The 144179-nt window shown below is 44.2% G+C and overlaps 1 long non-coding RNA gene across 1 annotated transcript; it reads left to right on the plus strand.

The window, feature by feature from the left end:
* Positions 1-61582: 61582 nt before the first annotated feature.
* On the plus strand, positions 61583-65145 carry LOC116984128. Its single transcript, XR_004414891.1, has 3 exons — positions 61583-61623; positions 62838-62840; positions 65135-65145. It is a non-coding gene; the product is annotated as an uncharacterized LOC116984128 (long non-coding RNA).
* The last annotated feature ends 79034 nt before the right edge of the window (positions 65146-144179 follow it).

Consider the following 144179-nt stretch of genomic DNA (forward strand, 5'->3'; position numbering starts at 1 on the left):
TGCTGAAATGAGGCAAACTCAGATTCTCAATGACTAAGACAAACCAATCCCACCCCATCCCCAGATAACATTCCCAAGTATTTTGGCCTGCTGGCCCTTTGGGAAATGGCTGGATCGGCCTGTGGAGAAATTGAATTAGCAGTGGTCTTGACAACCTGTTCTCAGGTTTTGTACAACAATGACAGAATAATACATGGCCTTTCTAGCCTCTCTTAAAGCAGTTCTATTAATCCCACTCCCCTGACTCCTCCCCAATAACTCTTCAACTACTATGGCACGATTGAAACTCACATTTCTATATCATGAATCTAAGCCTCTGTATTACTAGTGCTGTAACAATCTCTGCATCCTAGCTCCTCAATAGTTCCCATAAACCATGTTAAACCAACACACTGTCGATCTAGACACTTTGTGCAGAGTGAAAGATATGGATAGTCCTAAAGGTGAATGCAGAGAATTGCAGACAATCCCCCCACATTGCAGACACATATCATCTCCCCTTGGCCCCCTACATCAAGGCACAACAGGTCACATGCTGCCTTGGTGCATCAGGGATCAGAGTCAGATGAAAGAATGTTACATTAATGTTAAATTATACATCCAATATAAATACAGTTTTAGTAATAAAACTATTTTTTCAGTTCTCTTAATCTGACCGTATCAAGTTATCATTATTAAAAATCAATAATTTAAAAGATCGCATTTTAAAATGCTACAGAATTACATTGGCTCAACACACATGCTGGGTCATCAATATTCAGATGAATTTGAACAGAAGCTCAGGGTGGGAGGGGAATGTAAACACTGGAGCTGTCCTTTGTACAGAAACAAGACGCTAGCTATTCTTTGTTCAGGTATATGACCAGGATCTGCTGTTGGTATGGGTACATTATTGTCACATTAACCGGACACAGTGAGCAAGCTTTGTTTGGATGCTGTCCAGTCAAATCATACTATACACAAGTACAAACAAGCCACACACAATACCAGAGTGTTACAGCAATACCTGTACAATGTTACAGCTACCGAGAAAGTACAAATTAAAAAAAGTGCAAGGGCCATAATGAGGTAGGTTGGGAGATGACACAATTTGGCACAATTTAAAATAATTCCAGCAGCATTTTGATGAGGAAAAAGTTGAGAAGACCAGGAAATGTAATCAAATATCAGAATCAAATGATGTTCAGACTGATTCCCAAGTGTGGATGTGTGAGTGATATATTCCACGTGTAGTGCTGACACAGTACTGAGAGGAAGTTAAACAAAAATGCCTGAGGCTTGTTGAGGAGAGATACATCTGATTTAAGTTAAAATGATTTTGTCATCTCAAGCAAGACTGAATCCAAGCAGTGGGTTTGTACAAGTGTTTGATTTTCAATAGGGAGCAGATTACATAGCACGTGGGGATTCAGAAGGGGCAGATATCTGAAGCTGATTGTGCATATAGTGAGGTATCATAGAAACTTCTCCTGGTCTGTGTAATTGTGGCCTACACGGATCCAATTTTTATATGTCATCTTTAGATAGCACAAAAATCGTGACATGGTACCAAGGGCTGTATATTATTTGTTTTGGTGAGGGTGGAGGAGGGGTGGGGGGAGCTGGGAGAAGAAGGATTTAAATGTTCTAGAGTCAGATTTGTCCATCTGCTTCCCTGTGGCATTAGCGTAAAGCAACAACTTGAACCTGGATTTAAGCAAAAGCATTTAAATATAAATTGGTGAAATTGTGCATTATTTATATCTGATTAAGATCTGGGATATTCTGTGTGGGAAGGTGGTTGAAATAAATACAGTCTGAACTTTCAAAGAGGAATTTTATTTAGGCCAGAGAAAGAGAAATGTGAAAGACCACGGGAACTGAACTGTGTTTTTACGGATCCTCCACAAACACAATGAACTAAATGACCACCTTCTGTGCAGATTAGTTCAATGTCTCTGATACTTTTCTAATAGAGTTGGGACGTACAGTCAAGAGGAAGTGTTGAATGGTGATTAAGTTTGAAGAGGAGAGTTCCCTCTGGCCTTTCTTAATGGTTTCATTAGATTTCCAAAATAAACTCCACAATTCCTAATATGTCATGGATTATCTGCTAAGCTCAATTCCTTGTTTCAGTCTCACAATACAAGTGATTATTACATTATTGAGTGAGAGCATACACAAAGAAATTCATTACGGCTGGTCAATAGATTGTTGTTTGAACTGATGATGATTTATCGTACAATAACAGAAAAGTACAATGGTTGGTTTTCTTTTACCAGCTAAAACGTCGCTTTCAAAGTTAAATATTAGAGAAGATTGTACTGCATCCATGCTTCAAGATACGAGGGCCAGGGGTTCAAAGTAAAGAGCATGTGCCAATCTCACATGATGAACCATTCAGTTAGTGACTGACTAAGCTATGAATCTTGACATCTAGCAAACAGAGAAATTAAAATACCTCCACAAACATTTAATGATGAACGCACCTCACCGTGGTATGATTGAGATCTCCTCCGAGAAGCAATTCTCTGTAGCGAAATGCTCGGTGGAAAGTCTACATTATCGTTCAGGTCTACATGAATTAATTTGTGTTCTATAGTAACATTGCAAAGCAAAATTCAGTGGATTAATACTAAATAATAGTAAGATTAAACGAGAACTTACCAGTTCGAAGTTTGATCTGTATTTTATGAGGAGTTACGATGAGGGATTACGTGAAGAACCCGTCCAGCACGCATGCGCGACATACTTCAAAGCAGCGGTGTGGAATCACAGAAAGACACAATAATTGAAATAAACACAGTAAAGAAAAGGAGAACTTAAATACCAGTTTATCTCTATAATTGAGGGTGGGAGCGGAGGGCACGTAATCCCTCATCGTAACTCCTCATAAAATACAGATCAAACTTCGAACTGGTAAGTTCTCGTTTAATCTTACTATTTTACTTCGGAGTCACGTGAGTGACTACGTGAAGATTTTAAAGCACTGTGATTTCAAACCATGTAACAGTTCATACTTCACTCACTGCCGAAGTCATTCGAGGGAGGAAGTATGTTACCGTAATCAACCATGAATCTGTTTGTAAAGACAATAATGGTGTTCATTAAACAATAACAAAAAACAAATTGCTCCCCCGGGCTTAAATTATATATTTGCAGATTCTAATATTTTTGCTGCAAATGATGCAGGTTCTGCCAACGGCTTATTATAAAAAGTTTGAAACGTTTTTTCCCCCAGACCACCCCGCTGTAGCCAGGATGTGGTCCATAGGTACGTCCATCCTCTTAGCCGCCGACGTGGATGCTGCCCTGGTGGAGTGAGATTTATACACGTTAGTATTTACACCAGCGGCTTCAGCACCTGCTTGAGCCATCTTGAAATAGTTTGGCTCGTCACCCGACCATGAGGTTTCTTGTGGCTGACCCATAAGGCTTTTTCTCTTCCTCGGGGAATTCTTGTTGTGTCAATATAGTTCAATAAGTGGGTCATGATCGTGGTTCAGGTGGGTAAGCCCGGAATTCCATGACTGGGCTTGATGTTCCTGGCCTGCTCTGTTTGCCCAGCCCCTGGATGGTAAATGAGACACGGTCTGGTGTTACAACCATGTTATCCAATCGTAATAGATGAAGTGACTCGACTCTTTGTGCTGAGACAAGTGCCATCAGCATGACCGTCTTCAGAGTTAATTGTTCTGGGGTGAGGGACCTGGCTGGTGACCATCCCCAAAGGTATGTCAGGACCACACTGACATCCCAGATTTGGGTGTACCTAGGTCTGGGGGGGATTAGAGTTAAATATGCCTCACATGAGCTTGATCACCAGCGGGTGGGATCCCATGGCCTGTTGTCCTGGTGTCTGAATTAAATAGGCTGACAGAGCACTTCTGGCTATATTAATGGCGCTGTAGCTGAGTCCTTCATTGTGGTGAAGGTCTGCCAGGAACTCCAGTACATTGGTTACAGTTGTAGTTGAGTATGTGGTTCCTGTGTCCGAACAGTATCTTTCCCACTTCTTGATGTTTGACAAGTATTGTTTCCTTGTGGATACACGGTGGGATGCTGTCATTGTGTTGATGGTGTTTTCTGACAATCCCAGGCCCAGCAGAGGCCTTTTCAAAATCTGCAACCCAGGAGTTTAATTTTATTGTGGCATGGGTGGCTTATGCCTGATACTGGGTGAGTTAACAAGTCTGGGCTACTGGGAAAAGTCATTGGGGTCTCGACGACCATGTCGAGGACCACTGGGAACCATGTCGGGTACTATCAAAATAGTCGGGTACAATCAAAATACCTGAAGCAGAGTCCATCTGTATTTTGCGTAGTACCCGGCTGATGAGGCAGAAGGGAGGAAAAGCATAAAAGAAGAATTTTCCCCAGTCCAGCGCAAACGCATCTATCGCTGCTGCCTCAGGGTCTGGTTCCCAAGCGACATACATTGGAACCTGGTGATTTAGTCTGGATGTAAATAGATCGATATCTGGAGTGCCATATTGCTTTGGAATTTTAGCAAATTCTTTGGGATTTAACATCCATTTGGTGTTATCATTGAATTTGCGTGACCTGGTGTCTGCCACTGTATTTAGCTTACCTGCTAGGTAAGTTGCTGATAGCCAAATATGTCTGTCGACACACCATTGCCAGATTGTGTTGACCAATTTGTCACATGATATCGATTTTATACAGCCCATATGGTTAATATAGGCCACCACCGTGGTATTATCTATTTGTAAACGAACATGCAAGCGATGCATATTTGTTGAATATGCTTTTAAGCCATAAAATGCACCCAACATTTCCAGATAATTTATGCCCAGTGTTTGTAGTAAAGATGACTCTAGATTAGTCCATCTACCACCTGTGCTGGATATAGTATTAGTTGCTCCCCAGCCTTGAGCACTGGCATCTGTTTGAATAATTAACGTACGGTTAATGATGATGATAGGGTTGGAACTATGCCAAATGTTCCCTATCCACCACTGTAACTCTGATATTGCTTCAGTGGGTAATTTCATGACTCGGTCAAAGTGACCTGCATGTCGTTTTAACGCCTGCACTTTTGCTCTTTGTAAGTTTTGATAGTGCAGAGGTCCAAATTGTGTAGCTGGAAATGCTGTTACCATTTTCCCAATTACTTTTGCCACTTGTCAAATGGTTGGTCGATCGTTGACCATTAAGTTGTTACATGTTTGTGCCAATTCTGCTGCTTTGTCTTTTGGCAAGGTTACAGACATGTGGACTGAGTTAATTGTGAATCCCAGATAGTCCATGGTTGTGGATGGCGTCAACTTAGATTTATCTGGATGTAAGACAAATCCCAAGGTTTCAAACAATTGTTTGGTAGCTGACACAGCTGATATAGCCAATTCCATGGTTTTGCCTACTATTAAGATATCATCAAGATATGCTATGACAATATGTTTCTGTTTTCTTAATATTGCCAAGGCTGGTCTTAATATCTTGGTGAACAATCTTGGGGCTGATGTTAACTCATTAGGCAACGCTTTAAACTGCCATTGTTGCCCCATCCAGGTACATTTCAGGTATCTGCGATGATCCTTTTGAATGGGTACTGAACAGTAAGCATCTTTAAGGTCGATGCTTGCCATGAAGTATCCTTTGGAAATCAGTTGTTTGGCAGTTACAAACGTTTCCATTTTTAACAAACGTATTTAGTGAAGTTAAGTCAATGATGATGCGACATCCACCATCTTTTTTAGTTTTGGTGAATATATTTGAAACAAATTCCAAGGGTTCATGTTTGGTTTTTTCAATGATACCCTTTGTGAGTAGTCTCACCAGTTCTGCTTGGCCCTCTAGTTTTTCTTTAACTGAGAGGGAAAAGACCCTTTGGGGTGTATGCTGAACTGGTGGCATGTTTTCTTGAACAAATTCTATTTTGTATCCACGAATGCTATTGAGTATATATTTATCATTCGTGATAGATCTCCATGCTTCCACAAACAGGTGTAATCTCCCCCGTGTTAGTATAGACCCCCAACTTTTTATATGCTGGTAGGAACCAGACCCACCTACCTCCATGGTTACGGGTGTTTCTTCTGCTTCTTCGTCGGACGATGTGTTGTCTGATGTGCTGCAGGTTGGGGGTGGCACATTTTCCGTGGGGTCCGCTCTGGGTCCTGGCCTAAAAAAGGCTTTCGGGAGTAATGTGCGGACCCCGAGCTTTCACCAGACCCATGAGGTTGACGTCGACTGGTGGACGCGGTGGGGTACTGCCACTTGGGTTTTGTGGCTTTGCTCGTCCCGGGGCCTGCCCTCATGAGGCCAAATGTTGTGGAATCCTCTTCCAGGTCCTTCACTTTTTTGGAGAGGTCCTTGCTGAAGAGCAGGATTTGTGGCTCTGAGGCCGGTGTTTTGCACAACCCAGCGAATGTCAGGTTGAGGGCAGGTCTTATTATCTCCTTACGGAGGTTGTTGATCTCGAATTGGGTGTTGCACAGCAGTGCCAGTGTATCCTGCTGATTCGTGGTCATTTCCACCCCATCCACGGAACGAGCGTAGGAAGTGATGGCTGACGTCAGGAGCCTGAGAATCCGCTGTAATTTGAGTTCTTGGTTGCGGATGTTCTGCCCAACGTGCCCCCAGATTTGGCTGTTGACGGCCGGCACGTTGAGCGAGGCGCAATTCTCTGGGGCCGAATACAGCTCTAGTGCCTCATTAACTACCTGCTCTTGTAGGGGCTTGAAGGACAGGTAATCAATGCTGGCCGCCAGTTTTGGCTCCAATGGCCGTCCTGCTCGTGGAGCTGCCACGTAGCGGTCTACCACACCCAGCAGCTCTTCCTGGTCCTGTACCCCAAGCGTACTCCTGACATCTTCGGCCAGTGACCCCTCTTCTTGACCAGCCCAGCTCTGGTCGCCAAAACTGCCCTTGGCTGAGGGTGAAGCGATGGCCAGTGCCTTGTGAGGCACTGTGGCGGGAGTGCCTGAACTCCCTTGGCGAGACTGCTCCAGCTCCCGAAGCAAGTCTCGCTGGAGCATTTGCTCCATGAGCCGCTCCTTGCGGCTCAGGCGGCTGTCTCTGCCGCGTTCGGGCGGTGAGACGTCCCCGTCCGAAGAGTCGGATACCACCGGCCGGTTTGTCTTCCGCATTGATTTACATCCAGCCCGCTGCTCAGGCTGCGCTAGCGGGACTGGGCTCAGCTCGGTGTCGGGGATGGCGGACCGTAGGGTGGGCGGTCCTACCGCCTCTTGCCCCCCACTGATGGGACGCTCCTCCGTTGGAGTCGAACGGGGGGCGGACTTCTTGGCTTGCCTTGTTTTGCTCATGTTCCAGTTGTCTCGACCTGGTGAGACAAAACAAAGCAACTCTTTTCGAAAAAACGACCTCAGAATAAACTTACCTGACGGTCCGTCTTTTTTAAGCTGTAGCGGGAGCGCCTGTACTCCCGTTCATCGCTGTTGCACTGCGTGAACGCTCATGTCGCGCATGCGTGCTGGATGGGTTCTTCACGTAGTCACTTACGTGACTCCGAAGTAAAATCAGGCATTACTGGACTACATCTTGCACTAAACTTCATTCCGTTTATCCTGTATCTGTACACTGTGGACGGCGTGATTTTAATCATGTATTGTCTTTCCACTGACTGGTTAGCACTCACCAAAAAAGCTTTTCACTGTATCTCAATGCACAGGTCAATAAATAAAACTAAACTAAACTAGATGGTTGAGTTGCAGAAGGTGAGCGTTCCTGCAGGCATGACTCCCCACCCCCCTCATAATCATTCATGAAGCAGGGTCCTCTTACAATGCATAATACACGTGTACTCCAAAACTAATCAAAGATAAATTCAACATTCAACAACAAAAGCTTTTGACTGTACCTCAGTACACATAACAATAAACTAAAGTAAATTAAAAACTAAAAATTAAACTAAACAAACCCTTGGATGAGAATGTAGAACAGGGAACTGCAGATGCCAGTTCACTATAAGGGCGGCACGGTGGTGTAGTGGTAGAGCTACTGCCTTAAGGGCCTGTCCCACTTTCACAACTTAATTCACGATCTCTGCTGAGTTTGTCCTTCAAGAGAGTTTATTGTCATGTGTCCCAGACAGGACAATTAAATTCTTGCTTTGCACCAGCACAACAGAATTATAGAAGGCATGAATAAGGAACAGATCAGTGTGTCCATATACCATTGTATAAATGTATACACACATGAATAAATAAAACAGATAAAGTGCAAATAAACAGATAATGGGCTATTTTATATCAAAGTCACGTGAGTGACTACGTGAAGAGCCCACCAGCCCGCATGCGCATCAATACGTCGACGCATGGCGCGAGGATCGGAGCAGTTTGAAACTGCTCCGGCAGGTAAGGGGATTTTTGTAGCAAGAAAGGGCAGCTGCTCCGAAAATGGGGGCAGTGAGCCCGGAGAAGATGGCACAGCTTGTGCAGCTGCCGTGGAGGCTCCGTAAGGAGCTGGCGGTTTAATTTTTTCGGCTGACGGTTTGGCCTGGACAGCGACCGCCGTGGAGGAATGGGGCTCCACAGGAGTAGGCGGCTGTTCGGAGCATCTGATGGGCAAGGTCTGTTCAGACACCTCCTTTGGAGCTCCGAAAGGGAGCCAGCCGGTGGCCTGAGGAAGCAACACCTGGTTCAGGGTTGCATTATATTCCTTCCCTCTAAACTCCGTTGATGCTCCAGAAGGGAGCAAAGGGAGCCGGACGCCTAGCAGGCGCAACCTGTCTAGTGAGAAAAAACAAATAGATAAATTAAAAATAAATGGATGATTAAATAAATATAATGAAAAAAGGATATGTGCTCCTGGCTCAGGAAACACTTACAGGCTGTGTCACTCAGATGCCTGTGGAAGCAACACCTGGTTTAGGGTTGCGTTATAATATCTCCCGCTCAGAAGAGGGGAGTGTTGGAGATTATTACATAGGTGACTCCAAATATGTGGATATCGATAACGAATTTGAATCCCATGAACTAATGGGGGATATGCTTCATTTTAATCATATGGAGGAGCTACCGGCTCTTGTCACATATTTGTCGACCCTGTGGGCAGAGGAGATTCACTGGACGAAGATCTGGCTAAGAGCATCAGGGATTTAACCTCTCATTAGCTAAGAAGGGAAATATGCTGGATATGGCTGGGAAACATGCCAGTCCAGATAACTGCCAGACTTTTGGATGTTCCATAGGTCAATTTCATCAGTTGGGATATCTCAGTGATGATATGTAGGCAAATAATTATTTCAGCAAGTCCAGAAACTGCTCACTGGAGTCATTACGACCTTTTGCAAAGTCAGTAGATGGGTCTCAACTCTCGGAAGTGCAGAAAACTGCATTAACACGTCTCTGTAATACACAGTTGGAGCTATTGCCTTCGCAAAAATGCTATAAGGCATGAGATAATTCCCAAAATGGCTCATTTTTACAGGACCAGTAACGTGTAGCTTGCATAGTATCTCTTCAGAGAGGACTTATGAAGCAAGTTGAAGACTTGCAGGGGGAATTTAAGGCAGCTGTGGGGGTGGAGTACCATCCTATGTGGGTAAAGCTCCAGTATTCCGACCGGTTTTCACCCCTATATTCAAGGGGCAGGCAGCACCGTTGAAGCTCCGGAAAGGAGCTGGCCCCGCAAGAACAGCCTGTTGAACCAAGATTGTAGTAATGGCAGGCATGACTTGTCCAGTGCGCCCCGCTGAGGCTCCGAAGGAGCAGCTATCCAAAGGAGCAGCCTGTTGATCCAGGCTGGGAGAAACTGGCAGCGCGATCTGCACAGTCAGCTCCAGCAAAGGCTCCAAAAAAGGCAGAAGGCCCGCAGAAGCAGCCTGTCGAGGCAGGCTCGGGGTAATGGCAGGTGCGGCCTGTTCAGTGAGCTCCGTTAAGGCTCCAAAGGAGCAGAAGGGGCCGAGGGAGCAGCCTGTCAAACCAAGCTGGGAGTAACTGGTAGCCTGACCTGCACAGTAAAGCTCCAGCAAAGACTCCAAAGAGGCTGTAGGCCGAAGAAGCAGTCTGTCCCATTGGGCTCAGAAATGCTGGCAGGCGTTCCTTGCACAGCAATGTCTCTTTGAACTCCGGAAAAGAGCTGCTTGGCAAGCGTGGGACGGAAGATGTGGTCTGCAATGGAACATCGCTGAAGCTCCAACAAGCAGGTCGACCTGGGCTCAGAGACACTGGCAGGTAAGGTTTCTTTACTACCTGCTGTAAAACTCCGAAATGGAGCAGTCTGTCACCCCGGGTTTGGATTTACTGGCAGCATGATCTGTCTAGTACCTTTCACTGTCTCTGGAGACATTGGCAGGAGCAGAGACATTGGCAGGGTGCCTTGCAGAGCAACCTCTGTAAGTTCCAAGTAGGAACAGTTTGGCTACCCTGGTTCAGGGTAGACCAACTTGGAACTGGCTGGCGATATGGAACATATTGACCAGGGAAGCTCTGCCTCAGCATCTGTGATTGAGATTATCAGACTGCTTAGTAGAGTGAGGTAGTTTGAGGTTTCCCTCAACACATGCTTAATTCTTTCAGTTCAGCTAGTAGAGTTGCCAGTTTGTTGGAAACATCATTGCCATCCTCTCTGGGATAGATAGCTACCAGCAGACAGCTGGTCTGGCATGTAGCATTTGTTATCTGACCTGCAGGTTCATGTTGTGAATAGAAAATATATATATATATAATAATCTGTAGGCTCTCAATACCAAAATTCCTGATTGCGTGGCTGGTCGAAGAGAGTGTGTTGCGCACACTGGCGACTGAGACAGGTGGTTTCAGTCAGAGGACTGCAGAGCAATTCCTGGTTCAAGGTTGCATTATGCTATTTTCCACTCTGAGGAAGGAGGCTGAGGATTCGTGGTGACTCTGACGGTGAAGAGTTGACAGGGAACTCGTATTTCCACATCAAGTGGATGTTGCGTTTCAGCTCGAGTCATAAGGATTTGATTATATGTTATGAGCGAACAAATAAATAAATAAATCCATCCTCTGCGGCAGGCGAAGCCAAAATTTCCGTCCGTATGGTCAATAGAGGAAACAATGGTTATCCAAGTGGAAACAGAGACATCTCACAAAGGATGAGTAATCTGCCCAAGAACAAGAGAGGTATATTTCTAATATTTTCTCAAGGTTGAAGATAAGTGGAGCATGCCAAATCAGGTTAGGATTTGGCTAGTCTGATTATGTGTTTGGTTAACCAGTTTAAGATAGATTATTGTCTTTCAGCAATTTAGCTGATTCAGAGGATTTATGGCCTCAATCGATCTTGAAGATGCATACTTTTCCATATCTATACACGAGAGGCACAGACATATCTGGTGTTTTTGATGACAAAGCCAGTGGTGGAATGTTTAGGCTCTACCTAGGGGTTGTCTTCAGGCCTAGGCTATTTATAAAGATTCTAAAGCTAATGCTGCCCTACTCAGATCAAAAGGGCATTGTGTCATGGAGTTTATAGACGACATGTTTTTGTAGCTGATAAGACTCAGGGGTTTTATCAGTAGATGCCTCTTACGATATTAAAGATGAGGCGACATGAATTTTAATAATGCCAATTTAGCCTGCTCATTCAGGGTGTCCATTGGAAAAGGCGGCTGAAAGAAGCTCCTATTTACTCGAAGTCACGAGTGATGGCTAGTACAGCCTGTTTCTCGCGCAGCTAGCTCTGCACAGTTGTATGGGAAGTTTGTGAAGAAGACAGGTGAGCTACTTTTAAATAGAAGTAGCAGAGGTTTGTGTTTCTTTCAGTTTGGGCTTAGAGAAGCGATTATGTTATAGCACAATTGACACTGCTTGTGCTGCTTTGTCATTCTCTCTAGTACCATAAGTGGGACAATAAATGATTGGTTATTCACCCACTGTTGACTAACGTAATGCAAGGTGTCTTTTATATAAACGCTCTAAAGCCTAGACTCATAGTAGTGTGAAATGTGTATCAGTAAATTATTATGCAGATATTCATCTACTGTATTCCTAATGGGAGCAGTATCTTTTAAGTTGATTACTGATTTCAGCACAAAGAACACAGTCTTTACTCCATCTCCGGCTCGATCTCTGGGTCATAACTGACACGAGGGTAGCTTGTTATGGGAATGATCTCATAAAGAAAAACGGGCACGGTTGGGTACATTTTGGAGTTGACAGCATACCCACCAGATCGAAGATTTGGGGTGTTATTATATATACAGGTACGCTGAGCTTGCTAGTACCTATTAGATGAAGGATAGTTTCTTCATTGTTATTTAATAGTTTTTGCAAGAGATTCCTGGTGCAGACCATCTCAACATGAATAGAGTGTAAGCAGCTAAAAGCGGGTGTGAATTCAAATAATTTCAAGTCTCACTGTTCCAAGGGGGCTGGCTCATTAGCAGCCAATAGAATGGATATTCCCATTTGATCACCTTCTTGCTACAGCAGGAGGCTTACATAGTGCACTTTCAGAAGTTATAAAATTTGGTTGAATATGTCTGGATGATTGCAGATAGAATCCTGAACAGTGTTGCATGAGTTATTGTCTAACTCAAAGCCAATTGGTAGTGGTCCGATTAAGGGCAATGGACATGTATGCAAGTTAGCATCATGTTGTTAATAACTCATGTCTTTTCTACCATTTATGGTTTATCTGTTTAAGTGTTTCACACACAGATTGGTTTACTGCATGAAACCACAGAGCTTCAAAGGCTTCACGTAGTGACTCACGTGACTTCGATATAAAATAGAAAGATTAAATGAGAACTTTCCGTTTGAAATTTGATCTTTATTTTCATGAGAAATTGAAGTAAGGAACTACGTGCCCTCCACTCCCAACCCTGAAACGCATAAAGATCATTCGGTAAGTCAACGGTTATTAATCTTTCTATAGTTTAAGTTCGTGCAAGTGGTCTGTGGTTTCATACAGTTGCTCTGAAGATTGACGCGCATGTGGGCTGACGGGCTCTTCACGTAGTCCCTCACTTCAACTTCTCATAAAATAAAGATCAAACTTCAAACGGTAAGTTCTCGTTTAATCTTTCTATTAATGTTCAGAGTTTTGTTTGAGTTGAGTTCAATAGCCTGATGGCTGTGGGGAAGAAGCTGTTTCTGAACCTGGACGTTGCAGTCTTCAGGCTCCTGTACATTCTACCTGAAGGTAGTGGGTAGATGAGTGTGTGGCCAGGATGGTGTGGGTCCTTGATGATGCTGCCAGCCTTTTTGAGGCAGCGACGGCGATAGATCCCCTCGATGGTAGGGACGTCAGAGCCGATGATGGAATGGGCAGTGTTTACTACTTTTTGTAGTCTTTTCCACTCCAGGGAGCTCAGGTTGCTGAACCAAGCCATGATGCAACCGGTCAGCATGCTCTCTACTGTGCACCTATAGAAGTTAGAGAGAGTCCTCCTTGACATACTGACTCACCGTAATCATCTCAGGAAGTAGATGCGCTGATGTGCTCTCTTTATGATTGCATCAGTGTTCTCAGACCATGAGAGATCTTCAGAGATGTGCATGCCCAGGAATTTGAAGCTCTTGACCCTTTCCACCATCGACCCATTGATATAAACGGGGCTGTGGGCCCCCCTCCTACTCCTTCCAAAGTCCACAATCAGTTCCTTGGTTTTGCTGGTGTTAAGGGCCAGGTTATTGTGCTGGCACCATTTGATCAGTCGTTTGATCTCTCTTCCATACTCTGACTCGTCTCCATCAGTGATACGTCCCACAATAATGGTGTCGTCAGCGAACTTGATGATGGAGTTTGCACTATGACCAGCTATGCAGTCATGAGTATAGAGTGAGTACAGCAGGGGGCTGAGCATGCAGCCTTGAGGTGCTCCCGTGCTGATTGTTATTGAGGCTGACACCTTTCCACCAATTCAAACAGTCTGTGGCCTGTAAATGAGGAAGTCGAGGTTCCAATTGCAGAGAGATGCGCAGAGACCCAGTTCTGCGAGTTTGGTAACCAGCTTGGAGGGGATGATTGTATTAAATGTAGAGCAGTAATCTATGAATAACAGCCTGACATATGAGTTTTTGTTGTCCAAGTGGTCCAGAGCAGAGTGGAGAGCCAGCGAGATCGCATCCACCGTCGATCTGCTGTGGCAGTATGCGAACTGCCGTGGGTCCAGGTTTTTGTCGAGGTAGGTGTTGATTTGTGCCATGATCAACCTCTCAAAGCACTTCATCACCACAGGCGTTAGTGCCACTGGTTGATAGTCGTTGAGGCACGTCACCTTGCTCTTTTTGGGCACCGGTATTATTGATGCCCTTTTAAAGCAGGTGGGGACCTCAGACCTCAGAAGTGAGAGATTGAAAATGTCTGTAAAAACTCCAGTCAGTTGGTCCGCACAGGTTTTTAGAACACGACCGGGTATACCATCAGGTCCAGGCGCTTTTCGAGGGTTCACCCCTCTGAAGAATTTTCTGACGCCGGCCTCTGTGACTGTGACTGAAATACCATCACAGCGAATGGGGCTCGAGAATGCACATCAGCGTTCTCCCTATCAAAGCGTGCGTAAAACGCATTGAGCTTGTCAGGGAGTGATGCCCTTGACTCATACTCGCAGCATGGTCGTCACGAGGTCATAGGAGGTCATAGATAGGTCGTAGGTAGGTCGTGATGCTAGTCGTAGGTACTCATGGCATCAAGTAGGTCGGGCCGTTTTTCTAGCCTGATGAAAAATGTCCATGAGTAAAAAAGGTTGTGAATTAGGTTGTGAAATTGGGACAGGCCCTTTACAGTGCCAGAGACCTGACTAGGGGTGCTTGTCTGTACAGGATTTGTAAGTTCTCTGCGTGACGTGCGTGGGTTTTTTTCCCGAGAATTTCAGTTTCCTCCCACACTCCAAAAACGTAGAGATTTGTAGGTTAATTGGCTTGATATTAATGTAAAATTGTCCCTAGTGTGTGTAGGGTAGTGTTAATGTCTGGGGGTCACTGCTTGGTACAGACTCGGTGGGTCGAAGGGCCCGTTTCCGCGCTGCATCTCTAAACTAAACTAAAATATATCTCAGCTAGCTCTTTCATTTCCTTTCTGTTTTTATTTAATCTATCATCGATCGAAATGAAATCCCCAGTGTCACTTCTAATACCCAAATGCTTTGAATGATTTAAAAATACCTTTTTGCGAACTAGGTACTACTTAGAGCACAGAGCTTTAAAATGTTTTATTTGCTACCAATCATTTCATGGGTTGATGCTAAGTCCATTAATCGTTTTATGATGGTAGTTTACCAAGTCCCTGGAGATCGCTAAAACTTCACCATCATGGAATGAAATAGCACAGAGGGCCAGTTGTGGCTTTGTGCAAAGAATAGCTCTCTTTGAAAGAGCTCCCAGTTAACGGACTTCAGCAAGGCCTTTGATAAAGTCCCGCATGATAAGGCGGTCCAGCAGGTTAGATCACATTGGATCCAGTGTGAGTTAGCCAATTGGATATAACATTGGCTTGGTGTTCGGAGTCAGGGTGTGGTGGTTCAAGATCGTCTGTCATGCCCGTGACCAACTGTGTGCCACAGGGTCCACTTTTGTACATCATGTTTAATGACTTGGATGAGAATGTAGAAACAAGGAACTGTTGATGCTGGTTTACAAAAGAAAATGTTGGAGTAACTCAATGGGTCAGGCAGCATCTCCCATGGATAAGTACCATACCTTAAATGGTCCTGACCCTAAATCTCACCTATCCATGTTCTCCTGCACTTTGCGCCTTGTTTTTGGATGAGAATGTCGTTGGCCTGATTTATAAGTTTGCACATGACACCAAAATTGACGGTGTAGTGGACAGTGAAGAAGGTTATACGTTCATAAGTGCTGACGTCATAGGAGCAGAATTAGGTCATTCGGCCCATTGTGTTTACTCCACCATTCAATAATGGCTGATCTATCTTTCCCTCTCAAAACCCATTTGTTTCTTAGGAAGGTTCATGTCATGAATTTGCTCTTGTTACTTTATAAACTCTATTTGATTGCATCAGGTAACATTGCGAAAGGCAGAGCTGATTGCGATGGATTTTATTTACTATGTTAGCAAGTGCCAGGGAGCCTCAGATGTTTAATTATAATTGATCCATATAACATGATAAGAATTCAGCTACTGCTTCCTGTGCGGCAACTTCCACGTTAAATATTCCCTGACCCAGTGAGTCAGGAATGAAGGTTACTTGTATTAATCTGGCAAGTCATTATGTACATAGCCTGCCACAGAGAGAGCAGAGCAAGTAGCAACACTATTACTGGTTAACAGCTATAGAAACATAGAAACATAGAAAATAGGTGCAGGAGTAGGCCGTTCCAGCTTTTCCCCCATATCTCTTGATTCCCTTAGCCCTAAGAGCTAAATCTAACCCCCTCTTGAACATCCAGTGAATTGGCCTCCACTGCCTTTTGTGGCGGAGAATTCCACAGATTCACAACTCTCCGGGTGAAAACGTTTTTCCTCATCTCAGTCCTAAATGGCCTACCCCATATTCTTAAACTGTGACCCCTGGTTCTGGATGCCTTGATTACTGGGTGGCATAGTGTCACAGTGGTAGAGTTGCTGCCTTGCAGCGCCAGAGACCCGGGTTCGATCCTAACTATGGTCGCTGTCTGTACGTAGTTTTACGTTCTCCCCGTGACCGCGTGGGTTTTCCCCGGGTGCTCCGGTTTCCTCCCACACTCCAAAAAGGTCCAAGTTTGTAGGTTAATTGGCTTTGGAAACTGTAGCACCCGGAGGAAACCCATGCAGTCACAGGGAGAATGTGCCAACTGCACACTGACAGCAGCTGAGGTCAGGTCTCTAGCGCTGTGAGGCAACGACTCTACTAGCTGCGCCACTGTGCAATCCACAGTTAGAAAGGTAACAAATATGATGGTTATCCCCTCCATGTAATTCTGGAGAGTCAAAAGAGCACTCGGAACAACAACTGGCTCCTCTCCCTGCCCTGTAGAACGGAGCGGTTCAGGAGATCCTTCACCCCTGCAGCCATTAGATTTTATAATTCGGACCGCTAGGCTGTAGGGGGATGCATTTTGCAATTTTTAATTTTTAACTGTTAATTATTGGTCTTTTTAAGTATTTATTGCTCTCAGGTAGTGTCCACATTGTATTTTATGTATTTTCTGTCTGCGTTCGTTTTGAATCTGTGGGTTTGTTGGTTGGGGGCTTCTGGACATATGAATTTCCCTGAGGGGATCAATAAAGTATTTTTTATTATTATTATTATTATTATTATTATTATTATTATTATTATTATTATTATTATTATTATTATTATTATTATTATTATTATTATTATTATTATTATGTTCCTTCTGTATAAAATGATGGTTGGGCCACATTTGGAGTACTGTGTACAGCTCTGGTTGCCCTGATGTCGGAAGGAAGTCACTAAACTGGAAAAGGCGTAAATAGACTCGTGAGGCTGTCATGGGGACTGAAAGGATTGAGTTATAAGAAGAGGCTGGATAGGTTGGGTCAGTTTTCCCTGGAGTATAGGAGGCTGAAGTGGACTTTAAAGGGGGATATAAAATCATGAGGGGTGTAGATATGGTGAACAACTACAGTCTTTTCTTCGGAGTAGGGGAGTCTTAAACTCAATGGCATAGATTTAAGGTGAGAGGGAAAGATTTAAAAGGGTTCTGAAGGGCAACCTTTTCACACAAAGGGTGGTACATATATGAAATGAGCTGCTGAGGAAGTGAGTGATTCATTGAAAGATACAGCGTGGAAACAGGCTCCTCGACCCACCGATTCTGCGTCATCCATCAATCACTCATTCACACTAGTTCTATGTTATCCTATCTTCACGTCCACTCCCTACACACCAGGAGCAATGCATTGAGGCCAATTAACCTACAAATCTGCATGACTCTGGGATATGGGAGATAACCGGAGCACCCAGAGAAAACTCAACCAGTCACAGAGAGAATGTGCAAACTCCACACAGATAGCATCTGAGGTCAGGATCGAACCCGAGTCTCCGGCACTATAGCTCTACCTGCTGCATCAATGTACTGCCCATGGTAGAAGCAGGCAAAATTACAACAGGATTAAAAGTCACTTGGACAGGGGCATGGATTGGAATGTTTTGAAGGAATATGGGTGGGGCTTGATAGGGCAAGTTGGCCAGCATCGATAAATTAAGCTGAAGGGACTGTTTCCATGCTGTGTAGCTCTGACGTTATGACTATGATTATCCTGATTGAGTACAAGAGTGAAAAGGCCTTGCTCCCATTATGTAGGGAACTGATGAGATCACATCAGGAATGTTGTATCACCTTTGAGTATACATGTGTTAGTAGGAGTGCAGTAAAGATTCACCAGATGAAGTTTTGGGTTATTGTTCTTCTCTTTGGAGAAGAGTCTAAGGAGAATGAGCATATAATCACTTGAGTTTCAAAGAATGAGAGGTGAAGTATTCAAACTGTATAAAATGCTCCTTGACTTGACAGGCTCGTTGTCAAGGGTGAGGAAAGAATTTCGACCTGAACCATTGACGGGCTTCCCTTTCCACAGATGTTGCTGGACTGGCTGAGTTCTCTCAGCATTTTCTGTTTTTGTTTCTGATTCCAGCATCTGCAGTTTTGTTCATTTTTCTCAGAAGCAAGGATGATGGTTCACTTGGCTGGGGCATCGAGAACCAAGGGTCACAGCCTCAAAATAAATGGTTGGCCCTTCAGGGCAGAGATGTGAAACAATTCTTCGTCCAGGGGAGGAGTGAGTCTTTGGAACTTTTCCACTCAAGAGATGGTAGATGTTCAGTCACAAATAGACAATAGGTGCAGGAGTAGGTCATTCGGCTCTTCGAACCAGCACCGCCATTCAATATGATTATGGCTGAAAAGTATATTCAAAACATGTGTGAGGTAATTATTGGACAGTTTAGTTCATTGTCGTGTGTGGCATTGTCAGGTATGGTGAAAACATAGAAAATAGGTGCAGGAGTAGGCCATTTGGCCGTTCGAGCCTGCACCGCCATTCGATATGATCATGGCTGATCATCCAACTCAGTATCCTGTACCTGCCTTCTCTCCATACCCCCTGATCCCTTTAGCCACAAGGGCCACATCTAACTCCCTCTTAAATATAGCCAATGAATTGGCCTCAACTATCTTCTGTGGCAGAGAATTCCACAGATTCACCACTCTCTGTGTAAAAAATGATTTCTCATCTCGGCCCTAAAAGACTTCCCTCTTATCTTTTTGTTGCGTGCTATATAGTCAGTGGAAAGACAATACATGATTACAATCAAGCCGTCCACAATGTACAGATATGTGATAAAGAGAATAATGTTTAGTCCAAGATAAAGTCCAGTAAGGTCCAATTAAAGATAGTCCAAGGGCCTGCAATAAGGTAGATAGTAGCTCAGGACCGCTCTCCAGTTGTTGATAGCATGGTTCAGTTGCCTGATAACAGCAAGGAAGAAACTGTCCGTGAATCTTGATATGTGTGTTTTCACACCTGCACCTCTTGCCTGATGAGAGAGGGGAGTAGAGGGAGCGGCCAGGGTGCGACTTGTTCTTGATTATACTGATGGCCTTGCCGAGGCAGCGTGAAGTGTAGATGGAGTCAATGGAAGGGAGTTTGGTTTGTGTGATGGTCTGGGCTGCGTCCACATTTCTCTGCAATTTCTTGCGGTCTTGGATGGAGCTGTTCCTGAACCATGCTGGAGTATTAAGGGCCATGGAGATAAGTGAAGAAAGTGACACGAGTGGAAGAAGATCGACTCTGATCTTATTGAGGAATTGAGATTGTCTTGGAACGGGTGGGGTGAGTGGGGTGGATAGAGTGGCAATTGCCTTCCAGTTCCACCTCTTTCTTGCGTTCCTCTGACTAAGAGCAAATCTTGGTGTTTACACAGGTGGAAAAAGGAAAACGATGAAGATCGAAGTCTGTGGATAGCGGAGTGATCAGAGAGTAGAGATGGTGTTCTGGGTGTTTGGGTGGTGGGTCAGCAAGCTATCTGAATGGGCTGGAAAAGAAACGGCAATGAGGTGAAGCGATTGATCAAAGATGCCAAGTCACGTGCTGTCAATATCTTCCAAGACTTGGACACAAAGTGCTGGAGTAACTCAGCGGGTCTGGCAACATCACAGGAGAAAAGGGATGGGTGATGTTTCGATTCGGAACCCTTCTTCAAATTTCCAAACTTCCTTTTGGTATGGAATGTGGCCGAGTTTGGAAGGTATTGTGCAAGATAATCAAAGCAGCGACATGCTAAAGGAACTGTGAGGCATCTCTTTGCTCGGACACAAAGCAGGCAGATCGACGAATCGTGGTTATAGGCCGAATGCATGCAGAAAGGAGGTCTGTGGGAACTTGGATCCCAGTAAAACACGAGAGATTATCCTGTCGACATGGCGGGCTGGTGAAAGAATCGTCACTCTGACAGGTTATGGGGTTAAGGGATTGCAACGTCTGAGCGATTGAGCCCAGCTGCTGGCTGTGGCCACCTCTGCGTAACATTAGAGGGTCTGGGGCAAAGGCACTTTTTGTTTTGTGAGCGGGGAGAAGCCCTCAGTTCTCGGGACCTGGTTTGTGCTGTGTAATCCTATTTCTCTTGCTCTGCTGTCTTGCCTTTAGCCCCCTCCCCCTCCCTCCTCCCCGCCCACCCCCCCAACTGACTGTCACAAACAGTTGGGCCCCAACGTAGGTGGATGATGCAAATGTTGGAGACATTGTTATCAGCCGATAACAGCCCGTCAACAGAACCACTTTTGATTTTAAATACTCAATGCGTAAAGTGACCAGTGGTTGCCGCTCAGTTCAATGGTTTAACAGTGCTTTATTTGTCACATGTGCAACTGCGCTGTGAAATTCTTTCTGCATAATTACACATGCAGCCATCGCCATGTTTTGGCATCATTTCCACAAGTCCGAAGCCCGGTCCTCCTGCACGCTCGGTCTACCGGAACAGTTCCCCTTCCAGATAAACCCCAGGCTCCTGCAGGGCCTTCTTCCGTCACCCTCGACCGGATCGGCCCGCGGTCCGCAACGTTTGCAAAAAGATGATCATTGTTTGGAAGGAGATATTGATGGCAATAGCTAAGCCTAATTGCTTTTCCTGTATAGTCACAATAAATCCACATAAACCTTTGTTTCCATTCTGCATGCTCACTCACCATTTACCACATTCACCATTATCCTACAGACAGACCATTGAATGGCTCTGCTTCGATAACAGATTGCGGAGATTTGATATGTTGACGAATACTCTCGAACTTCTATAGGTGTACGGTGGAGAGCATATTGACTGATCGCATCACGACCTGGTTCGGCAACTCGAACGCCCAGGAACGAAGGAGATTCCAAAAATTGGTGAACACTGCCCCGTCCCTCATGGGTACCGACGTCCCCACCATCTAAGGGATCCATAGGTGTCGCTGCCACATCGGGAACAAGGTGCAGGTGCCTGAAGGTACAGGTGCCAATATCGTCCAGATTCAGGAGCTGCTTCTTCCCAACAATAATCAGCCTTTTGAACGCGACAAGCTCTAAATAAGCTCCGAACTATGTATTGCCTCTGGATTTTAGACTTTAGAGATGCTGCTTAGAAACAGGCCCTTCGACCCACCGAAACTGGGTGATAGACTGGGACCAATGATCACCTCGTACACGAGCACTATCCTACACGCTGGGGACAATTTACAATTTAACCAAAGCCAATTAACCTACAAACCTGTACGTCTTTGGAGTAAACCGGAGCATCTGGGAAAATCCAAGCGGTCACAGGGAGAACGTACAAACTCCATGCAGACAGCACCCTTAGTCAGGATCGAACCTGGGTCTCTGGTGGTGGGTCAGGATCGAAGCTGGGTCTCTACCACTGCATCATTGTGCCGCCCTAATGTACTTGATTGTATTTCTGTATAGTGTTATCTCATCTGACGATTAGATAGCTTGCAAAACAAACATTTTTCACTGTACACCTGACAATAATATAGCCAAACATGAACCTAAACATGATTATAGTGGGAACTCTGTGCGGATAGTACACGAGATCGAGATCTGAACCCAGATGGGTGGGAGCTGCAAGGAAGCAGCTGTACCAGCTGTGCCACTGTTTCTTCTAAATTCATCCCCTGCTCATTCCGCTTCAAGTGTATACTGTATCCGTTAACATTTTGAAAGCCATTATTTAATTGGCTTCCAGGTCATAACCGGGGGCATGTGTCTTGATATATATATACTTGATATATATTCTGGTTTGCACATTATCCCTCAACAGGTATTTCTTCATTTTAGAAAGGAATTAATTCCTGATAAGGGGTTCATTAAAGCAAAATGTTGCAAATTCAATTTACAGGACTTTCCCATGGGCGTGTTATATGTTTCAGTGATAAACATACTTAACTTTAGATTTTAAACTTTAGATATACAGCGTGGAAACAGGTCCTTCACCCCACAGAGTCCATGCCGACCAGCGATCACCACGTACACCAGCACCATCCGACACACTGGGAACAATATACACTTCACAGAAGCCAATTAACCTACAAACCTGCATATCTTTTGCAGTGTGGGAGAAAACCGGGGACTCAGAGAAAACCCATACGGTCACAGGGAGAACGTACAAACTCTGCACAGTCAGGATTGAACCCGGATCTCTGGCACTCTAAGGCAGCAGCTCTACCACTACGCCACTGTGCTGCCTTGATTATATATCACAGACACATAGCCTAAAGAGTTAATGGTGTCCTTGTGAAAATTCACCAACTATGACTTTAATGGGCCTGTCCCACTTAGGCAATTTTTCAGCGGACTACCGGCGACTGTCAAGTTGCCGGCAGTCGCCCGAAAAACCGGGAACTGGAATGGCGACTGTCAGAGTGGAACACACATACACACACACTAACACATCGCTTCCTTCACCAGCTCGTTATGCAGGCGGGGGACAGGGCAAGTGGGGGGGAGCGCTGTCTAAAAAATTCACATGGTGTCAAGGTGAAACAGACACACACCACGATGAACAGGAAGGTAGGCGCTGTAAAAAGATGGCTAAAGCACAGTGTACAATAAGAGGGGGGGGGGGGGAGGGGGGAGAAGGGAGGAGAAGGAGTGGAGACAACTTTTATGAAGCCTGAGATACACGGCTGTGAAGCTCGGCGGACATTAATATTACACGTCGGTTATCCTTGGTTCTGAAAACTACTGCTTACCCTTTTTTCCCCCAATGAGCCAATGAAATTCACCGGTCAGCACCGGCTACAACCTATGCGAACCTCTGAGAACCTTCGACCTCCTGGCAACCGAGTAGGACCTCCTGGCAACCCACCTACGGCACGAGAATTCTCGCTACTCTCCACGGCGGCTTCAATCTAGTCGCCGCAAATTTTTCAACATGTTGAAATTTTTACGGTGACCGTAATGAGGCCGTGAGCAGTTCCCAGAATGCAGGAACTCCTCACGACCACGAAGGCGACTCCCCGGCAACCACCAGCGAACATGTGGCGACCATGTGGCGACTGCATACCTTCCTGCAGTCGCCTAAAAAGTCGCCTAAGTGGGACAGGCCCACTACTCTTTCTAAAATGTTCACAAATTGAGGAAAGCAATATACACTAAATGCTCGCATTCATAGTTGCAAATGGTGTCAATACTGCAGTCAGAGAGAATTGCTATGGTTGGCTAAATCCACTGTTAAGTGGCAGACATTAATGTTATGCAGTTAATTTACAAGAAACAATTCTATATTCACTGGATTATTGCAGTCGATTGATTGAAAGAAACAACATGGAACCAGACCCTTCGGCCCAGTGAGTCCACACCTGCCATCAATCACCTGTTCACACTGGTTCTATGTTATCTCACTTTCACATCCACTCCCTCCACACTCGAGGCACGTGGGAGAAAATTGAGCAGCAGTAGGAAACCCATGCAGCCAGTGGGCTGAAAGGCCTGCTTCCGCCCTGTCTCTCTAAACTAAAATAAACTAAACATGCTACCTGGCTGCTGAGTTCCGCCAGCACTTTGTTTTATGCTTCAAATGCATGGGGATGTAGCACTCGCACTGTCAAGTCAAGTCAAGTTTATTCGTCACATACACATACGAGATGTGCAGTGAAATGAAAAGTGGCAATGCTCGCGGACTTTGTGCAAAAAAACAAACAACCAAACAAACTACAAACAGAATAGAACAGAATCACATATTCTTTTACATGTTAAATATTGTTGGCGGAAGGAAAAAGGGAAAAAAAAAACTGTGGAGGGAAAACTGTTCCAACACTGTGTAGCTCTGGAAACAGTCGATGTTTTCTTGGGGGAAGTTGGTGTCGTTTCTGTTTTCTCCGCTCCTTAACCAGCCTCTGTTTCTAAAGTACATTGAGTGCGTTTGCTGTACAGTGACGTACGCAGTGAGTCACAGACACTGCCGCACCTCCAGATCACTGGGTGGTGCAGATTTGCCGATGAACACTCGTTCATTTCTTCCCTCCCCTTCAACGCTCGGTGATATTTTCTCCAATAATCCAGCTTCTCCAGCAGAATAGAAAATACATTGTACGTCTTCGTATTGCTTCAGACCCTACGGTTACATTCTGGAAGTACTTAACTTGAAAGTGCGCACCACCAGATTCAGGAACAACTTCTTCTCTCCCCCCCCGTCCCCTGTCCCCCCTGTCCCGCCACCTATTTTTCAGTCTAAAGAAGAGATTTGGCCTGAAACGTCACCCATTCCTTTTCTCCAGAGATGCTGCCTGACCTGTTGAGTTGCTCCCGTACTTTGTGTCTGTCTTCGATATACACCAGTATCTGTAGTTCCTTCCAACACTTCGTCCCCTCTCTTATCAGGTTTCTGAACAGTCTTTCCATAAGCTAGGATACTGTCCTCTACCCCATTGAGGACATTGGGACTTTGTCTATGGAACTGTTATGCTATAATGCAGAGAACTATATTCAGCACTCTGTGTCTTCCCCTTTGCTCTACCTATTTGACTTGATTATATCCATGTAACGTATACAGTGCCCTCCTTAATGTTTGGGACAAAGACCCATCATTTATTTATTTGCCTCTGCACAATTTGAGATTTGTAATAGAAAAAAAATCACATGTGGTTAAAGTGCACATAATCAGATTTTTATACATTGACATTTTTATACATTTCGGTTTCACCATGTAGAAATTACAGCTATGTTTATACATAGTCTTCCCATTTCAGGGCACCATAATGTTTGGGACACAGCAATGTAATGTAAATGAAAGTAGCCATGTTTCGTATTTCGTTGCATATCCTTTGCATGTAATGACTGCTTGAAGTCTGCGATTCATGGACATCACCAGTTGCTGGGTGTCTTCTCTGGTGATGCTCTGCCAGGCCTGTATTGCAGCCATCTTTAGATTATGCTTGGTTTGGGGGCTAGTCCCCTTCAGTTTTCTCTTCAGCATATAAAAGGCATGTTCAATTGTGTTCAGATCGGGTGATTGACTTGGCCACTCAAGAATTGACAATGTTTTAACTTTGATAAATTCCTTTGGCAGTATGTTTAGGATCATTGTCTTGCTGTAGAATGACCCGCCAGCCATTAGGTTTTGAGGCATTTGTTTGAACTTGAGCAGATAGGATGTGTCTATACACTTCAGAATTCATTATGCTACTACCATTTTTTTAGTATGTTTTAAAGTATGTTTTGTGTGGGGGGTGGTGTGGGGGGGTAAGGGGGAAACCGTTTCGGCCGCCTCCTCCATGGAGAGGCGACTTTTTCCAGGTCGCCTCCACCGTGGCCTAACAGTAAGGATCGGCGCAGCCTTTCCCGGAGACGCACCCGGGGCTTCAGTGGCGGGCGCAGCGTGGACTCTCGGCGTGGAGCGGGTGAGCCCTAGCTGGGGCTTGCTGGAGGGAAGCGCTCCATTTCACTGGCCCGGGGCAGCCGGCAGCCTGAAGCCGCAGTCTGCAGAGCTCCAGCTGGCGCGGCGTCCGCAGCCCGGGATCCCTCGTTGGGGACCCGGGGTAAGAAGAAGCCATCACTGCCGGCCCGCGGCCAACTTCTACCGCGGGTCCGGCATGGACTTACCATCACCCCTGGAGGGGAGCTTTGACCACCGGTCCTGCGGTCTGCGGTGCTTCTGGCTGCGGCGCGGCGGGAACCTTAAATCTTCGACCGCCGGCCTGCAGCCTACACCAACCTGAAGCCGCGGTCTCCGGTGGGGAAGAGCCGATCCTGGACTTACCTTGCCTTTGACTTTGCCCCTTACCATCTGGACGCCCGCAGCAACGGCTGCGGAGGGTGGAGGTCCCGACCACGGGGGAAAATGGAGGAGGACTGGCCAAGTTCTGTGCCTTCCACCACAGTGATGAATGCTGTGGTGGATGTTTGTGTTACATTTTTTATTGTGGTTGTGTGTTCTTTATTATTGTACCGCTGCTGACAACCCAAAATTCCACCGACCCTGGTTGTGTGGCAATAAATTCTATCAATCAATCGATCAAGTGAACCAGTACCTTCAGCAGCCATATATGCCCAGGTCATGACACCCCCACCAGCATGTTTCACAAATGAGGTGGTATGCTTTGGATCTTGGGCAGTTCCTTCTCTCCTCCATACTTTGCTCTTGCCATCACTCTGATATAAGTTAATCTTCATCTCACCTGTCCAGAAGTCCTTTTTCCAGAACTATAGTTGCTCTTTTAAGTACTTCTTGACAAATTGTAACCTGGCCAACCTATTTTTGGGGCTAATCAGTGGTTTGTATCTTGCAGTGCAACCTCTGTATTTCTGTTCATGAAGTCTTCTGTGGACAGTGGTCATTGACAAACCCACACCTGACTCCTGAGGAGTGTTTCTGATCTGTCAGACAGGTGTTTGGGGATTTTTCTTTATTATAGAGAGAATTTTTCTGTCATCAGCTGTGGAGATCTTCCTTGGCCTGCCAGTCTCTTTGCGATTAGTAAGCTCACCAGTGCTCTCTTTCTTCTTAATGATGTTCCAAACAGTTGATTTTGGTAAGCCTAAGGTTTGGCTGATGTCTCTAACAGTTTTATTCTTGTTTCTCAGGCTCCTTCTTTGACTTTCATTGGCACAACTTTGGTCCTCATGTTGATAAACAGTAATAAAAGTTTCCAAAGATGATGGAAAGACTGGAGGAAAGACTAGGTGCTGAGAGCTCTCTTATACCTGCATTAAGGAGGCAATTAAACACACCTGAGCAATTACAAACACCTGTGAAGCCATGTGTCCCAAACATTATGAGCCCGGAAATGGGGGGACTATGTATAAACACAGCTGTAATTTCTACAGGGTGAAACCAAAATGTATAAAAATGGCCTTTATTAAAATCTGACAATGTGCACTTTAACCACATGTGATTTTTTTTTAATATTACACATCTCAAATTGTGGAGTACAGAGGCAAATAAATAAATGATGGGTCTTTGTCCCAAACATGATGTAGGGCACTGTATCTGATCCGCTTGGATAAGATGCAAGATAAGGTGGCGCAGCGGTAGAGTTGCTGCCTTACAGCGCCAGACACCCAGTTCAATACTGACTACGGGTGCTGTCTGTACAGAGTTTGTACGTTCTCCCCGTGACCTGCGTGGGTTTTCTCCGGCAGCTCCGGGTTCCTCCCACACTCCAAAGACATACACGTTTGTAGGTTAATTGACTTGGTAAAATTGTAAATTGTCCCTAGTGTGTAGGAAGGATAGTGTTAATGTGCAAGCATCGTGGTCAGCATGAACTCAGTGGGCCAAAGGGCCCGTTTCCACACTGTATCTCTCAACTAAACTAAACTAAACTAAACAAAATTAAACTAACCAAAGACAAAGACACTTTCTCTCTGTAAATGTGACAATAATAATCACAAACCTAAACAGGTGGCAGCCTGGGTTAGTTGAGGTGATGGGCATTGATGCATTTGAGGGATATTCTGTAGAAGTACACATGATGCCGGCATTAGATGAAGAGGAGGTGGGAAGGTGCAACCTAGCATTACCCAGATGGGCTGATTGGCCTGTCCCTATGGTGTAAATGCTATGTTCACTCACGTCAAGCACTGTAAGCAAAGGTGATCCAACTAAAGCTTCAATTTTAAACTTTTCATAGGTGTCTACGATGAGAAAACAATGATAAAAGTAAACGATTCTGCTTTGATGACCTGCTGATTAGTAATTAATAAGAAACCAGCTCTGGACCTACTCACAGATTTCCTAAGCATGCATTCAAAGCAGCAAGCTTTTAAACATAGTGACCCATTGCCTCTTGGTACATTAACAAGGTCACTCCTCAGGCATCAGCCGGGATTGCTGCTAAGGTCTGTAAAAGGTAAAGCATATGTTGGCCTTCTTAGTATATTTGGATAAAAAAGTGGGAGCGGGATGAGTTGTGACTTCTACACAGGTACATTTTTATACATTCCTACATTTGTCAAATAAAATTAGGATTGGCTGCAACAACCATCTCTTGTTACACTGTTGTATTTCCATGTGTTTGATCTTTTACTAAACCTTATATGAAATTGTGACACAGAATATTGCATTGTTAATGGAATACGTAAGGTGGTTGTCTTTTAAACTCCAGAAAGATGTGAGTCACTTACAGCCCGGTGCATCTTATACACCATGTCTTATGGTATTTGAATTGGACACTTGTGAGGCCCATGATTATTTTAAGAAAAGAAAGCCTCTGAGTCTAATATTCCCAATGCTTCAATGGTTCTTTATTCCATGGCTCTTCATACCTTGTCTTTGTAAATAAATGTGGACTTTGTTGTGATGACATACATAAAAGCATTAGAATATAGGAGCAGGCGTTGGCGATTTGAGGTTTGCACAGTGGCACAGAGGTAAAGTTGCTACCTTAGAGCGCCAGAGACCTGGTTCGATCCTGTCCATGGGTGCTGTCGGTACGGAGTTTGTATGTTCTTCCTGTGACAGCGTGGGTTTCCTCTGGGTGCTCTGGCTTCCTCCCACACTCCAAAGACGTGGAAGTTTGCAGGTTAATTGGCTTTTGTAAATTGTCCCTAGTGTGTAGGATAGAATTAGTGTACGGGTGATTGTTGGTCAGCGAGGTCTCTGGGCCGAAGGGCCTGATTCTGCACTGTATCTCTAAACTAAACTAAAAAAGATGCCGGGGAGGCACAATCTGCCACAGGCAATGATGGTCCAATTCTATACGACCATCGTAGAGTCTGTCCTCACCTTCTCCATCATGGTCTGGTTTGGTTCAGCCACCAAGCACGACATCCGGAGGCTGCAGCGAATCGTCCAATCAGCTGAAAAGGTTATTGGCTGCAACCTTCCCTCCATTGACGAACTGCACACTGCAAGGGCCAGGAAGCGAGCGGGCAAGATCATCTCTGACCCCTCTCACCCTGACCACAAACTCTTTGATTCACTTCCCTCTGGAAGGCTACTCCGGATTGTCAAAGTTGCCAGAGCCAGACATAAAAACAGCTTTTTTCCCCACGAGTAGTAGCTCTAATAAATAACCAAAAATCTGTAGCCTCCTTTTGCTCTGGTACTTTATTTAATTCATATGTTTAATCAATAATGTTTTATTATTAATATTTAATGTTTTATGTGTCATTCCTAACTGTCACTGTATGTCATGTTGGCACTTGCGGGCAGAGCACCAAAGCAAATTCCTTGTATGTGAATACTTGGCCAATAAAAGCAGTAATTAATTAATCAATTAATTCATTCATTCATTCATTCAATGAGGATAGTGTTAGTATGTGGGGATTGCTGGTCGGGATGGATTTGGTGGGCAGAAGGGCCTGTTTCCGCGCTGCATCTCTAAATTAAACCCAATTGATCTGGAAGCCTGAACTTAACTCGAACTGGGCAGCTGGAAAAATCAAATGCAAGTAAATAAATCTGGAATGAAAACTTAACACAGAAACACAGGTACTTGGGAGTAGAAACAAGGAACTGCAGATGCTGGTTAATACACAAAAGGACACTGAGTGCTGGAGTAACACAGCAGGTCAGGCAGCATTTCTGGAGAGCATGGATAGGTACTTCACCAGTTCACGAGTTAGGAGCAGAATTAGGCCACTCAGCCCATCGAGTCCACTCCACCATTCAATCATGGCTGATCTCTGCCTCCTATTCCCGTTTTCCTGCCTTCTCCCCATAACCCTTGACACTCCTTCTAATCAAGAATTTGTCCATCTCTGCCTTAAAAATATCCACTGACTTGGCCTCCACAGCCCTCTGTGGCAATGAAAGAGTTCCACAGATTAACTACCTGGAACAGATAGTACTTGGGTGTATGTCCTCGAGGTTTAGAAGGTACACAGTAGGATAAGAACTTCATAGATCAGCAATCAGGTGAAATGCTAAGAAAAAGTATGTTAACTGGACATTTTGACGTGAGGATGGCTCAATACATTTACATCAGTTCTACACCTTCCAACTTATTGTCCCATGTGAAAGGATCACACAACCAGTTGGATAATAACATCATGACCTGTTCCTTCAGCTTTGTTGATTATAGACCAGAATACCAGGGATAACGCCTCTGTTCTTTGAAATAAATGCTAAAGGAAGCTTTCCATTCACCTGAGAGAGAAGATGGCTTTAAACTCTGATCCAGAATATTGGAGAGTACAGCGGTTTCTCGACGCTGCATTGGCCTAGCTTTCTGTTCTCCAGTCTCAAGAGAGGAACTTGAAGCCATATAATCTTCTGATTCAGCAGCCAGAAGTGTAATCAATCGAAGCGGGGTTGATACAGTTATGCCCCTGTCCCACTTAGGAAACCTGAACGGAAACCTGAACGGAAACCTCTGGCCCCACCCAAGGTTTCCGTGTGGTTCCCGGAGGTTCCCGGAGGTTTTTATCAGTCTCCCTACCTGCTTCCACTACCTGCAACCTCCAGCAACCACCTGCAACCTCCGGGAACCGCACGGAAACCTTGGGTGGGGCACAAAGTCTCCAGAGGTTTCCGTTCAGGTTTCCTAAGTGGGACTGGGGTATTAGATTCCCTGAAAGAAAAAACGAAGATGGTGTCCAAAGACTCTGTGCAGGAGCTATTGTCATTTATAATCTAAGGATTATGCGTCGAAAATGGTCAAGTGCCCATGAAAATCCCAAGTTTCCCTCGTCCAGTGGGATATCGGAGAAAATCCATATGGTCAGGTGGAGAACGTACAAACGTACAGCCAGCACTGTGAGTCGGGATCGAACCCAGGTCTCTGACGCTGTAAGCACTATAAGGCAGCAACTCTACCGCTGTGCCACCGTGCTGAATAGCTTGGGCTCAGAAACACAGATATCACATATGTGGTCACAAAAAGCTGGAGTAACAGCGGGACAGGCAGCATCTCTGGAGAAAATCCACGCAGTCACGGGGAGAAAGTACAAACCGTGCAGACGGCGCTAGTGGTCAGAATAGAACCCAGGTCTCTGAAGCTGAGGCAGCAACTCGACCACTGCGCCACTATTTACTGGTGCACTCCCCTAATTCGCCATTTACTGGTGCCCTCGTCAATCCCATATGCTTTACAAGGGATTGGGACATTCTATTATTATTAGGGTCTGAAGAAGGATTTCGGCCCGAAACGTCGCCTCTTTCCTTCGCTCCATAGATGCTGCTGCACCCGCTGAGTTTCTCCAGCAATTTTGTGTACCTATTATTATAGGCATGTCCATGTTTACCTGAAATACCAGTTTTGCCTGTAGGTGGCACTGTGATAGGGGTTTTTGATGGTCAGTGTGACAGCGATAAGACCACAGCACTTTGCCACAAACACGGACCTGAAGATGCCGTGTCAATGAAGTTGCCTTGTTGGATTCAGTAGGTATCTGTCATTTTAGGGGAAAGGGACCAGGATTTCTTCAAAAGTGAAATATTGGAGTAAGGTCAGTATTTTTTTTTTTAAAGAAAGATGACTAAAATCTCTTTTGAATAATGTTAGAACCTTTTAATGTGAAAAGGTCAATTCCTCATTGAATCTGAAGTTGCCTCTGATCAGATAGACAACCAATCCATGTCACCTAAACTCCGAACATCTCCCTCCATTGAAGTTCTTTCCTACTTCCACATTCTCTGGCCTGGTCCAGTTTCCAACTCACCCCTTTAATTCTATTCCTTTTCTCAGGAAATGCTGCCTGACCCACAGAGTTCCTCCAGCATTTTGTGTTCCCTCTCTCTCCATCCGTTCCCCGACCCTAGTCGTCTTGATAGTTTGACTGTTTGTATCCCTTTGTTATCACCTCTTCCTCAGCCAACCACCTGATTCTTGATTCCCCCACCTTGGGGAGAAGACCATGTGTATTCACCTTATCAATTTGCCTTATGATCTTTTATATATCTCTATAAGATCATCCCTCAACCTCCAGCACTCCAAGGAATAAGTATCAGTCTGACTAACTTCTCCCTATAGCTCAGGCCCTTAATTCCTGGTAACATATTTGTGAGTCTACTCTGCACTCTTTCCAACTGTAATCCATGCCTGAACTACTTTCCCTATTGTGATGATGTTACAAGTCATGTAGATATTGCCTGGTCACAATTACAGCCATTACGGTAGTTAATTATAGCCTTTAATTACTGCCTGTAAGGTATATTCCAGTTATTCTCCCCTCACACTTTCAGTTTCCCTTGTTTAAATTGAAAATTCGAGATTCAGATTCAACCCAGTGCTTTCAAACACAATATAAAATTCTGTCATAATACGGTCACTCATTCCTGGGTACAACTGTATAATAAGGTTATTCATTTACTATTTCTCAATTTACAAGGGTGGCACAGTGGCACAGCAGTGGAGTTGCTGCCTTACAATGGCAGAGACCCGGGTTCGATCCTGACAATGGGTGTTTGGCTGTATGGAGAAGTCTGAAGAAACGTCGCCCATTCCTTCTCTCCAGAGATGCTGCCTGTCCCGTTGAGTTACTCCAGCATTTTGTGTCTACCTTGCCTGTATGGCGTTGTACATTCTCCTTGTGACCGCGTGGGTTGTCTCTGGGTTTACTCCCACACTCCAAAAATGCGCAAATTTGTAGGTATTTGTAAATTTGCAAATTGTCCTTAGTGTGTAGGATATTGCTAGAGTATGGGGTGATCGCGGGGGGGAGTGGATTCGGTGGGTCGAATGGCATGTTTACACTCTGTATCTCTAAAGTCTAATGTCTAAAGTGCTAGATCTGACATCGCCTTTCCCCTAGTTTCTTCCTTAACATACTAATTTGGAAATCTGGCTCATTATGTGGTGTTTCATGGATCACACATTGAAACCATACAGTACACGGCACAATCAAGATATTATATTATCATCATTTGAAACAGAGGTGTGCACCAATTTCTTCTCACAGAAGTGAGTGAACCTCTGGAATTTTCTACCCCAAGAGGATTAAGGAGGTCAGATCATTAGGAGCGTTTCAAATGGAGGTAGCTAATTTTTTGAGAGTTTTGGGAATTGGTGCAAAAAAGGAATTGAGGCCAGAGATAAACCAGCCACGATCATTTTGAGTAGTGGGACAAGCATATGGTCTTAGGAAGGTACTGCAGATGCTGGTTTATATCAAAGATAGGCACAAAATGCTGGAGTAACTCAATGGGTCAGGAAACATCTCTGAAGAAAAGGAATAGATGACGTTTTGAGTCGGAACCCATCTTCAGATTTGAAGTCTGTATAATAAGTATATTCATTAACTATTTCTCATTATACAAGTGCTAAATCTGACATAGCCTTATCCCTAGTCACACCAGACTTCATCAGTCTGAAAAAGGATTCCGACCCAAAACATCACCGATTCCTTTTCTCCAACGATGTTGCCTGACCCGCTGAGTTACTCCAGCACTTTGCGTACTTTTGTTTAAGTACCAGCAACTAGGCTGTGTTTATACGAGGTGCTGGTTCAACTCCTGCTCTAACTCTTTACTCCAATTTTGCCCAGCAATAAGAACATTCTATTTTAGGGAATGGGTTGTACAGTGGCTCAGCTAGTAGAGCTGTTGCTTCACAGTGCCCGAGACCCAGGTTTGATCCTGACCTCGGGTGCTGGCTGTGTGGACTTTGCACGCTCTTCCTGTATCCAAGTGGGTTTCCTCCAGGAGCTCCGGTTTCCTCCCTCAACTGGCCTCTGTGTATAGACCCTAGTGTGGGAAGTGGATGCCTAAGTGGGTCAACATGGAACTTGTGTGAACATAGAAACATAGAAACATAGAAAATAGGTGCAGGAGTAGGCCATTCGGCCCTTCGAGCCTGCACCGCCATTCAATATGATCATGGCTGACCATCCAACTCAGTTTCCTGTACCTGCCTTCTCTCCATACCCCCTGATCCCTTTAGCCACAAGGGCCACATCTAACTCCCTCTTAAATATAGCCAATTAACTGGCCTCAACTACCTTCTGTGGCAGAGAATTCCACAGATTCACCACTCTCTGTGTGAAAAATGTTTTCCTCATCTCAGTCCTAAAAGATTTCCCCCTTATCCTTAAATTGTGACGCCTTGTTCTGGACTTCCCCAACATCGGGAACAATCTTCCTGCATCTAGCCTGTCCAACCCCTTAAGAATTTTGTAAGTTTCTATAAGAACAGGTAAATGATGGTCGGCATGGACTCACGGGGCTGAAGGGCCTGTTTACATGCTATATCTTTCAATCAATCAATCAATCAATCAATTATTCATTCAATCAATTATTCAATTATTCAATCAATCAATTAATCAAGGGAATGGAGCGATGTATCTAAGCTTCAAAAACTATTTCGGTGGCTCGAGGGTGAATTAATGAAGTTAGAAAAATTGGCAGTGGAATAAAGACAGGGCAGGTTGGGCTGCTTTGAACATTTTTAAGATTGTCAGATGAACGGAATGCCATTAGAGCCTTCGATAGACCTTTTTGATTCTCTGAAGAAGGAAGGTAAACAGATAGTTTCGTTTTAACAGCTTTACTCAGAGGGCGGAGCAGACATTTTATGAAGTTTGGCACAGGACTCTGTGGGTGTTTGTGGTCTTTGAAATTTTATGTTCAAATGTCCATGGAAGTTGACATACTTTGTATCTGACAAGACTTACCGACAACCTTAGCAGGCTTACCGACAAACTGATTCTTACAATTACTCAGACATTACCCACCGCAGCAAGAGAATTTAATGCATCAACATATTTATTCATTTCCCTTGTGAACATGTCTGGTTCTTAGATATCCCAAAATTGATTGATTATTTCCTTAGGATGTCACTTCAACTTGGCTGGAATTGTAGTTGTGAATGGAACAAGAAAGATGGCAACAACTAAAAATGTATTTTTTAGAGACACCAATTCCTCTTTATTCTCCTGTCTCTCTTAATTCTGCCCTCAGCCAGTCTTTGCTTGTCAGCTGCACGCTGCCAAGATGGTTGGTCTCTTGGTTGATTTAATTTCTCATTTGCTCGAAGCCTGCTCAACCTCTCCCTATAGCTCAGACCCGCAAGTCCTGGCAACATCCTCATAAATCTACTCTGCACCTATTCCAGCTTAATGCCATCCTTCTATAGCAAGGTGACCAAAACTGAACACAGTCCTCCAAGTGTAGCCTCATCAATGAGCTTTCTAACTGTGTGTAACTCCATCCACCGACTTGTGTGCTATTTTGCAATGACTGGAGGCTTTTTCATGCCACAGTTCAGTATTGAGATCAGAAAGTTGGCAGAAACAAATTAGCCGGTAACCGTTTTCTCCACTGTCCTTGTGAATTTGGTCCTGATACATAATAGGGATTGTATTAATAATCATTCTCTGAATTATTTGATCTCCCCGACTTTCTGAAAATGAACAGTGGAAGTGCATTTTATTTCATTCATCAGTCCACAATTGACTCAATACATGGACTGGAAAGTCAGTGTGTAGGCAGTGGATGTGTAAATGGGACAATGTAGAGCTCGAAAGCATTGAGTTAGTGTTTCAGGTCAATGCCCCTTCGTCTAAATTGCAAGCGTGCTTTATGATGGAGAGGGGTATGGGTGAAGGCAACAGAGGAAACCTTCCAAGAGGCCAAGCCATTGGGTATTTTTAAAGTGGAGATTGACAGGTTCTTGATTAGTACGGGTATCAAAGGTTATGGGGAGAAGGCTGGAGAATGGGGTTGAGAGGGAAAGATAGTTCAGCGATGATTGAATGGTGGCGTGGACTTGATGGCTGAATGGCCTCATTCTGCTCCTATGACTTATGAACATGAACTTAATCAAAGACCTTCCCCACCCCTGTAATTCCTTCTTCTACCTGCTCCCGTTGGAAAGACGATACGGAAGCTTGAATGCATGTATCATCAGACTTAGAAACAGCTTCTTGTCCTCTATTATCAGAACAGTCCTTCTGTAAGCTAGTGTAAGGTCCCAATTCTTCTACCTATCTCATCGCAGGTATTGGACTATTTCTTTGGAACTGTTATGCTACAATGTTGAGAACTATATCCTACCCTCTGTATCTTTCTCCTCACTCTACCTTTTGTACGAGTTTGATATGATTGTATTTGTGTAGAGTATTAACTGATTTGTTTGGATAGCATATAATTAAAATGTTTTCATTGTACCTTTGAACTCACGACAATAATAAACCTAAGCCTGAACCTAAATATAAAGCTGAATTTAAAGCTGAACTTGCTTCATATCAAAGTAAAATGAATCGGATAACAGATATGTCATGCCTGAAAGTCAACATAAAGTCTTGCAGGATTCTATATTCTAATTGGGATGTGTTTTTGCTTGACAGAATAACATACACATAATTTGGAATTCCTAAAATTAACATTATTTCTTAGATCCTGGCAGCTGACTGGCTCAAGGGTCAACTATTTGAATTACTTAATTGTTAATGATTTAACTTGCAAGTGAGTAGAATATTTTACTTCGCATAATTAAATGGATTAGTCAAATTGATTGAAGTGAGGACAATTTTCGAGTTTTGAGAGATTCGGCATGGAAACAGGGCGATCGGCCCACCTAGTCTATGCCGACCATTGATCACCCCTTCACACTGGCTCTATGTTTTCCCACTTTCTCACCCACTCGCTACACACTAGGGCAATTTACGGAGGCCCGTCAACCTCCAACCCGCAAATCTTTAGGATGTGGGAGGAAACCAGAGCTCCTGGAGGAATACCACACGGTCACAGGGAGAACGTACAAACTCCACACAGACAGCATCTGGGCTCAGGATTAAACTCCGGGTCACTGGTGCTGTGAGGCAGCAGCTCTGCCAGTGATTGTTAAAAGATAACCAATTTTGTTAAAAGAAACTCCAAAGCACATGTGTGTTGACCAGCTAGTATAATTTGCTGGAGATATGATGAGTAAAGTAGGATAGAATATTTATTTAATCTTTGCTCTTAATTTTAATTCATCAACAGCAATAGAAGCTAATACTTTAAATAGTGTGGCACTGTTGTGCAGCTGGTAGAGTTGCTGCCTCACAGCGCCAATGATCTGCATTCGATCCTGACTTCAGGTGCCGTCTGTGTGACGTTTGCACATTCTCCCTGTGACCGCGTGGGTTTCCCCTGGGTGCTCTGGTTTCCTCCAACATGCCAACAGATACATGAGTTTGCAGATTAAAAATAAAACGTAACTAAATATTTTTCCATTATTGCGTAATTCGAGTTGCTTCACAGTCTTCAGCATTCTGCTTCCAAGCCACCCAACCTAGGCGACTATTTGCCATCTGCTACAGAAGCAGATCTACAATCTGCGCTACACTCTTACATTTTTACTCCTACAGCAACATTTCTTACTGAGTCCCATACTTAACGTAATTTGTTTTATTTTTCTTGATGTGGTTGCCTCTGTACACATTCTTACATTTCAACAATATAACCAAATGTCTGGGGCTGAAGATGATCCCTGTGCCGGGCTATTCCTCAGCAACTGCTTAAAGTGCTTCTTACTACTTAAAGATGATTTATTTCTTTCAAACAGCGTGTCATTCCTTCTGTATATTTTTCTACTGAAATAAGATCTCCCTTTTGTGTCAGTGCTCTATTTATGTTATCCACGACTCATTCACTGTTGCTTGTCAGCTCCTATCCTCAACGCCAAAGTTCTGCGTTCCATTTTGTATCGGTTTTGTGGGTGCAATGTTCTCAGTTTGGACGTGTTTTCTGCTTGACCTATGTAGCCTTTTCACACGTCAATGTAGGACCGCGTGTCATGCATATATCTTCATCATCATCACTACTCCAGAATGGAATTTTCAGCCATATATATAAATATATAAATATATATATAAATAGATAAATATATATATAAATAGATAAATATATATAGATAAATATATATAGATAAATATATATAGATAAATTATAGATAATAAATAGATATAGAAATTATAAATAATCTATAATATATAATAATAATCAAATAATCTTATATAATATATATATCTATATATATATATCTATATCTATATATATATATATTACTATATATATATAAATACTAAATACATATCTAATAAATATATAGAATATATAGATATTATCATGTTCTAGATCTCTATGATATCTAATGTCTATAGATATAGAACTATATCTCTCTCTCTCTCTCTGCTCTCTCTATCTGCCCCTCTCTCTCTCTCTGCCTCTCTCTCTCTTGCCTCTCTCTCTCTGCCTTTTGTGCTCTCTCTCCCTCTTTGTGCTCTCTCTACTCTTTTTGTGTCCTCTATATCTCTACCTTTGGTCTGCCTCTCTATCTCTCTTTGTGTGTGCATCTTCTCTATATCATTTGTGTGCCTTATACTCTCTTCTATTTGGTTGTGCCTCTCTCTTTTTTGTGTCACTCTCTCATCTCTTTTTTTTCCCTTCTCTCTCTTTATTTTTATCATAGATTTTCTATATTATTTTATACTCAACCCACCCACACCATCTATCTATCTCTCACTATCGACCCACCCACACCCACACCCCCCCACACACACACACACACACACACACACATATATATATTGAACATACATTTAGTTAGTTTTAGTTTTAATTTTAATATATTTGAGATACAGCGTGGAAATAGGCCCTTCGGCCCACTAAATTAATGCCAAGCATTGATCACCTGTACACTAGTTATCCCATTTTTGCAGGTCAGGTTGGGGGGGAATCCTCCCGCCACAGGTACCATGTAATCCCGTGCTACCTGCTCCATGGTCGGATAGTCGCCGACTAAACCGTCTCCCCCACCTAGTCTGCCAGGTGAGGAGAGGGCTGTAGACCCCCAGCAGGACCAAAAACAAGACCTGTCAATGGGCGGATGAGCTTCTAGCGAGCCAACGGCCATCCACATTTCAGTAGAAGTTGTCATCAGTGTCGTATATAGCATTGTAAGGAATGATGATAAAGCACACACACCAAAATCCTATACTTCCAGCGGCGGAAGTCCGCAGGGTGGTGCGTCCGTCACCGCTTACGTTGAAAACCAGCACCACTGCGTTGCTAATGTTTTCAACGATGATAAATGAATGATGAATAAATGCATCCTACACGCTAGGCGTAATTTATTATATAACATCTTCCTACAAGGTTTCCCGTTACGTTAGTTTAATTGCGCTGTTTGGGTTATGTCAGTTGAATTGCACTGACATATAAAAACAAAATGCTGGATCTCATTCCCAAACTTACTCTCCACTGCCACCGGTCTGGCACTCACTTTGTTAGTGATTGCAGGAATAGGAAGGGACTTGACTTTTCAAACCAAAAATCCATCAGTATACTTGCCGGGAACAGAAGGTAAATTTGCATTGGTACTAGGTAACAGTGTTATCAGTCAAAAGTATGTTGATTGTCACTGATTGATATTGGAAGTATTGATTTAATGGGCCAGTCCAGCTCCAGTTTCAATGGTTGTTAGCCAGTTTAAACCAGACCAAAACAAACCAAGTCTGAATTAAGGGGTACTTAAATCAACCCTATTATAAATCATAGCACTTAAGCAAAATATAATTGAACTTTATCTCAAAAAGTCCACAAAACGCCTGAAAACGTATTGCTTTCTATTGACTTGCTATATTCACCTGCAGCTTTAGATCTGATTAGTTTATTGTCATTTTCACAAGAGTGCAATGAAATTTCTTGTTCACACGAAGCCCACACTGTAATTAGTATACATACAGTAATGATAAATTGAATAAGTATGATGACAAGTGACTAACAGCAGAATGGTGTGAGATTATACTGCAGTCCGAAGTAGTGCTTCAGAAATACAATAACGTTATAACCAAATGAGGCAGAGTGGAGAGTAAGAGTACATGGCAGCACCACCCGAAAGGATGTCCAATGGTTCAATGGTTCTTCATTGTCATGTATGCACCGCGCAGTAACATTCTTGCACAGGTTGCTATGTTTAGGCGCCACTTACAAAAGAAAAAGTCCAAAGCGCCTACTTTAAATTTAGTCACCCCTCCTCCCCTTAATCCTCTATCCTTTAGTTCCAGACTCTTTTACTTTGGGAGGTGGGATAGAGTTTGATTATCTATACTATCTATGCCCCTCATAATCTTATGAATCACTATAAGGTTATTCGTCAGTCTCCCATGTTCCAGTGAGAATAAAATCCAACCATGGAATCTTTACTTATAACTACAGGCCTTCATTCCAGGTAACATCCCGCCAAACCTCTTCTTTGCTCTCTCTATTGCTCCCAGATTTGGGTGGATTAGATAGGAAGAGTCATAGCTGAGCTTTTCATAGTGTCCTTGCTTGTGGATGTCAATGTTCTGTCCACATGAGTGATACTGAGCTTTTAGGTGTTTGCCACTTCAATTCTCCGTCCCACTGCAATTCTCTAACTCATCGGTTTGTGACCTCCTGGGCTATTACAATGAAATAAACGCAAGTACCCCATCATTCACCGTGGCATTCTGAAATCAACATTGAATTCTCCAACTTTAGGTAGCTCGCTCTGTGTTTTTAATCTGCATCAGAATTGGTTATTTCTGCTGTAAACACCTTGACTCAAATTTTTCTCTTTCCATTAGTGCGGACAGACTTGCTGGGCAGTCCCACAGCCTTGCAATTGGGTACACATTACAGAGGCAAAAAAGCATGAGTAGATTCTAATTGCCATTCTAACCGCTACATTATCTCAGTTGATGTCACTGTATCAGAGATACTTCTTATGTGCTACCCATCACTTCCACCTACCTTCTCTGCTATTAAAAACGGGCTTGTTTTCTCTCTTTCCTGGATCTAATAAATGTCCATTGAGTTGCAGGATCATCTACTATAGAGCCGTAGAATGATACAGTGTGGGGACATACCCTTCGACCCAACTTGCCTACACTGGCCAACATGTTTGAGCCCTGATAACCCATGTTATCGAGTCTGACACATTTCCACCAATACGAACAGACTGTGGTCTGTGAATAAGGAAGTCGAGGATCCAATTGCAGAGGGATGCGCAGAGACCCAGTTCTGCGAGTTTGGTAACCAGCTTGGAGGGGATGATTGTATTAAATGCCGAGCTGTAATCATTGAATAACTGCTTGACATATGAATTTTTGTTGTCCAAGTGGTCCAGAGTGGAGTGGAGAGCCAGCGAGATCGCATCCACCGTTGATCTGTTGTGGCGGTAATCGAACTGCAGTGGGTCCAGGTTTTTGTCGAGGTAGGAGTTGATTTGTGCCATGATCAACCTCTCAAAGCACTTCATCACCACAGGCGTTAGTGCCACTGGTCGATAGTCATTGAGGCACACAAACTTGCTGGAGGAACTCAGCGGGTGCAGCAGCATCTATGGAGCGAAGGAAATAGGCGACGTTTCGGGCCGAAACCCTTCTTCAGACACCAGTTGATGCCTAATGATTGATGCCCTTTTAAAGCAGGTGGGAACCTCAGACCTCAGAAGTGAGAGTTTGAAAATGTCCGTAAAAACTCCAGCCAGTTGGTCCGCACAGTTTTTTAGAACACGACCATGTATACTCATCCTTGAATATGCTGGTGGCCTTGCCAAGGCACCATGAAATGTAGATGGAGTCAATGGATGAGAGGTTGGTTTGTGTGACGATCTGGGTTGCGTGCACAATTCTCTGCAATTTCTTGCAGTCTTGGATGGAGCTGTTCCCAAATCAAGCTGCGATGCATCCCGATAAAATAGTTTCTCCAGCGCACCGGCAGAAGTTGGTGAGAGTTGTTGGGTACATGCCGAGCTTCCTAAGCCTTCTATTGAGATAGAGACATTGGCGTGCTTTCTATGCTGTTGCTTTGACGTGGCTAGTCCAGGACAAGTTGCTGGTTATATATACTCTGAGAGACTTGAAGATTTCAAGCATCTTTACTTCGGTGTCTGAGAATGAGCAATAAATGTAGGTCTTCTCGCTGAGCTCAAACCCTGCGGGTGAAGAAAAGAAAAACACTTGAGTGTTCAAACCCCTAGAGCTTTTACAGGGACAGGATATTGCAATCCGAATGTCTGGTACTCAAATTAATGAGGCAGGATCGAAAATGTAGGTAATTGGTTGATGGAGATGAAATCTCAAGCATTCCATAATACCTGAGCATTCAGAAATCACTGAATTAACAAAGAACCGACCAACAATTCATAACAGTACTTTATTCTGCTGTGTTAAGTGCCTCTCTGCTGAGTGGGTAGATTTGTCAAATCTCGGTTTCACTTTTTTTTCAGTTCTTTCTCTCCGGAGAATATAATAATGGATGCTTTTTACTTTTCCCTCCTCCCCATGTAAAGGGCACGTACGTTCTGTTGACGCTGTCCTTTCCAATTGTCACCGAATACTGGGGGTGTTTCTGAGCAAGAATTCATCCCCGACGGTGGCACTAATGCGACGGCAGGCCCGTCTGCTCTGCCGAGAAACTGCATCTCGGAGACACAGTTCATCACGTTGCTGCCACTGTGCAGTGGCTTAATGCTGCTGGCGGGGGGATGGAGTCCCAGACGATTGATGGGATGGGGGCAGGGAGCCACCTCCCCCTCACTCCACACCAATCGTGCTATCAGAGGAACAAATGTTCAGGGTTTCGTGCACTGGGGCAGTTCTCAAGCTGGACCAAGTATTGTGTAGGTGAAATGAGAGCTTAAATGAACTGAAGAAATAATGATGAGGGGGAAAAAAAGCTAATATTATAGTACTAATGACAATCTCAATGCTAAGCATTTAAAAAAAATATAAAGCAAAGAGTAAAGGCACGGTAAACAAAAGGTGAAGAATAATGAAGGCTGAAGGAGGGAGTTTAATTCTTGTTCAGCATAGGCATCATGGGCCGAAGGGCCAGTTCCTGTGGTGTACTGTTCTATGTTTCATAGTTTGTGTATAAAATTGTGAATGGAAATGACAGGGTGAATGCACAGAGTCTTTTACCCAATATTGGGGTTTGAAAAATTAGAGGACATTGGTTTGAGGTGTGAGGGGGAATATTGAGTAGGAAACTGAGGGACAATTTTTTTTCCACTCATAGGGTGGTGGGTATATGGAATGAGCTGCCAGGGGACATAGTTGAGGCAGGTACTATGACCACATTTAACTGGCCCTTTGGGGTGGGAGATTGTAACCCTCACGTGGTCCACCCTGTTTCGACTAATGCAATCAACCCGACGTGCACAAACAATTAGATCAAATAGAACAAGTTAACCTACAACTTTAGGCTGTGCATGCCATACGCAAGAAGAAGACTGGCACTTGGGCAGATACATGGATTGAAAAGGTTTGGAGGGATATGGCCCAAATAAGGACAAATGGGACTCAGCATGGGTTGAAGGGCTTGTTGCCGTGCAATATGACTCCATGACTATGTTCTGTGTTAACTGTGATGTTTGGCATTTAATCTCAACTCAATTGGATTTTAAAAATGAAAATACGTGGGAGAGAGCATTTACATCAGATGTTTCTCGCCTCTCTCAGAAAATTGACCTACAAACCTGCACGTCTTTGGAGTGTGGGAAGAAACCAGAGCTCCTGGAGAAAACCCAGGCACGTCACAGGGAAGAACGTACAAACTCCGTACAGACAGCACCCATGGTCAGGATTGAATCTGGCTCTCTGACGCTGTAAGGCAGCAACTCTATCGCTGTACCACCATGCCGCCCTAGTCATGTCGGTATGACTCGTCTGGTTAAGACACAAAGGTTTTTCACTGCATCTTGGTACACGTGACAATAATAAACCAAAGCCAACTCCGATACCAACCTTAACCTCAGTTCTCCAGTTACTGACGGCCCACATTCACATTCCTGTAGAGCTGCAGGAGTTGGCATCTGAGAACGAAGTAGTCATTTGATTGTGCTCTTTACACACTCAATGCATAAATAATTTCATCAGGTTCGTGACTGAGTTCAAGACACCCTCAATGTGAAAATAAAATACATTATAACACCTGTTTCTGTGCCCGAGTTGTAAAGGCCGCACCTAGTTGGAGGGCAAGGAGGTAGGTAACCCGAAGGGTAAAAGTGGGATCAAAATCTGGAACAATGCAATGGAAACTCAGTTGTTCCTTACTTACTTACTGCCTATTATGCCTCCTGGCATGTAGGGCAGCAACGAAGGTCCTCCACTCTGGTCTGTTCAGGACTAGCTTCTGGACACTACCCCAGGTCAGGTCCATTGTTTTCATTTCCTCCTCTACAGTTCGAAGCCAGGTGGTTTTGGGTCTCCCTCTTTTCCTTTTCCCTTCCGGTGTCCAGTGCAGGGCTATTCTTGGGATGCTGTCTGGTTCTCTTCTCCGGTAGGGAAGCGCCGATTCTGGACTTACCTGGACTTTTGCCTTGTCTACTCATCTGGATGCCCGCAGCGGCTGCTGCAGAGGGTTGAGGTCCCGACCACAGGGGAAAATGGAGGAGGACTGGCCAAATGTTGTGCCTTCCACCACAGTGATGAATGCTGTGGTGGATGTTTGTGTTAATTTTTTTTGTTGCGTTTTTGCGTGTTCTTTTTCATTGTACCGCTGCTGGCAAATTCATTTCACTTGCACTTTATGTGCAAGTGATGAATAAAATTGATTGATTGATTGATTGATATATGGCCAATCCAGTTCACCATTGACATTCATCCTTGCATCTGTCGATAGCCCTGGAAGCCCATCACGCCCAACAGTGTGATTCCTTCAGTTGCTGTTTCCGTAACATTTTTGTTTTACGAGACAGGGTTGTTAGCCCTGTGCTCAACCTCTTCTTCTTCTTCTTGCGTATGGCGTGCACAACCTAAAGTTGTAGGACAACTTGTTCTAATTGATCTTATTTGATTTTGCACGCCAGGTTGATTGCATTGGTCGAAACAGGGCGGACCACGTGAAGGTTGCAATCTCCTACCCCGTGCTCAACCTCCAACCTGGAGGACCAGTGGACCGCTCTTCGTCTCGCCTCTACCCTTCGACCTGTCCAGCATGGGAGACCCTAGCAGGAGACAAATCTCCTGCTGGCATAGCTCTAGGGGTCACTGAGACACACAAGCTCCCCGACCACGACAAGGTTGCAATCCAGGAGAGACCAATTAGGATTACCGATGGAAATAGGTGGACCAATTTTCAGCTAACTTTCTAGAACTGTTTCTGTGTCTAATTTAAAAAAAAAGTGCATTAATCATCAATTTAAAGTTTATTGTCATAGGCACATGTCTATAGAGGTACAGGTACTATGAAAAAATCCTGGATTCACACTGTGCCGCCCTAAACAATGTAACCCCAGCGATTTTATACGAGAATGGCTGCTCTGCCCCAGACCACAACTCCTCATCTGTGCTGGTTTCCCATCACCCTCAGTTCCCTATGGGGAAAACTAAAATGCATCTGCCTCCTTTTTAAATAGAAGATAGACACAAAAAGCTGGAGTAGCTCAGCAGGACAGGCAGTGTCTCTGGAGAAAAGGAATGGGTGACGTTTCGGGTCGAGATCCTTCTTCAAGTCCTCTTTAAATACATCCAAAGATCTAGTCTCCATAACCTTATGGTGTGGGAATACCAGAGGTTCACCACCCTCTTTGAGAAGTGCCTGATACCTGGCATTTTTTAACATCGTTTTTTCTTCAAGGGACATGAGGTTCACAGGCCGAGCCAATGTTTTATTGCCCATCTCTAGCTGCCCCAAAGAAGATAGTGGTGAGCTGCCTTCTTGAACCACTGCAGATCATCAGATCAGAGGGAGCTCTTGTGATTTGACCCGTCGACAGTGATATATTTGCAAGTCAAGATGGTCTGGGGATTTTAGGGATATTTCCAGGTGCGCTGGGGTTGCGGTGTTTTGCTGTTCTTGTCCTTCTAGATGGTAGAGGTCGTGGGTTTGGCAGACCCTGGCATTGGTGAGATACTGCAGTGCCTCCTGTAGATGGTAGAAACTGCTGCTGCTGTGTGTTGGTGGGGGAGCAAGTGAATGGTTGTGGATGTCCTGCATGGTGTTGAGCTACTCGAGTTCTTCTCAGTTAGACCTTGTTGCTGCCCCTTGCTCTGTCAAATGGTTGAAGCTGTAAATTGCTCGTATCTAAGCTCCCCCCCCCCCCCCCCCCGTCTAGTTTCAGTAAAAACACTGAACCAAGCACTTGAACAACTAATCTTTATTTTAACAAAAGCACATTACAGTTCAACTACTGTACCTATCCTACCACAGGTTCGATCCTCGTATCTGTCTGATCAAGCCCTCTAGGCCTTGCTCAAACAGAGACACTCGAGAAGGTCACGCAGTCCCAGGCACTCTCCCAGAAGATCGACGCAGGACCTCGTGGTAGCGGACTTTTATATGTCCCGGGACCTCGAGGGACCGAACCACACGGGGGTGGACTCTTAATAATCCAATTACAGATATCGATTAACCCTATACATAACAGACATTTCCCTAACCCAATAATACAGCAGCTCAATACATTGTATTCAACCCAGACAAGGCTCAATACCTCATCCAATCAACATTCGGCAAAGTTAAACTCTGCAACATTTATTTACAATTATTTACAAGTGTGTATGTCTGGTTTGCAGCCATCCAATCTATTTTGTGCATTTTGCACCTAATTGACGGGGTCTGCAGATGTTCTTATTCTTTTCTTGCAAATTGTATCTAGGCTCTCGACACACTGGCACCACTCTGCAGTTTGTCCCAGCTCTGCAGAGAACAATTCCAAATTGACCAAATCTCCCAGCAGCCTGAAGCTTTTACCCCATTTTAAAGTCGTAGCCTCTCCAATTTGGCCAGGATTAACATTCCTTTTTAAAAAAATCATATATGATAACCCAATCATTGTCAAATGATGGGTTATCATAAATATGATAACCCATCATTTATGATAACCAAATAGTTCAATAATCAGCTAACCAGATATACATAAGTGTGTCCTTTACATTTACATTACTATCAGCAACATAAGATGATGATGTTTCTTCCCAGAATCTTGTCAAGCGTCCCGAGTTTTCAGGGGCATTACTTCACAATTTCCGTCTGATGAGTCTTCACCTCCCGAGTTTTCGTGAGAGCGAATTCCCTCCATCCATATTGCTGCCCATTCTTCCATCCCTTTACATAGTCGAACCTAAAACCTAAAATCTTGAAAAACTTGGGACAAAGCAAGTTACCATCATGCACCCATGCTTTCCCATACATCCTCTGCAGTTCTGTAATACTGTCCCTATTTGAACCTATTATATTACCCTATTACTATATCCTTATTCCTATTTTGTTCCCTAATATACTCTTTACTATTCTAGGATCAACAATAATGAGCCTCCTTCATACTCACACGATGTTATAATATGTATATCTGATGACGGGTCCTTATATAACTTTCAGCTGGGTTCAGTCCAGATTTCCCTACAGGCGTGACTCTAATTTAAAGCAAACCATGATAAATGTTCCAATTTAACCAAATTCAGTCTCAGCCTTCAATTTACTATTTGAAATTTCAGTGCCCGCTCATCCTTTTCATTCCACAGCATTGTAGCCGATAATACAATTCCATTCCAATTCCCGTGGAATTCCCAGCTGTTCAAATGTAAACAATCAATTTCTATATGTCAGCAATTTCATCACAATCCATCAAGGCTGCTGAATCCAGGGACAATTTCTTTCCAAGCAATATGCTGCTTTGGCCAATCATTGTCAAAGAAAGGCACAAAATGCTGGAGTAACTCTTGTTTAGTACAGGCATCAGGGGTAATGGGGAAAAGGCAGGAGAATGGGGTTGAATGGTGGAGTAGACTTGATGGGCCGAATTACCTAATTCTGCTCCTAGAACTTAGGAACTTGTGAATTCAGTGGGTTCGGCAGCATCTCTGCAGAACATGGATAGGTGGCGTTCCGGGTTGGGACCCTTCTTCTTCGTGTTTTCAATGTTGCCTGCTCTAAGTCTGCAGTTTCAGCTCTAAGAGAGGGCAGATTTCCACAAGGAGATTTCCGGTTAAGTACAAATGGAATCACACAGTGTTGATTTATTACGATTCTGGTAGCAAAACTGCTTCAAAATCAACCGGGTAAAATGTAGCCTCTTGCTAAAAGCCCTTATCCCTCTCCTTCTTTTCCCTCTTTCCCCGTCTTGTCCTTCTTTGCACACCCACTGCTAATTCTTCTAGACATGATGTATTGCAAGGGGAATGCTACTAAAACATCCATGTCTGGGAGCAACTGGTTTGTGCAGAATCCTTGAAGTCAGCAAAATGTCATTCAGCACCTCTCTGTAGACTTTGCAATTCAAAAGAAATATAGCAAGCATCAAACGTTTGCAGAATTAAATTAGCAGCCAGAAGAAATCAACCAACAACTAACTTATAAGAAATCAATGATCCCTTTAAACAGGTGGTTGGGGCGGTTCCTTCCTGCTGCTCCTGTCCTTGCTGTCAGAGGTTCAGCAAAGGCATTTAGTGGAAACATTGCATTCTTAAGGGGTACTGATATCATCACTGATTGATACTGCTCTGCATGCTCCTAGTGGTTGTAAACCGTGCGTGTGTTAATAGCCTCTCCAATGGTTCAAGGGTGCTTCTATTGTCACATGTGCAAAGTGCAAACACAAAGTGAAATTATTTTCTTACGAACAGTCCAGAAGAGTCCTAAGCACAAACACGATTAGCAAATTGTAGAGAAGTAGTCTACTGAGCCTGCATGCAAGAGCCACCATGATTCGGCGCCATTTTCAAGGTCCAATTCATGCTGAGGGCCGCAGCAGCCTGGGGCTTGCCTGGAACGGGAAACGTATTATTCGCGTATATTAGGCCCACCAGCCGCTACCTTCCCTTAGACATGAGGGTCGACCTGTGAACCAATGTCCCTCTCCTCACCCGTCCACCTTTGTGCCCCAGGGTAGCATCCCGCAGTTGATCTCGAGAGCTTGGTAGGCCAGACCCCGGCTCTCTCTCCTCCTCTCCTACCAGCCTCACTTCTCGCTGGTCACGTCCGTCATCATCTCCATCCCTCCATCCTCTAGTATTCAGGGAACAAGCGGGGGCCGGCTCGGCGGCTTCCACTAAAGGCCGCGGTCTGCCGGGTTTTCTGAGAAGGGACCAGTTTGGTGGCTACACCCCCCCCCCCCCCCCCCCCCCCCCCCCCGCCCTGCGTAGGCCACGGGGAACTATCTCGGTGGCTTCCCTCTGTAGGCGGCGACATCCTGGGAGCTCCTGCCACCACACCACGCTCCAGGAGCTTGGTTGAATCTCGTGCGATTTGCCCAATATCAGAGCTCACAAGTTCCTCCAAAGAAGTGTGGAACAGGTCTGATGAGTTTGGAGATGCAAGGAACTGCAGACGCTGGATTACAAAAAAAGACACCAAGTGCTGGAGTAAATTCATCTCTGGAGAACATGGATGTTTTGGGCACGACCCTTCTTCACATTGAAGGAGTAGGGGCAATAGTAAGTCGGCGCAAACCTGTACAAACTCTTCCGGTATGATGATTCAGGTCGGGACCCTTCCTCAGACTGAAGCATCACGTCTGAAGAGTCAAAACATTGCCACCGATTTACTATCACAAAGGTGCCATGGTCTTGTGGATCCACTTTGATCTTTGCTGTGATCGACACTGCAAAAGATAACCTGTTTCCTTCCTTGCAGTGGTTAAAGATTGCAAACTCTAATAGCCCATTGATTCAGTTCAATTTAGTTTAGTTTATTGTCACTTGTACTGAGGTACAGTGATAAGCTTTTGTTGCTTGCTAACCAGTCAGCAGACTGACTATACGAGATTCGAATCGATCAATTTACAGTGTACAGATACATGATAAGGGAATAACATTTAGTGTAAGGTAAAGCCAGCAGCGTTCGATGGTCATCAAAGAGGCAGATATTAGTTTGGCACTGTTCTCTGGTTGAAGTAGGATGATTCAGTTGCCTGATAACAGCTGGGAAGAAACTGTCCCTGAATCTGGTGGTGTGTGTTTTCACACTTCTATACCTTTTTGCCTGATGGAAGAGGGAGTGGCCGGGGTGCTACTCATCCTTGATTACGATGCTGGCCTTGTCAATTCAAATACCTCTCTGAATCTTTCTCCCGCTATTCTATTGTCTAACCTGAACTTTCCACTCACTCCGACTCCCTGCTGTGTTTTCACTAAACTTCCCCACTTTGATTTCAAATGATCAGTCCTCCGCAGATGCCTCAGCTTTTCCCCTTGCATTCCCATCTTATTGAATTCCAAGGCCAACATTAGGAATTCTTCGGTAGACAAAAATGCTGGAGAAACTCAGCGGGTGAGGCAGGAGGAGAACATCTTCAAAGTAGGCATACCTTGAGGAGACAAAATGTTTAAGAAGGAACTGCAGATGCTGGAAAATCGAAGGTAGATAAAAATGCTGGAGAAACTCAGCGGGTGAGTTATGAATTCTTCTTCTGCCACCTCCACCTCAATGCCTGTTTCTTTGGCCAGACATCATGCTAGATTTTAGACTTTAGTGATACAGCACGGAAACAGGCCCTTTGACCCACCAAGTCCACATCAACCAGTGATCACCCCTTATAGTAGCACTATCCTACGCACTAGGGCCAATTTTCTAATTCTACAAGCCAATTAACATACATATCAGTACATCTTTGGAGTGTGGGAGGAAACCTGAGCACCTGGGGAAACCCCACACCACCACAGAGAGAACGTACAAACTCCGTAGAGACAGCACCCTGTGGTCAGGATCAGGCCTGGGTCTCTGGCGCTGTGAGGCAGCAACTCTATCACAGCGCCATTCTGCCGTCCCAATCTCTGCTTAAAATCTTTTCTTTGCACACGAATTGCATGTTATTAGAAGGCGATTAGTGCATTGTGGTTAAGTTGGTGGAGTAATAACTTATAGGCCTAAACTATTGACCTGCAAGCCCGAGTCGGGATCGAACCTGGGTCTCTGCCGCTGTAAGGCAACGACTCTACCACCGTGCCACTGTGCTGCCCCAAACTAAGGACGCTTTCTGCCATCTCCAGAATCCCCCACCCATCTCGACCCCTCCCTCCGGTCTCATACCTTCTCTCAACCTATTCAGTGCACGCTGCCAATGGGACATTGACTGCCTTGTTGTTGTCACTTCCCCCACACTCACTCCATCCTATCACTCTCTGAACTTGCAGCACTCCACTAAATAGGGACCAACTCTGACATCTTCATCAACCCTGCTGACAAGGGATGAGCTGTTGTGATCTGGTGAACTGACCTCTCATAGGCCACATATTAGCACTCGCATCCTCCCACCTCCATTTAGACCATGTCCCCACCATTGAAAATCAGACCTTTGTCTGCCAGACACCTAGGACACCATTTGTTGTGGAGATGGTTCAATGGTTTAATGATTCAATGCTTCATTGGTACTTTATTGTCACATGTACAGTCAAATTCTTCTTTAGTCTACAGTTCAGTAAAAATCTTACTATATAACACAACCATACTTAAGTGTGAGAGTGTAGGAATAGTACATTATACTGAGGAGCAAGACAAGGGGCAGCACAGTGGTAGAGCTGCTATCTTACAGCGCCAGAGACCCGGGTTTGAACCTGACTACGGATGCTGTCTGTGCAGAATTTGTTCTTTCTCTCTGACTGCGTGGGTTTTCTCCGGATGCTCCAGTTTCCTCCCACACTCCACGAACATACAGGTTTGTAGGTTATTTGTCTTCGGTGTAATTGTCAATTGTCCCTCGTGTATAGGATAGTGCTAGTGTATGGTGTGACCGCTGGTGGGTGCAGACTCGGTGGGCCAAAAGCCTGTTTACACACTGTATCTCTAAAGTCTAAAGTCTAATGCTTCTTCCCATCCTGCCTCCTGCGAGGAGTCCATTCCCTTCTCCCATCTTCCATCTCAGTCACGTGTGCTCACAACAATGACACATTCTGCACAGGCATCCTTGAAATGTCCTCCTTCTTCCTGAACCATGGCTTCCCGTATAACCTTAGTGAGCAGAGCCTATGTTTGCATATCTTCTACTTTCCATGCCTCTGTTCTGTCCCCCATCTCCTCCTGGAGTTTAGAAGGTTGAGGGGGACCTCATTGAAACTTACAAAATCATGAAAGGCATGGATAGAGTGGATGTGGTAAGGATGTTTCCACTGGTGGGAGAGTCTAGGACCAGAGGTCATAGCCTCAGAATTAAAGAGTGTTCTTTTAGAAAGGAGGTGAGGAGGAACTTTTTTAGTCAGAGGGTAGTTAATCTGTGGAACTCATTGCCAAGTCAATGGATATTTTTAAGGCAGAGATAGACAAATTCTTGATTAGCGGGTATCAAGGGTTATGGAGAGAAGGCAGGAAAATGCAATTAGGAGGCAAAGATCAGCCATTGTTGAATGGCGGAGTAGACTCGATGGGCCGAATGGCCTAATTCTACTCCTATACCTTGTGACCTTGCAAGAACAGAATACCCCTGGTCCTTATCTTCCGCCCTACCGGCTTTCGCAGTTTTCACCAGCTCTAATACGATTCCACAACCGGACACATATTTCCTAACTATTACCCTGAAGTTGTAAAAGATGCAATATAAATTCAAGCCTATTATTTTCCTTTGTTCATTTCTTACCTCTCTCACTTCTTCCTTCTATCCTTTCTTCCTCTGTTATTTGCTGAATGGATGGATATCCCCTGTATGAATCCGATGCATCATTTATCACCAGAGCCTAAAAGCAGCCTTAGGATTTTCACAAAAATCCTCAGCTGGAATGTTAAGCTTCTGGATGTTGATAGACAGGCTGCCTCTCCTGCTTGTGTGAAAACAAGACGAACGTGACACAATGAAAAGGTTTGTCTTTACGACTTGTTTCAATGTGCTTCACCTTAACGATTGTTTTCTGCTCTCGGCCCCTGAAGGTCTGAACCCTTTCAGTCGATATGGGATTGCAGCAGCAGTTCGTGTGGAAGGCCATTCTTGAACAAAGTCCGTCCTCATCTCCCCACCCCAGAAAGGAGCACAGCTGAAGATCTTGAGTACCTGATGTTCTCCCTGCCAGACCATCTATGTTGAAGAGCCCTACTGCAATTACCACACCCTTCCATTCCCACCCAAAAGAGCGTACAGGAAGGAACTGCAGATGCTGGTTTATAACGAAGATAGACACCAAATGATGGAATAACTCGGCAGCTCAGGCGGCATCTATGGAGAAAAGGAATAGGTGGTTTCGGGTCGAGACTCTTCTTCAGACTTCTCTTTGAAGAAGGGTCTTGATCCTAAACTCCACCTATCCCACCCAAAAGTTAATTTGGGATAGATTGAAGGATTAGGAATCTTTTAGTTTACGAGGCTTGATTCATAGATTAAGTTCCGGAAGACTGGACAGTGGCTGATGTACTGTTATTGAAGAAGGGAGCAAGGATGGTGGCGCAGCGATAGAGTTGCTGCCTTAGTGTCAGAGACCCAAGTTTGATCCTGTCTACGGGTGCTGTCTGTATGGAGTTTGTATGTTCTCCCTGTGACCGCATGGGTTTCTCCGGGTGTTCCGGTTGACTCCTACATTCCAAAGACGTGCAGGGATTATAGGTTCATTCATTTCTGTAAATTGTCCCTGATTTGTAGGATAGAACAGGTAGGTGTACAGGGTGATTGTTGGTCGGCGCGGATTTGATGGGCTGAAGGGCCTGTTTCCACGCTGTACCTCTGAAGTAAGCTAAACTAAAAAGATTAAATGTGGGTACTCATCGTGACATCGTGGAAAATCATGTCTCACAAATTTGACAGAGTTTTTTGAAGAGGTCATCAAGAGGTTTAGTGAGGGCAGGGCAGTGGCTGTTGTCTACATGGACCTTAGCAAGGCTTTTGACAGCGTCTCACATGGAGGGCTAGTCCGGAGAGTTAGATCACATTGCTAGCCGATTGCATTCAAAATTGAGTTGGAGGAAGGAGTGAAAGGGTCTTTGTGGAGGTTTTGTTTCCTAATTCGAAGCCCATGACCAGTGATCAGCAGCAGGAGTCAATGCTGGGTCACTGTTTACTATCTACATTAACAATTTGGATGACAATGTAGTTAATATTGTCAGTAATTTTGTTGGTACTTAATAGCTGAATGTAAGGGGAAAGTATACAGTAAAAGGCAAGACCCTTAACAGCATTAATGTACAGAGGGATCTCGTGGTCCCATAGCTACTTGGATGTGACAACACAAGTGGATACAATGGTAAAGAAGGCATCTGGTATGCTTGCCTTCATTGCAAGGGGCATTGAGTATACGAGTCAGGAAGTCATGTTGCAGTTTTATAGGACTTTGGTTTGGCCACATTTGGAGTAATGCGTGCAGTACAGGAAGGACATGGAGCCTTTGGAGAGGGTGCAGAAGAGGTTTACCTGTATTTGAGAGAAGTAGCTCAAAAGAGAGGTTGGATGAGGTTGGATCGTTTTCTCTGGTGCATTAGAGGCTGAAGGGAGACTTGATAGAAGTTTATAATATTACAAGCATTGATAGCTTAGACCAACAGCACCTTTTTCCTAGGATGGGAATGTCAAAGACTAGAGGGTGTAAGGTAAGCTTTAAGGTAAGAAGGGTGAAGTTTAAAGGAGATGTGCGGGCAAGTTTTTTACACAAAGAACGCTGGATGCCTGGAACATGTTGCCGGGGAGGGGAGGGGAGGGGGATGGTGTATGTGGGTACACATGTGGGTACGATAGTGGCATTTTAGAGGCTGTTATTTAGGCACATGGATATGCAGGGAATGGAGAGATATGGATTATGTGAAGGCAGAGGAAATTAGTTTAACCTAATACCATGTTGGGCACAGAACCTACAGTTCTATGGCCTATAACTCTCTAGCTCTCTATATCCTATGCCAGGCATGCTTACAAGCACTGGTACAATTCACTTTGAAAAGACAGCAATATTATTTTTTAAGGTACACAAAAATGCTGGAGAAACTCAGCGGGTGCAGCAGCATCTATGGAGCGAAGGAAATAGGCAACGTTTCGGGCCGAAACCCTTCTTCAGACTGCCTCTTTCAAGTGAGTGATGAACTTCATTATCAATGTCTGCCTTTGCAGGTGGGTGGCTTCCAAGATATTGGAAGTGGCCCATGTTATCAGGAGACACAAGAGTCTGCAGATGGTGGAGTCCTGAGCAATAAGCAAAGTGCTGGAGGAATTCAGCCAGTCAGGGAGGATCTATGGAGCGAAATGGATAGATTTCTTCCATCGATTCTGCCTGACATGCCGAGTTCCTCCAGCAGTATTTCCTCGTGGGTTATCCAGTATCTTGTGTTCAGTGTTAAATGACAAACATGATGTAGTGAGGCAGTTTAGTGGAAAACCCTTTTTGTTGTGGACGTTGAGTTCTACTTCCTGCATGCTTCAGTGAGAGCACCGACAACAGCTTAAAACTCATCTTCTGAGCATGTGCAAAAGCATGATTGTCTGCATTCTGTATATTGACCATAAGTTCATAAGTGATAGGAGCAGAAGTAAGCCATTCGGCATATCAAGTCTACTCCGCCATTCAATCATGGCTGATCTATCTCTCCCTTTTAATCCCATTCTCCTGCCTTCTCCCCATTCCCCCTGACACCCGTACTAATAAAAAATCTATCTATTTCTGCCTTAAAAATATCAATTGACTTGGCCTCCACAGCCTTCTGTGCCAATGAATTCCTTTGTTTCACCACCCTTCGATGAAAGGAATTCCTCCCCATCTCTGTCCTAAAGGACCTGTGAGCGTGGGTGATATTTTTACAGTAAAGGGCCTGGTCTTTTCAGCCACTGTCTTCGACCTTCAAGCTCGAGGGCGCTCGCCTAAAAAACCTCGAGCTGGATCGACCGTCAATGATGAAACCGCGAGCCAGATCGACCGTCTGCGCACACACACAAACATAGCGCAAAAGCAGGGGTCAGGGAAAGTGGGGGAGAGCTGTCTGAAATTCACACCCGCGATGAACAGGAAGGTAAAAGACGGCTGGCACAGTAACGGTAAATCCTTTAGAGAGCGCGGAGAGGGGGGTGGGGGGGAGAGAAGGGGGGGGGGGGTGGGAAAAGGGGGGGGGTGGGAAAAGGGGGGGGGGGGGAGAAGGGGGGGATTTTTACTCGTGGGCATTTTTCAGCATGTTGAAAAAAACGCCGCGACCTAGCTGAGGCCTCAAGTGTGCGGGGACTACTCTTGAGCATGAAGGAGAGTTACAAAGACCTCCTAGGACCTCGTGTCGATCATGCTGCGAGTATGAGTCGAGGGCAAACTCTCCTAAACTCGTGAATTAGGTCGCCGCGGTGGGACAGCCCCTTAACATTCAATTTCACAAATCTCATCAATCTTCTGAGGAAATAGAGCCATAATCTTGCTGAATGGAGAGCAGGTTTGAAGGGCCTATTATTTCACCTGAAGAGTTGCATCTCTTTGAGTGCCGGACTGTTCTGATACTCAGCCTATGTTTCTGTGGTCAACTCTCTAGTGTGAGTCTTGGAACTATCTAACCATCTGGCTGGCAAGAGTACTTGCCGCCAAGCTGCAGAAGCTCTCATTGAATATCCATGGGGTCAAGGAAAGAGCATTCACATCGCGGCCCTGTTTCCACCAATCTTTCCACCACCACGAACAAGATGCACAAGAAGCACAAAACAGACACCATTGTGCAGATGCCGAGAAGTCTAGCTGAACAACTTCTAATCTTGTATGTGGACTCGATAAGAAGAAGATTGAATCTCCATGAATCAACGTCAATGGCAATATAACACAGGGGAGGCAAAATCACAGCAACCTAGGTCACGGAAGAAGGTTATTCAGTCCACCTTGTTCAAACTGGAAATAACAAAAAACCGCAGATGATCGAAATCTGAAATAAAAGCCCAAAATTCTGGAAATAAACCACGTGTCAGTCAGCATCAGTGGACAGAGTAACACGATTAATATTTCAGGCTGCTGAAGGGTTTCCCTTTCCATAGATGCTGCCTGTCCTGCTGAGTGCAGCATTTTCTGTTCATGATGGAGAGAGGCTATTTTTCCTCTATATTGGTGGCCAAGGTCGAGATGTTACTTCATTGTAGTTTGTCACTTTGGCACAAGTAACACTGCTGTATTTAAGGGAAGAGGGGTAAAAACACAAGAGAGTGAGGAATGGGTGCTGATATAAATACTTTGGACTTTTGAGATACATCGCGGAAAGAGGCACACCCAGTCCGCGCTGACCAGCGATCACCCCATACACTAGCACTATCCTACACACTGGGGCCAATTTACATTTTATCAAAGCCAATTAACCGACAAACCTGTACGTCTTTGGAGTGTGGGAGTAAACTGGAGCACCCAAAGAAAACCCTTGTGGGGGAAAAAAGAAAAAAAAATTGAATTTACAGCGTCTGTCAAACTTCTAGTTCACTAATATGTGTCAGGTGAGGAAATCTGCCTACCTTTCCCATCCTGACCTATATATGACTCCAGAGACATAGCAATAAGATTGGCTCCGAAATGCCTTATGAAATTGCCACTCGGTTTAATGCCCATTCAATAACAGGCAGCAAATGCTGGCATTTCCAACATGACTGCATCTTTTAAATATTAAAGTAAATAATTTACTTCTACGTCTCTTCAGTGATTCCTCTCAGTTCCCAATTTATGATGAAATTGCCTTGTGCCACTTGACCAAAAGCATTCTTAAGAATTTCCTATGGAATTTCTTGTTCGGCTGTTTAAACAGCTGCGTGACAGTCAATGTAAAATGCATAGGTTAATCTGTCTGTTAAAATAGAAGACAAAAGGGCCTCGGCAACCGCAAGAAGCTTACAGAAGCAATTTTCTTATTGGGTCCTTATGACTTTTCACAAGGAATTGAAGACTTTCTGTCGAATTAGAAATTGTCTGGAATTCACTGCAAATAAATCGTAATGTTGAGAGGCCAAAGCAGAATTGAAAATGTTGGGAAGGCACAAGCAAGTGTGTTGGGATTTAAAAGTATTCTCTTCAGTAAAAAACTGTGGGCCCCAGTCAAAAAAAATGAACAATATTAAGTCTGCATGCCCTCTTATCATTTATGTCTATTAAGGGTGGCACACTATCACAGTTAGAAACGTCACTGCCTCACAGGACCAGAGACCTGGCCTCAATTTTCACACCGAGGGTGGTGGGTATATGGAACGAGTTGCCAAAGGATATAGTTGAGGCAGGTACTTTCACAATATTTAAAAGACATTTGGACAGGTACATAGAGAGGAAAGGTTGAGAGGGATATGGGTCAAACGCGGCAGGTGGAACTCGCTCAGATGGGGCATTTTGGTCGGCATCGGCCAGTTGGACCGAAGGGCCTGTTTCAGCACCGTATGACTCTATCATGCTCAATGTTTCTAATCCTGACCTCGGGTGCTGTCTGGGTGGTATTTGCACGTTTTCCCTGTGATTGTGTGAGTTTTTTCTTGATGCTTTGGTTTCTTCCAATATCCCAAGGATTTGTAGAGTGGCAGGTCAATAGGCCTCTGTGGATTGATCCCAGCGTGTGGGTGAGTGGTAAAATCTGGTGGTAGTTGTTGAGAATGCCGGGAGACCATAAATGTGATGTCCAATGTAGGATTAGTGTTAATAGGTGTTTAACGCCTGGCATTAACCTGATGGGTCGAACGGCCTGTATCTCTCTATGACTCCATGATTTTGCATGGTGGTGGCACTTTGGTTAAATTATTGATCTGGTAAACCAGCAGTTTGGATTTACAACTGAGATACCAGAGTTCAAATCTCACTGTGATAGCTTTAAAACGTAAACGCATTCACTGTTCCAGTATTTTTAATAAAATGCAAGAAATTTAAGACCTTCTGCCAAATTGGAAATTGTTTGAAGGGCTCGGCAGGTAGATAGTGAGGGAAGCTCGTCATTGGAAACAATGAGTTAATTGTGGTTAATTAACAGGGTTTCTGCAAATAAAGGCATCTTGTTCAATAATGTTCTTCAGAAGAGGATATCTGCCACCATTATCTGATTCACCAGAGCAATGTGATAGACTCCTAAACTACCAAAAAAACGAAGAAATGTATATATACATTCCCTCCTCTGGCTCTACAGTTCACAAGTCTTCAATCCAGTCTCACATCTTCTGCTTTTATATCTGGCCTTTGTTCCAACCATCAGCCTATTAATGTAATGCTCACCATGCGCGCAACGTGCGTCGTGAACATAAATGATGTCTCGTAAATTACGCGCAAATAACGCCCAAGTGGGAAAGGCCCTTTACTCCATCACTTTGCGTCCTTTTGTGCAAACCAGCATCTTCAGTTCCTTGATTCTACTTCCTAAATGACCCTTGATCTAAGTGGCTAACTGGACAATTGCAGTCAACTATATTAGTGAGCTGGAGCCACGTTTAGGTTGGAATGGATAAGCACAGCAGATTTCTTCCACTGAAGGATATCAATGGACCAGATGGGTTCATACAGAAAGCTGATATCTTGGTGGCACAATTAACTACTCTCGTCTTTTAAACCCAGATTTATTTAATCATCTCATTTTAAATCTCTATGGCTGCTATGCAGTTGGGTTCACAGATCATGGTCACAATCATTTTTTCTTTAAAAATATTCTAGATTATTTAATTAGCTGGAGTTCAGTTCCCCAGTGGTGGGGAGTTGGACTCATGTTAATCTAGAGCTCTGGATTTCAGGTCAGTAATTTAACTTATTTGTGAGTCATCTTACATTAGCTGATAATGCCAAATCTCATTAAAAAAATTGTCAATCATTCTTTGTCTGAAATCAAAAAATTGGAGGAAATGTTTGTAGCTTGATTAGTTATCATGTCAATCATTGGAACCTTAAGCGTCGTCACAATCTGCTGTCAAAGCAAAATGTTTTATGAATGACTTGACTCTGAGCTCATGTGTGAAAAGACATGGAAGCGAATAGGTTGACATGGCACTTTAATACATCAGACAACTTTTCTTTGATGGAAAAAAAGAACTAATGATAGTTCTCGTGGATGTGCTAGGTTTCAAAAGTTCATGTCATAGGAACAGAATTAGGCCATTCGGCCAAACGAGTCTACTCTGCCATTCATTCATGGCTGATCTATCTTTCCCTCTCAATCCCATTCTCCTGCCTTCTCCCCACACCCTTACTAATCACAAATCTGTCAATCTCCACTTTAACAAATGAAGGCCTTCAAAGCCTTCTGTGGCAATGGATTCCACAGATTCACCACCCACTGAATAAATAAATTCCTTCTTCGCACCTTTCTAAAGGTGGGGTCAAGGAAAGAGCGTTCACGTCGGGGCCCTGTTTCCACCAATCTTACCACCACCATGCACAAGAAGTACAAGAAGCGACAGGACAGACACCATTGTATGCAGATGCTGAGGATTGTGTTCAGCTCTGGCTGAACAACTTCTAATCTTGTGTGTGGACTCGATAAGAAGAAGAAGACCTTTCTAAAGGTATGTCCTTTTATTCTGAGGCAGTGCACTCTGATCCTGGACTCTTCCACTAGTGGAAACATTCTCTTCACATTCACTTTATCCATGCATTTCACTATTTGGTCAATTTCAATGAGGTCCCCCACGTCCTTTTAAACTCCAGCGAGTACAGGTCCTGAGCCATCAAACGGCATTATACGTTAACCTGATCATCACTGGGATAATTCTCATAAACCTCCGCTGGACCCGCTCCAGCGCCAGCACACCCTTCCTCAGATATGGCACCCAAATCTGCTCACAATATTCCAAATGAGGTTCAGTGGTACAATGCTTCTTTCAATCTTTCAATGGTGCTTTATTGTCACAAACTATACACTGCACAGAAAAATTATTTTTGCATAGATCACACATGCACGAGTCACTATATTTTAGTGCCATTTACAAGAAGGCCAAAGTCCAATCCATGAACTCGATGTACTGGAGTGCCTCTTGATCTAGATAAGCTGCTGCATGTTCCGATCAGTGTCCTATAAAGCCTCAGCATTACACGGTTTGCTCTTTGATATCTTTAATCTAAGATAGTTTCATGCACCTTGGCTAACAGCTTCCTCTGTCAGATCTCTCTATAATGGCACGATGGTTTCTCTGCTGCCTATTCTGATAATGATATGCTCCCCATGGATTTCTTGAAATGGAGTGTGCAGCTGAGGCATGGGTTCAGGTTTTATTGTCACGAGGTACAGTGAAAAGCTTTGTTTTGCATTCTATCCAAATGGATTAGATAATACAATACATAAATACAATCGAATCAAACTCAAGTACAATAGGTAGAGCAAAGGGGAAGATTGCAGAGTTCAGAATGTGGTTCTCAGCATTATAACGCACCAGTTTCAAAGACAAAGTCCAATGTTCGCTATGGGGTAGAGGGGAATTGGACAGTACTCTAGCTTATCGATGGTTGGTCGGCCTTCTCTGAAACGGAAGCTGCACCTCCTTCCTTTGTAAGATCTAAGACCTGGGTTGCATCACAGCTTGGTTTGGGAACAGTTCTGTCCAAGACCGCAAGAACTTGCGGAGAATTGTGGATGTTGCCCAGTCCATCACACAGATTACACCCCCCACCATTGACTCTGTTTACATTTCACGTTGCCTCAGTAACGCTGCCTACATAATAAAAACGTATTAAATCCTTGCGATTCCTTCATCTCCCCACTCTCATCGGGCAGAAGATACAGAAGCTTAAAAACATGCATCAGTGGCCTCAAGAACAGCTTCTTCCCCTCTCTTATCCGGCTACTGAACGGTCCTTCCACAAGCTAGGGTTCTGTCTGATTTACCTCTGCCTCATTGTGGCCATTGGACTTTGTCTCTGGAACTGGTGCACTACAATGCTGAGAACTATAATCTGTACTCTATATCTTCCCCTTTGCTTTACCTATTGCATGCTGTGAGTGTATAAACTGATTTGATTGGATAGCATGCAAAACAAAGCTTTTCACTGTAGCTTGGTACACGTGACAAAAATCAACCACAACCTAAAACTAAACCCTAATACGTCTCAATAAGGTCACCCTTCATTCTTCTAAACTCCAGAAAACATAGTCCACAAATTGTTCAGTCAGGAGAACAAACCCATACACTGTACATCAGGTGTGGTCTCAACAAAGCGCCATATAATTGTAGGAAGACACCTCTGTAATCTTTTTCCTATACAGTATATTCATTATCATGTGTTGCTAGAATTTTGTTTGCATCACAGGTTCTGATTAATTAAAGCTGGCACAAGGCGATGTGCCAAAGCAAGTTGTTTAGTAGTACGTTTGATGTCTTTTTATGAGAGAGCCTGGTATTAATCCATGTACACTCTGCCAGACAGCATAATACCCATGTAGAAGTAAACCATATGCCTTCACCACCTGAGCCCTCAGGTGCAGGTGCTGAACAATGCAGCAAAACTCTGCCAAGGATCAGCATTAACTCTTGACAGAGAGAAGTCGGAACTTTATTGTTAGATTGATAAATTGCAACAGAGAGAAGGAAGAAATTTGCATCAGTCATTGCCCCTTTCACAAGTGCAGGGTATCTCTAAGCACCGAGCAGAGTGTTAAATATTATCTGGAGACTCATCGCCTGAAGAAGGGGCAATGACCCATTCCTTCTATCCAGAGATGCTGCCTGTCCCGCTGAGTTACTCCAGCATTTTGTGTCAATCTTCGGTGTAAACCAGCATCTGCAGTTCCTTCCTACATATTCAAGTAAAACTGTTCCACCAGACCTACGTAACATCTGAAGGAGCAAGCGTAAGAACACAAATAATAGAAGAAACAAAGAACTGCAGATGATAAGATCGTAAGATCATGTGATAGGAGAAGGATTAGGCCATTCGGCCAAACTACGCCATTCAATCATGGCTGATTCATCTCTCCCTCCTAACCTCATTCTCCTGCCTTCTCCCCATAACCTCTGACAGCCATACTAATCAATAATCTATCTCTCTGTGCCTATCCACTGATTTGGCCTTCTGTGGCAGAGAATTGCCTCGAACTAAAGACATTTCTCCTCATCTTCTTAAAAGAACGCCCTTTAATTACCTCTCGTCATAGACTCTCCCACTAGTGGAAACATCCTCTCCACATCCACTCTATCCAAGCCTTTCACTATTCGGTATGTTTCAATGATGTCCCCTCTCATTCTTCTAAACTCCAGCGAGTACAGGCCCAGTGCTGACAAACGCTCATCGTGGGTTAACCTACTCATTCTTGGGATCATTCTTGCAAACTTCCTCTGGACCCTCTCCAGAGCCAGCACATCCTTCCTCAGATATGGCACCTAAAATTCCTCACAATATTCCAAATGCGGTCTTACCAACTCCTTATTTAGTAGGCGTTCCCAACCTTTTTCATCCCATTTGCCCCGGCAACTTCAATAACACATAACAATGTTATTTCACTTATTTATGAACAACTAACGATGAACAGATACTAGAACTATACACATTCAGTCAATGAGAAAAAATATGTACAAATCCAGAATCAACAAATTTACCCCCTGGGTAGGAGTAATTTACCCCAGGTTGGGAACCCTTGTTATCGAGTCTCAATATTACATCCCTGTTTTTGTATACAAGCCCTCTTGAAATAAATTCTAGCATTGAGTTTGCTTTCTTTACTTTGACTTGCAGATTAACTTCTAGGGAATCCTGCACTAGCACTCCCAAGTCCCTTTGCACCTTTTTTTGGATTCTCACCCGATTTAGAAAATAGTTTAGCCTTTATTCCTACTACCAAAATGACTCCAAACTTTGCAACACTATTTTCCATCTGCCACTTCTCTGCCCACTCTCCCAATCTGTCCAAGTCCTTCTGTAGAGTCCCTGGTTTCCTCTTCTCCTGCCTCCCCTTCACCTATTATCATATCATCTGCAAACGTTGCCACAAAGCCTTCAACCCCCTCGTTAAATCATTAAAATACATTTTGGTGTTGGTTTACAAAATAAAAGATGCAGAGTGTTGGAGTATCTGGTCAGCCAGCATCTCTAGAAAACATGGATAGGTGACATTTTGGGTTGGGGCGTTTTAGGTCTGAAGAAGAACATCTACTCAAAACTTCATGAATCTTATCTTCTCCAGAGATGCTACCTGACCTACTGAGTTACTCCAACACTTTGTGTCCTAGTTTAGTTCAGTTTAGTTTAAAGATACAGTGCGGAAACAGTCCCTTCGGCCCGAGTCAGCGCCGACCAGCGATTCCCATACAATAGCACCATCCTACACCCTAGAGATAATTTACAATTTTTACCAAAGCCAAAGTAACCTACAAACCTGCACGTCTTCGCAATGTGGGAGGAAACCGGAGCACCCGGGAAAACCCACGCGGTCATGGGGAGAACGTACAAACTCTGTACAGACAGCACCCGAGGTCAGGATGAAACCCGGGTCTCTGGCGCTGTAGGGCAGCAACTCTACCACTGCGCCGTGTCCTTAAGAGAAATAAGAACATTGAACAGTGCAGAGGAAAAACAAGCTGAGGGGTAATCGAGGATGAGGTTGTGGTCGAGGCAATTACAGGTTAGGGGTCGGTGGTAGGAGGGGATTTGACAGGGTCAGGGTGGGCAGTAAGAAACCAGGTTCTGTACATCAGCCAGACAGAGAGGCAATTGGGCAGATCTGAGCGGGGGAGGAAGCGAGCTCACTGAAAAACATTGCATCTACTAGTAGCTGTGGGACAACTTGGACATTTACGGATTGAGTCTGCGTCTGGGTTTGAGTTTGGGTTTGCGTTTGAGGTTGCGTTTAGTTTATTGTCACGTGTACTGAGGTACAGTGAAAAGCTTTTGTTATGTCTTAGCCAGCCAGCAAAAAGACAATACATGATTACAATCAAGCCTTCCACAGTGAACAGACACAGAACAAAGGGAATCACGTGAATAGGTTAGGCCCTCTATAACTAATGCCAGACTGGACCTCAAGCCTCTGGTTTAAACCAGATTATTGGCAGACTTAATTGCTGCTGACCAAGGTGATGTCAAAATGCATGCATTGCACTCTGATGCCCCTGTGTCTGGCTGGCGGTCTCTGTACATGTGCATTTATTTTAAGGCTCAGCTGGCACAATGTGGGTACGATCACGCAGAGCACAAAAAGTTTGAACTTTGCATGGCATTTCTAGACTAAAGAACCGTGTATTCTCATTACCCTGAATTGATTGCACAGCACTTGGCTACTGTGTGTAATTCGTCACTGTACTATGATTATTCTGTGTCACCACTGTGTTGGAAGTTAGGGTAGGAGTTGCCCTTTGTCACCAGTTGTTTCAAGTGCTGTAGTTTCTCTTTGGACTGATTGTGTTCAAATGTTAGCGCCCAAGAGCAACCTTTGTTACTACTCATTTTCCATAATTCACAAACCTGTAAGGAAGCACTGTTCAGGATCATTGGTGCTTTGTGGACAATAGATTTGACAGAGTATCTATTGTTGTCTTTGTACCCTTGCGGGTTTTCAGTGAAGTACCATGAACTTCACAGGGGGTGGTACAGTGGCGCAGTGCTAGAGCAGGTGAGGGAACAGGAAATAAAGTAGGGAAATCAGATCGACTGTATTGAGAAATGATCATGGACTTGATTGATTTCATTTATTTCTTCTGTATTGCAATGAAGTGAAGCTCAAACCCAACCGAGTACAACCCCCGCAATGGGACTTGAGATTAACTGTTGCTCTTTCCACAGATGTTGTCTGACCTACTGTGCATTTCCAGCATGTTGTGCTTCTACCCACTATGTTTCATTATTTCCACCAGTAGAGGTATGGTGGAGAAGCAGACAATGCCGTTCCAGATATTCACTCCTAACTTATTAGGTAAGGTTAGGTTACATTCCAATTTCTGTTAAATTTACTTGCATATGCACAAAGGTCTAATAGACAATAGACAATAGGTGCAGGAGTAGGCCATTAAACCAGAGGCTTGAGTAGGCAGGAGTAGGCCAGCACCGCCATTCAATGTGATCATGGCTGATCATCCACAATCAGTACCCCGTCCCTGCCTTCTTGCCATATCCCCTGACTCTGCTATCTTTAAGAGCTCTATCTAACTATCTTGAAAGCATCCAGAGAATTGGCCTCCACTGCCTTCTGAGGCAGAGAATTCCACAGATTCACAACCTTCTGTGTGAAAAAGTTTTTCCTCATCTCCATTCTAAATGGCTTACTCATTATTCTTAAACTGTGGCCCCTGGTTCTGGACTCCCCCAACATCGGGAACATGTTTCTTGCCTCTAGCGTGTCCAAACCCTTAATAATCTTATGTTTCAATAAGATTACCTCTCATCCTTCTAAACTCCAGAGTATACAAGCCTAGCCGCTCCATTCTAGCAACATATGACAGTCCTGTCATCTCAGGAATTAACCTCGTGAAACTACGCTGCACTCCCTCAATAAAAAGAATGTCCTTCTTCAAATTTGGAGACCAAAACTACACACAATACTCCAGGTGCGGTCTCACTAGGGCCCTGTACAACTGCAGAAGGACTTCTTTGTTACTATACTCAACTCCTCTTGTTATGAAGGCCAACATGCCATTTGCTTTCTTCACTGCCTGCTTTACCTGCATGCTTACTTTCAGTGACTGATGAACAAGGACCCCCAGATCTTGTTGTACTTCCGCTGTTCCCAACCTGACACCATTCAGATAATAGTCTGCCTTCTTGTTTCTGCCACCAAAGTGGATAACCTCACATTTATTCACATTAAACTACATCTGCCATGCATCTGTCCACTCACCCAACCTGTCCAAGTCATCCTGCATCCTCATAGCATCCTCCTCATAGTTCACACTGCCACCCAGCTTTGTGTCATCTGCAAATTTGCTAATGTTACTTCCCTTCATCTAAATCATTAATGTAAATTGTAAATAGCTGCGGAACCAGCACCGAGCCTTGCGGTACACCACGCCTGCCATTCTGAAAGGGACCTGTTTACCCCTACTCTTTGTTTCCTGTCTGCCAACCACTTCTCTATCCATGTCAGTACCCTACCCCAATATCATGTGCTCTAATGTTGCCCACAAATCTCCTGTGGGACCTTATCAAATGCTTTCTGAAAGTCCAGGTACACTACATACACTGGCTCTCCCATGTCTATTTTCCTAGTTAGATCCTCAAAAAATTCCAGAAGATTAGTTAAGTATGATTTCCCCTTCGTAAATCCATGCTGATTCCAACCGATCCTGTTACTGCTATCCAAATGTGCCGCTATTTCATCTTTTATAATTGACTTCAGCATCTTCCCCACCACCAATGTCAGGCTAACTGGTCTATAATTCCCTGTTTTCTCTCTCCCGCCTTTCTTAGAAAGTGGGATAACATTAGCTACCCTCCAATCCACAGGGATTGATCCTGAATCTATAGATCATTGGAAAATGATCACCAATACGTCCACGATTTCTAGAGACACTTCTTTAAATATCCTGGGATGTAGACCTTCGGGATCTGGGGATTTATCAGCCTTCAGTCCCATCAGTCTACTCAACACCATTTCCTGCCTAATGTGATTTTCCTTCAGTTCCTTCGTCACTCTAGATCCTCTGGCCACTGGTGCTTCGGGGAGATTGTTTGTGTCCTCCTTAGTGAAGACGGATCCAAAGTACCTGTTCAACTAGTCTGCCATTTCCTTGTTCCCCATAATAAATTCACCTGTTTAGTCTTCAAGGGTACAACTTTGGTCTTAATTTTCTTTTATCTTCACATACCCAAAGAAGCTTTATATTCTTGGCTGGCTTACCTGCGTACCTCATCTTTTATCCCCGTATTCCCATTTTAGTTATCTTCTCTGGTTCTTTAAAAGTTTCCAAATCCTCTGGCTTCCCGCTCATCTTTGCTATGTTATACTTCTTCTCTTTTACTATTATCCGGAAGTGGCGGCGCTGGGAACGGCTGCGGCTCGCCTGCAGTCCGTTTGTCTTTTACTTTTTTGTGTTGTTTTTTTCGTTTTGTCTAGTTACGTTTTTGGTTTTTAGGTCGTGTTTATGTGGGGGGGGGGGGGGGGGGGGTGAAACGGGGCTTGCTGTCTCTCCCTTCGGGGGAATACAACCTTTTTGTCGTATCCCCCTTCTCTGCCTCCGTCTACGCTGAGGCCTAATGGCGGAGCTGGCGACTGACAGCTCCGCTGGCAGCTGGCAGCTGACAGGACTCGCCCTGAGCTCGCTCCCATGAGGGTGGCCCAGCCCGGGGCTGGAACTGCGCTCTTGTGAGAGCGGCCTGGCGAGGGGCTGAGAGACTTTCCCGTGAGGGGCTGTGGCCCGTCGGAGTGGCCCAGCCCGAGGGTGGAACGGCACTCCCGTCGGAGTGACCCAGCCCGAGGGAGAACGGCACTCCCGTTGGAGTGGCCCAGCCCGAGGGTGGAACGACACTCCCGTCGGAGTGGCCCAGCCCGAGGGAGAACGGTACTCACGTGAGGGCGATCCGGCTCGGGGCTGGAACGGTGCTCCGGTGGCTGGGACGGCGTTCTGAGGCGGTGACCTGAGTCCGGGGTTCAGCCGCGGGCCAGCGGCTGCGTGTGCTGGACTGGAGGGCGGCAGCTTCAACCACCCCCGGGCCGCGGTGTTTGAACCGGCCCGTTTGCGGGGTTCGGTGAGCCGCGGGACTGTTGTGCCATCGCCCGGTGGGGAATCGCCTCAGCGCAGAGGGAGAAGAGGAGGGAAGAGACAGTAACCCTAAGATTTTTGCCTCCACCACAGTGAGGAGGTGCTTGGAGGATACACTGTGGTGGATGTTAATTTGTGTTTATTGTTGTTTATTATTGTATGATTGTATGTATGACTGCAGGCACGAAATTTCGTTCAGACCGTAAGGTCTGAATGACAATAAAGGTATTCAATTCAATTCAATCAATTCAATACTGTCCCTGACTTACCTTGTCAGCCACGGTCACCCCTTACTCCCCTAGGAGTCTTTCTTCCTTTTTGGAATGAACTGATCCTGCATCTTCTGTATTATTCCCAGAAATACTTGCCATTGTTGTTCCACTGTCATCCCTGCTAGTGTATCTTTCCAGTCAACCTTGGCCAGGTCCTCCCTCATGGCTCCATAGTTCCCTTTGTTCAACTGTAACACTGACACTTCCGATTTTCCATTCTCCCTCTCAAATTGTAGATCAAAACTTATCATATTATGGTCACTACCTCCTAATGGCTCCTTTAGCTCGAGTTCTCTTATCAAATCGGTTAATTGCACATCACTAAGTCCAGAATTGCCTTCTCCCTGGCAGGCTCCAGTACAAGCTGCTCTAAGAATCCATCATGGAGGCACTCCACAAACTCCCTTTCTTGGGGTCCAGTACCAACCTGATTTTCGCAGTCTACCTGCATGTTGAAATCTCCCATAACAACTATAGCATTACATTTTGCTACATGCCAATTTTAACTCTTGATTCAATGCACCCTATATCCAGGCTACTGTTTGGGGGCCTGTAGATTAGTCCCATTAGGGTCTTTTTACCCTTACAATTCCTTAGTTCGGTCCATACTGACTCTACATCTCCTGATTCTATGTCGCCCCTTGCAAGGGACTGAATTTCATTCCTCACCGACAGAGCTACCCCACCCTCTCTGCCCACCTGTCTGTCTTTTCAACAGGACGTATACCCTTGAATATTCAGTTCCCAGCCCTGGTCTTCCTGCAGCCATGCCTCTGTAATTCCCACAACATCTTACTTTCCAGTTTCTAACTGAGCCTCAAGCTCATCCACTTTATTTCTTATACATTGCGGATTCATATACAACACTTTAACTTCGGTATTCACCTCCCATCTCACACCGGTCACTATTGGCCCTGACCCTACTCTCTTATTCCTTCTCGCACTTTCCTTCCCATTATTTTGGGAAACCTTTGTAACTTTTCCTGTACTCAATTCCCCTTTAACTCCATCTTTATATTCCCAATTTGTCAACCCCTCCCCCCCACTATTTAGTTTTTCATGAACTGTCAATCAGGCAGCATAATAGAACATACCCTACTTCTTTCTGTTGATCTTCCTCCCTATCGTCTGTCCATTCCCTCCACACAAGCTGCCTGACCCATTGAGTTGTTCCAGCAGTTTGTGCTTTGCTCAAGATTCCACCATCTGCCTGACCCACTGAGTTAAATCCTTCAGGTCCAGTAATATCCTACAGGGAAGTAAATATGTAATCCTTACCTAAGTTTGATCTCCAGACCCATTGATTCTTACCTGTCATAGAGTCATACAGCGTGGAAACACCCAACTTGCCCACACCGACCAACATATACCATCTACGCTACTCCCACCTGCCTGCGTTTGGTGCATATACTTCTAAACACATCTAATCCCTGTAACTATCTAAATGTTCTTTAAACTGCTCCGCACGATGGCGGCCTCGCCAACAGTCTGTCTGTCTTTTCTTCTTTTATTTTGTTATTTTTAGTATGTTTTAACAGTTTGTGTTAATGTTCTCTGATTAGTTTTAAATGGGGGGGGTGGAGGAGGGGGTCAGGGGAAACATTTTTTCAATCTCTCACGGTGCCGGAGATGCGATTGTTTTCCGGATCGTATCTCCGGTCGCTCTGCGGCCTAACATCATGGAGCTGGAGGTCTTGCTCGGGACTGACTTTGCGCCCCACCGTGGGGACGTGGACTTACCATCTGATCCGATGCCTTGCCTGGGATCGATGCTCCAACTGCAGCCTGCGGATTTCAACTTCGCGGAGCTCGTGTAGAGACTCATGTCGGGAAGCTCCAGTCGCAGAAGGTATCGACCAGCCCCGACGCACGGTAGATCGCCCAGCGCGGTAGAGCTGACATCCCCCCGATGCGGGTGCTTGATCGCCCTGATGCAGAGGCCCCACCATCGGCTACGGGAGCCAAGATCGTCCTGTCAATGGAAAGCTTGAGGCCCCCGACCACGGGAGAACAAAGAAGGGAAGAGATTGAACTTGCCTTCCATTACTGTGAGGAATGTGGAGGAGTCACTGTGGTGGATGTTCATGTTAAAATAAATTTTGTGTGTTTTGTTGCTTATTTAATGGTATGACTGTATGGCACGTCAAATTCCTCGTATGTTGCAAAACATACTTGGCTAATAAAGTATGATTCTGATGATTATGATTAGTACTTGCCTCAATTACCTCCTCTGGCAGTTCATTCCATACACCCACCACCCTTCCAGAAAAAAAAAGTTACCCCTCAGGTTACTATTAAATCCTTCCGCCATCACCTAAAACCCATGTCCTCTGGTTCTCGATTCCCTTACTCTGGGCAAAAGACTTTGTGCATTTTCCTGATCTATTCCTCTCACGATTTTGTACGCATTTATAAGATCACCCCTCATCCTCCTGTGCTCCAAGGAATAGAGTCCTAGCCTGCTCAACCTCCCAGACCCTTGAGTCCTGGCACAAATCCTCGTAAATGTTCTCTAACACCAGGTTTTTTGAACGTTGTGAAATAAAAGCAATTGTATTGGAATCGCCTAACTGCACTGCTTGTATTTTTAGTTTAGTTTAGTTCAGAAATACAGTGTGGAAACAGGCCCTTCGGCCCATTGAGTCCACACTGACCAGCGACCCACAGCACATTAACACTATCCTACCTACACTACGGACAATTTACACATACTGTACACCAAGCCAATTAACCTACAAACCTGTATGTCTTTGGAGTGTGGGAGGAAACCGTAGATCTCGGAGAAAGCCCACACGGTCGCGGGGAGAACACACAAACTCCACACAGACAGCACCCGTAGTCCGGATCAAATCCGGGACTCTGGCGCTGCAAGCGCCGTAAGGCAGCAACTTTACCGTTGTGCCACTGTGCTGCCCATTTTCTAGAATGTTATTTCATACGGTGGGCAAGATCTTTTCCTGGGATGGTTGTACAGCTAAATATGCATTTCCAAACGATTTTGCACCATGTTTTACATCAATTAGGCTAGTTTACAACAGGGAGAACGTGCAGACACCACACAGTCTGCGCCCGAGGTCAGGATCAAACCTGGGTCTCTGGCGCTGTGAGGCAGCAGTTCTACCAGCTGCACCATTGTGTGGCCCTGAGCCAGCATGAGGAGACTGGCTGATCATGGGGTAGCGGAGGTTAGTTGGGAGGGGCTGTAGTGAAGTCGCCATCAATGTTGCAAATCCATTAGTGCATAAATATAGTTTCTATTTGCAAATAATAAATACAAATTATAAGCCATTACATCAGATAACTACCTTTCATTTTCCTCCAAAATTTATAATTATTTATAATGTATATTTAAGGTTTCCATGTGTTAATTTAAAATACTTGGGTGTATCAATGATTCTGGTGAAAATGTGTGTGAGTGTGTGTCTGTGCGTGTCTGTGCACACGTGTGTCTGTGTGCATCTGTGTGTGTCTGTATGTCTGTGTGTGTCTGTATGTGTCTGTGTGTGTCTGTATGTGTCTGTGCACGTGTGTGTCTGTGGGTGTCTGTGTGTATCTGTGCGCACGTGTGTGTCTATGTGTGTCTGTGTGTGTTCGATGTCTGAAGTTCAGATGGTATCATGGTGCAATATGCAATGCTTCGAAATGCACTCCAGAACTTTACTAAATAAGTACACATTTTACCTCTAAACCTCCTAGTTTATTGTGAAAATTGAAACCAATGATTTTCCACGTCAAAACAGTAAGTGCCAATTGTCTGCAACAAGGTCGATAAACTTAGAATGATGAAATAAGGTGGAAACTGCCCAAATAATGCTGTGTTTTTATCAACTAAAATAGTGAACATATTGAATGGTTGTTTTTCATACAGGTCATAGTATGGTGGCAGCAAAATACATCACACGGTGACCTCCCACAGCTTGTAATGCAAGGTCATCAGATACATGGGAAAACCATTAGTTGCAAATTCCCCACTAAGTTGCATAATTGATTGAGATGAGACTTTATTGTCCTCTCCCCATTGTTATCGGTGCCATAGGAACCATGAGAAGGTCATGTGGTCCCTCAAACTTGCTTTCCCGTTCAACAAAACCACGGCTGATCTGTTTTTAGTTTCATCTGCTTATTCCCATGGGCATACAGAATAGTGAAAGGCTTGGTTTAGAGTGGATGTGGACAGGATGTTTCCACCAGTGGGAGAGTCTATGACTGGAGGTCATAGCCTCAGAGTTAAAGGATGTTCTTTTAGTAAGGAGATGAGGAGACATTTATTTAGTCAGAGGGTGGTGAATCTGCGGAATTATTTGGCACAGAAGGCTGTGGAGGCCGTCAGTGGATATCATTAAGGCAGAGATAGATAGATTCTTGGTTAGTACAGGTGCAGAGGTTATGGGGTGAAGGCAGGAGAATGGGGTTATGGGGGAGAGACAGATCAGCCATGATTGAATGGTGGAGTAGATCTGATGGTCCGAATGGCCTAATTCTGCTCCTATTCCTTATGACCTTATGGCTTTCATGTCCATATAGTCCATAATTCTATCAGCCAAGGCCTTGAATATCTTCAATAACTCCCCCTTCACAACTCACTTGGTTAAAGAATTTCAAAGATTCATATCCCAAGTGGGAAAAAAATACTCCCACCTTCAGCTTAAACTGACAACCCCTTATTTTGGAATAGAGCCTCGAAAGTCCAGAAAATATTCCACAAATAGAATTGTAATTTTAGCATTTATTCAGAACTTCAGAACTTCAGAACTTTTGATGTTTCAAAAAGATCACCCCATTCTGTAAAGTGATGATGAGAATAGGCACAGCTTGATCCTCACGCTAACCCTTTCATCCCAGGCACCAACCTCATTACCTTCTCTGAACTACCTCCAATGCAAGAACACCTCTCCTCAAGTAATGGGGCTCGGCATAGCCCAGTGCCAAGGTGTGGTCAAATCACTGGGTAGTAAAGGGAGCCACGGTGTCACAGCTGGTCGAGCTGCTGCCTCACAGCACCAGAGATCCGGGTTCGATCCTGACCTCGGGTGCTGTCCGCGAGGAGTTAGCGCGTTCTTCCTGTGATTGCATGGGTTTCCTTCCGGTACTTCGGTTTCTTCCCACATCTCAAAGACATATGGGTTAGTAGGTTTTATTGGCCTCCATAAATTTCCCTTAGAGTGTAGGGAGTGGATGCAAAAATATAATGACAAGAATTAGCGTGAAGGAGACAGCATGGACTCGGTGGGCTGAAGAGCCCTTTTCCGTGGTGTATCAATTGCCACAAGGATTTTTAAAAAAATTGATTTTAATGATCTGGATATCACTGGCAAAGTAATTATTTATTGCTGACCCACAATTGGGGGGCACCGTGGTGGAGCGGTAGAGTTGCTGCCTTACAGTGCCAGAGACCCGGTTTTGATCCTGACTACCAGGGTTGTCTATACAGAGTTTACATGTTCTCCCTATGACCGCGTGGGTTTTCTCCGGATGCTCCAGTTTCCTCCCACACTACATAGACGTACAGGTTTGTAGATTAATTGGCTTCAGTAAAATTGTAAGTTATCGCCAGTGTGTGTAGGATAATATTAGTATATGGGGATCGCTAGTCCCAGTTTTACATCCTACACACGAGAGGTAATTTACAGAGCCAATTAACCCGCATGCCTTTGGAGTGTGGGAGGAAACCGGAGCACCTGGGGCAACACCATGCAATCACGGGAAGAACTGGATAGACTCGGCTTGTACTCGCTAGAATTTAGAAGATTGAGGGGGGATCTTAGAGAAACTTACAAAATTCTTAAGGGGTTGGACAGGCTAGATGCAGGAAGATTGTTCCCGATGTTGGGGAAGTCCAGGACAAGGGGTCACAGCTTAAGGATAAAAGGGAAATCCTTTAGGACCGAGATGAGAAAATCATTTTTCACACAGAGAGTGGTGAATCTCTGGAACTCTCTGCCACAGAAGGTAGTTGAGGCCAGTTCATTGGTTGTATTTAAGAGGGAGTTAGATGTGGCCCTTGTGGCTAAAGGGATCAGGGGGTATGGAGAGAAGGCAGGTACAGCATACTGAGTTGGATGATCAGCCATGATCATATTGAATGGCGGTGCAGGCTCGAAGTGCCGAATGGCCTACTCCTGCACCTATTTTCTATGTTTCTATGTTTCTAACATACAGACTCCGCACAGACAGCACCTGTGGTCAGGATCGAACATGGTTCTCTGGTGCTGCAAGGCAGCAACTCTACCACTGCGCCACTGTGCCAGCCCATCAGTAAAGGGGCTCCTGCAGCCCCAGCCAACAGAGACAGCTAGATTCAATGAAGAGTATGCGCTGACGCCAACCACAAGCTTGTTATGATGTTTATAGTTATTGAAGTCAGGAATCCATTTATGTCAGACCCTTGGCACGTGAAACTTTTGGAAATTTTTGGGGGTTGGGAGAAACTATTGCCCTTCTGTGGTTAGTCTGTGAGATTTCCAAAGGAAACAGCATTCAAAGTAATCAATTGTCCCCAAAACAACCAGCTTGCTTGAGTGTAACATGGTCCTCTTTGCAGTTTGCAATGGAAAGGAAAATCCAACAGTGTTTCTCACAGGCAGCCTTTTCCTCTAACGTCAGCTTTCCACTTCTTCCAAAGTTCAACATTATCCCTGTGTTTTTAACCTTTTCAAAGGTCTGATTGATTTTTGAAGGTTGTGAGTGGAGTTCCATCGGTTGTGGATACTGTATATTGACGCCAGTTCTTTGGCCAAAAGCCCCAGGTTTTTGGGTTTGTATAATTCAATAGTTTAAGCATTAAGGATACAAGATCCACTGCAGAGTTTGTACAGAGTTGGAACAGTTTGTACGCTCTCCCTGTGACCGCGTGGGTTTTCTCCGGATGCTCCGGTTTCCTCCCACACTCCAAAGACGTGCAGGTTTGTAGGTTAATTGGCTTCTGTAAATTGTAAATTATCCCTATTGTGTAAGATAGTGCTAGTGTATGGGGATCACTGGTCAGCAAGGACTTGGTGGGCCGAAGGGCCTATTTCCATGCTATATCTCTAAAGTCTAAAGTCAATAGACAATAGACAATAGGTGCAGGAGTAGGCCATTCGGCCCTTCGAGCCAGCACCGCCATTCAATGTGATCATTGCTGATCATCCACAATCAGTACCCCGTTCCTGCCTTCTCCCCATATCTCCTGACTCTGCTATCTTTGAGAGCCCTATCTAGCTCTTAAGATGCTAGTTTACAATAAAAAACAAAGTGCTGGAGTAACTCGCTGACAGCATCTCTGAAGGACATGGATAGGTGACGTTTTGGGTCGGGACCCTATATCAGACTGAAGAATCAAGAAGGTGAAAGGCTACCTATCCATGTCCCCCAGAGATGCTGCATGATCTGTTGAGTTACTCCAGCACTTTATGTTTTTTTTGGTTAAACATTGAAGCTTTAGGGATTTTGAGTTTTAGCTACAGGACATTGTACTATCAAATAGCTGTATCCTAATTTCCATACATCCTTCGATATGCAAACTCCCCATAGACAGCAGCAGAGGTTAAGAGTGAACATGGGAGACCAGAGCTGTGAACCAGCAGCTCCATTATATCTACCACTGTGTCAGCCACTATATCAAAAATAAATAGGCATGATTTCAAAATGTGTCTTGCATCACAAAGATATGTCTGAAATTATGGTCCATTTTTAAGAAAGCAAAAGATTGGAATTACTATGCCATTTCATTGCGTGCAATAAGTATTGCACCTTTAACTGCTTTATATTCAATGTCAACATTATGGTTTAGTGATTGAACCACACTTCTATGTCGTCTGAAGAAGGGCCCCGACCCAAAACGTCACTTATCAAAGTTCTCTAGCGATGCTGCCAGACCCGCTGAGTTACTCCAGCACTTTGTGTCCCTTTGAGCAACCCAGCATCTGCAGTCCCTTGTTTCTACATGTTCAATGTAGTATAATAATAATAATAATAAATTTTATTTATGGGCGCCTTTCAAGAGTCTCAAGGACACCTTACAAAAATTGAGCATGTAGAGGAAAAACATGTAAGGGGAATGAAATAAATAGTAGAGACATGACTAGTACACAAATAATGGGTCTCGTTTTATAACTTTGGCCTTAGGAATTGCCTCATTTATCTGTAGCTGTATCATAGAAACATAGAAACATAGAAATTAGGTGCAGGAGTAGGCCATTCGGCCCTTCGAGCCTGCACCGCCATTCAATATGATCATGGCTGATCATCCAACTCAGTATCCTGTACCTGCCTTCTCTCCATACCCTCTGATCCCCTTAGCCACAAGGGCCACATCTAACTCTCTCTTAAATATAGCCAATGAACTGACCTCGACTACCCTCTGTGGCAGGGAGTTCCAGAGATTCACCACTCTCTGTGTGAAAAAAGTTCTTCTCATCTCGGTTTTAAAGGATTTCCCCCTTATCCTTAAGCTGTGACCCCTTGTCCTGGACTTCCCCAACATTGGGAGCAATCTTCCTGTATCTAGCCTGTCCAATCCCTTAAGAATTTTGTAAGTTTCTATAAGATCCCCTCTCAATCTCTAAATTCTAGAGAGTATAAACCAAGTCTATCCAGTCTTTCTTCATAAGACAGTCCTGACATCCCAGGAATCAGTCTGGTGAACCTTCTCTGCACTCCCTCTATGGCAATAATGTCCTTCCTCAGATTTGGAGACCAAAACTGTACGCAATACTCCAGGCGTGGTCTCACCAAGACCCTGTACAACTGCAGTAGAACCTCCCTGCTCCTATACTCAAATCCTTTTGCTATGAAAGCTAACATACCATTCGCTTTCTTCACTGCCTGCTGCACCTGCATGCCCACTTTCAATGACTGGTGTACCATGACACCCAGTATCACTTTCTTTCTGCAGTTGTAACACTATGTTTTGCACTGGTTCCTTTCTCTTTCTGCACTATCTGGTGTAGTCATGTATGGTTGCACAGGGTGGCACAGTGACGCAGCGGTAGAGCTGCTGCCTTACAGCGCCAGAGGCCCTGGTTCGATCCTGACTCCGGGTGCTGTCTGTGTGGAGTTTGCATGTGCTTCCTGTGACCGTATGGGTTTTCTCCAGCTTCCTCCAGTTTCCTCACACATTCCAAAGACGTGCAGGTTTGTAGACTAATTGGTTGCTGTAAATTGTCTCTAGTGTGTAGGATGTGAAAGTGGGATAATATAAAACAAGTGTGAATAGGTGGTGATCCATGGCCGGCGTGGACTCTGAGGGCAGAAGGACTTTTTTCCACGTTGTATCTCAAAACAAAAACTAAACTAAACTAAATGGGTGGATTGTACTCGTGTATGGTATGATCCGGCTGGATAGCGTACAAAGTGTCTCACTGTATCATGATACACATGACAGTAATATACTATACCGATCATTGCACAGGTCATAAACGGGGAAGAGTAGAAACAAGGAACTGCAGATGCTGGTTTACAACAGAAAGCGCTGAGTGTGTAGGAAGGAATTGTAGGTGCTGGTTTACATCAATGATAGACACAAAATGCTGGAGTAACTCAGCGGGTCAGGCAGCATCTCTGGAGAGAAGGAATAGGCGACGTTTCGTGTCGAGGCCCTTCTTTAGACTGAGAGCCAGGAGAGAGGAAACTGAGTATTGGAGTAGCTCAATGGGTTAGGTGATGTATCTGGTCGGGACCCTTCATAACTAGGAGTTGTGTGAAACCGTCATGTAGGGACTGTCCCCATTTAAATCAACTAAAAATGCAGGCAGGTTAATTGCTCTCAAAACATGAGGGGGGGGGGGACACAATTTCTTGGCGGCCGCATGCGCATGCGCACACACGCACACACACGTGCGCGCACGTGCACACACACGTGAGGCTTTGGACACAGGCCCTGTGGACGCTGACCTAGTTGGTGACCGACTCCGAACTCCAGCAACAGCAGCTTCGTCCGCCTCGAATCGTGGGGCTTCAATCGGCCCGTTCGCGGGGGCTTCAACATCAGGAGCCTCAATGCAGCAATTTGACCACGGGGCAGTGGAAGATCCCACGGCCAATTTTAAGCCGCGCTGGGCCGGGCCGGGTGATGAAAAGCCCCGCGAACGGGCCGATTGAAGCCAATGAAGGCAAGTAAACCATAAGCCTTTCTTACCACTTCGTACATTTCCAAGGATGGCTTTGATAAATAGACCATGATTCTAATTGAAGACGAAGAAACTGCAGATGCTGGTTTGTACCGAAGATAGACACAAAGTGTTGGAGTAACTCAGTGGGTCAGGCTGCATCTATGGAGAAAAGGAATAGGTGACGTTTCGGGTCAGAACACTTCTTCAATCTTAGCTGCCCAGGCCGCTGAGATACTCCAGAATTTTTTGTCTATCTTTGATTCTAATTGAGCTTTCTCCACAAATGGAATCATATTCTGCATATCTACTTCATCGCACATGACGACCTTAGTTAGGTCACCGGTCTGATATCCCTTCTGTTACTTGAAGGGCTGAGTGGCCTCGTTGCATGAGTTTTGGGACTGGCTCAGTGTGGAACTTGATGAAATTGGTGCACCTCGGCGACGTGGATACTGTGCGGGTATTAGCCCGCACCCTGACGATGAGTAGTAGGTTGAAGCATTGACACAAAGTTGGTTGGGTCCATTCCTGTTGCAGAGAGGTGTGGATGTAGCCCAGACCATCATTCAAACCAACCTCCCTTCCATTGACTCCATCTGCACTTCACGCTACCTCGGCAAGGCCACTAGCATAATCAAGCAAGCGTCTCGCCCCGGTCACTCCCTCTTCTCCCCTCTCCCATCAGGCAAGAGGCACAGAAATGTGAAATCGCACACCTCCAGATTCAGGGACAGTTTCATCCCAGCTGTTATCAGGCAACTGAACCATCCTATCATCAACTAAAGTGCAGTCCTGACCTACCAGCCACCTCACGGGAGACCCTCGGACTATCTTTAATCGGATTTTACTGGACTTTATCTTGCACTAAACGTTATAACCATTTATCCTGTATCTGTCCAGTGTGGGCGGCTCAATTGTAATCATTAAACCCAGGATTTTGCCATAAATGCCATGTGCCTTTTCATGTCTTTTTTGATGATTTCACCGGGATATTGCCTTTTTCACAATCAAGTGCCTAAATTATCCTTTTTTGGCCGTTTTGCTAAAAGGTCGTGCTATTTTCTATAGTTATACCGTGATTATAATGACATTTTCTATGTTAACACGTTAATATTAATGTTATTATTAACGTGTTAACATAGTGCAACTTACAAGGAAACTTCCACCATCGGGACAAAACCGGGGGTGCCACTGTCGTTCATTCATTTGTTTGTGCCGCTGCCCGCTGGTTCAGTCTTCTCCAAGATCTATTTAACAAAGAACTGCATTAGCTGGAAAAATCGAAGGTAGACAAAAAATGCTGGAGAAACTCAGCGGGTGAGGCAGCAACTATGGAGAGAAGGAATAGGCAACATTTCTGGTCGAGACCCTTCTTCAGACTGATGTGGGGGGGGGTGCGGGTAAAAGATAGGAAGAGGCGGAGACGTTAGGACTAGAAGGAGAGCTGGGAAGGGGGAGGAGGAGGAGGGAGAATACAAGGGCTATCTAAAATTAGAGAAGTCAATGTTGATACTGCTGGTAGTGTAGACCACCCAAGCAAAATATCCAAGCTTGTCTCCTCACTACATTTACTGCTGGCTCCAGTCTCATATCTCAGTTTTCAAGTGATCTGTGCAAGGCATTCATTGATGCTGGAATTCCACTGTGGAAATTGGAAAACAAACCTCTCAAAGGTTTTTTAGAGAAATACACAGAGGAACATATACCGAGTGAGTCATCATTATGGAAAAATGATGTTGAAAGCAACTTCAACATTGTTGTGCAGAAAATTAGAGATGAAGTTGCATGCAACAAAATATGGATCTCAAAAGATGAGACAACTGATGCTGTGGGGAGTTATGTCGCCAATGTGGTCATCGGTACACTGGGGGCAGGTCAACCATCAAAGGAGTATTTGTTGTCATCGGAAGTATTGGAGAAGTCAAACAGCTCAACTATTGTTCAGTTGTTTATGTCTTCACTTGCTGTACTTTGGCCAGAAGGTATAAAACACGAGAATGTTCTTCTGTTTGTGACTTAAGGGCCTGTCCCACTTGGGTCACCGAATCTGCGAGTTTAGAAGAGTTTGTCCTTGACTCAAACTCGCAGCATGGTCGACACGAGTTCCTAGGAGGTCCTATGAGGTAGTTGGAACTCTCCTTCATGCTCAAGGGAGGATCTCGAATACACGCGGCCTCAGCTAGGTCGCGGAAACATTTTCAGCATGTTGAAAGATTTTCCGCGAGTAAAATTTGTTCGGCATGGTTCTGTTTGAATCATGGCAGTGGAGTGGGATCACTATTTAGTTACAGGCATTCGAGGGCAGCCGTAGGCAATCTCCTTCGCTGACCGGGCATTTTGATTGGCTCATTGGAGTTTTCAGGACCAGGGAAAACCGACAGGTAGGTAAAATGCCCGCTAAACTTTATTAAACTTCTTAAAAGTGTCTCCACTCCTTCTCCCCCTCTTCTCCAACCCCTTCTCTCCCCCCCCCTTCTCCTCCCCCCCCCCTTCTCCCCCCCCCCCCCTTCTCCTCCCCCCCCCTTCTCTCCCCCCCCCTTCTCTCCCCCCCCCTTCTCCCCCCCCTTCTCCCCCCCCCTTCTCCCCCCCCCCTTCTCCCCCCCCCCCTTCTCCCCCCCCCCCTTCTCCCCCCCCCTTCTCTCCCCCCCCCTTCTCCCCCCCCCCCCCCCCCCCTTCTCCCCCCCCCCCCCCCCCCCCCCCCCCCCCCCCCCCCCTTCCCTCCGCCCCCCCTTCACTCCCCCCCCCCTTCAGTCCCCCCCCTTCTCTCCCCCCCCCTTCTCCCCCCCATTCTCCCCCCCCTTCTCCCCCCCCCTTCTCTCCCCCCCCCTTCTCTCCCCCCCTTCTCTCCCCCCCCCCTTCCCCCCCCCCTTCTCCCCCCCCCCCCTCTCCCCCCCCCCTTCTCCCCCCCCCTTCTCCCCCCCCCCCCCCCCCCTTCTCCCCCCCCCTTCTCCCCCCCCCTTCTCCCCCCCCCTTCTCTCCCCCCCCTTCTCCCCCCCCCCTTCTCTCCCCCCCCTTCTCTCCCCCCCCTTCTCTCCCCCCCCTTCTCTCCCCCCCCCTTCTCGCCCCCCCCCCTTCACCCCCCCCCTTCACCCCCCCCCCTTCTCCCCCCCCCCGCGCTCTCTAAAGGACTTACCGTTACTTGGCAGCCGTTTACCTTCCTCTTCATTGCGCAGACAGCGCTCCTCCGCTTTGCCTGGCCCCTGCCGTTGTGATTTGTTTGTGTGTGTGTGTGTGTGTGTGTGTGTGTGTGTGTGTGTGTGTGTGTGTGTGTGTGTGTGTGTGTGTGTGTGTGTGTGTGTGTGTGTGTGTGTGTGTGGTCGGTCGATGCAGCTCGCGGTTTCAATGCGGACGGGTCGATCCAGCTTGCGGTTTCAACGCAGACGGTTGATCCAGCTCGAGGCTTTCCAGGCGAGTGCCCTCGAGCTGGATGGGCCAAGACATTTTTTTTAACTCGACGATAGGTTGCCCAAGTGGGACAGCCCCTTTAAAGATTATTCCCCAAAATGTTGCATTAGACCTGCTTAGCTCAAGGACTTCATAGAATTGCTAAGCACATACGTAGCTTGTTTCCAAATGTCGATCGCCTAGTTTCCAATGTTCAGAAAATCTTCCTCAAAGCTCCATCATGTGTGCAGTTGTTCAAGGAAATGTCACCCGAGATTCCGCTACCTCCTCAGCCCATTTTGACTAGGTGGGGTACATGGCTCTCTGTTGTACTCTACTATGCTGCAAATTTAAAAAAGATAAAATAAATCATCAACTGTTTTGAAGAAGAAGAATCTGCTGTAGTCAGGATCGTCAGTGAAAAGTCCCTCCACCACGATCTTGTGTTTATTGCTTCCAATTTTGCAAACTTCCCACAAGCTATCACTTCCCTTGAGAAACGTGGCAATACATTAGTGAATAACTTGCAGGTTTTCAACAAAGTAACTGATGATATTTGTACAGTTCATGGCTATGTAGGTAAAGACATACAAGAAAAATGTGAGAGAGTGAATTAAGTTAACAAAGTTCTCGAAGAAATAGAAAACATAGTTAAAGTTCTCAAAGGTAGTTGCAATGCACAAGATATCTACATGAATATAGAGTCTGTAGCTTTCCGGGTATGCACCAGTGACCTCAGCTGAGGTAAAAAGCAGTTTTTCACAACTTAAGCATATTCTGTCTGACAGACGGCATAGTTTAACACCAGATAATTTGAAAAAAATACTAGTAATTATGTGCAACCAGGCAACTTTGGTCATTTAATGTAGTATACCTTTATATTATCATTTTTAACCATATTTTGGTGGTGGAAATAAATGCCTTTTTATGCCTTTTTTTGTCAATAAATGCCCTTTTCGTGCCTTTTTTGTAATTTTATTATGCTTCTATGCCTGCCTATTTCCGTGTTTTTTAGTGCCTAAACATTCTGGCTCTAGTAATCATGTATAGTTTATTCGCTGATTGGATAGCACGCAATCAAAAAGCTTTTCACTGTACCTCGGTACACATGACCATAATAATAAACTAAACTAAACTAAACTTGCAGTCTGAGCCTGATAAGGAGGTGGCAAACGCTAATGGAATTTTGTTTCCTGTTCACTGGAAATCACACCTTCATCAAAACAAATGTTTGCTAAAAGATATTAAAAAAATAGGAATTTGAATCCACTAAATAACTACCAGAACACACGGAGAAAACGCACGTGGTCACAGGGAGAATGTACAGAGAGCACCCGTAGTCAGGATCGATCCCGGTTCTCTGGTGCTGTAAGGCAGCAGCTCTACTGCTGCGCCACTGTGTCTTTTCGGGAAACATTTTTTCAGCACCTGGTATTCCCTGGGTCGCGGTGCATTTGGTTTTCACCTGAAGGTGCAACTGTGTGGAAATCTATGTTAGCTCCCACTACACCTGCATTAGTGGATCTGCAGAGCTGACACCAATGAAAGTGCCGCAAAGTGCTCCTCAGCCGCTGGTAATTACCTCCGCTGACAGACACCACCTAAGCCAGTGCTTTAGTACATTTTCATCCCCCTGCAACACAAAAATTTCTTTGATGCCTCCAGATAAGACAGGAAACCCAGCGAGTGGAGATGGTGGGGGTGGGGGCGGGGAGGAGCAGGATGTTTTCAAAGTTTCTCAAGTGCCGAGGGGTCATTCTGGTTATACATTGACCCTTATCTGATGTCGAAGGTGCCTGATGAAGGGATGAAGAGTCTGTCACCAGATCACGCTGCGATATCTTCCATCTCATGTGTTAGCCCTTCTCCTTTACTTGTAGCAGTGTGTTAGTTTTAGTTTTGGTTGTTAGAGATACAGCGTGGAGACAGGCCCTTCGACCCACTGAGCCTGCTCTGACCAGCGATCACCAGTACACAAGTTCCATCCAACACACATTAGGGACAATTTAATTTACTGAAGCCAATTAACCTACAAACCTGCACGTTTTCAGAATGTGAGGGGAAACCAGAGCACCCGGAGGACACCAGATGACATAGGTTTAAGGTGAGGGGGGAAAGATTTAATGGGAACCTGAGTGGTAACTTTTTAACGCAAAGGGCAGTGGGTGTATGGAAAGAGCTATCGGAGGAGTTATTTGAGGCAGGTACTATTGCAACTTTTAAGAAACATTTAGACATATGAGGGCCAAAAACAGGCAGGTGGGAGGGACTAGCTTAGATGGGGCATGTTGTTCAGCATGGGCATGTAGGGTCAAAGGGCCTGTTTCCACACTGTATAACTCTATAACGCTATGACCTGGAGAAAGCCCATGCAGTCACAGGGAGAACATACAAACTCCAGACACAGATAGTGGTGTAACTCAGCGGGTCAGGCAGCATCTCTGGAGAAAAGAAGCAAGTGACTTTTCTGGTTGACACCCTCCTTCAGACCAAGAGTCACGAGTGAGGGAAACCAGAGGTACGAAAACATTCAGAATAAATCATATTTCCCTCTCCCCATTGCTCTCAGTCTGAAGAAGGATCTCGATCCTAAACCTCCTTTTCTCCAGAGATGCTGCCTGACCGGCTGAGTTATTGCAGCATTTGTGTCTATTTTTGGTGTTAACCAGTACCTGCAGTTCCTTCCTGCACAATGTATCCGCTTCTGTCGCTTCAAGATATAGATTACCATTGATGACTCTCTTAAATCTCTCCCCTCTCACCAGAAGCCTATGGCGTCTAGTTTTAGAATACTCTGGTAAAAAGACTGAGCATTCACTTTATTCATGCTCCTCAGGATCTTTCACACTTCAATAAGGACATCTCTAAATAAATAAACATTATGGATCAGATTTCCATGTGGATGTGTAACAATTAATCATTGTGAGTAAAATTATTTTTTATTTACCTTGTAGCATTCTGTCATATTAAGGCCTTAAAAATAATTGATGTGCGGAAAGGAACTGCAGATGCTGGTTTACACTGAAGATAGACACATAGTGCTGGAGTAACTCAGTGGGTCAGGCAGCATCTATGGAGAAAAGCAGTAGGTGACATTTCAGGTCGGAACCCCATATACAGACCTTCTTTAATTATTTCTTCGGAAATAATTGATATTATTCTTTATTTTACACTCAAGTTCTATTTCAAAATTACCTTTCCTTTAATAACAGCCAGCGATTAAAAAATAAAAATGAACCTGCACTCTTGGATTGTTTTTGCATTTGTAATATGTTTGCCCTTTGATCCCCAAACAGTAAACTCTCTCATAGTGAAACAAAGGCACAGCGGTAGAGGTGCTGCCTTACAGCGCCAGAGACCTGGGTTCGATCCTGACTACAGGTGCTGTGTGTACGGAGATCGTTCATTCTCCCTGTGACTGCGTGAGGTTTCACTGGGTGTTCCAGGATCCTCCCACACTACAAAGACGTACAGGTTTGTAGGTTAATTGGCTTCTGCAATTTGTAAAATTGTCCCTAGAGTGTAGGATATAGTGCTAGTGTATAGGGTGATTGCTGTATCTCTAAAGTGTAAGGGCGTTATGGATGGAGAGCATTTGTTTTGGTCAGGTCTCCCTTCAAATTCCATCCAATAAATTAAATAAAGGAAAAAGGCAGAAAAAAGAACAATTTGCTCTTAAAATAGTCACATTGTTTTATATTATAAAACAGTAGAACTTACAGTAGGGGGAGGAGTGATTTGGGGTAGTCGTCTGGAGACCTTAGAAGAAAATTAACAAGCCTTAAGCAAGACTTTAGATGAGGATATTCTTTTCCCATAGATACATTTAGATAGATTCTTCCAAAAAGAAATTAATGATGTGTTGATTGGTGTTTTTAAAGTACAGTTTAGTCAGTTATTTAGTGCCTCAATAAAAAGCTGATCATTCTCTGCAATGCCATTGTTTCTGAACTGCCAGAACAATGGAAAGCTTTGTGGAAGCCAACTGGTTAAGATTGATTAAAATGACTCATAATGAGTGGGATTAAGTGAATTATTTCCTCAAACGTGTGAGGGCCTCAATGGGGAAATGATCTGTGGCCTCTATTATCGCCACAGATGTTCTATTTCTGATCATCTCTGCAAAGAGTTAATGATTGTGAAGGGGAAGTGGTTTACAGTGGCAGACGGATGGGCAACCAGGTCACAGAAATAAGTTAGACACAAAATGCTGGAGTAACTCAGTGGGTCAGGCAGCATCTCTGGAGAAAAAGGGTGGGTGACGTTTTGGGTCAGAACCTTTCTTCAGACCCGAAACGTCACCCATCCACGTCACCCATCCTGTTTCTCCAAAGAGGCTGATCCGTTGATCCGTTATCCGTATTGAACGGATCTGCCTGATCCATTGAATTACTCCAGCACTTTGTGTTTATCTTTTTGTGTAAACCAGCATCTGCAGTTCCTTCCTCCACAGAAATAAGGTAACTGGAAAAATGACCAAGGGTGAGATTAATATTCCTTTTACGCAGTGAAATGTTATGATTGGGTTGCAACCTGAAAGGATGTTGGCAGCAGATCAATAATAGCTTGCAAAAGGGAATTGGATCGATACGTAAAGGAGAATATTTACATGGTTGTCAGGGAAGGGCAGGGGAATGGCACTAATTAGTTAACTCTTTCATAAGCATGGTAAAAAAAACGTCTTGAGATACAGCGTGGAAACAGGCCCTTTGGCCCACCGAGCCCATGCTGACCAGTGATCACCCAGTACACTAGCACTATCCTACATAGTAGGGACAATCTACAGAAGCCAATTAACCTACAAATCAACACATCTTTGGAATGTGGGAGGAAGCTGGAGCACCCAGAGAAAACCCAGGCGGTCACAGAGACAACGTACAAAGTCCACACAGACAGCACAAGAAGTCAGAATCGAACACGGGTTATCTCTAACAAGAACATATTGTCCCTGAACTCTCCCAACCTCACATTTAAAAGCCTCTCACTAGTTCGACATCCTTTTATCTGTAAACAGCATCCTGAAACCACAGCCCTCGAAGGTCCTGCTTTTTTAATTTACTACCTAACTCCCTAAATTCTCTTTGCAGGATCTCATCTATTGTCATGCTGATGTTGTTGGTACCAAAATGAACCTTGACCTCTGGCTGCTCACCCATCATTTTCAGACTGTCCTGTCCTCACTCTGAGAAACCCTGGGCCCTGGCAACAGGGAGGCAACACACCACCCTGGAGGCTCATTCGCTGTCACAGAATCTCCTATCTCTGCCTCTCACTGTAGAGTCCCCTACCACCAATGGCGGACTGGCCAGGGTGTCAGCTTGCCCGATGGCAAGTGGGCCCCTGATGAAGTGATAGCAAGTGATGGCAAGTGGGCCCCTGTTAAATGATAGCATTGTAGTTGTGGGTGGGCCCCATTTGTCTCCTGGCAACCAATATTTTTAGACCCAGTCCGCCACTGCCTACCACTATTGCTCGCCTAAACCTTGCCCTAGCCTGCTTCACATCAGAACCTCCTTAAGCATCCTTTCTCAAAATGGCCGCTCCACTCGACCTTGCCTCCCTGACATTCACTATTCACGCTGGTTTAAAATGACTTTGTATGACGCTGGACACAACTTTAAAATCTGCCACCTGTTCTTATTTTCTGTTCTATTTTATTATCTGCCGTTTTGGTCATCCATGAAGCTGTGTCATTAAATTCCACGCCTTCTCTTTCTTGGCTGAAACATCTCCATTTTAAAATCCTCTCATTGTTCAATTACAATTTTGGCTGCACAAAATGCCACCTCCCTTAAAACTGGTACCAATATCACACAAATCTCTGAAGCCCTTGCTCCTGCACCATATCTTTAGCCATCTATTTATTTGTGCCATCCTCCTGTTTAGACATTCCCTGGTACATGGTTCAAGGAATAATCCAAATGGACAATTTCACATTTATCCCCATTTACCAATCTGTGCCCTCTAAAATCTTTCTACATCCTTGTTGTAGCCTCCTTACATCCTCTTTACAACAGTGATTAATTAATGGAAGGAATATACATAACATACTGTTACAACCTGATTTGTTTTGGTTTTATTAGGTCTGAGAAATGTTGGTTTGAGTTTAGTTTAGTTTAGATCAGTTCAGTTTAGTTCAGTCCAGTTTAGAGATACAGCATGGAAACAGGCCCTTCTGCCCACCAAGTCCATGCTGATCACTTATTCACACTAATTCAATGTTATCCCACTTTCTCATTCACTCCTTCCACACTAGGGCCAATTTATAGAAGCCAATTAACTTACAAACTTACATGTCTTTGGGATGTGGGAGGTGACCGGAGCACCTGGAGGAAACCCACATGGTCACAGGGAGAATATGCAAAATTAGCACAGCAACAACCAAGGTCAGAATCGAACCTGGGCCTCTGGCACAGTGAGGCAGCAGTTCTACCAACTGCACCACTGTGCCACCCAAATTCTCCATATTTCTTTACTTAAAGGGGCTTTGTTTCTTCCATTCCTTTTAAATTTGCTGAGGTTCTGTTGTCTGCAGTCCCTATATTTGCCAGGTTGCGTTTTCCAAGCTCCTTATGCACACTGAGGCTCAGTTTCAATTGTTTATTCACTGGAGTCCTGTTTCCTGTGTTGTTTTTAATAACAATGCTCATCTTCCTGTGCTTTTACTCACCGTGGTTTGATTTCTCACTCTCTAAAGCTCTGCTCCCTGTGCTTTATTTACTTACCAAAGTTCAGTTTCACACTGTGCTCTGTTTCCCACACTGTGCTCTATTTAATGCCAACATTTAGTTTAGAGATACAGCGTGGAGACAGGCACTTTGGTCCACTGACCGTTGATCACCGGTCATACTAATTCTATATTTTCCCATTTTCTCATCCACTCCCTGCACACGAGGGACAATTTGCAGAAGCCAATTAACCAAATTAGAGGGCACAATTTGCTGAAGTCAATAAGGCAGCATACAAACCTGTACGTCGTTGGTATTTGTAAGGAAACCGGAGCACCCCGAGGAAACCCACGCGGTCACAAGGAGAACGTACAAACTCCACGCAGACGGCACCTTTAGTCAGGATCAAACCTCGGTCTCGGGCTCTGTAAAGCCCCTGTCCCACTTAGGAAACCTGAACGGAAACCTCTGGAGACTTTGCGCCCCAACCAAGGTTTCCGTGCGGTTCCCGGAGGTTGCAGGTAGTGGAAGCAGGTGGGGAGACTGACAAAAACCTCCAGGAACCGCACGGAAATCTTGGGTGGGGCACAAAGTCTCCAGAGGTTTCTGTTCATGTTTCCTAAGTAGGACAGGGGCATAAGGCACCACTGTACTGCCTCAAAGTTCTATTTCCTTTGGTCCGTTTATGTACCAAGACTCCTGTCCACAGCACCCTGTTTCCTGCACTCCAGTTACATGCTTAGAATCGGCCCCACAGCATGTTTATCCCATGTTGGCTTAAACCCATGAAAAAACATTTTATTGCCAGTGAAATCACCCAGAAACACCTTGGTACTGGTTTATTATTGTCACATGTATCAAGATGCAGCGCAAGTATCCAGTTTGCATCTCTCCAGTCAAATCACACTCTACATGAGTACGATCAAACCCTATACAGCTGCAAAAGGTAACGCAGTGTAGTTGCAGGTGGTTGCCAGAGGTTGCAGGTAGTGGAAGCAGGTAGGGAGACTGCCAAAAACCTCCGGAAACCTCCGGGAACCGCACAGAAACCTTGGGCGCAAAGTATCCAGAGGTTTCTGTTCAGGTTTCCTAAGTGGGACAGGGGCATTACAGCATTATAGCGTTGCAATTAAAAATAAAGTTGTGCAGATAAAGAATGTGCAAGGCCGTAATGATATACTGGAGGTTAAGAGATCATGGCCATTCCCTTTGCTTATGGGTGGTCTTTTCAGTAGTCTGATAACAGCAGATGGTACAAACTTTCCAGCGTTTTTATCATAGAGTGTGAACTGTGCAATGAGACAAGGTTAGTCAATAACCTTGTGATGTGGATCCTTCAAGAGTGATTGTAATGATAGTCCTTTATTAAGATGGAAAATGAAGTAATTAAATCTAAATCTACGGTCCTAAATTTAAACAAAAGGAACTACAAGGATATGAGGAGAAAGTTGGCTATGATGGACTGGAGGCCTTCAATGGAAGATATGACGATGGATAATGGGCCTGTCCCACTTACGGGATTTTTTCGGTGATTCCCGGCTCCCATCATAGGTCGTTGCAGGTCGCCAAAAATTTTCAACATGTTGAAAATCCAGCGGCGACCAGAAAGATGGTACGACTCTTTGGGCGACTGAGGAGATTACTCATGACCATACAGGCGACACCCTGGCAACATGTCGCGGGGTGAAGCCTGTATGGTCGTGAGTAGTCACCCAAAGAGTCGTACCTTGTTCTGGTCGCCGCTGGATTTTCAACATGTTGAGAATTTTCGGTGACCTGCAACGACCTATGGCGGGTGCCGGCAGTCGCCGAAAAAGTCGCGTATGTGGGACAGGCCCATAACACATACGGGACAAATGCAGAAAATAGAACAATTATGCATTCCAACCTGATGTAAAAACACAGGGAAGTGATCCAACCTGAACAAATGAAAGAAGTTGGGATGGTATTAGATTCTAACAAAAATAATGCAAGAGTGCCAGACATAGTAACAAAATTAAGGATTTCCTGGATATGCTGGGACTTATTTTTCTGGACAGACTGTGACGATATCCCTTGGAGAGTGGGAGGTTAGGTGATGACCTAATCGAGGTATACAACCACATGAGTGGGACGTGGATAAGGAGAATGGTCCCCGTCCTTTTCGCAGGGCAGAGGAATCTGGATATAGAGGACATTGGTTTAAGGTGAGAAGCGAAAGACTTAAAAGAGATCTGGGGAGCATATTCCACAAGCAGTGAGTGGCTTATATATGGAATGAACTTCCAGAGGAAGCTACAGGGGTGACTTCAATGCTGATGTTTGAAAGACACGGGCAAGAAAGGTTTAGAGGGATATGGACTAAACACGGGTAAATGGAAGTATAAAGTACAAGTATAAAGTAGAAACCTGAAGTGTAAAACCTGGTGGGCATGGCAAGTTTGTCTGAAGGGCTCGTTTCTGTCCTGGATCACTCTATGACTTTGGGAGCAGTCTAGAAATCAGCAAAATACATTAAGAGAGCAAAATGCAGAGTAAAAAAAAATACGATGTCTGTGCCATATATGATGCCAAGACCAATTCATATCTACTGCACATAACCCATACACTCCATTCCCTGCATATTTGTAAGCCTAACCAAAAGTCTATTAAATGCTACTAACATATCTGCTTCAACCATCACCCCCAGCAGTGCTTTACAGACTCTCTCCACCCTCTATGCAAAAAAACTTGTGGGGCTTCAGGGGTCGAACAGGAGAATGGAACAGAACAGATCCAGCCAGCATGGACTCAATAGCGCAAATGTCTTCCTTCTGTGCACACCAAAGGGGCGGCCCAGTGGCACAGCAGTAGAGTTGCTGCCTTACAGCACCAGTGAGACCCGGGTTCGATCCCGACTACGGGTGTTGTCTAGATGGACTATATACTTTCTCCCTGTGAACGTGCTTTCGCAGAGATCGTTGGTTTCCTCCCACACTCCAGAGACATACAGGTTTGTGGGTAAATTGGCTTGGCTGCAATGTAAATTGTCCCTAGTCTGTGTAGGATAGTGTTAATGTGCGGGAATTGCTGGTTGGTGCGGACTCAGTGGGGCAAAGGGCCTGTTTCCACACTGCATCTCTAAACTCAAGGCTGGCGTTAAAGCTTTAAACTAATTAGTGGACGCTAGGGTTTAGAGAAGTGCATACTTAGAAAATTAAGGCCCACAGCAAATATTAGTAAAATGAGTGAAGATGATCACAATTGTTATGAGGGGGTAGAGCACCCAGCAGTATGAATATTGATTTCTCTAATTTCAAGTAACCCTTTGCATTCCCTCTCTCTCCGTCCCTCCCCCACCCTAGTCATCCTACTAGATTTACTATCGCCTTGCTTAGTTTTACTGTTCGTAGCCCCTCGTCATCACCTTTTCCACAGCCAACAATGGAACATTGTGGGCTCCATCTTTCCTTGATAATCAATGCTGACTTTGATTTGTTCTTTTCATACTTTTCATTCATTTGCTCTTTATACCTTTTCATTCCTCTAGTTTCCCTCTCCCCAGCCTCTCAGTCTGAAGAAGAGTCTCAATCTGAAACGTCACCTATTCCTTTTCTCCAGAGATGCCGCCTGTCCCGCTGAGAAGCATCCTGCCATCAGAACTGAGCAGTCCAGATCTGGGCCTCCATCGCCTTCTCCACCCCCTATTTCACCCAGATACCACCCGTCTTCCACCTTTTCTCGCCCTCTCACTACTATACTAGTTCTCCAGAGATGCTCTCTCTCTCTCTCTCTCTCTCTCTCTCTCTCTCTCTCTCTCTCTCTCTCTCTCTCTCTCTCTCTCTCTCTCCTATTAAACCTGTTAATCAGCTTCCGTAGCTCAATGAGATCTTCTGTAATCAAAGGAATGGAAGCTGGTCCTTGCAACTAATTGGCTTTTGTGAAGTGTGTGTTCTTGATTAAAATATTACCATGCTTGATGCAAAACCGCACCTGACGATTTTTGAAAGGAGACTGCCTTTCAAAGCTTCACCATTGTAGAGGAAAATTAGAAAGGCTTGTGGAAACGCTGTAATGGTATGGAACAGATCCAGAGGTGAATTGCTCAATTTGCTGATTTCAAATAACTCTAAATAAAATCTGATTTCAGTCCAAAATTATCCTGTCTAAGCAGGTAACCTGAAGTATGAAACTTAATGATGTATCAACCCTAAGGAAGATACAACAAATATACAATTTGTCCTTCAATTGTACAAAGTAAAGGTGCAGAATAAATTGTTGTTGGATAAGCAACTTATTAATAACTCATAATACCAAATGTGTGAGTTCAACACACAATATCTTGTTGCTAAACTATTTTTACCACATGTGTGACATAATGTAATAAGGTCATATGGTCATACAGTAAGTGATTGGAACAGCATGAGGCCATTCGGCCCATCAAGTCTACTCTGCCATTCAATCATGGCTGATATATCTCTCCCTCCTAACCCCATTCTCCTGCCTTCTCCCCATAACCCCTGACACCCGTTCTAATCAAGAATCTATCTATCTCTGCCTTAAAAATATCAACTGACTTGGCCTCCACAGCTTTTTGTGAGGTGAAAGAATGCCTCTGAAACTTGTGTTTATGCTATCAAAACAGGGAATTATAGACCAGTTAGCCTGACATCGGTAGTGGGGAAGATGCTGGAGTCAATAATAAAAGATGAAATAGTGGCACATTTGGATAGCAGTAGCAGGATCGGTTCGAGTCAGCATGGATTTATGAAGGGGAAATCATGCTTGAATAATATTCTGGAATTTTATGAGGATGTAACTAGGAAAATGGACAAGGAAGAGCCAGTGGATGTGGTGTACCTGGACTTTCAGAAAGCATTTGATAAGGTACCACATAGGAGATTAGTGGGCAAAATTCGAGCACATGGTATTGGGGGTAGGGGGCTGACGGATAGAAAATTGGTTGGCAAACAGGAAACAAAGGGTAGGGAATTTCAGAATTTCAGAGTCCCTTTCAGAATGGCAGGCAGTGGCTAGTGGGGTACCGGAAAGCTCGGTGCTGGGATCGCAGTTATTTACAATATATAGTAATGATTTGGATGAAGGGATTAAAAGTAAACATTAGCAAATTTGCAGCTGACACAAAGCTGGGTGGCAGTGTGAACTGTGAGGAGGATGCTATGATGATGCAGGGTGACTTGGACAGGTTGGGTGAGTGGGCAGATGCATGGCAGATGCAGTTTCATGTGGATAAATGTGAGATTATCCACTTTGGTGGCAAAAAAAGGAAGGCAGATTATTATCTAAATGGTGTCAAGTTGGGAAAATGGGAAGTACAACGTGATCTGGGGATCCTTGTTCATCAGTCACTGAAAGTAAGCATGCAGGTACAGCAAGCAGTGAATAAAGCAAATGGCATGTTGGCCTTCTTAACAAGAGGAGTTGAGTATAGGAGCAAAGAGGTCCTCCAGTAGTTGTACAGGGCTCTAGTGAGACCACACCTGGAGTTTTGGTCTCCAAAGTTGAGGAAGGACATTCTTGATATTGAGGGAGTGCAGCGTAGGTTCACAAGGTTAATTCCCGGGATGGCTGGACTGTCAAACGTTGATAGATTGGGGTGGCTGGGCTCGTATACTCTGGAATTTAGAAGGATGAGATGAGATCTTATTGAAACATATAAGATTATTAAGGGTTTGAGGCAGGAAACATGTTCCCAATGTTGGGGGAGTCCAGAACCAGGGGCCATAGTTTAAGAATAAGTGGTAAGGCATTTAGAACGGAGATGAGGAAAAACTTTTTCACACAGAGAGTTGTGAGTGTGTGGATTTCTCTGCCTCAGAGGGCGGTGGAGAGAGTTAGATAGAGCTCTTAGGGATAGAGGAGTTAAGGGTTATGGAGAGAAGGCAGGAACGGGGTACTGATTGTGGATGATCAGCCATGATCACATTGAATGGCAATGCTGGCTTGAAGGGCCGAATGGCCTACTCCTGCACCTATTGTCTATTGTCAAATTTATTTTACGATGAATTATTCTTTAGTAAGTTCACTTTAATTTCTCAAATAAAAGCAGAAAATACTGGCAACAATTGGCGGGTCAGGCAGCATTTGTGGAATGTCCAAGGAAGGTGATGGCTGTAGGCCTGCAGCTGCCTGGGGCCTACCTGGATCGGGCACCGCTCATTAGAGACCTAGAGCATGGTCTGGACTTTATCTTGCACCTTCCCTGACTGTGAAATGAAGCTTGTCACCTCAAAGGGATGTGATGGAGGCAGATACGATAGTGGTGTTTGAAAGACACATGGATATTTAGGGGAATGGTGAGGTATGGATCACACGGCAGGAGATACGATTAGTTTATCATATCATCATGTTCAGCATGGACATTGGCTGCAGGGGCCAGTTCCTGTGCTGTACTGCTCTATGCTCTAAGAATCTTCCTCACCACTGGATCCTTACAAGTCACCCTGGAGATACATACACCTGGCACATCAGGCTGAGTGCAGCCCCATATGTGCATTTTGGGGAATGTTAACTTATATACAGACTGAATGTACAACCTGCATCAGATGGCAACAATAGAAAAGAAATGAACAAAATGTATCCTTGTGGCTTTGCAAATTCATGGATGATATCACCTTCGTGGACTAGATATCAAGTAATGACGAGACAGAGCACAGGGAGAAGATTGAGAACCTCATAGCCTGGTGTCAAGACAACGACTTTTCTCTCAATTTCTTACTTTAATTATGCTCTTCTTAATGTATTCACGTTATTCCATTTATCCTGTAGCTGCACATTGTGGATGGCTCGATTGTGATCATTTACTGCGATCAATGTCAGTAGGGCAAAGGAGATGGTGATCGACTAAACTAAACTAAACTAAATTAAACCAAACTAAACTAAACCCAGACAAACTAGGTTTCCTCCACAGTCTTGGAAAAGCCAACGTTTTTATCATCGATGTAAGTAAGTCAAAGAAATCCCATTATGCAGAATGCTACAGCATCCCACCAACCTGCAGTGGAAGAAACAAATGGATATTCAGGGCTACTATTGGATATCGTTGGAAATCCAGGGCTAACATATGAACAGAGGAAACATTTGACCCTCTGTGCCTATTCCACAAAACAATAAAGCCATCGCTTCTCCTGTACCTCAGTGCTCCTTCCCTGCACTAATCCTGTGTCACCTTATTTCCTACAGATCTAAGACTCAATTTCCGTCTTTGATATACCCAGCGACCAAACCTCCACAGCCTTTTCTTGTGATCTCATGAATAATAGAGGAGTAACCCAGTTAGATTATCTCTGCAAGCTGTTCCTTGCTTGCAGTTTACACTTAGCATGAAAGCGAATATATGGTAAAGTGCCACATGGCCTTAAATTGTCACTCAGCAGAGGCATTACGGGCACATTACAAGGTTTGTCAAGCATGATCAACAAATTAAGGATCCTATTCACCTTTAATTTGCACCTGACGGCTGTCAGACGACTTCATATGCAGCCAAGTGGGGGATTGTTGGATGGTCCCACTGACCTCCTTCTACGCAGGTGACTTTGAAATGCAAAAGCATTCAACCACCTTTGACATAAATAAAGCATAGAATAGTACACAGAGGAACAGGCTCTTCAGCCCACAATATGTGGCGGAACATAATGCCAAGACCCACTTGTATGACGGCACTGGGCCTGTGCTCGCTGGAGTTTAGAAGGATGAGTGGAGACCTCATTGAAACTTACTGAGTAGTGAAAGGCCTGGATAGAGTGAATGTGGAGAGGATGTTTCCACTCATGGGAGAGTCTAGGACCGAGGGCACAGACTCAGAATGAAAGGATGTACCTTTAGAAAGGAGGCAAGGAGGAATTTCTTTAGCCAGAGGGTGGTGAATCTGTGGATTTCATTGGCACAGAGGGCTGTGGAGGCCAGGTTTTGGGGTATTTTTAAGGTGGAGATTAACAGATTCTTGATTAGAAAGGGTGTCAAAGGTTATGGGGAGAAGGCAGGAGAATGGGATTGAGAAGGAAAAATAGATCAGCCATGAATGAATGGCGGAGTAGACCCGATGGACCAAATGGTCCAATTCTGCTCCCATAGCTTATGGACTCTTATCTGAAAGAACACAAAATGCTGAGGTAACACAGTTGGCCAAAGAACATCTCCGGAGAGTTGCCGTTTCGGGTTGGGACCCTTCTTCAGACTAATTGTCCAACTCTTATCCATCTGCATATAATTCGTGTCCCTCAAATTCACTGCTTATCCTTGTGCCCATCCAAAATTCTCCTAAATGCCACTATCGTATCTGCCACTGCTACAAACTCTGGCAGCATGTTCCAGGTACTCACCACCTTCCGTGCAAGAAACTTGCTCAGCACACCACCTTTAAACCTTGCCCCTCTCAACTTAAAGCTATGCCCTATAATAGTAAGATTAAACGAGAACTTACCAGTTTGAAGTTTGATCTTTATTTTATGAGGAATTACGATTAGGGATTACGTGAAGACCCCGCCAGCACGCATGCGTGACATACTTCAAAGCAGCGGTGTGGAATCACAGAAAACAACACAATAATTGAAATAAACATAGTAAAGATAGGGAGAACTAAGATATCAGTTGATCTCTATAATTGAGGGTGGGAGCGGAGGGCTTGTAATCCCTCATCGTAACTCCTCATAAAATAAAGATCAAACTTCAAACTGGTAAGTTCTCGTTTAATCTTACTATTTTACTTCGGAGTCACGTGAGTGACTACGTGAAGATTTTAAAGCTCTGTGATTTCAAACCATGTAACAGTCCATGCTTCACTCACTGCCGAAGTCATCCAAGGGAGGAAGTATGTTATCGTAATCAAACATGAATCTGTTTATAAAACAATAATGGTATTTATTTGATAACAATAACAAAGAAAATAATGCTCCCCCGTGCTTAAATTATATATTAGCAGAGTCTAAAATTCTCTCTGCAAATGAAACAGGTTTTACTAATGGCTTGTTGTAGAATGTTTGAAAAGTTCTTTCCATGGACCACCCCGCTGTTGCCAGGATGTGGTCCAATGGCACGTCCATTCTGTTAGCCGCCGACGTGGATGCTGCCCTGGTGGAGTGAGATGTGTAAATATCAGTATCCACTCCAGCAGCTCCCAATACCTGTTTGAGCCATCTAGAGATGGTTTGATTCGACACCCGACCATGTGGCTTTTTGTGACTGACCCATAGTGCCTTTTCTCTCCCTCGGGAATCTTTGGTTGTGTTGATATATAGTAGTAGGTGAGTCATGACATATAATCGGGGGTCAGGTGGGTACGCCCGGAATTCCATAATGAGTCCTGAAGTTCCTGGTCTGCTCTGTTTTACCAGCTCCTGAATGGTGAATGTTATTTGTTCTGATGTTATGACCTTATTGTCCAGTCTGAGTAGGTAAAGGGACTAGACCCTTTGTGCTGAGACTAACGCCATCAGCATGGCCGTTTTCAGGGTTAGCTGTTCCAGAGTGAGGGATCTGGCTGGTGGCCATCCCCTTAGGTATGTCAGGACAACGCTGACATCCCAGATCTTGGTATACCTAGGTCTAGGGGTGTTTGAATTGAAGATCCCTCTCATTAATTTGGCCACCAGCGGATGAGACCCTATGGCCTGTTGTCCTGGTGCCTGCCTTAGATAGGCTGACAGTGCACTTCTAGCACAATTGATAGTGCTATAGCTCAGACCTTCATCGTGGTGAAGGCTGGCCAGGAACTCCAGTGCATTTGTTATGGTAGTTGATCTGTAGGTTGTCCATGTTCTCGAGCAGTATGTTTCCCATTTTCTGATACTGGAGAGATATTGTTTCTTGGTGGAGAGTCGGTGAGATGCTGTCATCGTGTCCATGGTCCTATTTGACAATCCTAGGTCCAGCAAAGGTCTTTTTAGAATCTGCAACCCAGTAGGTTTATTCTGTCATGGCATTGGTGACTTTCACCTGATACAGGATGGATCAGTAGATCTGGTCCTCTGGGAATGGTCATGGGTGGTTCAATGACCCTGTCAAGGGCCACTGGGAACCATGGCTGTGTAGGCCAGTCGGGTACTACCAAAATGCCTGAAGCAGAGTCCATCTGTATTTTGCGTAGTACCCGACTGATGAGGCAGAAGAGGGGAAAAGCATAGAAAAAATAGTTCCCCAGTTCAGCGAAAATGCATCCATCGCCGCTGCCTCAGGGTCTGGTTCCCAAGCGACATACATCGGTACCTGGTGATTCAGTCGGGATGCAAAGAGATCGATATCTGGTGTTCCATATTGCTTTGTAATTTCAGCAAATAATTTGGGGTTTAACATCCATTCGGTGTTATCATTGAACTTGCGTGACCTGGTGTCTGCCACTGTATTTAGCTAACCTGGTAGGTAAGTTGCTGATAGCCAAATATGTTTGTCGACACACCATTGCCAGATTGTGTTGACCAAATTATCACATGATATCGATTTTATCCCGCCCATATGGTTAATATAGGCCACCACTGTGGTATTGTCAATCTGTAAACGAACATGCAAATGGTGCATATTTGAACAATATGCTTTTAACCCATAGAACGCACCCAACATTTCCAAATAGTTTATGCCCAGTGTCTGTAGTAGTAATGATTCTAGATTAGTCCATCTACCACCTGTACTGGATATGGTATTAGTTGCTCCCCAGCCTTGAGCACTGGCATCTGTTTGTATTGTTAATGTTGGATTATTGATAATGATGGGACTGGAACTATGCCATTGTAACTCTGATATTGCTTCGCTAGGTAATTTCATGGGTCGGTCAAAGTGACTTGCATGTTGTTTTAACGCTTGCACCTTTGCTCTTTGTAAGTTTTGATAATGCAAAGGTCCAAACTGGGTAGCTGGAAATGCTGCTACTAATTTCCCAATTACTCTTGCCACTTGTCGAATGGTTGGTTGATTGTTAACCATTAATTTGTTACAGGTTTGTGCCAATTCTGTTGATTTTTCTTTTGGCAACATTACAGACATGTGGACTGAGTTAATTGTGAATCCCAGATAGTCCATAGTTGTGGATGGCGTCAACTTAGATTTATCTGGATGTATGACAAAGCCCAAGGTTTCAAATAAATGTTTAGTAGCTAATACTGCTGAATTAGCTAATTCCATGGTTTTGCCTATTATCAAAATATCATCAAGATATGCCATGACAATATGTTTTTGTTTTCTTAATATTGCCAGGGCTGGTTTTAATATCTTGGTAAACAGTCTTGGGGCTGATGTTAGGCCATTAGGCAACGATTTGTACTGCCATAGTTGCCCCATCCAGTTAAATTTTAGGTATCTATGATGATCCTTATGAATGGGTACTGAATAGTATGCATATTTTAAGTCGATGCTTGCCATAAAGTATCCTTTGGAAATCAATTGTTTGGCAGTCACAAATGTTTCCATTTTAAAGTGTATATACCTAACGAAAGTATTCAATGTGGTTAAGTCAATGATGATGCGGCATCCACCATCTTTTTTGGTTTTAGTAAATATATTTGATACAAATTCCAAAGGTTCATGTTTAGATTTCTCTATGATTCCCTTTGTATGTAACCTCACCAGTTCTGCTTGTCCCTCACATTTTTCATTTAGTGAGAGGGTAAAGCCCCTTTGGGGTGCATGCTGAACTGGTGGCATGTTTTCTTGAATAAATTCAATTTTATATCCTTGAATACTTTTTAGTATATAATTATCAAGTGTGATAGTCCTCCATGCTTCCAAAAACAGGTGTAGTCTCCCCCCTGTTAGCACAATCCTTTTACACCTTTTATGTACTGGTAGGAACCAGACCCACCTACCTCCATTGTTATTGGTGGAGTGTTCACTTCTTCAGTTTCTGCTTCCTTCTCTGTCGGGGTGGTGCTGATGGGGGGTGGCGCATTTTCCATGGGGCCCGCTCTGGGCCCTGTCTTAAAAAAGACTTCCGGGGATGGTATGCGGGCCCCGAGCTTTCACCAGTACCATGAAGTAGACGCCTACTGGCGCATGCGTAGGGGTACTGCCGTCTGCATTGTATAGTTTTGCTCGTTCCGGGACCTGCCCTCGTGAGATCAAATGCCTTGGATTCTTCATCCAGATCTTTGACTTGCTTTGGTAAGTCTTTGCCAAATAGCAGGATCTGTGGTTCTGAGGTCGGCGTTCTACACAGTCCTGCGAATTTTGGGTTGAGGGCAGGTCTTATGGCCTCCTTCCGGAGGTTGTTGATCTCATACTGTGTGTTGCACAGTAGAGCCTGGGTGGCCTGTTGGTTTGTTGTCATGTCAAACCCGTCCACGGAACGAGCATATGAAGTGATGGCCGACGTCAGGAGCTTCAATATTTTTTTGCAATTTAAGTTCTTGGGTTCTGATACCCTGCCCAATGTACCCCCAGATTTGACTATTAACGGCAGGCACATTGAGCGAAATGCAATTTTCGGGAGGCGTGTAAAGGTCCAACGCCTCATTGACTACCTGTTCTTGGAGTAGTTTAAAGGACAGGTAGTCAATGCTGGCCGCCAGTTTAGGCTGTAACGGCCGTCCCGCTCGCGGTGTTGCCGCGTAGCAGTTCACCACTCCCAGCAGCTCTTCCTGATCCTGTAATCCCAGCATACTCCTGGGTTCTTCAGCCAGTGACCCCTGTTCTTGACCAGCCCAGATCTGGTTGCCAACGCTTCCATCTGCTGAGGGTGATGCGATGGCCAGTGCTTGATAATGCACTGGAGCGGGAGTGCTTGTGCTCCCTTGGCGAGCTTGCCCCATCTGCCGGAGCAAGTCTCGCTGGAGCATTTGCTCCATGAGCCTTTCCATACGGCTCAAACGGACACCTTTGCCGCTGTCGGGCGGTGAGTCTTCCGCACCGGACTCATCCGAGTAAACCGGCCGGTCCGACTTCCGTTTAGCCTTGCCTACAGCCCACTGCGGTTGTTCGAGCTGTGCTAGCGGCGCTGGGCTTGGCTCGGAAATGTCGTCGGTGACTGAGGACCGCAGCGTGTGCGGTCCAGGTGTCGCCGGTCATCCCCCACTGCTGGGACCCTCCTGGTCCATTGCAGTCGGATGGGATACGACCTTCCTTGGTTGTTTTCCCTTATTCATGTTCCTGTTGAAGTAAAGCAGAACAAGGGTTCCAAAAACACGACCTCAGAGTAAGTTTACTTACCTGGAGGTCCCGTTTTTAAACTTGTTGTGGGAGAGCTCGTACTCCCGTCCGTCGCTGTTGCACTGCATGAGATGCTATGCCACGCATGCGTGCTGGCGGGGTCTTCACGTAGTCGCTCACGTGACTCCGAAGTAAAATTATTTGATAGTTTCAATCTGGGAAAAGGATTCTGACTGCCTAATGACAGTTCTGATGCACCTGCAGTAGGGCTTGATTCTACCCGCACTCATCCAAGAGATCATTATGAGCAATTGTCTACTTCTCTTTAACAATGCTATCTTCACTATTTTCTCAGGTACAGTAGCTCTTTAAAAGCTGGTCCATAGGCAGATTTTTGCATTTCATAGGTAAGTACTTACTATGAATGGCTAGCTAGTGATTTATTTGAGAAAAGCAGACCCAGCATATCTCACAAGGGTTCGTTTAGTTTACATTGCTAGTGCAAACAGCCTAATGCAAAACTCTATCTCCTGGTAATTCCCAGAAATATGATTGTAATACACAGGACATGCTGTTGACAAGAATTCTTCTATATTTCCATTACAAATCACGCGGCATGGTGTGCAGCAGTAGAGTTGCTGCCTTGCCGCGCCAGAGACCTGGGTTCGACCCTGACTACGGGTGCTGTCTATACAGAGTTTGCACGTTCCCCCTGCGACTGCGTGGGTTTTCTCCGGATACTGTGGAGTTTCCTCCCACATTCCAAAGACATGCAGCTTTGCAGGTTAATTGGCTTCTGTAAATTTTCCCTAATGTGTAGGATCAAACTAGTGTATGGGCGATCACTGGTTGGCATGGACTCGGTGGGCCGAGGGGCCTGTATACTCACTGTATTTCTAAACTAAACTAAACTAACCTAAACTATCACTTTAATTGCAACACAATGGAGAACAGGATGGTATCATGTCCCTAATGTTCCTCAACGCTCTTGACTGTTGATCCCCTGACTGTGGAAATAAATTCCCATAATCTTTGCTAAATGGGCAACTCCTCATTTATAAATCCCTAGGCCAAGAGCGTGTGCCTAGAGGAATCACCCTCTCCACACCTGGACTGTTCTACATCTTATATAATTCAATCAAGACCCTCTCCCTCTTCTCGCCTCAACATCTCCTCACAACACAACCTGCCATTTCAGGTATTACTCAAGTGAATCCTCTCTGAATTCCTTCCAATACATTTGTATTCTTTCTCAATAAGGAAACAAAACCTCGGTCCCAACAAATACCTCATGTAAATGAGAGACAACCGCCATTTTTTTGCATTCAAATCCACTAGCAATAAATAACAACACTCTCCTAACTTATCCAATCACTTGCTCTTCCTACATAATTGCCCTTTATCACACCAGCTTTCCCTATTCCCTCTGCATTTCAGAGCTCGACATTCTCTAACCATTTAGATAATATACATTTCTTTTATTTTATCCACCAACATGAATAACTTGGTATTTTCCCATATAACCATATAACCATATAACAATTACAGCACGGAAACAGGCCATCTCGGCCCTACAAGTCCGCGCCGAACAATTTTTTTCCCTTAGTCCCACCTGCCTGCACTCATACCATAATCCTCCATTCCCTTCTCATCCATATGCCTATCCAATTTATTCTTAAATGATACCAACGAACCTGCCGCCACCACTTCCACTGGAAGCTCATTCCACACCACTACCACTCTCTGAGTAAAGAAGTTCCCCCTCATGTTACCCCTAAACTTCTGTCCCTTAATTCTGAAGTCATGTCCTCTTGTTTGAATCTTCCCTATTCTCAAAGGGAAAAGCTTGATCACATCAACTCTGTCTATCCCTCTCATCATTTTAAAGACCTCTATCAAGTCCCCCCTTAACCTTCTGCGCTCCAGAGAATAAAGACCTAACTTATTCAACCTATCTCTGTAACTTAGTTGTTGAAACCCAGGCAACATTCTAGTAAATTACCCCATGTTATACTCCACTTGCCAGATCTTTGCCCACTCATTCAACCTATCTACATCACAGTGTAAGTCTCTTATGTCCTCTTCACTACATTGAGTTTAAGTTTGAGTTCAATTTATTGTCACATGTTCTGAGGTACAGCCATTATTACAGTGCCCTGCTACAACACGAGCTACAGTTACTTTCCCACTGATCGTTGTGTATCTTTGTCCTCTCTAGATTGTGTGTATTCACCTTGTTAAAATAGCCAAGAAGACACTGAATAATTGTATTGCTACAAAGGGATCATGTGGAGGCTAAAAATGCACTGTGGAAAAAATGTTTGTCCTAAACCTCTGTTATCAGCTTCTGATCAGTCCTTTCAAAAGCTAGGGCGCTGTCCGATTCACCTTTATCCCCTTGTGAACGTTGGACTTTGTCTCTTAAACTGGTGCGCTATAATGCTGTGAACTGTATTCTGCACTCTGTATCCTTTCATTTTGTCTGCCTTTTGTACTGGAGTATTTAGACTTTAGAGATACAGCGTGGAAGGAAGCCCTTCGGCCCAATGAGTCCGCACCGACCAGCGATCACCCCGTACATTAGCTCGAGGGAGATTTACAATTTTACAGAAGCCAATTAGCCAAACCTGCAAGTCTTTGGAGTGTGGAAGAAAACGGAGCACCCGGAGAAAACCCACGCAGTCACAGGGAGAACATACAAATTTTATACAGTCAGGATCGAACCCAGGTCTCTGGCATTGTAAGGCAGCAACTCTACCGCTGCACCAATGTGCTGCCCTGTATTTATATATATAGTTTCTGATCTGATTGGATATCATGTAAAACAAAGCTTTTCACTGTACCTCGATACACATCAAGTCAAGAGTCAAGAGTATTTTATTGTCATAAGTCCCGGACAGGACAATAAAATTCTTACTTGCTGCAGCACAACAGAATATGTGAGTATGTAAACATTGTATATAACGGGAAAAAAGAGAAAAAGTTCAATAAAAAACAAATATAGTGCATTTAACAAATCGTAATATAGTCATTTGCAGTTCAGCTTATTTGTTGTGTTTAATAGCCTGCTGGCTGTGGGGAAGAAGCTGTTCCTGAACCTGGACGTTACAGTTTTCAGGCTCCTGTACCTTCTTCCTGATGGCAGTGGTGAGATAAATGTGTGGCCAGGATGGTGTGGGTCCTTGATGATTTTGGCTGCCTTTTTGAGGCGGTGACTATGATAGATCCCTTCGACGGTTGGGAGGTCAAAGCCGGTGATGGACTGGGCAGTGGTCACAACTTTTTGTAGTCTTTTTCGCTCCTGGACGTTCAAGTTGACGAACCAGGCCACGATGCAACCAGTCAGAATGCTCTCTACCGTGCACCTGAAGAAGTTTAGGAGAATCCTCTTCGACATACCGAAACTCCGTAATCTTCTCAGGAAGTAGAGTCGCTGATGTGCCTTCTTTACAATTGCATCGGTGTGCTGGGTCCAGGAAAGATCTTCTGATATATGCACGGCCAGGAAATTGAAGTTATTGGCCCTTTCCACCATCGTTGATATAAACAGGATTGAGGGTCCTCATCCTTCCCCAACTAAAGTCCACAATCAGTTCCTTGGTCTTACTGATGTTGAGAGCCAGGTTGTTGTGCTGGAACCATTTGGTCAGTCGGTCGATCTCACTTCTATACTCTGATTCATCCCCATCTGTGATTCATCCAATCACAGTGGTGTCATCGGCAAACTTGATGATGGCGTTCGCACTATGACCGGCTACGCAGTCATGGGTATAGAGTGAGTAAAGCAGGGGGCTGAGCACGCAGCCTTGAGGTGCTCCCGTACTAATTGTTACAGGGGATGAAGTGGTTCCTCCAATTCGAACAGACTATGGTCTGTGGATGAGGAAGTCAAGGATCCAATTGCAGAGGGATGTGCAGAGACCCAGTTCCAGAGCTTGGTAATCAGCTTGGAATGGATGATGGTATTAAACGCCGAGCTGTAGTCTATAAACAACAGCCTGACGTAGGTGTTTTTATTGTCCAAGTGGTCCAGTGCGGAGTGGAGATGCAGTGAAATTGCATCTACCATTGACATGTTGTGGCGGTATGCGAACTGTAGTTGGTCGAGGTTCTTGTCGAGGTAGGAGTTGATGTACACCATAACCAACCTCTCAAACCACTTCATCACCACAGACGTTAGTGCCACTGGTCGATAGTCATTGAGGTACGTCACCTTACTCTTCTTAGGCACCGGTATTATTGATGCCCTCTTAAAGCAGGTGGAAACCTCAGACCTCAGAAGTAAAAGGTTAAAAATTTCTGCAAAAACTCCCGCCAGTTGGTCTGTACAGGTCTTGAGAACTCGACTGGGTATACCATCAGGTCCAGGCGCTTTCCGAGGGTTCACCCCCCCGAAGGATCTTCTGACGTCGGCCTCTGTGACTATGACTGTAACACCATCGGGGCGAATAGGGGCTCGGGAAGGCACATCAGTGTTCTCCCTATCGAACCGTGTGTAGAACCCATTGAGCTCCTCAGGGACTGATGCTTCGCTGTCATTTGAGCCGTCTCCTGATTTCACCTTCTAGGAGGTGATAGCATTCATGCCCTGCCACAGTTGCCGAACATCTGTCTCATCCTCCAGCTTAGAGCAGACGTCCCTTTTGGCCTTTTTGATGTCCTTACCAAGGTCGTATCTGGACTTTTTATAGACCTCTGCATCACCAGACCTGAATGCCCGGGATCTGGTCTTCAGAAGAATGCGGATCTCGTGGTTCATCCAAGGCTTCTGGTTAGAAAACACTCGGAAGGTTTTTGTTGGGATGCAGTCCTCCACACATTTCCTTATGAAGTCTGTGACGACTGTGGCGTATTCATTCAGGTCCGTTGCCGAGTCCCTGAACATTGCCCAGTCTACAGACACCAAGCAGTCCTGGATTTGTTCCTCTGCCCCCCCCCCCCCCCCCCCCCCCCCCCCCCACGACCAGCTCTGGGGGTGCTTTTTTGAGTTGCTGCCTGTATGCATGAAGAAGCAGCACCATTGAATGGTCGGATTTTCCGAAGTGAGGGCGAGGGATAGAGCGATGGGCGTCTTTGATGGTCGTGTAGCAGTGGTCAAGGGTGTTTGATCCTCTGGTGCAGCCGGTGACTTGTTGGTGGAAGTTAGGGAGTGATTTCTTCAGGTTGGCCTTATTGAAGTCCCCAGCAATGGTGGTAAATGCCTCGGGGTAAGCCGCCTGATGCTTGTTGACCACGGCATGCAGCTCCTGCAGTGCCAGACAGACGTCTGCCTGGGGTGGGATGTAGACCATGGTCAGGATGGTGGAGGTGAATTCCCTCGGTAGGTAGAAGGGATGGCACTTCACCGCCAGATGTTCGAGGTGTGGAGAGCAGGAGTTGGATAGGACTGCCACGTCTGAGCACCACAAATAGTTGACCATGAGGCAGACGCCCCCTCCTCTCTTTTTCCCAGATGCCAGTGTACGGTCCATACGGTGGATGGAGAACCTTTCAGGCTGGACCGCTGATTCTGGGGAGCTGGGGGTGAGTCATGTCTCTGTGAAACAGAACACAGAGCATACCCTCAGCTCCCTTTGGTAAAGCAGCCTTGACCTTAAGTCCTCGGGGTGGGAGATTGCAACCTTCACGTGGTCCGCCCTGTTTCGACAAATGCAATCAACCCGGCATGCACAATCAAATAAGATCAAACAGAACAAGTTGTCCAACAACTTTAGGCTGTGCTCGCCATACGCAAGAAGAAGAAGAAGAAGAAGAAGACCTTAAGTCCTCCACTTTGTTTTCTAGTGACTGTACGTTGGCCAGTAGGATGGTAGGGAGAGGGGGGCCAAAGTCCCCTATGCTTCAGTCTTACTTGTAGTCCTGCCCGACGACCATGAAGCCTTCCTTGGTGTTTAAAGGTACAGTACTTGCGAGTCTCCGTGAGGTCGGGGATTCCCCTGAGATCGGGGATTCCCTTACCATCAGCACCTCCAGCTCCGTTGCTGCTGGGAGATCCTGCCCGACGGCCTCGATCCCGGACTCCATGAAGGCCTACCGCTACTTACTGTACCTGCGCGCCTCTGCGATGTCGGGGATTTCCCTCCGATTGGGGATTCCCTTACAGTCGCTATCTTCAGGAGTTCGCAGTAGCGCTAATACATTTAAATGCGTTAGCAGCTCGCAACGTACATAGTTGATTTCTGCAGATTCTTTGATACAGGTGAGCTCAGAAATACTATATTTGAAGATTTTCTGTTGTGCCGCTGGCAAAATGTGGCCGCAGGTAGGCGCCATCTTAGATGACAATAATAAACCAAAACATAATACCTAAACATCCACTCCATCAAATGCCTTCTGGCCCCATCTTCAACTGAGACTGCAGATTCCACTTTGCCCACAGCAGTCACCTCAGAACAAGTGAAAGCAAGTTATAAAGAAAATAAAGTTGAAATGATTCATCAGTGTCAGCGTCTCCTTGTAATCAAGAGGTAGCAGCTAGCAACTGAAGAGTATTCCTAGAATTTCCTGGGATCCAGGGTTTTGATGATGCTAAACATGCTGAGACCAGTATAACGCTCAACACAATTACACAGAATATTGAACTATGTAGAATTTAAACATGGAAATAGACCGTGCTGTTAAACAGGCCCATGCATATGTTTATGATTCGCCTGGATCGTTCCCAAACTTTATCCATGACCACTTAACCTAATGCTTGGGTTTTAGGTTTAGGTTTAAAGTTTCGGTTGATTACTGACACTTGTACCGAGGTACAGTGAAAAGTGTCATTTTGCATTCCATTCAATCAATTCAGATAATCAATACAATGTATAAATATATTCAAGCCAAACTCAAGTACAGCAGGTAGGGCAATGGAGAAGATATAGAGTGTGGATTATATTTCTCAGCATTGCAGCGCATCAGTTCCACAGGCAAAGTCCAATCTTCACATTGCATTTGCCTTCTTAACCACCGATTCGAAAATTAACCTTTTGGGAATCCTGCACCAGCACTCCCAAGTCCCTTTGCACCTCCAATTTCTGAATCTGCATTTAGAAAGTAGTCTACAGCTTTAGTCCTACTATCAAAGTACATGATTCCACACTAATTGCTATGCAGTTACCGCTTCACCTACCACTTCTTTGCCTACTCTCCCAACCAGTCCAAGTTCTTCTGCAGAGTCTCTGCTTTCTCTACACTACCTGCCCCGCCATCTATCTTTATATCATCCGCAACCTGGCCCATAGCCTACAATTTCCTCATTCAAATCATTGATATATCACAATCACAATCACAATCACAATAATACTTTGTCCTGAAGAAGGGTTTCGGCCCGAAACGTCGCCTATTTCCTTTGCTCCATAGATGCTGCTGCACCCGCTGAGTTTCCCCAGCAATTTTGTGTACCCACAATAATACTTTATTAGCCAAGTATGTTTTGTAACATACAAAAGAATAGCAGCCCCAGCACTAGGGTTGCCAACTGTCCCGTGTTAGCCGGGACATCCCGTATATTGGGCTAAATTGGTTTGTCCTATACGGGACCGCCCTTGTCCCGTATTTGACTGCTACTACTCGGGTTGAGGGGACTGTCATGTCGGAGCGCCGCGTCCGCCCCCGCCTCACCTGTCCCGACATAGTGCAGCCCATGGAGTTCAGCAGCAGCGCCTCTCTCGTGGCCGACCTTCAGATCTTCGCTTATCGCTGACACCAGCACCCCTCCTTCTCATGGCCGATCATGTGTTCATGAGTTGGATGGGGTATCGGACTTTGCGCACGACGTCGTGTGGGCCAAAACTCCTCAGCTGGCCCGCCGGCTGGGCTTTGTGTGCAGTCCAGCACCCGAGCCAACTCATTATTCACCCAGCCACTGCCCAGTCGGTCAACAAATTGCCATTGGGAATTTGTCCCTTATTTTGACGTTTTGTCCCTTATTTGAGAGTGAGAAAGTTGGCAACCCTACCCAGCACTGGCCCCTGCGGCTCACTACTGGTCACTGGCAGCCAACTAGAAAATGTGCCCTTTATTCATCCTCTGCCTTGTGCCATTCAACTAACCTTCAATCCATGCTAGTATCTTCCCTCTAGTACTGTGGGCTCTCATCTTGTTTAGCAGCATCACGTGCGGCTTCTAATCAAAAGCCTTTTGAAAATACAGGTAAACAACATCCATTGCCTCTCCTTTGTCTATCCTGCTATTTACTTCCTCAGAGAATTCCAACAGATTTGTCAGGCAAGATCTCCCTTTCCCAAAACCATGCTGAGTTCAGCCTATTTTATTATTTGTTTCTAAGTACTCAGAAATCTAATCCTCAATAATGGACTCTAAAATCTTACCAACCACTGAAGACAGGCTAACCGGCCTATAGTTTCCTCTCTTTTGCATTGCTTCCTTCTTGAACAGTAGAGTAACATTCGCAATTTTCCAGTCCTCTGGGACCATTCCTGACTCTAGTGATTCTTGAAAGATCACCATTAATGCCTCCACAATCTCTAAAGCTACCTCATTCAGAACCCTCGGATATAGTCCATCTAGTCCAGGTGACTTATCCACCTTCAGACCTTTCAGGTTCCCAAGCACCTTCTCCTTAGAAATAGCCACTCCACTAACTTCCACCCCTTGACTCTCTTAAATTTCACGCACGTTCTTCCACTGTAAAGACTGATGCAAAAAACGTATTCAATCAATCTGCCATTTCTTTATTCCCCATTACTACTTCTCCAGCATCATTTTCCAGTGGTCCACTCTTTTTTTTATCCAAAGAAACTTTTGCTATCCTCTTTTATATTATTGGCTAGCTTACACAGTTACAGAGAAAATGTACAAACTCCACACAGACAGCACCCAAGGTCAGGATCGAACCTGGGTCACTGGAGAGTGTGAGGCTGTGATATTATCCCTATGACACACACTGCCACCTTGGTTTTGCATCCCTGACTGGAAGTGGCTTAATACCATGACAAACCTACCCTGTGAACCATGGGGGGGAAGGCATGTTTCTCTCCCCGCCACAGGTCCTGTTTAACCTTATTTTTGTGAAAGTTATGACATGTTCGACCACTGAAAGGTTTAGAATGGAAATGAGTCGTGGAGTGTGCCGAAAGAGGTTAATGACGGAGAGCATCAAACAAAAACACAGTGGGGAAAAAAGTACCATGAAAGCACAAAACAAATCTGTTTTCTTGTTTTCAAAATGACTGATGCGTGAGTCGGGCTTGAGGGAGTTTCCCCTGTTTGACTTTCCAAGGAGCTAGGTACTGACCAGGTTCGGTGGTTTATGTGTCACTTATGGGGTTCTGCCCTCTTGGTGTTATTGGGAATTTCCAGTCCTGCTTTGTACAGGGAAGTCTTGGAACATGTTGCCTATCGAAACCACACTTCTGCCAGTTTGCTTTGGCATTTCTCCTAATCCTGGTGGCTTGAAAGTTTTATTTACGTATGTCGGAACGATGACCTTCATAGTCATAGGCAGAGTCAGTCAAATGGTTAAATGACCACATTCAAGAGAAGGCAAAGCTATGAGAAGCCTCTTTTGTGCAGTGTAGGTGTAGAAGGTATAAATCTTTGGCAATGTTAAGGACGTTTTCTCAGCCAGTGAATGCTGGATAGTGAAATAGAGATATGTTGGTAAGTAATTCATGATGCAGAGTCATATCTCCTACCTTTAAACCTATGAATGGCATTAGTCGCTTGGTCCCCACTCTTGCTAACATAGTGGCACAGCTGGTAGAATTGCATAGCTGTTAGTGCTGACCCTCACAGCGTCAGAGACTCAGGTTCGATCCTCACCTCGGGTGCTATCTGTGTGGAGTTTACACGTTCTCCCTGTGACTGCATGGGCTCTTTCTGGGTGCTCCTGTTTCCTGCCACATCCCAAACGCCTGTGGGTTTGTAGGTTAAATGGCCTCTGCAAATTAGGTGTGTAGGGAGTGGATGCAAAAGTGGGATAACATACTGAGATAACTTGTGTGAGAAGGTTATTGATGATCGGCGTGGCCCGATGGGCCAAAGGGCCTGTTTTCATACTATCTTTCTACCCAATCAATCAAACAACTTTCACAAAGATAGTCATGTTTTGTTTATTTGGGTACTCTGTGAAGTTTTAACATGGATTAACACTTCCAAAAGACATGGGGTTAAAGGTAAAAGTTTTGAAGTCCAAAAACATCAGGGCTCAATACTGAATAATGAACTTGGAGTATGTTCAGATTAATCCACCTGAAAAGTTCACTCTGATATTCTCCACACAGAAGCTGGCTCAGTGTTTCCACCATTTTATGCTTTTGATTTGTTGTTTGAAGAACAAATATTGGCCAAGTGGGGAATGACCAGGTTATGAGTTGTCCTTGATTTTATTGTCTGCTTTCCGAAGACAGCATACTTTCCAATGCCCTCTTACCAACATTGGTTTATGATGCATTGACACCTAAACCAAAAATATATATATACTTACTTTCAAATCTGACCTCAGCACCATTCTACCCATCTCTTTATTCTACTTCTGGAAGATTTTGAGAGCTCTCCAATCTTCCAATTCTAAAAATCACTTCCAGACCCAAATTTATTGATTTACCATTGCTTATCAAGGGCAATGGTGGAATTGGTGGAATTGGTGGAATTCCTTCCCGACACCTGCCTGCCTGTATATCTATCTTTCTTCCTTGGAAACATCTAGAATATTGACAAACCAAATATTATCACCTAAATTTAATTTATCTAGAGGTTGTAGACAAGGATGCCCATTATCTCCGTTATTATTTGCCCTTGCTATTGAACCACTGGCAGAAAGTGTTAGAGTCCACCCAGAAATATATGGGTATAATACTAAAGATACAGTTAATAAAATTTCTTTATATGCAGATGATGTATTCATATACATTACAAATCCAGAAACCAGCATTCCAAACTTGTTAAATCTTATAACTCAATTTGGCTCATTTTCGGGATATAGAATTAATTGGAACAAAAGTGAAATTATGCCAATTACGGAACTCAACCTACATACACTGCAACAATCTCCTTTTAAAATAGTCAACAAAAAATTTAAATATCTATAAATTTATGTGACTAAGAAATATAATTCTTTATTTAAAGTAAATTTTCTGCCTTTACTTAATAAACTGCATAAGAATATTCAGTATAGGAAAACACTTCCCAACTCAATGCTCGGTAGAATTAATGCCATAAAAATGATTTTTCTTCCACAATTACTCTTTCAATCAATATATCTCCCCAAAATTTATTTTTTTTAAATTGATTCTATTGTCACAAGTTTTATTTGGGATTATAAGAACCATTGAATAAGTAAAAAACATTTATGTAAATCCAAAACGAATGGAGGATTAGTTTTACCAAATTTTCTATTTTACTTTTGGGCAGTTAATATTAAAAATATGAACTTCTGGTTGGAAGATATGGATCAGCAACCAGTCTGGTTAAAGATGGAAAAGGAAGATTGTTTGCCTTTTGAAATTGGCTCGATTCTGTTAGCTCCCACAAAACTGAATAAAAAAACCTATAGTGAAAATCCTATCATATATAGTGGTATATGAATTTGGAAACAATTAAAAAAGACTTTAAAATTGGATAATTTATCACTCTTTCCCCCCATTGGAAATAATCCTTCATTTAAACCCTCTGTGTTTGATAAAGGTTTTATACATTGGAAACATTATGGAATTAAAAAGGTGGGACATCTTTATAGAAAAGGTATTTTTCTTTCATTTCAGGAGTTACAACAGAATTATGGACTACATTCAAATACTTTTTTTAGATATTTACAACTTAGAGATTATGTTAAATAACATACACAAGAATATAGAACTAGAGAGCCAGAGACTCTTGATGAATGTTTGAATAAACTTCCTAATACAGATAAATTAATATCTCACATTTATAACATTCTTTTAGATAGTGAGGTCCCGTCGACGGAACTACATAGACAAGCATGGGAAAATGAATTGGATCAACCTATAATGAAAGATATTTGGGACGAAAGTCTACAACATATACATCAATGCTCGTTAAATGCCAGACATTCTTTAATACAATTTAAAGTACTACATAGACTGCATTACTCTAAAACAAAATTAAATAGAATTTTTCCAAATATCTCCCCTATTTGTGACAAATGTCAAAATTCAGAGGCTAATTTAACTCATATATTTGTAAATTGTATAAAAAGAAAACATTTCTGGCCAGATATTTTTTAAATTACTGAAGTTGTTAATATCCAATTGGATCCCGACCCAAAACTAATAATATTAGGAATATCAGAACAAAGCCTAAAACTTACAACAAGCCAAAGAAATTTCCTAGATTATAGTATAATAACTGGGAAAAAATTAATATTAAAATTTTGGAATAACCCAACAACCCCCACAATTAAAATGTGGATTATGGAGATGTCGGCGACCTTACATTTGGAAAAAATTAGATTTGTCTTAATTGAAAAAACAGAATCATATGCTAGAATATGGTCTCCATTTATTGATTTTCTGCAAGAGTAAATTGGTCCAGCACGGAGGCCTGACTGAAACTTGAATCCAGGATTAGATGAATAGTTACGTTTTATAATCTACGGACTTATCTCCAAAACTGTATTATTGGTAAATTATTCTATTTTTTTTAATCTTTTTTTTCTTTTCTTTCTATCTATAACAAAAATAAACAAATAGAAGCTGTGTTAATATGTAATTGATAAACGAGGACCCCAGCTATTTTGATAGCCGGGACCCCAACTATTAACAATATGTAATTGATTAAAAAAATGTGTTTTAATTACAATATGTATATGCTTCTAATAAAAATATTATATAAAAAAAAAGAAACGTCTCTGAATACCTCAATGGTTTTTTATTGTCACGTATGCACTGTGAAATTCTTGCACCCGTTGACATATTTTGGCACCTTTTACAAAAGAATAATAAAAAAGTCTAAAGCCTGGTCTACATGCTGGATGTACTGGGGCACCCCTGCTCCAGGTAAGGCCCAGGCTCCTGTAGGGCCTCCTCCATTTCTCTCATAGAATCCTAGCGTCATAAAGCATAGAAACAAGTCCCTTCGCCCAATTTTCTCACACCTGCCATCATTTCCCATCTACACTAGTCCCACCTGCCTGAGTTTGGCCCATATACTTCCAAACCTGTCCTATCCATGTTCCTGTTTAATTGTTTCTTAAACATTGTGATAGTTCCTGCCTCAATTACCTCCTCTGGCAGCTCGTTCCATACACCCATTCCTATTATATCTTTTCCCCTTCACCTTAAACCTATGTCCTCGGATCCTCGATTCCCCTACTCTGGGCAAGCAACTTTACAAGGTACACCTCAATAAGATCACCTCAATAAGATTATCTCTCATCGTCCTAAGCTCCAGGGAATAGAGTCCTAGCCTGCTCAACCTCTCCCTATAGCTCAGACTCTCGAGTGCTGGCAACATTCTCGGAAATCTTCTCTTTACCCTTTCCAGCTTGGCAACATCTTTCCTATGCGATGTTGCCCAGAACTGAACACAATACTCTAAATGCGGCCTTTCCTCCATCTTATATAACTGCAACATAGCCTCCCAACTTGTATGCTTAGTATTCTTTTATACTCTCGACCAGCTCGGCCCGCCAGCTGACGTCCTTCTCCTCGCCCGACTGCCTCTGTGTCCCGGGTGGCGCTGGAGGCAATACCCCGGCCCCTCTCCTAACAGCCCACTCCTTGCGTCTGGTGGCTCCCTTCTCCTTGACCTTCTACCTATCTGATCAAGTTGTTGGTCGCCTGTGCCAATGGCTGCCTGGATTATCACAAGCATGCTATATGTTCCACAATGTGGTCAGCAATTCTCCAAGTAAAAGAACATACAAGATTCATGCACAAACATGGAAGCCCCAAACCTGCTGACTAATTCTTGCTGCTGAATTGCTAGCTGTTCTGCACCATTGGTTTCTTTATGGAGTCCAGCTATGGATTGCCAAAGTCCTGCCGTTTTTCCGCAATTATGCTGAGAACTCGGCTTCCTGACGCTAAACCGGTTAGACCACACATAGGTCCAGTGACTCCATTCATTTCAATGGAGAGGAATGGCTGTGCAGGAGCATGGTATTGTGCAAGTCACTTAGAAATGTTTGTATTATCACAGCTAATGTGAATTTATTTAATAGCTTTTAAATATTTTCCAATAGTTTTAAGTGTTTTTTGAATTTGATGGTGTTTTTTACACTTAATAGATTCATAGTCAGAGAGACAAAGAGTCATACATCACGGAGACAGGTCCTGCGGCCCAGCTTGCCCATGCCAACCTTGGTGCCCCATCTATAAGAGTCTCTCCTGCCCACGTTTAAACCATATCCTTCATAAGGCCTTATATAGGCTTTACATTTTATTAATATCAGGGATATTCTGAAACAGCCAGTTCAGACAGGAGTTGTGGCTAAACCAGGGAAAACATTTCTGAGGGATGTTGACTCGTGGTAGGAACAACCTCGTCAATCAGGCCAGAGCTAGTGTCAGGGGCTAATTTGCCTCAGGAATTGTGGTCGAGGGTTGAGGACTACAACTAGTAAATTCAGAACCAAAAATCAGGAGCCACATTGTCTTTGACAATATTATGATGTTTTATTGGATTAACTCTGCTACAATGGATCCACCTTGGAAAAATAAATGGAGACACGGATTTCTCCTCTTCCTCCACCCCTGTACGTTTCCACCTATACTCCTTCCTCTGGTTTCACAATTAGCACAACTTCTACCTTTACCACATGTTTTTTCTTTTAATCTCTGGCCTTTTTCCATTTGTCTACCAACCAAAAATCACCCTCACCTGTATCCACCTATCACTTGCTAGGATTTGTCCTGGCCCTCTCCTCTTCCAGCTTTCTCTACCCACCCGCACTCCCACCACAATCAGTCTGAAGAAGGTTCCCATTCCAAAACGTCACCTTGCCTTGTTCTCCGGAGATGCTGCCTGACTGGATGAGTTACTCCAGCGTTTGTGTCTTTCTTTGTAAACCAACATCTGCAGTTCCTTGTTTCCCTCTTCAAACATAGAAACATAGAAAAATAGGTGCAGGAGTATGCCATTCAATATGATCATGGCTGATCATCTAAAATCAGTACCCCGTTCCTGCTTTTTCCCCATATTCCTTGATTCCTTTAGCCCTAAGAGCTAATAAGTACTGTGTTCTCCATTTGCCCAATATTTGTAGATTCTCATCAGAGTGGGTTTTTCGTGTGATGGTAATTCCTCCAACATTACCTGGCAGATCTACTCGTAAGTAGTCTTCATTTATTATTCAACAGTCTGTAACAGCATCATTGCGCATATCAATACTCAAATTGTCAATGAGCAACATCACCCAAAAGTCTGTCTGTTGCTGCGGTAACTGCTTTTGGTGCAGGTACTGTACCATCCCAATTTCTCATTGAATCTCATTGATTGAATTTTCAGTTTAGATAGGTTTATAAATGCAGCTTGAAAACAGGCCCTTCAGCCCACTGAGTCCATGCCAACCAGCGATCAGCCGTACACTTGCTCTGTCCTACACACACCAGGGGCAATGTACAGAAGTCAATTGCCTACAAACCTGCACGACTTTGGAGTGTGGGAGGAAACTGGAGCACTCAGAGAAAACCCACACGGTCACAGGGAGAACATACTAACACCATACGGACAGCACCCGTAGTCAGAATTGAACTCGGGTCTCTGGCATTGTTAGACTACAACTCTACCGCTGTGTCACTATGCTGCCCTGCAATTTCACAACCGTAAAGTCTTCTCTCCTGTTGAGATTTCAAATTGCCACTGAAGTTGCTTTTGCTGCTTATCTTTGTCTATCCATGGCATGCATGGACACAATGAGCTGAATGGCATCTTCCCATCCAATAAACCCGTAAGCATCTCTGAAAAGAAAGCCATGCTGTTAGGCATCAATACAAAGGAGACGGTATAGGCTTTTATGGAGCATAATCACCTACTTGCGTGATCTATTTCAGACAAATGACCATGTTGTGCTGCAAATGCATGCCGTTCCACAGCGCAGCTCACTCAGGTGAACGAGGCTTGTACAAATGGAGAAATGTGATTACTATTGCCTCATATTTCTTTTTTTTAATTTTTAAATTTTATTTTTTAAAACATTTTTTTTAATTTATAGATAGGAAAAATAAATAAATAAATAAATAAATAAAGAAAGAAAGAAATTAGAAAAATAGGATAAACTATCAATAATACAACTTGGGAGATAGGTCCGTAGGTCAGAGAACATAACTATTCATCTAGTCCTGGGTTCAGGCTTCAGTCCGGCCTCCGCGCCGGCCCAATCTACCCCTTCAAGTAATCTATAAATGGAGACCATATTCTAATGAATAATTCTGGTTTGTCAATTAAGACATATCTGATTTTTTCCAAATGTAAGGTCTCCGACATCTCCATAATCCACATCTTGATTGTGGGGGTTGTTGGGTTTTTCCCAGATTTTAATATCAATTTTTTCCCAATTATTATACTGTAATCAAGGAAATTTCTTTGGTTTATTGTGAGTTTTAGGTAATGTTCTGATATACCCAATATTATTAATTTAGGGTCGGGATCCATTTGGATATTGACGACTACAGAGATTATTTTAAAAATATCCATTCAGTAATTTTTAATTTTTATACAGTTTACACAAGTATGGGTTAAATTAGCCACTTGGTTTTGACATTTATCACAGATAGGAGAGATATTAGGAAAAATTCTATTTAAATTTGTTTTAGAATTGCCTATTGCCTCATATTTCAAAGCTGCCAGTGTATTTTAATTTAATGGAATTGAAGATGCTGGATAACAAAAAAAGACGCAAAGTGCTGGAGTGGCTCAGCAGGCCAGGCAGTATCTCTGGAGAATGTGGATAGGTGACGTTTCGGGTCAGGACCCCTTTTCAGCCTCTTCTGACCCAGCTTCAGAAGAGGGCGAGGAAGGGTCCCGACCTGAAACATCACCTATCCACATTCTGCTGAGATGCCACCTGAGCAGTTCAGTGTATTTTAATGTTTCCGTCGCTGTCGCCGAAGGATGGAGTCCATTTGTGACAGATGCCGATAAAAACCTCAGTGGATGGAAGTAGATTCCACAAAGCTTACCAGAAGTTACTCCCTACAGCCCTCGTTCTGTTTTGTTATTGGACTGAGATAACTCTTGCATCTTTCATCCAAAGCCAAGCGACATGAAGCACCTGTCATCCAAAATTCCAGTTGCAGTGAGAAAAAAAAACCAAAACACCTTTAGCTGTGATCAGAGTTCAAGACTGCTCCTTGTTACAACTGATGTGGGATCAAAGAAGTTGTGTTTTCCCAAAGGCTGTGAAGCTTACATCAAAGTTCTGAACAAAATCTTTTTAACCTTAAAAGTTTGAATTATTCTGATGTGCAATTATGATATGTTTGTAATCGTTTTGATTGTCAGTTCCTCTGTTCTGACCTAAGGAGGTGTTAAATTATTTTCCGTCAGTGAGTTGCTCAAAAACATCAACCAAATGATTTGCTGTTGTAATATTTTTTCTGTCAGTCAAAAATGCAATTTTAATAAGTAGCACTTGGAAAATCTTTTGATATCTGTCATGGCTATCTTTCAATCGAACCTGCTCTTTGCAATCACAGTTGTATTGTTCTGGTCATGTTGTGGAAAGTACTTTTGACAGGGCAAATGATGAATCACTTGTATTCGAGTTAAAAAGAAGAGTGAGAGAGGGAGAGAGAGGGAGAGAGGGAGAGAGGGAGAGAGGTAGATCCCATCAGCTTTTACATCAGGAAAAACAACATTCAATTCATTTCTCTTTCTCTTTCATGTCTGATGCTTTTCAATTGGAACAAGCAACTTGAAAAGTTATTCATTGCCTCTTTTCTTCCCTTGTGCCTAGCAAAGCAAATATCTTGTCGGGAGCTCATAAAAGAATTGCTTTTACTTACCTCAGGTGCTGACGGCATGCTACAATTTGTTATGCTGAGAGCTCATAAAAAACAAAACATGAGGGAAATGGACTTCAACCAAGAGTGGAGAAAAGCTAGTCAAGGGCTAAAGTTTTCACATCTGTCTCGGGCTTTCGTCTGTCAGGTTTGCTTTTGAGTATGTGGTGGCTGTTGTGCTAAATACTACGTGGTAACAAAAGAATCAGGCACGCCAACTTAAAAGTACTAAAATCAAATAGCTAAGGCTTCCTGAAGCAAATTTATTGAGTATCCTTTTATATCTAACATTATTTTGTGGTTCTGATTAAAAGTGGTGGAAGAAGGGTTTCGGCCCGAAACGTCGCCTATTTCCTTCGCTCCATAGATGCTGCTGCACCCGCTGAGTTTCCCCAGCAATTTTGTGTACCTTTGACTAATTGCTCTGTTGCCCAACAAAATAGGGAATTTCATGTTGGCTATCTTCTCAGTTCTGTACTTGCTCGAGGCTACGTAAAATTAGATGCACATTATTCATTCTTTAGCTTAAAAGTGTGGAAGGGTGTCATGGAGTCATACGCCAAGATTACAGGACCTTTGTCTCATCTCGTCCATACCCGTCCAGTTGCGTACCCTTTTGCCTTCTTGTCTCAAGAAACGTCGCCTGTCCATTTTCCTCCACAGATGCTGCCTGACTCCATCAATTTGTGTTTTGCTCAAGATTCCAATATCTGCGTCCCTTGTGTCCCCGGGTGTCTGCATTAGGTCCATATATCCCTCTAAACCTTTCTTAACCATGTATCTGTCTAAATGCCTCTTAAACATTATAAATGTACCAGCATCTCCCACATCACTGCCAGCTCATTCCATATACCCACCATCCTTTGTGTGATAACGTTGCCTCTTATGTCCCCTTTTAATTGTCGCTCCCTCACCTCTGGTCTTTGACTCCCCTACCCTGGGGGAAAGACTGTGACCTTTCACCTTATCTGTGCCCCTCATGATTTTATATACCTTGATAATGTCACCCCACAGTTTCCTACACGCCAGAGAACAAAATCACAGCCTATCTAATCTCCCCTTATAACTCAAGCCCTCCATCCTTGTGATAACATGGGATAACATCTCCTTCCTTTCTGTTCGGTGACTCGAACTGCACACAATTGTCCAAGTGAAGTCTCATTAACATTCTGCACATTTGTGACATGATGTCCCAACTTCTGTACTCAGTGCCCTGACCAACGAAGCCAAGCGTCCCAGATGCCCTCTTCACCACCCAGTCCACCCGTGTCACCAGTTTCTGGGAACTATGCACTTGGACCCCTAGGATTCTCTGTTCTATAGCCTCTGTCTTGACATTTAAGGTGTAAGTACTGTCCATTGAGTTCAGTTTAGTTTAATTTATTGTCACGTGTACCGAGGTGCAGTGAAAAGCTTTAGTTGCGTGCTAACCAGTCAGCGGAAAACCAATACACGATTACAAATGAGCCATTTACAGTGTTTGGATACATGATAAGGGAACAACCTTTTTGTGCAAGGCAAAGCCTGTAAAAATGGCTATCAAAATAAGCCCATGTTTGTCTTAATTTCATATCTGTAAGATCTCACTTCCATCGGTGAACCATGATAATTTTTTTAATAATTCATTTTGTATTCCTTCAATATGTGGGAAGGGCTGTAATCCTGTCAAAATTAATAGTGTGAACTTTCTTGGCTTAATTTCCTGTGGTCAGCCAGTTATGATTAACTTCCAGGCTGATCCAAGATTGTATCAGAGTCATAGATTCATAGCACAGAAACAGGGCCTTTAGCCCAGCTCACCTGAACTGACCAAGATGTTACCTAAACTAGTGGCATTTGCCTGTATTTACCCCATATCTCTTGAAACCTGATTGTGGCTCTGCTTGTTGAAGTGTCTTTGTGCAGAGATGCTGCTGCACCTCCTCTATTGCAACAGTGACTGGAGTTTAAAAGTATTTTGGGGGCTATACTGTGCTTTTGGATGTCCATAAAAGAGATTTGTGTAATTCCAAGCCCATTCTTTTATCCTTGAATTCACGTGTACATCAGTGCATGTTCCTTTTATCTGATATTGTTCCAAACTGTAATGTTAAGGCCATAAACTAACCACAGGAATATTGATGTGGAAATAGTATTTGAAACCACTAAATAGAGAAATGCTGATTGTTGATCACTGTTGGCTGAAGTTCGGGCAACCTGCCAGCAATGTAAAGTCTGATTCCGCTTTCAAAGGCTTTGACTACCTCTCAAACATACCCTTGTACTATCAATAGACATTCATCCAATATTGACATCAGGTGCTGGTGTTCTTGTGTTGTTGAATTGGTGAGATCCTTGCATTTAGAGATAAAAAGAGATTTGGAAAGACTTAAAAATTGAAGACCTTTAAAGCATTCAGAATCTCTAGGGCAGCACAGTGGTGCAGCGGTAGAGTTGCAGCCTCACAGCGCCAGAGATCCGGGTTCAATCCGGGTGTTGTCTGTAGGGAGTTTGTACGTTCTCCCTGTGAACGCGTGGGTTTTCTCCGGGTGCTCCGGTTTACTGCCACACTCCAAAGATGTACCCGTTTGTAGGTTAATAGGCTTCAGCAAAATTGTAAATTGTCCCTTGTGTGTAGGATAATGCTAGTATACGGGGTGATCAATTTGTTTGCGTGGACTCAGAGGGCCGAAGGGCCTGTTTCCCTGCTGTATCTCTAAAGTCTAAAGTAAAACATTGAAATTTCAAAGTAAAATAAACTCCGCCATGATTTTGCATGGAAACACAAATAACTGCAGGTGTTGATTTACAAAAAAGACAGAAAGTGCTGGAGTAACTCAGCGGGGCAAGCTCCATCTGTGGAGGGCATGGATAGATGATGTTTTGCGTCTGGACCCTTTATCAGACTGTAAGCTGAATAAGTGTTCCAAGCCCATAACATCACCTATTCATGTTCTCTAGAGATATTGCCTGCGTTACTCCAGCACTTTGTGACTTTTTCATCTTGGAAATCTTGGAAATCTTGGAAATCTTAGAAACCTTGGAAACATTAATGGTTTTGCATGGGATCTATCATCAAAAGAACAGTTCAAGAATTGCACACAAAATAGTCAAACGGCTATTGCTAGCCACAAAGCCATGACCCAGAGTGAAATGGGAATGGGATTTGAGTAAAACACAAGGTGCTGGAGGAACTCAACAGCTCCAGGCAGCATCAGTGGAGGGAATGGACAGGCGATGCTTTAGATCGGGTCCCTTCATCATTCCGATTAAGTGTCCCAAATTGAAACGGCGTCTATCAATGTCAAGTAAACAATTTTCCAAAATATTTTTTTTTTCTCATTCACTTTACTTTCTGCCTCCCAAGCAGCAGTATATTAGAACATCAGATATAGAGTACATGAACAGGCCCTCGGCCCACAATATCTGTGCTGACCGCACCAAATTAAACTAATCCCATCTGGCTGCAAGTGATCCATTTCCTTCCATTCTCTCAATGATCATGTGCCTGTCTAAATGCCTCTGTAACATCACTGCTGTATCTGCTTCCACCATCTCCCCAGTAGTGCGTTCCAGGCACCCACCACTTTCTGAGTTATAAATTTGCCTTGCACATCTCCATTAAACTTTTCCCGCTCACCTTAAATATGCGCGCAATTATTTTTCTACCTTGGCGAAGAAGACTCTGATAATCCAAATTTGTCCCACCTTTCCTTGTAGCTAATACTCTATAATCCAGGCAACATCCTGGTGAGCCTCTTCTGCACCCAAAGCCTCTACATCCTTCCTGTTAAACTTTGACCAGAACTGATGCACTGTAGAAAGCACTTAATAGGGATGCATCACAGCATAGTTTGGGAACAGTTCCATTCAAGACCACAAGAAATTGAAGGGAATTGTGGACGCAGCCCAAACCATCACGCAAAGCAACCTCCATCTACACGTCATGCTGCCTCGGCAAGGTCACCAGCATAACCAAGGACAGGTCTCACTCCAGACACTCCCTCTTCTCCTCTCACCCATCTGGCAAGAGGTACAGAAATGTGAAAATGCACAGCTCCAGATTCAGGGACAAATTTCTCTCCAACTGTTATCAGGCAACTGAACCATCCTATCACCAACTCGAGAGTGGTCCAGACCTACCATCTAGACCCTTGGATCTACCTTTAATCTAACTTTTCTGGACTTTATTTTGCACAAAAGTCTTTATCCTGTATCTGCACACTGTGGAAGGCTTGATTGTAATTATGTATAGCCTTTCACTGACTGGATAGCACACAATAAAAAATATTTTCACTGTACCTCGGTACACTTAACTGAAGAAGGGTTTCGACGCAAAACGTCACCTATTCCTTTTCTCCAGAGATGGTGTCTGACCCGTTGGGCTACTCCAGCTTTTTGTGTCTGTCTTTGGGTTAAACCAGCATCTGCAGTTCCTACCTAACCAAAATATGTGGTCTTACCAAAGTTTTAAACAGCTGCAACATGACGATTTGACTTTTATACAATGCCTGACTGATAAAAGCAAGCATGCTATATTCCATCTTTAGCATCCTATCCATTTGTGTGGCCATTTTCAGGCAGCCCAAGATCATTCTATACATCAATTCTCTTAACGCTTCTGCTATTTATAGTATACATTCCCCTTATATTTCACCTCCCAAAGTGCAACACATTACACTTGTCTGGATTAAACTCCATCTGCCATTTCTTCACCAGTTCAATCTCTAATTGATCCATATCCTGTTGTATCCTTTGACAACCCTCCCCACCATTCTACAATTCCACCTATTTTTGTGTTATCGGCAAACCTACTAATCAGCCCATCTATATTTTCGTCCAAGTCATTTGTAACTATCACAAACAAAAGAGATGCCAACATTGATCCCTGCCTTGCTGTTATTAATCCAGCACAAAGGCACCTGATCTCTCAGATACCTTTGGACTTTTAACAGATTAACAACCACACCTTTTGCCAAGTGTTAAGGCGCAACAACAAATTGCATTAATGTTGTGTAAAATGCCCCAAGGCCAAATGACACAAAGCTAATGACCAGAACGCTCCTATATCTAATGACAAGTTCTAAATAATTAACTGAATCTACATTGAAGTCAAGCCCTCTGCTTTAGCTGCAAGGTGTGGTATTTGTCCTTGTTTCTGATTAAAGCTAACTCTACAAAACACACCTTGTGAAGAAGAATGTTTGCTGCAGGCAAAGGGTTTCTGGCTGCTCTGATTCCAGCAAGTTTGGTTTAGTTTCGTTTAGTTTGATTTATTGTCACGTGTACTGAGGTACGGTGAAAAGTTTTTGTCGCGCCCTCCCCAGTCGGTGGAAAGAATATACATGCCCAGAACCAGGGGCCATAGTTTAAGAATAAGGGGTAAGCTATTTAGAACGGAGACGAGGAAAAACCTTTTTATACAGAGAGTTGTGAGTGCGTGGAATTCTCTGCCTCAGCGGGCTGTGGAAGCCGGTTCTCTGGATGCTTTCAAGAGAGAGTTAGATAGAGCGCTTAGGGATAGCGGAGTCAGGGGATATGGAGAGAAGGCAGGAACAGGATACTGATTGTGGATGATCAGCCATGATCACATTGAATGACAGTGCTGGTTTGAAGGGCTGAATGGCCTACTCCTGCACCTATTGTCTATTGTCTATTACAATCAAGCCATCCACAGTGTAAAGATACTTTACAAAGAGATTAAAGTTTAGTACAACAAAGTCCAGTAAAGTCCAATTAAAAATAGCCTGAGGGTCTCCAGTGAGTTGGATAGTAGCTCAGGACCACTCTCTAGTTGTTGGTAGGATGGTTCAGTTGCCTGATAACAGCTGGGAAGAAACTGTCCCTGAATCTGGAAGTGTGCATTTACACACTTCTGTACCTCTTGCCTGATGGGAGAGGGGAGAAGAGGGAGTGACTAGGGTGAGCCTTGTCCTTGATTATGCTAGTGGCCTTGCCAAAGCAGCATGAAGTGTAGATGGAATCAATGAAAGGGAGGTTGGTTTGTGTGACGGTCTGGGCTGTGTCCACAATTCTCTGTAATTTCTTGGGGTTTTGGATGGAGTTGTTCCCAAACAATACATCCAGATAAAATGCTTTCTATGGCACATCTTTAGAAGTTGGTGAGGATTGTTGGAGACATGCTGAACTTCCAAGGCTTTCTAAGGAAGTATAGGCCCTGGTGTGCTTTTTTTCATTGTTGTAGCTGTATGATATGTATACACATAGGATCGAGAAGCAGGAGCTTTTACCTCTGTCATTCACTGAGACCATGGGTAATCCTGTGCCTCAGGTCTACTTCGTTCTTGCTCTCCACATCCTCTGATTCCCTTGGTGTCCAAAACTCTCTCTATCCCAACCTTGAACAAATGAACACACAGTCTCTTGATGTGCAGAACTCCTAAAATTTGGAATACGCTATTAGGAAATTTCTCCTCAGTTCAGTGCTAAGTGATCAACCCATTTCTCTGAGCCCACAATCTTGGCACTAGGAATGTTCTATCTCACCAACACAATTCCAACCAATCTAATCCCACATCAATTGATCAGCTGGAGAATCTACTGCTAATTTGTTCATGCTATCCTGTTGATGGGATGTGTGGGATATTAGAGAGCATTGCTGACCTACCATCTACTTCATTGTAAACGGTCAGACTATTTTTAATTGGACTTTACTGGACTTTAGATTGTACTAAACGTTATACCCTTTATCCTGTATCTGTACACTGGAGACGGCTTGATTGTAATCACGTGTAGTCTTTCCGCTGACTGGATCGCACGCAACAACAAGAAAGCTTTTTGCGTGTACCTCGGTACACGTGACAATAAATTAAACTAAGGAGAGGAGCTAATGGCAAGGCATTGGGGGATCAGAACGCCAATAGCATATCTGGCTCTTGAAAAACAAACATCTATTCTACCAACGCAATGTTCCAAAATAACAAACACACAAAATAGATCAGAAAAGATCTAAAGAAAGAAATGTGAAACCAAAATGTGAAGGAAGTCAGATGTCACCACTGCAATTTCCACTGAAGCTCTTGTACAAGCAATGTGGAAATAGTACCTGGACATTCCATGACTAATGTGCCAGTATTGCTATGGGGTTCGTGCGTTAATCATATTGGTCACAGGGAGAAATCTAGTGGCTGCAGAGAGAAGTTTGAAGGATCTGGGGGATACAAATTAGGTTTTGAGTCATAAGGTTATAGAGTCAGGCAGCACAGAAGCAGGCCCTTCAGCCCAACTTGCCCATGCCGACTAAGATGTCTCATCTACACTAGCCCCACCTGCCCGTGTTTGGCCTATATCCCTCCAAACTTTCCCTATCCATGTATCTGTCCAAATGTATTTTAAATGTTGTTAGCATACCTGCCTCAACTACCTCCTCTGGAGGCTTGATTTATATATCCACCTCCATCTGTGTAAAAAAGTTTCCCCTCCTATTAAATCTTTCACCTCTCACCTTAAAACTATGTGTATCTACATTATCCATTCCCCTCATTTGCTGCTCCCCTTGTGCTTTTTTATTAATCCTATGTCTAGGATTGGATTTAGTGTCAAGATGGCCAGTGGTCACTGCCACACAGGTATACAATGTTATGAGGGACATTGGTTAGGTATATAGTAGGAAACAGTTTTCCATGGCAGAGGTGTCTCAAAATTGGAGGGCATTGGTTTAGGGTAAGGGGTAAGAGCACGTACACTCCCTGACTTATGAAATAGGCGACTTACATAAACCCGCACTTACAGTATGTAATCAATTTTGTACTCAGTCCCTTGTGTAATCAAAGCAGTTTGCAATTCCCACGACACTGTACGATCATTCAAGTTTACATCAGAAACAAGCCAACATTGGCGGCGGTGCATACCCAGAAGGCTACGCACTGCTTAAAATGCCCTGGACACCACTGCGACAGATAATACTCTCAGCAAGTTATTTCTGGCAGGGGCGGGGGATGGTGATTACGACATATGTAAAATCTGATTTACGTAAGGATTCACGGAACATAATCCTCATGTAAATTGGGGAATACCTGTATCACAGGGGATCTGAGGGATGATTTGTTTTCCAGAGACTGGTTAGAAACTGGTACACAGTTGGTAGTCAAGGCAGGCACTTCCTGTCGCAATAGTTAATAATTAGGACATAGGATTGATCAAGTACTGGTAAATGGAATTAATAATAATAGGTTAGATAGATTAAAGATAGGTGGATAAATAGCATAAATAGGTTAGAATAAATGGTTGGCATGGACATGGTGGGCTGAGTGACCTTTTCTTTGCTCTACGACTCTCTGGCATTTGTAAGGAGATTGTTGCTAATATTTTCCTAACATCACATCAGCCATTAAGTGCAAATATGCTACACAAATGTATATGGGTTTTTCTTTGTGACACTTGAATGTAATGTAAGACGCGCATTGACCATTTGTGCAATTTTAGTTTTTAAATCTCCCTTCCTCTGGCTCTGTTTTTCATTATTGTATTCCTACACAAAGTGATTCGATCATTCCTTGCTGAAATACTTAACTTGTAGTCCAATAGTCCAATCGTCTCCGAAACTTTGATTAATGTGCAGCAATAATAAAAAGGGGAAAGAAATCGCCCAGTTAAACATATTGCATGAGGTAACAAATGAGTGGCCTGTTCAGTCAAACTTTTTATTAAACAAACAATTTGACAGTTTGGGGACCTGTTGTGCAAAGAAAATCCTTTCTCTTTTGCAGAAAAATTCATCAATTTTATGTCATTGTACATTTTATTGCATGTGGAATATTTAAGCACCATTTTTGTTCTCTCTGAAATCCCTCATGCATTGCTAAAGTCACAGATTTATAGACATTTACAGTAAGGCAGAAGACGATCATGTTCATGCCAGCCGAGGTGAGTAATTCAGACTAATCCCAGTTCCAGGTGCTGGGCCCTACCCTTCAGGTCAATGTTCTTCACATGCTCATCCAGATGCTTTTATAATACAGCGCGGGATTCTGTTTCCATCATCCTTTCCGGTAGTGAGTTCCAGACCCTCTCCAACCTCTGGTTAAATTAGAATCATAGAACTCTTCAATTATTACATACAGAATGAGGCCATTTGATCCATTGAGTCTCTGTCACCAATGTACCATGGACTTGTTTTCTCATTGTGTTTTGAACACATGTGTGACACGGTGGCACAGCGGTAGAGTTGCTGCCTTACAACGCCAGAGACCCAGGTTCGATCCTGACTATGGGTGCTGTCTGTACGGAGTTTGTACATTCTCCCTGTGACCGCGTAGGTTTTCCCCAGGTGCTCTTGTTTCCTTCCACACTCCGAAGACTTATAGGTTTGTATGTTATTTGGCTTTGGTAAAAATTGTACATTGACCCTAATGTGTAGGATAGTGCTGGCGTATGGGTGATCGCTGATAGGCGTGGACTCGGTGGGCCGAAGGGCCTGTTTCCACACTGGACCATTGCTACACTAAACTAAACTCTATTTTATATTTTGTGTGTTTGTCAGCGTTTATGTGCGTGTGATGCTGCTTTAAGTAAGATTTGCATTGTACTAGTACTTCACCGTACTTGTATATATGACAATAAACGCGACTTGACCTGACTTGAATGAACACATACTGCTGGAGTGCCTCAGCGGGTCAGGCAGCATCTCTCAAGAACATGGATAGGTGACTTTTATTTTGTGAACTAGCATTTGCAGTTCCTTGTTTCGACATTCTGACTTGACTTGAACTCCCAACACTCGATTTCCACAAGACTACCTGTAGTCCTACTCTTCTCATCCCATGTATACCCATTGCCCAAAATGTTAAATCTACATCCCCTGGATCTTCAACATTATGTTAATGAAAATTGGTTACCTAGATATACTCGATGTAAAACAGTCATGATTTTGTGTATCTCTGTTGCATCTCCTCAGAAACCTTTTCGTTCAAGGAGAACAGAAATCCTTCACTTCTGGAACTTGTATAATAAACCTCTTCAGTACCCTTATATCTTTTCAACAATGTGGTGAATGGATTTTAATGAAATAATTCACAATGAAATATAGTCAACATGAAAATAAGTCTCAATCAGCCTCCTCTGATTCCTGCACCAATTTTCTTAAATCTATGAACCATTTTTATTGTTTTTTTCTGTTAAGGGAAAAGACTTCCTTCCTATCTGTCCTACCTGAGCCTGTCACAATCATATACACTTCAAATCTGGCATCCCAAACCACAGTGGCAGCATAGTGCCATAGCGGGAGAGTTGCTGCCTCACAGCACCAGAGATCTGGGTGCGATCCTCACTACGGGTGCTGATTGTATGGAGTTTGTACATTTTCACCGTGACTGCGTGGGTTTTTTTCCGGGTGCTTCGGTTTCCTCCCACACTCCAAAGACGTACAGGTTAATTTGGTGGCTAATTGGCTTGGTATAATTGTAAATTGTTCCTTGTGTGTAGGATAGTGAAGTGTGCAGGGATCGCTGGTCGGTGTGAACTCGGTGGGTTGAAGGTCCTGTTTCCGTGCTGTATCTCTAAACTAAATGACCTGGATCCACATCAATTTGCCTATCGTCACTATCAAGCACGGCCCTGGAAGTTCAGGCAACAATTGGGAAGTATGGACCAAGTCCATCTTTTGATTGTATTGAACAGAGAACATGGACCAGTACAGCATAAGAACAGGGCCTTCAGCCCACAATGTCTGTGATGAACATGATGCCAAGACCATTACTTATCACCTGCACATAATCCGTATCCCTCCATTACCTGCATATCATATGCCTATCCAAATGTATTTTAAATGCCACAAACTTACCTGTTTCAACCCCCAACCCCAGCAACTGAGAAGGGAATGGACAGGCGATGTTTTGGGTTGGGACCCATGGCCCATTTCAATAGTTCAACACTGCTTTATTTGTCACATGTGTAACAGCACAGTGAAATTCCTTTTGCATGTTTACAAATGCGGGCGCCATGTTTTGGCGCCATTTACACAAGCCCAAAGTCCAGTCCGCCCAAACACTTGGTCTACCGGAGCAGTTCCCCTTCCAGGGAAGCTCCAGGCTCCTGCAGGACCTTCCTCCATCGCCTTCGACCAGATCGGCCCGCGAACCGACGCCGCTCTCCTTGCCTGGCCACGAAAAAAATAATTTCTCCCGGAATTCATGTATGACTGAATGTTAAAATTACCAACATCCTGCACCCTTGTCTATTTACCAGAAATGTAGCCAGCCTCAGTGACAACTGGAAATAAAGGTTTGTGTTATTTCCACCTACCCAATCTCCCCAGGGGCTTTGGAATCTGAGCTTGCCCACAAATTGAGCCTGAAGTGAGGGATGTTTGACAATCTGCACTGGTACGATGGAGAGGGACTGATGACTGCTGTTTGCCTCATCAAATGATGGGCATCCACACACCCATCAACGTTTTAGTCTAGTTTGGTTTAGTTTAGAGAAACAGGCCTTTTGGCCCACCAAGTCTGCGCCAACCAGAGGTCCACATACATTAGTACTATCCTACACACTAGGGCCAATTTACAATCTTTACTGAGGTCAATAAACCTATGAACCTGTACGTCTTTGTTGTGTGGGACAAAACCGGAGCACCCGGGGAAAACCTATGCGGTCACAGGGTGAACGTACAAACTCCATACAGACAGCACCCATAGTCAGGATGGAACCCAGGTCTCTAGCGCTGGAAGGCAGCAACTTTACTGATGCGCCACTGTGCTGCCCTCAATGTATCTCAAACATTTGTTACTCGCCAATCTGGCTGGTCACCTTGTCAGTAGAGTTGACACATCAAGTCATGAAAGTGATTCACATGAAGCATAGAGACAGCCATTGTGGTTTTTTTTAAATGAATAAGGGAAGTGAGTGAAGCATATTACCAAAGGTCTATTAATCACAAGGATTGAGTATTCTTCTCCAAACAACTGGTTTCCTATTTTGCCGACAGTTCTTGTGAATGACCTGAACTTTGTCACCACAGTTTGTTATTGCAGTGGTTATATTTGATTCCAAACCTTGTTGTTGGCTATGATCCTGCCACCATGGGTACGTCCAATTCCTCAACAAAGAATTGAAAGGAACATCTTTCCCAATATTTAGGGAAGGAAATTGCTTTGAAGGTCAGAACACGTGGAATCACGGGAATGTGCTGAAATGGATTAAGAAATGGGCAACAAAGGATGGGAATTAATGGACCCTGGTCAGTTAGATTTTTGTTTAGTTGAGTTTATTTTATTTATTGTCACGTGTACCAAGGTATTTTATCTAGTCAGCGAAAAGGTTACACTTGGTTACTATCAAGCCATCTACATTGTACAGATACAGGATAAAGGGAATAACCTTTAGTGAAAGATAAGTCCAGTGAAGTCCGATTAAAGATGATCTGAGTGTCTTCAATGAGGTAGATGGTAGGACCAGCACTGCTCTCTGGTTGGCCATAGAATGATTCAGTTGCCTGATAACAGCTGGGAAAAGCCTGTCCCTGAATCAGGAGGTGTGCGTTTTCACACCTCTGTACCTCACAGTGATCAGTGCCTGGATGGCATCTGTTCATGATCTATGTTGGGATTTAGCTGACGGGAACAAATGTCACATTTCCAAGTTTTCTGATGATCCTAAACTAAGTGAGTCTGTGTGGACAATGCGGAGTGCAGTGAAGATTCACCAGACTATACAGAAGTTTATGATGCCCGCTATGATTATCCGATTAATGACTGTTACAAAGAAGCTTCAGGGGAATATTGAACAAGCTGAATGAGTGAGTGAGGGGATGGATGGCTGATGCTGTGTGGCAATAAGCAGGTTCAGAGTCAAAAGTGTTTCATTATCGTGTACGCCAGAAACGGAACAATGACATGCTTACTTGCAACAGCTTTACGGGCACAATATGTACAAAAAATATCCTTTTTGTACCAAAAAAAAGTTTTTCTAGGTGGTAAGGTTTATGTATTGTTCACATTGAAATGGATTTACGTTTCTACACCCGCCAGAGAAAGGCAACATGCAAGTGTGAAAGGCAATCCGGGTAGTGAATGGTTCGTGCTTGCCTTTATTACAGAGAATTTGAATACAGAAATAAAGGAGTTGCACTGCGATTGTACAACAGCAACAGTGACTTAGATAGAGCTACACCTGGTGCTTTCTAGACCTGAGAAGGTGGAGGTGAGGACTCCTTGTCAAATAAATGATTAGTACAGGTGTCAGAGGTTGTGGGGAGAAGGCAGGAGAATGGGGTTAGGAGGGAGAGATAGATCAGCCATGATTGAATGGCGGAGTAGACTTGATGGGTTGAATGGCCTAATTCTACTCCTATTCCTTATGACCTTATGATCTTAGGAAATAGGTACAGACTCTGAGGACTGAGTCCTGAAGAAACAAAGAAATTACAGATGATGGTATATACATGAAAAGTGCTAGAGTATGGTATATGGAACGAGCTGCCAGAGGAAGTAGTTGAGGAATGTACAAGACAACATTTAAAAGGCATTTGGATAGGTACATGGATAGGTATGGTTAGAAAGGATGTGGAGACTTTGGAGAGGGTACTCTGCGTTGAATGGTTTCAGCTACAACGAGAAGTTAGATAAACTAGGATTGTTTTCTCTAGAACATCAGAGGTTGAGGGGAGGCCTGATAAAAGTATATAAAATTATGAACGGCAATGATAGGGTAGACACTCAGAACCTTTTTTCCGAGGGTGGAAATGTCCAACACCAGAGGGTATAGCTATAAGGTGAAAGGGGGAAAGTTTAATGAAGATGTGCGGGCAAGTTTTTTACACATAGTAGTGGGGGCATGGAAAGTATTGCGAGGAGTGGTGGAGGAGAGATAAGGTAGTGGTGTTTAAGAGGCTTTTTAATAGGCACATGGAAGTGCAGGGAATAGAGGGATATGGTTCATGTACAGGCAGATGAGATCAGTTTAACTTGGCATCATGTTCGGCACAAACATTGTGGGCCGAAGGGTAGTTCCTGTGCTGTATACTGGTCGATGTTCTATTTTCTATGAATATTCCAGATGAGACACTAAACTAACCAGGATATTCTGTCTGTCTTGGGCAGATTCAAATAATCCATTGGTAATAACTGGCAAATTCTCTCACACACACATCCTCGACAATATTCACCCTTAATGAAACATGACTAAAACAGATGAGCTGTTCAGTGCTGTTTGCAGAAATTGATTGCTCCATTACCAAGAGTTTTTCCTCCTATCTGTTCACAGAAAGCGGACATTACTGGCGAGGCTGACACTAATCACTCACTTTCTAGGCTATTTCTGAGGGAAGTGAATACAGAACAAGGATGACTGATTTCAGTCTGAAAAAGGGTCCCATCCCGAAGCAACACCCATCTTTTTTCTCCAGAGATGCATCCTGACCCGCTGAGTTACTCCAGCAATTTGTGTCTATCTTTGGCTGATTTCTTTCCCTGATGGGCATTTACAAACTCAGTAGGTTGTTTACTATGACAATCCAGTAATCATGTTCGTACTGCAGATATGAATTTTTAAAATTTCCATTTAGATTAACCTGCTACCACATGGAGATATGCACTCGTAAATCTGGATTACTTGTCAGGGGCTCTTAACTCCAGCCCAGTGTGTTGGAACGTTGACTACTTTTCAAAAGGTCACAACTGGTCAAAAGGGAAGTATAGAAACAAGGAACTGCAGATGCTGGTTTACAAAAAAGGACACAAAGTGCTGGAGTAACTCAGCAAGTCAGGCAACATCGCTGAAAAACATGGGTAAGTGACTTTTTGGGTCAGAACAATTCTTCAGGTCGTCACCAAAAAAGTCACTTATCCATAGATAGACTGAAAATGCTGGAGTAACTCAGCGGGACAGGCAGCATCTCTGAAGAGAAGGAATGGGTGACGTTTTGGGTCGAGATCCTTTTTCAGACTAGTGTCAAGGGAAAGGGAAACAAGGAGTATAGACGGTGTTGTAGAGAGATATAGTACAAATGAATGAAAGATAAGCAAAAAAGTAACTATGATAAAGGAAATAGGCCATTGTTAGCTGTATGCTAGGTGAGAACGAGAAGCTGGTGTGACTTGGTTGGGGAGGGATAGAGAGAGAGAGCGGGAATGTAAGGGTTACTTGAAGTTAGAGAAATCAATATTCATACCACTGGGTTGTAAGCTGCCCAAGCAAAATATGAGATGCTGTTCCTTGTCAGGATGGGACCCTTTTTCAGGTCTGAAGAAGGGTCCTGACCCAAAAAGTTACCTGACCATGTCAGGTTGGGTCTCTTTTTTAGACCTGAAAAAGGATTCTGGCCCAAAACGTCACCAGTCCATGTTCTCCAGAGACGTTGCCTGGCCCGTTGAGTTACTCCAGCACTTTGTGTCCTTTTTTGGCTTGAAGTGAACCGCCCTTTACCTCAAAGCCTTAAAGGGATACCCTTCCATGCAAGTGCGTTTGATGAATTAAGCTGAAGGTGGGACTGAACATGCCTCCAGCCTCACCTCCTGTCCATGCCTGAAGGACCAAATTAGAGGCAGAATGATTCTGATGAGTCTCACACTCAGAATATCGTAACATTCGGGCAGGAGTCTGACATATGAATTCAAAAAAAAAATTGGCATTCCAGAACTTTCCATGAGGCAGCCGTGAGCAGTTGACGCAGAGCGGAGGAAAGATGAAAAGGCAACAGGGTTTATAAAAGGAAAGTTTAAAAAAAACTAAAATAGAAAATATTCACCCGTCCACAATGGTGAAGTGTTGGAATAGAGAAGGCCCTGGTGAAGAGAAATGCATGAGATTTTCCTGTGAGTAAGGATGGCTACAAAGGGTCTCATTCAGCAGTGAATAAAGCTAAGTGTCTCACTGTTCTCTACTGTATGTCCCACGTTGGCCGCAGTTACATCCACGTGGATGGAATTCAGTGCAAATAAGTTTGACCTTCTGTGGTCGTCAAAAGCTGGCATTATGGCACCAGAAAGTGAGCGTTTTTATTGCACAGCTAAAGATGAGGGAGATGCCACTTGACAGTTAATAATCCCATGCCTGTGGCATCACAAAGTTAGGATCTTCCCACATGGACCTGCTCAGTGCCAACATTATTCAGACCTCTTGGGAGTAGGGTTTCCTATCGGTAAAGTTCATGTATGAATGCTTCACAGAGCCACAACACATTCCTCGGGCTGCTATTTGTAGAAGGCGTTAGCCCATTTAAAATAAATAGGCTTAACAGCTGCCTAAAAATAACGCGGGGAGGAATGTAGTCCCGGCATGCGAAGGGTCCATTGGAGGGCTTTGGCGGTGAGGAATCAGTGGATTGGTAGGACCGTGTCACAAGACGACTGTTGCAACCTGGTGATACTCTCTGGATCAGTGTTAATACCTGGCAGCAGTTATCCTGCGTCTCACCCACCCTCTCGCCTTGGAGCCTAGCCAGGGAAAGCTGCCAGATGAAGGGCAGAATAACCCGCACGCTCGCGCTTCCCAGCAGGAGCGATTGGACAATGGTCAGGATTTGGGAATCCCGCCTCCTGTCAACCCCTTTTCCCAGAAGGTAGACACTGAAGTAATTTACAGGGAAGCAGCCGCTGGCAAAGGGCATTGAGCCTGGCGTCTTAATGGCTTGTTACATGCCAGGCTATCTGCAACGGCATGAGGGATGTGCACACACCCAAAAGGTTATACAAAAGATCACAGACAGGCAGTTTCCAGCTCCTACTTTCCTTTCAAATCTCCAAATGCTGTAGAAACAAGGAACTGGAGATGCTGGTTTATACAAAAATTACAAAGTGCTGGAGTAACTCAACGGGTCAAGCAGAGAGTGGCCCTGACCTACCATCTACCTCACTGGAGACCCTCAGACTATTTTTAATTGGGCTTTAGTGGACTTTACCTTGCACTAAAGGTTATTCCCTTTATCCTGTATCTGTATACTGTGGACAGTTTAATTGTAATCATCTATAATCTCTCTGCTAACAAGATAGCATGTGACAAAAAAAGCTTTTTGTTGTACCTTGGTACACGTGACTATAAGCTAAACTAAACAAAACTAAACTAAACATCGGATGCTGCCTGACCTGCTGATGCTGCCTGACCCACTGAGTTACTCCAGCACTTTGTAATTTTTGTATAAACCAGCATCTCCAGTTCCTTGTTTCTACAGCATTTATATCTGTCTAACTGTAGAGAATGCTTAGGAAAGACCCAAAACACTGGGGTAACTCCAAGAGTCAGGCAACATCCCTGGAGAACATGGATATGTGGCGCTTTGGGTCGGGACCCTTCTTCAGACTCAATAGACAATAATCAATGGCTTGTCTCTTTGTACTGAAGTGTTTTAAACTTGGTTGGTCCAAATTTGACTTTAGATTTTACTTTAGAGACTTCTGGGTTACAGCGTGGAAACAGGCCCTTCGGCCCAGCGAATTCACGCTGACCAGCGATTACTCCATACGCTAGTACTATCCTACACACTAGGGACAATTTATAATTTTACCAAAACCAATTAACCTACAAACCTGTACATCTTTGGAGTGTGGGAGGAAACCGGAGCACCCGGAGAAAACCTACATGGTCACGGTGAGAACATAACTCTCTGCACATACAGCACCAATGGTTAGGATCACTGGCTGCACTTTTCACCCACCATCCTCATCTTTGGACGCCCTGTGCGAAGGGGAGAGGGCAGGGCTGAAGATGTCCTGGTAGGGTTGCTCCTAGGCCTGGCCACGTTGGCCATCCGCGAGTCACGGCGCCAGGCGGGAGAGGGCTCTGCCCGAGCCGGCTGCCTGCCCCTTTTCCGGGGTTATGTCCGCGCCCGGGTGGTACTGGGTAGGGACTATGCGCTGTCCACGGGCACTCTGAGGGATTTCCGAGACCGTTGGGCACCGTGGGGGGTTGAGTGCATCCTGGACAAGGATTGTAATATAGTTGTTTAGTAGTTTACTTGGTGTATTTGTTTTGTCTTGTACTATGGTGGTGGGTTCTGTTTTGTTTTATTGTGTTGTAAATACTATTTTAATGTTTGTATAATTATTTCTGATCTAAAAAAGAAATGGTTAGGATCAAACCCGGGTGAACCTGGTTCTGTAAGGCAGCAACTCTACAGCTGCGCCACTGTGCCGCTCCCGATTTCTAATTATTAACTCTTATCTTACACTGCACCAGAAAGCCCAACAATCTGGAACCCGATGTCCACCATCAGAGCCTCCATTTTCATTGGGATTTGCTTTTGATTCCCTCCCTCCCCCACTCCAACTCCTTACACTGAAGTTCCATGTGTTTGAAGCCCTCTCCCAGATTCACCGGTCACTGAGCTGAAACTTTGCTTTTTTCTCCACAGATGCTGCCTGACCTGCTGAGTACTGCTTTTACCTGTAGGCACCCCTGGTAATCTCTCTCAGAGAATTAATAAACTAATCTGTTTAGTTGATTGTCACATGTACCGAGGTACAGTGAAAAGTTTTTTTGTCACGTGCTATCCAGTCAGTGGAAAGACTATACATGATTACAATCAAACCACCCACAGTGTACATATTCTGTACATAACAGCGTGCATGCTTACATATTCTGTTGTGCTGCAGCAAGCAATAATTTCATTGTCCTATCTGGGACACATGACAATAACAATCTCTTGTCCGATCGAGCAACTGTCCATATGGTGCCAGCGCAATAACCTGGCCCTCAACACCAGCAAAACCAAGGAACTGATTATGGACTTTGAAAGGAGTAGGAGGGGGACCCACAGCCCCATTTATATCAACGGGTCGATGGTTGAAAGGGTCAAGAACTTCAAATTCCTGGGCGTGCACATCTCTGAAGATCTTTCCTGGTCCGAGAACACTAACGCAATTATCAAAAAAGCTCATCAGCGCCTCTACTTCCTGAGAAGATTACGGTGAGTCGGATTGTCAAGGAAGACTCTCTCTAACTTCTACAGGTGCACAGTCGAGAGCATGCTGACCGGTTGCATCGTGGCTTGGTTCGACAATTTGAGCGCCCTGGAGAGGAAAAGACTACAAAAAGTATTAAACACTGCCCAGTCCATCATCGGCTCTGACCTTCCTTCCATCGAGGGGATTTATCGCAGTCGCTGCCTCAAAAAGGCTGGCAGTATCATCAAAGACCCACACCATCCTGGCCACACACTCATCTCCCTGCTACCTTCAGGTAGAAGGTACAGGAGCCTGAAGACTGCAACAACCAGGTTCAGGAATAGCTACTTCCCCTCAGCCATCAGGCTATTAAACCTGGCTCGGACAAAACTCTGATTATTAGCAACCACTTTCTGTTATTTGCACTACCAGTTTATTTATTCATGTGTGTATATATTTATATCATGGTATATGGACACATTTATCTGTTTTGTAGTAAATGCCTACTATTTTCTGTGTGCTTAAGCAAAGCAAGAATTTCATTGTCCTATACAGGGACACATGACAATAAACTCACTTGAACTTGAACTTGTCTTGTCTCTTGTGTTCAAAAGGGAACTGCAGATGCTGGAATATCGAAGGTACACAAAATTGCTGGGGAAACTCAGCGGGTGCAGCAGCATCTATGGAGCGAAGGAAATAGGCGACGTTTCGGGCCGAAACCCTTCTTCAGACTACTTAAGTGTCTACTTAAGTTTCCTTCGCTCCATAGATGCTGCTGCACCCGCTGAGTTTCCCCAGCAATTTTGTGTACCTTGTCTTGTCTCTTGTCTTGTGTACAGATCCTGGGTAAAGTGCATGCCTCGGTGAGATCATTGGTCCTTCTTTTGAACTTCGATTGTTTAGATAACGTACTTCACAGAAAACTAATGTGAACAAATACGTGATCCTATAGGAAGAGATAAGAAGTCGCCCATCAAAATGAAAAATGGCCAGATCTTAAATACCATCTAAAGCACTCCTTATGATTGAGAATGACTTGCTTCCACTCTCGTGTTATGGGTTGTGTATGGCTAATGAGGTGAGGTGGGAATCACATACTCTTCTTCAATAAGGCGGGAGATATGTGATGGACTCAGTTGCAGTCCTGTGGTAGCTACAATGTCTGCTTTAACCGACCTAAAGAAATATTATCGATGAAGACAACTATCACCAAATGTTGTGCACTTTTAGTGGCTACCCTTTGGGCTCTAAAGCTAACTAACAATCTTTTGTACATACACAAGGGCGGCACATTGGTAGAGTTGCTGCCTAACAGTGCCAGAGGCACGAATTCAATCCTGACTACAGGTGCTGTCTATATGGAGTTTGTGCATTTTCCCAGTAGGTTTTCCCTGGGTGCTCCAGTTTCCTCCCACACTCCAAAGATGTACAGGTTTGTAGGTTAATTGACTTTGGTAAGATTGTAAATTGTCTCTATTGTGAGTAGATAGTGTCTGGGATCGCTGGTCGGCGTGGGCTGAAGGGCCTGTTTCCACACTGTATCTCTGAACTAACCTAAAGAAAAATTGATTAAAAACCAACTTTAGGCAACTAATGTCTTCCCTTAGCATCTCAGAAGGCTGGACTTACAATCCAAGCATGAAGCTTTTCCTATCATAAGAATTGCAAGATATTTCTTGGATATTTATTCTGGATATGTGACAAATTTTCAAGGGTCATAAATTCAAGTGGTGCGAGGATTGCTGACCGCTTTATGTGACATAATATAGCAAGTAGAACTGGATAGTCGGTATGAAGAAGGGTCCTCACCTAAAACATCGCCTGTCTATTCCCTCCACAGATGCTGTCAGACGTGCTGAGTTCCTCCAGCACTTTGTGTTTTGATCAAGATTCCAGTATTCTAGATTTTCTTGTGTCTACTTAAGTTTTAGTTTAGTTTATTGTTATTGTCATGTGTGAAAAGCTTTAGTTTGTGTGCTATCAAGTCGAAAAAAATACTATTCATGTTTACTATCAAGCCATGCACAGTGCACAGTTAAATGATAAAGGGTACAACATTTAATGCAACATTAAGTCCAATAAAGTCAGATTAAAGAGAGTTCAAAGGTCTACAATGAGGTCGATGGGAAGTCAGGATCATGCTCTAGCTGATGAGAGGACCGTTTAGTTGTCCTATAGCAGCTGGGAAGAAACTGTACCTGAATCTTGAGCTGTGCATGTTCAAACCTCTGTACCTCATACCGTCGAGAAGAGGGAATGACCGGGGTGAGACTGGTCCTTGATTATGCTGGTGGCCTTGTCGAGGCAGCGTGAAATGTAGGTGGAGCCAATGGAAGTGAGGTTGGTTTGCGTGATGGTCTGCGGTGCACCCACAACTCCCTGAAAATTCTTGGATGGAGCGGTTCCCAAATCAAAATCACAAATCGAATAATATTTAATTCCGTTTATACTTTAAACGACTGTAATATCATTCAGTAGTGTCCTTTACACATCTTCAGTGCTAATGAAATAAGTTGAACTAAACTGGATCAGATTGACTAATAGTTGAACTTTCTTTCCAGTAAACAATTCCCTGGTGACAGAATCAAAAAGCCCAATATAAACTCAGCACTAAAACATAGAAACATAGAAATTAGGTGCAGGAGTAGGCCATTCGGCCCTTCGAGCCTGCACCGCCATTCAATATGATCATGGCTGATCATCCACTCAGTATCCCGTACCTGCCTTCTCTCCATACCCTCTGATCCCCTTAGCCACAAGGGCCACATCTAACTCCCTCTTAAATATAGCCAATGAACTGGCCTCGACTACCCTCTGTGGCAGGGAGTTCCAGAGATTCACCACTCTCTGTGTGAAAAAAGTTCTTCTCATCTCGGTTTTAAAGGATTTCCCCCTTATCCTTAAGCTGTGACCCCTTGTCCTGGACTTCCCCAACATCGGGAACAATCTTCCTGCATCTAGCCTGTCCAACCCCTTAAGAATTTTGTAAGTTTCTATAAGATCCCCTCTCAATCTCCTAAATTCTAGAGAGTATAAACCAAGTCTATCCAGTCTTTCTTCATAAGACAGTCCTGACATCCCAGGAATCAGTCTGGTGAACCTTCTCTGCACTCCCTCTATGGCAATAATGTCCTTCCTCAGATTTGGAGACCAAAACTGTACGCAATACTCCAGGTGTGGTCTCACCAAGACCCTGTACAACTGCAGTAGAACCTCCCTGCTCCTATACTCAAATCCTTTTGCTATGAAAGCTAACATACCATTCGCTTTCTTCACTGCCTGCTGCACCTGCATGCCCACTTTCAATGACTGGTGTACCATGACACCCAGGTCTCGCTGCATCTCCCCTTTTCCTAGTCGGCCACCATTTAGATAATAGTCTGCTTTCATGTTTTTGCCACCATCGGTTCAAAACTACAATACAATACAAATTTATTGTCATTTGAGCCCCAGTGAGACTCAAACGAAATTTTGTTTCCACAGCCATACAAACAAAAACAATGTCCTACAGACATACACACAATTAAGTTCACACAAACATCCATCACAGTGAACCCACTGTGATGGAAGGCAAAGTCTTTTCTCTCCCCTGCTCTCAAATTCTCTCCCGATGTCCAAGCTCCAGGCGGGTGATGCTAAGTCCCACGGCCATTTTAGGCCGCGCGGGGCGATTTACGGCCCCGCTCCCGGTCTGAAAGTACAAGGTCGGAGCCCCAGCGTGCGATGGTGAGTCCCATGGCCATGAAGCCGCGCCAGGTGATGTACGGTCCCGGTCCGGGTCGTTCCAACCCCGCGACACGGGCTGGAGAAGTCGCGTTGCGGGAGCTCCGGGAAGCGGTCTCTCTCTCCCCCTGGACCCGCGAGCTCCCGATGTCCCAGTCCACCGGACCTGCGGCTGCGTTGCTGGAGCCTCCGAGCCCCAGGAGTCGAGTCGCAGCAGCGAGTCACCACCGCTCCCCACGCACCGAGGCCGGCCAGCCCCACGATGGTGAGTAGTCCGCAGATCCGCAGTCTCCCGAGCCCCCGGGTCGTTCAGGTTGGAGGCCGCTCCACGGTGCTAGGCCCCAACGACAACGGAGACCCGACAGGGAAAAGGTCGGGTCTCCCGAACAGGGAAGAGATTTAAAACGGTTTCCCCCCCCGCCCCCGCCCCCCACATATACACATTTAAAACCAAGCTTAAAAAAACACAAACACTACATTTAACTAGACAAAAATAAAAAAAAGACAGACAGGCTGTAGGAGCCGCTGCAACGAGTCGCGCCGCCACCAGATAAACCCTCCCGCCCCTATTGACCTGCGGGTGGGAAGGACATCATGTCCAATTTCCGGAATACTTAATAATGGGTGAAAGTGAAATGGCAGCGACATTAAACAAATATTTTGTTTCTATCTTCGCAGGAGAGGATGCTAAAAACAAGCTAAAAATAGGAGGTAGCCGAGTGGTAAAAGAAAATGAGTAACTGTTGAGGGATTTGGGTAGACTAGATTTGGAATACTGCAAACAAGCTGTGTCTGTGTAGGAAGGAACTGCAGATGGAGTAGTCCTGGAGTAACTCAGCGGGACAGGCGCACGGAACAATTTTTGACTCATTGATGAGGAAAAGCAAATTTCCCTTGAAGAGAGCACAGAGATGTTTCATTGTCTAGTTTAGCTTAGAGATACAGCACAGAAACAGGTCCTTCGGCCCACCAAGAAGATTTATGAGAATTTTGGAGGGCCTGAGCTATAGGAAGATGTTGAGCTGGCTGGGACTCTGTTCCTTGGAGCACAGGAGGATGAGGGGTGATCTTATAGAGGTGTACAAAAACATGAGAGGAATAGAGGTAAATGCACAGAGAATCTTGCCCAGAGTAGGGGAATGAAGAACCAGAAGACATAGGGTTAAGGCGAATGGGAAAAGATTTAGTAGGGATCTGAGAGATAACTTTTTCACACATAGCGTGGTATGGAATAAGCTGTCAGAGGGGGTAGTTGAGGCAGGTACTATTGCAATGTTTAAGAAACATTTAGATAGGTACATGGATAACTTAGGCTTAGAGGGATATAGGTCAAATACAGGCAGATGGGACTAGTGTAAATTGGGCATGGTGGCTGGCATGGACACATTGGGTGACTATGACTCAATGACTCCTCACCAATGCTTATCCCACAACTACCATCACTAAAAGGCATAAATTAATCACTCATGCAGATGAAAGGAACTGCAAATGCTGGAATCTTGCATAGAACACAAAGTGCTGGAGTAATTCAAGGGGTCAGGCTGCATCTCTGGAGGACATGGAGAGGTGATGTTTCATGTAGGAGGAAACCAGAGCAAGCGGAGGAAATGCACGTGGTCCCAGGGAGAATGTGCAAA

This window comes from Amblyraja radiata, chromosome 2 (genome assembly GCF_010909765.2).
Source record: "Amblyraja radiata isolate CabotCenter1 chromosome 2, sAmbRad1.1.pri, whole genome shotgun sequence".
NCBI classification, from domain to species: Eukaryota; Metazoa; Chordata; class Chondrichthyes; order Rajiformes; family Rajidae; genus Amblyraja; species Amblyraja radiata.